General features: G+C 48.9%; 5 protein-coding genes across 15 annotated transcripts in view; 1 reads left to right on the plus strand and 4 right to left on the minus strand.

Moving 5' to 3' along the window:
- The window catches only part of arid4b (AT-rich interaction domain 4B), a 45,459-nt gene extending 32,229 nt beyond the window's left edge, over window positions 1-13,230 (minus strand). For 3 of the 7 annotated variants that reach the window (XR_003979597.1, XM_030378299.1, XM_030378298.1), the window contains exons 1-2: window positions 13,023-13,228; window positions 10,978-11,020 (exon numbers count right to left, since the gene is read on the minus strand). Coding sequence is in view for 5 of the 7 variants with exons in the window: in XM_030378299.1 (XP_030234159.1) it covers window positions 10,978-10,983 (6 nt within the window). In the remaining 2 variants the exon portion in view is untranslated. Of the gene's footprint in view, window positions 1-10,977; window positions 11,021-13,022 lie in introns of all 7 variants that reach the window. The other 4 variants (XR_003979596.1, XM_030378296.1, XM_030378300.1 and 1 more) reach the window with 3 other exon arrangements.
- A 119-nt stretch (window positions 13,231-13,349) lies between these two features.
- ggps1 (geranylgeranyl diphosphate synthase 1) lies at window positions 13,350-23,354 on the plus strand. The gene is made up of 4 exons (XM_030378303.1): window positions 13,350-13,883; window positions 14,666-14,758; window positions 14,897-14,967; window positions 21,508-23,354. The coding sequence occupies exons 2-4, from the start codon at window positions 14,686-14,688 to the stop codon at window positions 22,336-22,338; spliced, it is 975 nt and encodes a 324-aa protein (XP_030234163.1). The 5' UTR covers window positions 13,350-13,883; window positions 14,666-14,685; the 3' UTR covers window positions 22,339-23,354.
- A 4,225-nt stretch (window positions 23,355-27,579) lies between these two features.
- On the minus strand, window positions 27,580-37,683 carry b3galnt2 (beta-1,3-N-acetylgalactosaminyltransferase 2). 2 transcript variants are annotated; one of them, XM_030379602.1, is made up of 12 exons: window positions 37,436-37,683; window positions 36,864-36,990; window positions 36,432-36,532; window positions 34,368-34,570; window positions 33,548-33,643; window positions 33,285-33,422; window positions 33,093-33,171; window positions 32,192-32,375; window positions 31,302-31,427; window positions 30,542-30,701; window positions 29,304-29,360; window positions 27,580-28,797 (listed from the first exon to the last, which is right to left on the minus strand). In XM_030379602.1, exons 1-12 carry the CDS (start codon window positions 37,536-37,538, stop codon window positions 28,657-28,659), a joined length of 1,515 nt encoding a protein of 504 aa, XP_030235462.1. In that variant the 5' UTR covers window positions 37,539-37,683; the 3' UTR covers window positions 27,580-28,656. The 2 variants fall into 2 exon arrangements, with proteins under 2 accessions (XP_030235462.1, XP_030235461.1); XM_030379601.1 differs by having other exon boundaries at window positions 34,368-34,573.
- Window positions 37,684-40,676: 2,993 nt separating this feature from the next.
- On the minus strand, window positions 40,677-46,837 carry gng4 (G protein subunit gamma 4). Of its 2 annotated transcripts, none has more exons than XM_030378906.1 (3): window positions 46,284-46,837; window positions 44,529-44,634; window positions 40,677-40,984 (listed from the first exon to the last, which is right to left on the minus strand). In XM_030378906.1, the coding sequence occupies exons 2-3, from the start codon at window positions 44,625-44,627 to the stop codon at window positions 40,856-40,858; spliced, it is 228 nt and encodes a 75-aa protein (XP_030234766.1). In that variant the 5' UTR covers window positions 44,628-44,634; window positions 46,284-46,837; the 3' UTR covers window positions 40,677-40,855. The 2 variants fall into 2 exon arrangements, with proteins under 2 accessions (XP_030234766.1, XP_030234765.1); XM_030378905.1 differs by having other exon boundaries at window positions 44,529-44,631; window positions 46,284-46,823.
- A 135-nt stretch (window positions 46,838-46,972) lies between these two features.
- On the minus strand, window positions 46,973-115,047 carry lyst (lysosomal trafficking regulator). Of its 3 annotated transcripts, none has more exons than XM_030378902.1 (54): window positions 114,535-115,047; window positions 107,353-107,444; window positions 102,816-103,014; window positions 100,350-100,440; window positions 97,121-99,254; window positions 94,098-95,046; window positions 93,456-93,617; window positions 90,445-90,607; window positions 88,220-88,449; window positions 87,468-87,534; window positions 87,039-87,148; window positions 85,707-86,076; window positions 85,419-85,578; window positions 84,372-84,545; window positions 83,854-84,014; window positions 83,142-83,332; window positions 82,517-82,762; window positions 81,895-82,068; window positions 80,532-80,681; window positions 79,729-79,866; window positions 79,035-79,233; window positions 78,579-78,707; window positions 77,185-77,890; window positions 76,405-76,585; window positions 75,328-75,497; window positions 74,509-74,739; window positions 73,162-73,328; window positions 71,215-71,367; window positions 70,642-70,809; window positions 69,803-70,003; window positions 69,103-69,320; window positions 68,402-68,611; window positions 67,190-67,366; window positions 66,198-66,274; window positions 65,445-65,633; window positions 64,680-64,825; window positions 64,019-64,115; window positions 63,598-63,659; window positions 63,067-63,122; window positions 62,660-62,812; window positions 61,840-62,084; window positions 60,015-60,081; window positions 59,641-59,797; window positions 58,502-58,642; window positions 57,615-57,832; window positions 56,484-56,717; window positions 55,415-55,604; window positions 54,585-54,721; window positions 53,688-53,786; window positions 51,643-51,782; window positions 51,313-51,410; window positions 51,060-51,216; window positions 50,630-50,701; window positions 46,973-49,747 (listed from the first exon to the last, which is right to left on the minus strand). In XM_030378902.1, exons 1-54 carry the CDS (start codon window positions 114,613-114,615, stop codon window positions 49,609-49,611), a joined length of 11,826 nt encoding a protein of 3,941 aa, XP_030234762.1. In that variant the 5' UTR covers window positions 114,616-115,047; the 3' UTR covers window positions 46,973-49,608. The 3 variants fall into 3 exon arrangements, with proteins under 3 accessions (XP_030234762.1, XP_030234764.1, XP_030234763.1); XM_030378904.1 differs by lacking the exon at window positions 114,535-115,047 and adding an exon at window positions 114,145-114,427; XM_030378903.1 differs by lacking the exon at window positions 70,642-70,809.
- Window positions 115,048-115,763: the final 716 nt, after the last annotated feature.

Raw genomic sequence — 115,763 nt, forward strand, 5'->3', positions numbered from 1 at the left:
TTCCTGACACGGCTGCAAATGGCCGTGTTTATGCCATTGCACAACATGTCATGCACGGAGTCTCTGTTGCTGCTGCACGTCGCTTTCCAAATAAAATGTATCAGGCACCTAGATCTATGTAGATCAAAACACTCGTACTCGACAAAAAGTGCAAGAACTAAAATAAACAGTGCGTGTAATGCGTCAGGGGCTTTGAGTTCTTTAACTTATTTTAAAGGGCAACCTCATTATTTCCACATTAGTCTCCCAGCTTCTAGGGGCCGTTGCCAAGAAATTGCCTATTTATTGCCTGCGAGCGTACGCACGGCGGTTCAACAGATTCATGACCACGTTAATGCCCTAAAAGAGAGCCGTGTGCTTTGCATATTTGCCAAACAACCTGTTCCCAAGCGAAATACAACCGTAAAAACGACTGGGCAATATCATTCAACGATGAATTCTCCCAATGGAGAAATACGGCATGGCTAGCTATGGTGACTCAAAAACACTCAATGCTCAACACAAAATATACAAATGCTAAGGAGCTACTCTGGCTGCCAGCAAGGGGCCGTGGAAAAAACGGGGGGGAAGTTCTGTTCAACAGAGACCGCGTGCAATCAACAGATGGCCTGATGCATATTTATGAGTGTTGGCAGGTAACTATAGGCACTAACCCATAGATCAGCATTCAGCCTGCTCTGGTAGCTTTAATCTATGTTTAGCAAGCTTAAACAGAGTGTTTCCATCAAGACTATGATCATCATTCAGCTTTCCTAAGCCATATGGCTTCTCGCTGAGAGTGTTAGCTGGCTGAAGCTAGCATGCAAGACACAACAGTAGTCCAAGCTGGTTGGAGATCGCAATAAGTGCATTGAGAAGAACATCATTTTCCTAATGACAATGACAGAGAAACCCTTAAGAACAGCTCCTCTTAGCTAAACCATGTTGCTTTCGTGTCCACTTCAATATCCAGATTGTATTTACATAGACCGTGTGCAGTGCTGTTCTACGTGAACCATCGCTAAACCTGACAGAGACCGAGCTAAGAACCTGCTGACTGAACAAGGAGCTTCATTGTGCAGAATGGTTCAGGTGCACAGTTGCTTATTAAAGCAACATCACAGCCTCTTTTACATGGCGATATCCAGTGCTGAAGTGTTAATTTGTCAGTTCAACTCATTTTCATTCCACTGTTATTCAACCGACACAGCTAATTTTTTCTTGTTGTGAGTAGTGATGGATAGATCTAAAAGATTATTATTTGTAATTGCTTATCATTGGCTGTAAGCTATAGCGTTAACGACTTGTGATCATTAAGGGGGTGAATGGAGAGGCTTGGAGGTAGGGCAGATAATTAATAATGTTCCGTTATACCCCCATTAAAAATAAAGAAGGCTTTCCAATTGTGTAGTGATATGCTTCTAAAGTGAAGCCAGGGAGGAATTTGAAATACTAGTCAATTGGGGACATTTAATTAGATGAACACTGTGTGCAGTGCACCAGCAAGCGATAAATAAACACCAAATGAGCTTGATTATAGTGTAATAACATAATTTGGTATTTTTCTAGAATGGGACAATTTGTAAAAGGATAGATAACACTGGTTACACTCCCACTTATCACAAAACATCGCTTCAGATCCAACACATTCCACGGAACAACAAGTCGAAGGACTTGTGTGCGGGTGTTTGATGCTTTGAAAAGGCTCCCGTCTAACTAATGAACAAAACTGAGTTAACATGCGCGATTCAAAGCAATATATATGTAGAGGCGGTAAAGTGGTTCTCTACAACAAGCTTACTAAAAGGCGTGAGGAAAGCGAGAGGAGGAACTACAGACCCTGAATGTATTCAGCAGGCTATTAAAAACAAGCTGACGGGAAGCCTGGGACATTTCGGAGAGACGGCAAAACAAAAACACAGAATCACCACTTTCTCATTCAACCAACCACAGCATGACAAGCAGAACGGCAGATAGTATCATACACGGAAGAGCAACAAATCCTGTTTGACCATATGTTTCCTTGTTGATGTCTTCATACTGCTAGGCATGTTCTCTTTTAAACCATCGCACAGCCCTGATTAAGACACGTGAATCAAACGTGAATCTTTTTAAGGTTCCAGATGGAACAGATTCAAGACTGGAATTGTAAGGAACAGAATTGCTCATGTTTTTTTTGTGCCGCGGCGTGGACAAATTGCTTTTCCCGTGACAAGCCCCAGTCAAGGCAGGGCAATGTCCTGCTGTTGTGAGGCTGCTGGGGTTCTGGCAGATGGGGTTCAGAGGCAGAGTCCAGTACACTACCGCGTGCACACAGCCCCTCCGGATAAACCCCCATTAGAATTAAGTGCAGCTTGGCCCCATACCTGTTGATCCAGACAACACCAAGTTGACATGAAGCAGCTCTTCCTCCTCTTTACACCCAACACAAACAAATACGATAGCTACACGCACACACAGTCCATAACTACACGCACACACAGTCCATAACTACACAGTCTACTGCTCACATACACAAATCAGTACTCGCATGAAAACACACTCACACAGTCCTTAACCACTGCTCACACAAACACAGACCAGGCCTCATATGTGTGTGAGGCGCGCGTGCGCACGCACGCACACACACACACACACACACACACACACACACACACACACACACACACACAGACACACACACACACACACACACACACACACACACACACACACACACACACACACACACACACACACACACACACCTTAACAAAGAACGCTCTTTGCATCCTCAAAAAGAACCCATCTAAAATAGGATGGCTGAATGGTCCAGAGTGGGAGGGGGCGATGGGGTTATCTAGACAGCTGTGGCAGCCAGACCTCCCCGACTCAACAAGGGAGGGCTGATAACCAACTATTGGCCAGATTTACATTGGTCATGCTCGCATGCCAACACAAATAGAGGGGTGTTTGTGGTTTCCATTGATAACAACACAGCCTCAACACATACACAACTCTCTGTGTGTGTGTGTGTGTGTGTGTGTGTGTGTGTGTGTGTGTGTGTGTGTGTGTGTGTGTGTGTGTGTGTGTGTGTGTGTGTGTGTGTGTGTGTGTGTGTGTGTGTGTGTGTGTGTGTGATTATGTAAACGGGATATCATTCTGCTTATTGAAATTACTACTTTTACCTATTTCTACCAAAAAAGCAATATTGTGAAATTGTGTCCTTTATTTGTTTTCTAGTCAGAACTCACACACACACACAGTCACACACACACAGTCACACACACACAGTCACACACACACACACACACACACACCCCCCCCCCCCCCCCTAACTAATCAAGTGGACCAAGTTCAAAGAGGCAGAATTCCTGGACCGGCTGGGAGGCGGATACTGGACAATATACACTCTCCCACTGAGACGGTGCAGCACCTAGTCGGCTTTGGCCTGAGGGACATCCACGTTTTATAGGGAGGAGGGGGGGGGGGGGGGGGGTGAGGTTAACTGGAGAGACTGGCTCTTTTACAATTTGGCTCACACCACCCATGTGGAAAAATACTCTCTTGGAATTCACGGTTGATTAGACCTTCATAAGTGTGTGTGGCAGACAGGGAGGACAAGAACACAGCTGGGGCAGGCGTGGAAACATTACACTGCATAGTATCGTTCAACACTGACAGGACTGTGGTGAAACACGCAGCAGGCCATGGTCAAAGCAAAAGTAAAAGCAGGCAGGCTACACAAGAGGCGATGCTCCTTGCACTGAGGTAAAACAGCGATTGGTTAACCAGTGCTCTGGAACTGCAGGTGGCCTGACCCTGAAAAAGGGTATGTCCACAGCAATCATGTTACTGGGGAGTAGGGATGGGCAAAATGATTCTTTTCCGGGAACTAGTTCTTTCAGATCAGTTCACTATAACGATTCGTTTATTTGATTCGTTCGTTTTGATTCGTTCGTTACGTGAGATTACATCTTAAAAAAAATAAAAAATAAAAAAACTTTTTTTTATAATTTTTTTTTTTATTAATTGGTCATGGGTCCGGATAGGACCGTCGAGACCGCAGTCCGCCGTTTGGAGATGCCTGCTATACAGTATGTCAAACGTCCCACCAATATTTATACCACTTGCTTACTCTCTATATTTCATTCATGGTTTTACATTTATAATTTTATTTTACTTTACATTTAATTCTTCATTGTTCAGGCATTACAGAACTTGCATGGTCATAAATAAAAAATACGAACTGCAGTTTAATTTCTTTGATTGTTCTTAAATTTACGTAGAATGGAGCAAAGACTCCTGGGATTGGGAAATGTGTTTATCCAATAAACAGATGGAGGTCAAGTCTATTTTCGAAAAAATGTAGGGGGATATATGAGTCGAATGGTATGACCCAAGATACGTCAGACAGAGAAAGCGCGCATATTCGACGGTACCGCCTTGTCATTGGTTTACCCAGGTGCCATTCCAACACCATTGCTACCTCTCATTGGCTGAATCTTTGAGAAAGTTGTAGACTCAATCAATGGAAGTCGCGGGGAGACGGAGCTCTGTTCGTTTGTATATTTTATTTACGTGACCATATGTTTGGTTTATGTTAAAAAAAAAGAATCAAAGAACCAGTTCTTCTTGTTTTGGAGAACCAGTTCTTGTCGTTCACGTTCGGGATTCGTTCGTTGTAACGAATCAGTCGCGACCGACACATCCCTACTGGGGAGGCATAAGGAAGTACGGGGTGTGTATGATGGTCCCGGAACCACACAAATATACCCGATCCATAAACACATTCACACAAGACCTTCATCCGTCAGCGGGCTTACAGATCTCAGGGACTTAAGTGCTAGTAGGTTATTTTTCTGATCACTGCTGATATGAATCCACTGCTGTAGTCATGAGGACCTTATGCACAATGGGCTCAATCCGCTGACAAGGCAGAAGCAGTTCTGGGGGGGGGGGGGGGGGGGGGGGGGGGAAGCGAGCGAGAGCGCAGAGTCAAGACGATGCCTTCGAAAACACTCCAGCTATGCCGGGGGAAGGAACGCAGCGGAGGAGACGAGAGCAGAGCTGAATTGGCTCGGCTGAATGCAGACTCTCTGCTGGGTAATTTATAACAGGTGACTCTTCACCGCATGAGTTTGAGACCATTCACTGGTGGTCACAACGGCATACAACAGTCTTAAAGAGAAAGTATATTATCAAAAACTGCCATTATTATTTTATGGTTATTATACATGTCGTATATAAGTTGATTCATACCATGATTTCGTACTATTCAGATCGAGGATGTTAATTTGTTTCCCGGTACCGATTCCGAGATGTTGCGATGAGAAGCCATCCGTTAGTGTGAGGTATGGCTCACAGATGTGCTATTAGCTCCAGTGAAACGGGGACGAACCATCCCCAGAAAAAACATGTTTGTAATGCAATGAACCAACTGAAGGCATACCAGGACAACTGACCCTTGCATTTGCTGCACTGCGATTGAGGGAGTGTTCGTTAATGGTGTGAACTATAATTTGAATGTGCATTAGTATTGGCCCTCGAAACTTAGCCATCCCGCAAAAACCACAAAGGGATACACTCGGCGGAGTTAATGAAATAATTGTTTGTGACACGCCAGATTCTCCGGTAGACGGGCGTCTTGTTTGCTGAACTAAAGGAAAATGTAATCGGCATGAAGGGAGGAATTAAGCCTGCACTCTTAGCAGACTGGCTCACACGTACAATAATCCTGTTGTGAATCACTCCTTTGTCCAGGCCGCCTCGATAACAGTGACGAGAGCTTTGGCACCGGTTGCCTTGGCGATGCCGTAGTTGGATTTAGACTACAGGGTAAGAAACCATGCTTGGCTCATTTGATCTGAACATGAAATCCCCCGAAGGACCAGTCCAACATATTAAGTGGAAGAGAAAGGTGGGCCATGACCTGAAATAACAGTGTGCCAATATTTAAGATTATCAAAAGGTTATAAAATCCATACTATTTAGATTCAATTCAACTTTTTGGATTATGCACGGATAGTTGCAGCGTAATAACTGGTGCTTGCGGTTTGGGAACAGATGCTTCACACTGGAGTGATACGGTACAACAGGTATAATATCATTTTAATATCCAAGATCACCACAGGGCTATAACTAACGTTAAGGAGTTCACAGTATGATCCTTGAATCTTGATCCACGATTCAAAGTTTAGATCAAAAGACATGGAGACACCAAGCCTTAAATAGTTGGATCGCTGTGTGGAGAAAATTGTGCGTGTGTAAAAGCGGGAGAAACCGTTGGGAGGATGGGTGTGCTTAATGAGAGATACCACAGTATTGCTTGATCTAGATGGAAGAGCCTGCAAGTTATACAATGATATTTTGGTGGAGGTTGGAGGTGTGTGCATTTGTTAGGTTTTGCTTTCAATAAATGTATTTTGTTTATTTGATAATGACTATGTAATGGAAGTAGCACTATCCAATATTTCTATTTTCTAAGATGAGCACAGATCCGACAGTCCAGAAGGTTACACAATACCAGAAAAAAAGAAGTAAACAGTTTTAAGAGGATTCTAAACCATTCAAGAAGATCCAAAAGGTTATAGTGAAACAGTGTCAACCGCAGGTAGAACTTATTTTCATGCATTATTTTCAAGCGTTTTAACCAAGCAAAAGTCACAGGAAATTTAGCCTGTTTGAGTCGCATAAATATAAAAATATTTTGTGTATAATTTGCCGATCAGTCAACGATGACTCTGGCCTGACGAATCACAATGGACTACGCTAAAACTAAGTTGAGGACAGTCCTAGTTCGGAGTAAATGTAAATTTCCTAAGATGAATATGAATATTAAAGACATTTTTAGTATCTGAATTATGTTTGGCTTGTTGGCTCATTAATCAAAATATAGTCTAGTCTGTGTGCGCATCATTGAGTCCTCCTCCAAGTGCTGCCATTACTAAGCCCAAAGAATCGATGTGCTACCCCCTAACTTCACCCAGCCATAAAAGGTAGGGTAGGCAATTCACTTTAGAAGCAGTTTGTCATATTTGTTGAAATTCTCTTTACATTACAACAGCAACCAGTAAATCAAATGCTCAGACGATTTGTATTTTCTTTGGCTGTCGCAGGCCTGTGATAAACCAATCCAATAATTTAACTCGGCCTGAATGAAGTGATTGGAGGGATGGGCATTCGATAAGTTGTCTTAGTAGATCGTTGGGAGAATTAACGATCAATTAGTCGATTAATCGTTAATATTTTACATTAAGTTCTGACCAAGTATAACAGCACCGGGACTTTTAACTATACATGTATCACTCCGCTGTTTACGTTCTGCTAGCTAGTGTGTGTGTTGCTTTGCAACAGTTCAGTCCCAGTCGCGGATCCATTTGTGTTGGCGGTGCCAAATAAATCATTAAATAAACAAACAAATGTTAACTAATTAATGGTCCTTGTAGAACTGTTGTATAAAAGCAATATCACACCCGAGGTCGTGCTGTTGTAGTGAATATCAGCACGGCTGTGAGATTATCTTCGGCACAATCACAGCCGTGCTGATACAACGCACTCCCTCTCGTGTGATATTGCTTAAGTATTTATAGCCAGGCTATAGTCAAAATGAAATTAAAATACAAAAACAGCGTGTTTTCCTCATTGGGATCTTTATTATTAGATGAACAACTCAGTTAAACCAGATCCGTTCAATAGTTATGCGCTACTCTTCTCTAAGCAACGGAGCCTGCAGCTCGAAACCGGTGCTCATAAACATAACAAAAAGTAAACACAACCTTAGTTTCTTCCCAAAATAATAACAATAATAATATAAAAAACAATCATGTTATAACTTAACCAAAAATATATTATACTTAATTTGGACAGGTTTTGCCAAATGCAACGCAAAATATAAAAAAAAAAGGAGAAAGAAGGCCGAGAACAATGAATTAGGCTTAGTAACAAAGCTTCTGAAAATAGAACCAGCTGTAACTCGCACAACTTCAGCACCAGTCTACGTATTTTTGTTCAGAAAGATGAGCGTGTTGACATGCTGGGGTCAGACGCGACCGCAGCCTGGTGACCTCAGCCGCCGAAAACACCCGCTCTGAGGGGACCGACGTTGCCGTGATGCACAAATACCTCCGTGCTAACTTGGCAACAGCTATCCACCAGCCTGTAGGGGTGCAATCCAGTGGATTTATTTCTGCTTCGATGCCAACCTCGCCTTGAGTGGTAGGCCTATAGTGCTCCCCAAAAAGTAATTTTTTAAATCATAATGGTCCCACACCCGACTTCGCCGTGGCCTCGTCCGCTTCATGATTACTTTTGAAATACATCGCCGTGTTCCAATATCCATACTATCAGTACTTACTAGCCTAAGTTTGAGTACGTAGGGCGTTCCGAATCAGATCGGCCGAAAATAAATGTACTGAAAGGACCCGGATGTTGTACTCAAAACGGTCAAATCGCAAAGTGTGTGGCGATGTACACTTTTCGTACTCAACGGCAGGCAGCCATCTTAGCTACGTAGCGGAAAAGGGCGGAGCCAGGCTGAGCCAAAGTCGGCGCATTTTCCACACAGCCTGCATTAATAGTCATTTTGTAGTTTTTATAGCTTTTTATAGCTGCTAGGCGTAAAGTGTTCACCGTTCAAAGCGGGATGTTAATTGCGGGGGAGGAGCCGCAAATTTAAATATAGCCCCCATGTGGTAAAATGTTTAATTGCCCACTGCATTAGTTCAATCGATGAAAAATGTACATAATCAACGCAATTCTTAACGCTCAATTAGTCAATCGTCGATTAAACATGCCCATCCCATGGCTTACCCGGGCGTCTACCAACCCGGTTACCTGTGCACACCTTGCCCGTGTACTTATTGCGCATGACTGGAGTCTTCCACAACGTAAGGCAGACCTAATGCTAAAGCAATTCAACAAAGCACGCGTTTCATGGCTTTGAAAGCGAGGCCTGAAGGGAGGGTCGGAATCTTTTCGGTTGGATGCTTTCAAAAATCAAGATCACTCTGGCTGCGGTCTCCCAATGTACCCTAACTTTGAAATCTAAATTGACCTGGAAGTGCCTCCTGTCGCACACGTTTTATAACTCTTTACACTCGTGATCAAATGAAAGTAAGGTAGCATACCCCGACCCAACACCCAGCTCTGCGGTCTCTTGACCTTTGTGTTTATAGCCGTGTAAATCCCTCGTCAGAAAAAAAAGATGCTATGCCGAGTAGGGATACAATTCTGTCATTTTATAACAGATAATCAGCACTAATACCCTCAATGGAGAACACAACGCAAATGCACACCAGTGTGTATTTCATCGTTGGCTTGTCGTTTGAGCACACTGCGCCAGGAGAAGCATCTGTAATATTGGACATGAGTAGTTTGAAAATCTGACAATAACATGGAGACAACACTATGTGCATTGCTGATAAAATGTTACTGATCCAATATAAAATATAAAACCATTTTCACAACAACGATGGCGAATACAACCGCACAACCGAGAGCTACAATCTAAATCAGTGCTGGCACTGTGTTTCCAGACCATGAATTATTTGGCATCAACTGTGCCTCAAATTATATAGGCATGTAAGAGAACCACCCAGTGACCTGACTACTGGCTTCGTAACACCTCACTATTGTGAAGTGTTCATTATAACCCCAACTGAGCATAGTTGGTGGACGAGAACAGCCAAAAGTCCATAAATATTTTATAATAAATTCTCTCTTAACACGTCTGAGCGATGTTTGTTAAATCTGTGGGAAACCGAAGTCCACCTATCCATTCAATACATCATTTAAAAATAATTCTGGAACACTGCACCATATAATCTGATCGTAGATCAAAGGTTTTTTCTCTAGGTGAGAGCAGTTTTACAGAGAACAAGAATCAGAGAAATAAAGATTTAAGAAAGCTTTGGAAAGTGCAACACAGAAAATGCAACACAGAATGTGGAACTGTGATACCCAATGCATTGGCCATGCAGGGACATTCATTCATTCATTATCATTTATAATCATTCAATTAATGTATTGTAATGAATAAACAATTGTGATATCAATGTATCACATATATAATACAATAGCATTTGTTGTTGAATGAAAATTATTACACAATGCATTGCTAACCAGTGCCACCATCACACACAACTAGCAATATATCCTTACAAATGCTGGAGTCAGTGCTAAAAAGGAGATGTTACAAAGGGCTAGCTTAATGAAAAGCTAAACGATAGCATGCTTGCAATATGACACACTTCTGTCACCTTGTACTCGGGCAGAATAAGTGGTCGTAGTAACAACATAAAAAAGGCAAACCTATTACTTCACAGAGGAATAGCACAAACCCATCAGCCTCAGTAAAATGATGACACACTGCAATAGAGAACACACCCACAAACATGATTTTTGCTCGACTTGCATCAAAGGGGAAATGTCAACAATCAAACAAAGAGCCAGACTCATTCAAACCACTCTGAATCCCAATCAACGTTCTCTTCACTCAGTTAGTTATTTCACCCCACAAACTGGCGTTTGTACCCAACATGTTATAAATACTACCAGCCGTGCTGGGTCCAATCAATAAAAGGCTAAATAGTTCAGCACTGTCTCTCACCAGTGCTCACAAGAGGTGCAACAGATAAGATAAAAACACAACAGGCTTAGGTTTAACTTGATTCTTCAAGTGGGATTTACTGTAACAAACACGATTAAACAAACCAACTGCTCAAAAGCTTATATACTTGTTATTCCTTAGGTAAGACATGCCACCGACAATTCCTGCACCATGGTGAATATAATCTAACGGTTGAGTCATAAACTCGAGTCTCACATTCAGTGAGGGATGGTATGCCGTATACTCACATCCATAAAACAATAACTAAATAGATTTGAGTGTGTTGTACAACACGTGTATAGAAGTTAAATTAAAAAATAACAAAAAAACAATGCTCTTTGAAAACCAGTAGTTATTATGTAAACAACAGATGTTAACACGTTTCAGGAAGTATATAAAACGGTGCATACCTTCATCTCTCAACGAGTCCTCCTGGCGACCAGTGCAACAACTCTGTGGATTAAAAGTTAGGATAGAGGGTTCAGTACAGAGAAAGTGTAGAATTGTAAGCCTAAACTACATGGTGGATATGAGGATGCCAATCTTGAGTATTCTTCTTTGATATTTTCGACAATCGGGGCAAAGTTTTGTGCATTGTAAAATAATAAATACACATTGCCTCACCATTGCACATACAATCACAACACATCCTAGTGATTCGTTTAGACTTATAAATCGTTGATTTAATGCCCCGTGTCAGAGTCCAGGCGTGCAGGTATGAAGGGTAAGCAAGCAAGAAGTAAAATGGATTATCTACTAGCTTTCATTTCTTTTTAGGTCCACACCAACGCACAGAGCATCAGACGATACTACACTGGCGGGGAGAAATAAACATCGGGACACGTCGGCAGAAAAATAGTTGGGTGCTTCATTCTTAAAGAGCAGCCCACGGTAACGTAGAGCTTGTGCCGTATGACTGCATTGCACATATAACTATACACCCTGCACGGACCAGGGATGACGCAATTTCTGTCCCTGACAGCCGACTACACGAAGAGCACTTTGGCACATCACGGGGACATGCGTTAGTAGTCGAGATGCACCTGCCAACGCCAGGGCCATCTCTCTCTCCGTCTCTTTCTCTCTCTCCAAGACAAAAGTCTGTTTGCGGAGAAACACTGCTCGTCAGTGTGTTCATATTCCGTGAGTGGCTCTCTCGTCAAGGTGGGCTGCTCTGCGGAGAGTACACTACTCGACCAAGAAATAGAGTAATAACAATTGGTACGCCAGACAGCCACTATCTCCCCCCCTCCCACACACACGTTGAAATATACAGAGATTGAAGTTGATAAGTACTACGATGCCTCCATTACAAGTCACTTCTCTTTACACCGGGATCCCTGCATCGAGGGGTCAATAGATGTGCTGACCATTCATCGAGTGAGGGTGATCAGCGTTGCTTCTGACAAAGAAACGAATCGGTTTGCAACAAGGTCATGGTCAGGACTATGTAGGAGTAGTAGCCAAATATCGAAACGTCCTTGTGTATGCATTGGAAAGCTTGTTTCACCGCACATGTACGGAGATCCATCAAAACAAACGACGCCAAAAGCATACCGTGTCACCAGCCCCTAACTATTGCATAGACCAGCCTCGGAGACATGAAGCCCTCGAATAGGATGATCGTTTTGCATTTCCTAACGACACCCGTTCACTCATCCACTACCTTATTAAAACACACACACACACACACACACACACACACACACACACACACACACACACACACACACACACACACACACACACACACACACAGATTATAGTCTACAGTGAATACACGGTTGTTTCGTGGATCGTGAGGAACGACTGACCGAAAATACGCGAAATATCACGCTGAACTATTTGGTCGGATGGCAATAGTTAAACAGATAGATAACACTTTATCTATAACACTAAAATATTAACATGAACCATCGTCGAGCACCTCCCATCGGAGCGGATCAATGACAACACAGCCCAGCGGGTCTCGACCAAACGGGACGAGCACCGTGGAGGCGAGAACGGAGCACTGCCCACGGCACAAAAGAACCCACTGCTCGGGGATCGACTGGATCCATTGATATCCCTCAGATCACCGGGTTACAGCGGGTGTAGCGGATCCAGTCGATCCACTACACCCGCTGTAACCCGTCCTCACAGACCCCGTCCTAACAGACCCCGTCCAGAGACACCACCAGTCAGTGTTCCCAGTGTCCCCAGCTCCGCTCGCTGGTGTCGACATTACACACCAAGTTTGTCAAACCTCGAAACCTTTTCCCCGTTCTTTTTTGCATTTTGACGTCTTAATCTATCGTGTCTCGAGTCGATCATCCCTTCCGAGGGACGGAGCCTCGGTTTCCTAGAACAAAACCCACGCCGTAGTTGGCGATAAGTTAGCTTGGTGGAGACAGCGGCGGCGGTAGCAGCAGCTAGCTAGACGCTCACAATAACGGGGGCTGGAACACGACCTTACCTTTCAAAAATCCCCTGTGTTTCGATGAAAATGTATCAGTAATCCATAGAATCATTGATGTGCGTAATCCGGGGGGGATTATGCGTTATACGTGTCGTCCGTTAGACCTAGTCAATGTAGGATGCGGATAGGGAAAAAGTGCCTCTCGTCGACTAGCCGAGCGTTTCTCTCGTTGATCCTTGTCCCCGCCTCCCGAACGTGACTGATGGGTCAACAAGCCCCGCCTCCACCTCCTGCCCGGTCGCCCATTGGCTCACACGCTGTTGTGGCCACCTCAACTTCACAGCCATTGGTTGACCCAGTAGAAAAACACATGCTGCTGCGCTCTAAACTGCAAGACGTCATGTATTTCATTCGTATTGGCGTAGAAAAAAAAAAAAGACTACAACTACCATAGTTTTTTCTGTTAAACGCGTTAGTTCGATATATAGTAAAGGCTCGCCCGCCTCTGCAAATATGTATATTGGCGTTGTAGCTGAAGGTTAACTACTTTGACAGGGATACGCCGTCTTTTAAAAACACCGTACATGACGCATCCCCGTTGAAGTCCCCTTACTTTTCTGCACATGCTCAGTGGAGCCGCCCAGCTAGCCTGTCCACGTTAGCAACGGAGGGGATGTAGCGTACATCCATAGTAGTGTCATCGCGTGTTGAACATTAGAGCTCTTTCGCTTTGGTTTCCACTGATGTGAACCCGTGTGTGTGTTGGTGACCTAGCGTGGCCTCTTTAGGAAAGTTGAATGGGAATTATTAGTCGTTCGAAGCAGCCCTACCTCTATTTGTGTTGAAGCTAACTAGCAGGGTGGCTAACACTTAAGGGGGAGCCACCAGACTGAAAGGAAGCTGTCAAGTCTCTGTAAGGTGGGTGGAGCTGACTGAAATGTTGAGCTGTAGACCTTTTAACTATCTTACATTTCTTGATCTATGTCAAGATGATTCCAATGTCTTCTTAAAGCTAACAGCAATTTGATTGTGTATCTACATGTACATTGTATCCCAATACTTGCTTAATATAAAGCAAGTAAAGATACTTCATGTTAATGTTAACCTACATTTAACATTATATCTATTTACATCATGTAAGATTGGTCTTGGACACATCAGTGAAGCCTCTTTGTTTAAGTTTTATCTGAATAAGGTATTCGTCCTTAGATGGTGATATTAATGTTAAGAATAGAGTCTGTACTTTTCCTTATCCATTTCAATATATAACTTATTTATAGCTTACATTGATTATATCTCCATTTTATGACATGCTGTTGAATTTTTGTCAACCCTAACCCTTTGTTGAACCACCTCATAATTTATGATTAAAGGCAGTATGAAAACCTAGTACTTTCCATGACATATTATCAATCTTTGCAGAAAATAACATACAAATTGTATTTTCTGATTAAATACCCTCTTTTAATAGGCTTATGATGGACATCAGTATTTGACATGGTTGTTTTTTGGGGAAATGTTATAGTCATAGTAACATCTTATAACCAAACCTGTGTAACTTGCCTCAATGTCAATTCAATAGCTATACAAACATTACATTTTGAAATTGCTAACTAATATACTGTATATATCATAATCTTCCAGTTTTTAAATTACGGCTCTAGTGAATCTTATTGTTACTTTGGCTTTCCCTCCAATAGATTTGTTTAAACATCAAGAAATGGATGGCAAAACCAAATCGTCTCCTGAAAGAATACTTCTGGAGCCATACAAATATTTGCTACAACTGCCAGGTATGTTTGTGGTGTGTTTAATTTATTTTAATCCTGTTAGGCCTTTCAGCATTCATAGTTGTTCAGCACAGACAAGAATTAGGAGAACTGAACAAAATTGCCCTTCTTCGTCACTTAATACCTTCACTCCCTTTGCAGGAAAACAGGTTCGGACAAAACTGTCCCAAGCCTTCAACCACTGGCTCAATGTTCCAGATGACAAACTCCAGGTAATGCAGCAATTATATTCCTGACCAACCCACTATATGTTGACAGGCTGAGGGGGGGTCGTGAAGATGCTATGGGGCTGTGTAAATGTCTTCTACTGCTAACCACACACTTGAATCACTGAAACAGGGCAGTCGTCTAGCAGTGTTCAGAGCCAGTTCTGTGACCTCTTCTGTGGGCCAGCCAGCTGAATCATAACTGTGACAACCATGGGGATCAACCACTGAGCTGGTTCTTGACTTGCTTCTACCCCTGTCTTTGCAGGAATGGGTTTGTGCACATGTGTTGTGTGGTCGCAGTGGCTAAGATCAAAGCAGTATCTATAAATATATACCATTTGCTATCAGCTCTTCACTTCTTGCCAGAAATAGTCCTGGCAAGTGACAAGGAACTCTTTATTGATATGGTTAATATGTCTGTGGTCTGATAAGGATGGAAGCAGTTTAAAAAAAAAAAAAAAATGGAAGATAAAAAAACATGATTATTTTTCAACTGTTAAGGAGAGTAGCAGTGCAGAGAACATATGTTATGTTTATACATGATAGAACCTTTCCTTTCCGCTACATCAGTTCTACATCACCCTCCCTATGCACCAATCTTCCGGGCTCTTGTCTCGTGTCTCGTGTCCACATGCTGGTCATGTGACAGCTTAGATGACGTGGTGCTAGAGGAAATGAGATACTGAGGGAGCTGTGTTAGCCTGCATCAGGCCAGCGCCAAGGCCAGACAGAAAGCTCATCGCCAGCCAGAATTATTGGCTTAAGCGTCACTCAAAACAGAGACGTCTCCAGTAACTGCTCTCTGGTGGTTCCCTCTCAATTAAAGAAGCCACATTGACTGAAATGAACCAATATTCTCCGGGTTAACCTTTTTTCCCTAGTTTTTCTCCTGATTTCAAGCTCCAGCCTTATCAGATGGCTGTCTGTCTCTCCCCTCCTCCCCTCCGATATTGCTTTCTGTCATATAAAAGGGTAAAGGGATCAATATTAATCGCGTTAGGCACTTAACCCATCACTGCCGTTCTTAGAATGCATTTCCAACAAATTGGGTTTTTGCCTAGAAGGATTGGTGTAGTGTTACAGAAGAAACAATGGCCAGAGGCCAGATGGCTTCAGAAATACAAACGTCAACCAAGTCCTTCTGGCTTGTGATGTAAAAATACATGCTCAGTTCATAAAGTGGCACTTTTCGACATGTAATTTGAGAACGTTGGAAATAAACAGACACCATTTCTATACAGAATGCTATACCTTTAAGCATTAGCAACGTTTGGTGAAAGACATTGATAAAAACTAACTTTTGCTTACTTTTTGATTTCCTTCACAAAGGGAGACTGCATATATTTTGTGCCCCCCACACGCACGTCCACGCACACGCACACACACACACTATTCAAGTGGCATCTACAGTGAGCAATCCCTCTGGCTTGCCAGCGCTTCTTGTTGTTATTTGTCAAACGATTCCAGTTCAGTAGACATGGCTGAAGATGGTAGAATTTAACAAATCTGGCATTTTCCGCTGGTTCTCTTCCACATTTATCAGCACAATAAACATGTTGGGCTTATTGAGAAAGCGGCTCTCTGTGGATGCAGCGCGACCCTAGGATTCTGCTAACTGCAGGGACTGTGTGTGTTAAATGGCACGCCTGACACTAATCTATCTCTTAGTGAATTGTCTGGCTTTTCGAGTTCAAGAATGTAAGGAAATGTGACCTACTGTTGGACATCTTTTTAAACATATTTATCTATCTGTGAGTGAGGGTAAATCAGTAGAGATGCACCGATTGCAAAATTCTTGGCCGATACCGATTTCCGGTTTTTAAGGAGGTCTGACCTGCCAAAACCGGTTTTTCCGATACCGATTTTCTAAGAAATAATTATAATCATATAATATGTTGATAGGTTTTCAATGTAGTGAGTCCCCGGGACCCACAGGTGGCGAGTTGGGTGGGTCCCTGAGAAATTCAATGGGTCCCGACTCCCCAGTTTAAAAAATGTGTTTCTTTTTTATTATTATTCTATTTCTTAAATGAAATTAATAGTGTTAAACTCAATACATGAAATTGTCATCTGAAAAGCGCAGCCATTTGTATGTGGTGAGCCACTGCTTCAGAAAAGTTCGCTTTTTTTGGGAGGAACATGTAGAAGGTTGAGGCAATTCTTCTGCAGTGGGCTCATCAGGCTCAGTAGAGGGGGAGGCAGAAGTAGGTACAGGCAATGTTGAGGTACTCTCTCTAGGCTGATCAGAGTCAGGGAGGAGTGCAGAGGTAGTGGGGACAGAAAATGCAGCTGCAATAGTTTGCTGACCTGCAATAGGTTTCATCTTTTTCTTTGGTGGTATTTTTGCGTTCTCTCTTCTCTGCCTGTTTCTCGAGAAAAACGGGATCTCGTTGGAAGCGCGATGTATGCGCAGGCGCCGTTTGGGCATAACAATATGTAGGCTGCCGTTCAATGTAGTTTTCATCACCACCACCGGATTATGTTTCATTTATTTCATTACAGCACGTCCCCTAAACGTTACAACATAATCGACACGAATGAGCACAGCATCGAGCAGTGGAAACGTGGGTTTATTTACTATGAAGTTTGTATTTTTAATTGTTGAAATGAAATCAGCGGTGACGAGCTAGTTGTTTTGGTAGCGGCTAAATTAGCATGTCGCGATACTTTGAACAGGGGATCACGTCTGCGCCGAGTAGATGCGCAGAGGGTTGAAACAGTGCTTGTCTGGTCTGCTCACAAGAAGGTTTCTTTGGCCAGTTACTGTGATTAAACACGAGTTGTTTAATGTTCACAATGTATCGTTTTTCATGGGGAAAATTAGATGCGTCCCCGGGACGCATGGATAGTGAGTTTAGTGCGTCCTTTCAGATTTGAATGCGTCAGGGACGCAGGACGCGTACCTAGCAACATGATCCCCCACGGCTTATTTTTGACTTGCAAGCATTACAAACAGCGTGTTTTGGGTCGTCCTGGCACACAGTGAAATAAGTCCAAATCAGCGACATGTTTTTCTTCCCGCGCTCTGGGCGCCTTGAGCTGCTACGCACCGCGCATGCGGGTGAGTTTGATCGGCCGAAAACCGGAAATTACGACAGTGACCGGCAGGTCACCGATTGTGGCCGATTGGATACAAAACCGGCTTTTTTAATCGGCGGCCGGTTGATCGGTGCATCTCTATAAATCAGTGCCTTGATTTACCTTCCGCAGTGTTCTACATTGGCGTGTTAAATGATCATAACAATAAACTGATTAGATCAGGGGTCTCAAACTCAACTTACCTGGGGGCCGCTGGATGTGGAGTCCGGGTCAGGCTTGGCCACATCAAGTATGCCACAAAAAAAAGGTAGCACAACTGACCCAATCTAAGTTAATGATCGGGCTATAATTAGATCATCTAAACTTTGATGTCAAGTAGGGGGCCACAAAATATCATCCCGCGGGCCTCAATTGGCCCCCGGGCCGCGAGTTTGAGACCCCTGGATTAGATGGTGTATTAGAGGCTCCTCTGACCAGTGTCCACCACATTAGGAAAGATTATGATCAGGTCTCATTTGGGGTCTTCTAGATTCCTTCTAGATTCAGAAGAGGGGCATTGTGGTGGATGTGTCAGTGCTGGGACTGTTTGCTGTAGCGATGACCAACAGATTAATCGTAATGAATGACGGGAGTATCAGTGCGGCCATTCCGTCCGTCCCTCCGAGGTTATTCTCTCATCAAGTTATGTGTAGGATGATGTTGGCTCTGACAAAGTGAGAGATGATGTAAGTCTATCCTTTTATAATGCACCTATATTCTATTTTAATATGTGCCTCCAGGGAAGTAAACGACAACACAGACATCTTTCAGAGAAATCCATGTTATGCATTTTGTCAGATTCATTGAGTTCCAGACTGATTCCTCTGATTATTATGCATTTTCCTACAGCAGTTGTACAAAGCACTAAATATAGCACTATATGCTGCCAGATCGTATTTTGGTGTCTTACTAGATGACGCATTTCTCATTATTTTGAATGACCGCTCTAGCAAATATGGAAAAAGGTTTTGCATTACAAGCTTCCACTTGCAGTAATGAAAGTTCCACACTATGTATTTGTCGTGTCCTGTTAGCTAACAGAGCTTTTGTTGTGACGTCTTGCTCGCTCTTTCCCCAAGGCTGCATTTGCATGAGCCCTTTTGATATTCAACTGTGGCTGCAAAGAAAAGCCTTCGTGGTGGCACTCACTTCCCCTGTCAGGCTGTTGAACGGACAACCGACGCTGCCCTGCAGTCTGACAGCTTATTTTACCCCTCGCTACAGTGATGTAGTGGCAAGCGAATTGGCTTGTCCCTGAAAATGATTCCTCTCGTATCAGAGGGTTCACTCCTAGCCTTGGCTCTGGTCCTCACTCTCCTCCTCGTGTTTGTATGTAGCGGGGTCGTAGTAGTAGTTTTGCTGGGTCAATTCTCGCTGAACTTGACAGGCAGACTGAAGCCCCGCCCCCTGCTCACCGTGGGCCTGCTGTTGCCAGGAAGTTACAGCTCTGCTGTCTCTTCCCCCCCCCCGTCCACCCCCCAGAGTCAGTGTAAGGGCATTCATCCAGCTCTTCACTCTTATCATGAACCTGTGCCCTCCCATCTCTCCCACCCTTCATTGGCTGGGACCTTCCCCTGGGGCTTCCCCCACTTTCAGTCTTCCTTCTACTATAAGTGCTACTACTAAAGACGATGTTGTTTCGAATAAAAGTAATTTAGAAATGTACACGCTCGTGGACCTCATGCAGAGCTTAACTGTTTTGTAGTGCAGAAGGAGGGAACGGGGGGAGTTCCACCTGGGCGTGTGCTCACATTATAGTAGCCAATCACATTTTAGCAGCTGTTTCTTGTGCCATTGGACAATCCTGATAAGGTTGTCCGGCACCAACTGCTCTCCTATGCCTCCTTTTTGTGTCCTTTCATAAAGCTTTCTTTGTTTTATTTCGTCTGAACTTGGGCCATTGAAGCTCTGTGAGAATGTAAATCGTGATGGAGATAGACAAATACGCTTGACTTGAATGAACACACACTCGGGCATTGAGATAATCCTCTGTTTTCAAGACAAACACGGTGGCTACTGCAGTTGAATGAACCAATAATGATGTCAGGCCATTAGTCAAAGGAAGTAAGAAACGGCCATTGTGTCGTTGAATAACTGCCCGACATCGGTGTCCATCTCCCCATGCTTCATCTCATTTCCGAGGTGGACAGAGCAGGTGACATGCCGAGATCACCAGACTGGATTGATGCAAACATGTTCTAGGCCACCGTTGCCTCTTGTCATTTCCTCTGTGTTATTGAGTGCAGCGTAGCTCGCATGATTGTGATGGAGTCTTTCCATTCATAACGGTTCAGTGATTGCCGCGATGCCAAAGTGGGAGATGAAGTCCACCAGTGATAATCAAGGAGTCTTCCGAGAGCGACGATAAGGGCATTAAAAGCGCCGAGTTATGCAGCGACAGTTCTCACTGTTATTGGATTCCTGCTGGAGTGCAGGACGCGACGCAGCACTTTTGAATGATTTCGATTGTTTGTGTTTTCTGCCGTTTCTGTTATTGTAACCGGAAGTCATCCTTTTTGCGGAAATGTGTTTCCGTCATGATTTGCCCGGCGTGCAAGGACATGAAGCTCAGTCCGATTGTAAAGACTGCTGTAAGAGCGTGTAACGACTGCCGTCACGGTGTGCTTTCTGAGGTGATGGTTGTTGTTACGGGGCCCGACCCACTGGGCGTTGTGTTGGCCACGAGGCCTACTAACACTTTGTGCAGAATGTTTGTCTTGGAGAAGCTGTTAGTCATCAACACAGACGCCCTAGTTCATGTCCAGCCAAAGCCAATACAGCTGGTTCTACGACTAACTTAACTACTGGAGCACTCTCTGCTCCCCACCTCTTCTCCTTCTGAGCATCTCGACTTCAGCGATGTCTCCTGATATCCTACCTGTCGGACTGACTGGCCGGCCAATTACTTTGTTAATGTTTTGGCTAAACTCGATGCTCCGTTGGTTTGGTTGCACTTCAACTCCAGCCTCCAGTTCTGTAAGACTGGGTGAAGTATGGACATGGCACCCTCTAGTGGAGGCTTGCGGTACATGGCACAGTAAGCACTACAAAAGCACACTTCTAATGTAGTGTTCATGTAATTGTATTGCTCAGGTATATGCTCCTATAAACTGCGATTGTGTAGTGTGTAGGAGCAATACAAGCATTATTTTATCTGTTTTTTACACAATAACAAACTCGATGTACAATTTGTTACACTATACTATGGTTTATTTGATCAGTCACGGCACAGCTTTCTTTTGAATGTTTTGGAAGACAAAACAAACAATACAGACCTTTTGAATGGCAACCAAATGAAAAAAGCAAAACCTGACATTTTAGCGAAACAGGAACGACCACATTAAGTAAACTTGGTTACAATCTGTGTGACCTAAAAAACGAATACAAATGAAAGTCAGTTTGCATTTTGATGTCTGTGTCTGTGTGCGTGAGCGTCGTCTTACTTCCACGCCCCCCTCTCCCCAGGTGATCATCGAGGTGACGGAGATGCTGCACAACGCCAGCCTGCTGATCGACGACATCGAGGACAGCTCCACGCTGCGCCGGGGCTTCCCCGTGGCCCACAGCATCTACGGCGTGCCCTCCGTCATCAACTCGGCCAACTACGTCTACTTCCTGGGCCTGGAGAAGGTGCTGACCCTGGAGCACCCGGAGGCCGTGCGCGTCTTCACCCGCCAGCTGCTGGAGCTGCACCGCGGCCAGGGCCTGGACATCCATTGGAGGGACACCTACACCTGCCCCAGCGAGCAGGAGTACCGCGCCATGGTGCTGCAGAAGACGGGCGGCCTCTTCGGCCTGGCCGTGGGCCTCATGCAGCTCTTCTCCAGCTGGGGCCGCGACCTCAAGCCCCTGCTGGACACGCTGGGCCTCTTCTTCCAGATCCGCGACGACTACGCCAACCTGCGCTCGCGCGAGTACAGCGACAACAAGAGCTTCTGCGAGGACCTGACCGAGGGCAAGTTCTCGTTCCCCACCATCCACGCCATCTGGTCGTGCCCCGAGAGCACGCAGGTGCAGAACATCCTGCGGCAGCGCACGGACAACGCCGACATCAAGCGCTACTGCGTGGACTACCTGGAGAAGGTGGGCTCGTTCGCCTACACGCGCCAGACGCTGCGCACGCTGGAGGAGGACACCTACCGGCTGATCCGGGAGCTGGGCGGGAACCCCGAGCTGGAGAGCCTGGTCAAGCACCTGGGCAGGATGCACCAGGAGGTAGAGGCGGTGGGCGGCGAGGCGGCGGCGGCAGCGGCCGGTGACGGCGAGGCGGAGGCCGGTGAGGGCGAAACCCAGTGAGGATCCTCCGCCTCCACGGACCGGGGGAACCCGAGCCGCGTGTGCCTGAGCCAGCGCCACGGTGCCCGGATCGGACAGACTGGAGGAGGTCCCTCTCGTCGGATCACGAGGGGAGATCCGTTTACCGTCCCCTGACTCCGTTGGCCAAGAAACCCCAAAAACACTGTTTGTGTTCCCGAATGGTAACAGTTTTAAATGCAGCCAAATAAAGTTGTTACTTTTGTGCCTCCCAGACGTGCGGGTGTGTTTTGCCAACGCTGATTTGCGCAATGTGTTCCGTGTATGCGAGAGAAGTGCAACTGTGCGCTCAGCGAAAAGGTTTGAGCTGTTATTGAAATGTTTTCGTGGCTTTAGGTTTTTCCCAAATCCATCGACAATGAGGTTAGACCCCAGATCTTATTTCTTGACACACACACACACACACACACACACACACACACACACACACACACACACACACACACACACACACACACACACACACACACACACACACACACACACACACACACACACACACACACACACACACACACCGCTTTCTCTATCTGTAGCCCGATGAAAACTCAAGGTTGGTTTACTTAATTCGTTTTTTCGGGTATGAAGTTTCGCTTGAGGTGTGTGTGAAATTCTCCCAAATGGGATTGTTTTGTTATTTGTACCTATATTGCTGCCAGAGTGCCAATTGCGTCGAAAAAAAAATCGTTGTTACTAATCTGTTTTTTTATTTTTTATCCTGCACACATGCTACTGCTTGCTGTTCATTTCATGCTGCATTAAGGTTTGCTGTAAAGGCCCATTCCATCGAGCTCCAGCTTTGATTGGTAGCAAGCCTCACAAAGTGACTTTATACCACGCTCATATCTGGCTTCCCATTCATGACTTTTTAATCACATTCCCACTGAAGTCACTAGTATTCTAGTCATCTTTGTCGTTGCATAATGTGCTTTGCAGAAGATTTTTGCATCTATCAATTAAAAGCATATACATGGGTAAATAAAACCGTTTTATTTCGTTTTTTTGTTCTGAATGTTCAGTTTCCATACATCTTGATTTCTAAAAAGGATATGTTGAAGTAGCCCACCCAGCTACCATTAACAACCAAGCTGGCTGTGAGATGAGTGAGACCCATGGCTTCCTGTCTGATATAAGGTATTACTGCTACTACTCATTGTATATTACATGACATAGATTACAGTCACACTGAATTGTGTGACCCTGTGGAATTGACAACAATGATGTCCAATGTTTACCTGTATCTATCCACCACAGTCCCTGTTTTAGGACCACACCTAAATGGGTTTATTGTATATGCTTGGTTGCAATTCAAATTATATTTGAGCCTGAAAGCATTAAAGTTAATCAGAAAGTATTTTTTTGTAAGTGTAGCTGTCAGACATGGCTGGAAAGCCATTGGGTGAATTTGAAAGGTCTCCCATGCACCAATCAGCATAATGTCCCTCATAGCCTGGGAGACGGCTGTGTCCTTTTGCCAAAGTCAGAAAATCTCTTGCTCCTGATGTCTGCTCTATAATTAATGATGTGCAAGCACAAATGGAGTTAAGGCTGCTACTTCAAAAAAAGTGGATCGATTCATCGAAATGTTTTGATTCTTACAAACTCTGTCTCCTGCCCGGTTGTAATTTTCCACTCCGAGGTTCGGTGAGAGAGAGCAGGTTAATTTAATGCAAATTCATTTCTGCTTTGGATGATAAGCAGAAAAGGGGCGTAAGAAGTTGTTTTTCTGCAGAGCAGAAGACCGCGTCGCTCACAGTAATCACAAAACATCTCTGTCCTCATCTCCCCTCTCCTCCGCGGCTGGCAGGATTGATTTTCTCCGCCCACGGTGACCGGGGAGTTCTTTCAGATCACAAAAACATAATGGTATTGGTGTGAGCAGCTGCATGCCTCTTTCAAGCCTTGCCGTCAATCAGCCTCTCTGCCAAAAATTCGTGTATCTGTTTTCTACTTCGATGGTGTATCTACGAGGCCATTTTGCCAAAAAGTTTAATTTTTCTTTATTTTTGTGCAATTTTGCAAATCGTTCAGCAAAGCAGCAAGACCTCCTGGTGAAATATAGGTGTACATTTGATTGGCTTAAATTGGTGTTAAGGGATGTGATTTACCATGCAGAAGATCGCAGGGGATGTCACATTGCACCAATCAAAGCTTTGAAGTTTAGCTTGGATAAGTCCATTTGATGGCTGGATGTTCGACTCCCATCACTTTGATTTAATGGGATCAATTAGATTTAAGTAAACTGCTGAGGTTATAATACACTGACATCATTATGCAATGATTAAGAGGTGTTTTATGAATCTGACGGAGCTATATTATTAATACATCAGTTTGCATTGCTAGTTGGGCCTCAGTTCGCCCTTATTGTGCATAATTCCATCAGTATAGTATTATTTATTAAAGCATTTGTACTCATTCACATAACAACTCCGAGAAGAACACACTGGGGTTTATTGAGTATGCCACTACAAAACTAATTGCAAAAGGAAAATCCAAACATAGAAGTCCAAAATTGAAATAAATCCACATACATTGAGGCCAGAATGAGATAAATTGCTGCGGGAGCATTGCCATATTCTCCGTTGCATCATATTACATCAGTGTTTTGACTACGAATCTCCTCATTATAGCGATAAACCCCAAACTTCATGATCCTCTTAAAAGAGAAAACGACTCGGTAACGACGGGCCTAATTGCCCGCACTACGCATCATCCCACAGATTCCCTTCCATGTTATTGCATCAAGCGCTACAATGGGGTCAAGAGAGCTTAGGAAACTTATGATTTACTCCTCACTGGCCCCACAGATGTCTAATTATGATTCCAACGCGCAGCTTCGGCTGAATAATTTCACACCCGTATCGCCTCTTCAGCATTCAATTTCCTGTGTGCTGTGGTTCTAAAAGTGAGACACTGTATTGGAGTGAGAGAAAAAAAACAAAACACAGATACGATCCCAGATTGGCACTGCGAGTTTGTCACCCTATCGAGGAAGAGAGTGCGTCTAATAATAATCCCTTCATTCCTCTGAATAACTATCCCCCAGATCCTGGGTTTGAGGATGCATGGCTTCATGAATAACACATTTCCTCCTCATCTCTAACACACACACACACACACACACACACACACACACACACACACACACACACACACACACACACACACACACACACACACACACACACACACACACACACACACGTTGACTGACAGCCACCTGTTCCCTTTCCTTTATGTGTGATGATAAAGTCGCTGGGTGGAATTAGCTGAAAGAGCGCCGGCGCTGATGCACGCCAGCCAGCCAGACCCTCAGACCTTTCTCCTCCATAATATCGGAGACAGCTGTAGCCCATCTCGCACCGTCAGTCATAGACAACGGCGGGGCTAATGGAGTCGATAGGAGAGTCAACGTTCCTTGATGACAGACGAGAACAGGAGCATGCCGTTTCGAATAAATAACCCTGTTGAAAAGGCATGAAAAAGAGTGCCATGTGTTTACTGTACTCTTTGGGCTTTCATGCTCCACAAGCAACAAAATATATCCATCTGTATTTATATCCATCTACCCATCTGTCGCCTGTGCTCACCGGATCTGTTTGGACCAAAAGCCCTTTGACTCTTCTCCTGAGGCTCATGTTTGCTCACCCACGAGCATCATCACGGTTCCTTTGATATAAAAAGGACAGTCAATGTTATCCGCTTCACGGGAGCTGCTGTGTGATTACAGACATCACAAATCCCTATCAGTTGGTTTCCTCATTTGTAATGTATTTAGCTCTGGGCAAGTCTCTTCTAATAATTGGTGCCACCGAGAGAATCGACGGGATCTCACAGAGTGTAGAACGTGTGAAGAGAAGCCAATGTTTCAAAAGAAATGATGTTTCCAACCGGTGATGACAACCCGTTCCAAAAAAGGCGAAGGCGAAGATTCTGCCAAGCTCACCGGAAATCACTGGTCTACTTTTTCACACAACGGACAATTTTCAAATTCTTAACATGCCATTTGCCATTGGATCCATCCGATTTGCATGTCAAATTGAACACAAAGTGCTTTATGACAAGATAATGTCACCCGCGGCAGTGAATGTGAAATGAAGGCATCATTACTGTGACAGAGGTGGCTGTGAAGTTGACCCCTCCTCCTGCCTGTAATGCCGTGTGTGAGCAGAGTCCTCGTTTGAGCAGTCAGAGCAACGCTCGGAATAATGGGAGCAGTTTACAAGAAGAGTGAATAACGAGACGTCAATGACATTATCGATGAAACAATCGAGTTTAGACAAATTCTAGTCAAGTGCCTCTTTTGAAGAGGCGCTGAAGGGAGGTGTGTGCGTGCGTTTGTGTGCGTGTAGGGTAGATGCGGATATTTCCTGAAGACACTCGCTGCAAGTGAGACCCAGGGGGGGATTTGATGGGGTGGGTGAGGTTGAGAGGCAGGGAAGGGCGGGTGAGATGAAGAGGCGGGGGGGGGGGGGTGGGTGTGCCTCAATGTCAGCTTGATAGCATGAATTATACCCGCTGGATCGGTCTTGGGGGGTTGGGGTAGGAAAGAGGCCACTAAATAAAAACAAATGGTCTGTATTATGCTCTATTAGGGATTTTTCTTTCAAGGAAAGAATCATGAATCGTTACCCTAGGGGACATTAATTGATGCGACACACCGATCACTCAAGTGGCTTCACTGTCCTTGGCCAAGAGCAAGCACAAGGCAACAGAGGAAGATGCGCATGAGAAGCCTTGCTGAAACATTGCTGTCGGAACTTGAGTACAAACTGAGCCTACACTTTATTTGTTGCTACTTGGCATGTACGCGAGAGCCTCTTCCCAGTAAGACATGACTACTGACTCGTTATGGTCCAAAGCTAAATCTCCATCCCCTCCCTCAGCATGCGAGGCGGTTCCGACTCGGACTCAAAGTAAAACAATCAGCATCGGACATCAAAGCCCTTCCTCCCTCCGTTTCCCTTTGACTGCAGGGAGAACGGACACGTCTACCAGGGAGAACACGGTGGGTTTTAACTGACAGCGTTCCCTGGACGGTGCACTGCAGACTACCACTGCCAACACCAACAGACACACTACACAACCCCGCTCTTTGATATTGCAGAACACGAGTTATTAAAAAAATAGCAGAAAAATACAGATTTTAGTAGATGCTTTTTAAGTGCGTGTGATGGGTCTAATGAGAAGCAACTCAGATCTCCAAATAAGGTGACAAAGACGTTGCCGAGTGTATATATATTTTTTTATTCCCCATAAAAGGTTTCCAGGAAACCAGAGTCTAAATTTCACAGTCATTGTCGATAGCATGGAGCACGTGTGAAACACACATTTTGTTGAGCTCGCAGTGTGTGCGTTATCCGCATTATTTTATTTTTTTTCACGCATGTCTGATGCCTCTGGCGAATACATTAAGGCCACGTCACAATGTACACGACAATAGTTACGGTACACATTACAAAGTGTGTGTGTGTGTGTGTGTGTGTGTGTGTGTGTGTGTGTGTGTGTGTGTGTGTGTGTGTGTGTGTGTGTGTGTGTGTGTGTGTGTGTGTGTGTGTGTGTGTCTGTCTGTCTGTGTCTGTGTGTGTGTGTGATATCTACAAACCGTGAAGTGTGTGAAAAGCTTAAGAGAATAAGTTACAAAATAGACGCCTCAAATTTAAAATACAATCTCTTTTCTTTTTTTAAAAGGCCATCACGTCCCACGCCAGCCTCCAACTTTGGCATTTCAGGTTAAAGTATCAAGGCTTCATTAAATCTCAATCTACCACCTCCCTACATCTCCATTCCCGAAGGCGGGCTCCTACGGCACTAATATCACCAAGCCGGCGCCACCTGCTGCTATTGCACATCAACGTCTCGCTTCCTCCCCCGTCCCTGTCACACTTTATTCACAGAACATCTATTTTGCTGAATTAAATACTTTTTTTCCCCCCCTCAACTTGGAAACCCATTCCCCGAGCTAATGTAACGAGCGCTGACAGCTTGTAGCGGCAGTTAAAAAATCCTGGCTTTCGAGTCGGTTTCCGACGTCTGGGGTCGAAAAAAGTATCTCGAAAAGTGTTGCACAGGAAGTTTTGGCGACGGTGGTGAGGCGCGCTCCTAAAGTAAACAAACCTCAACAACGACAACTTAAAAAAACAACAACAACGACGACGACAACGTTGTAGCGCACACAAGAAGGACGGACGTCGACGGAGATGGAGACAACGGCAGCAACCTAAAACGCTCGTGTGAGTCCAGTGGATTTCCTTTTCTTCCTGTTCTATTTACCCACCGGCGGAGTGGGTCGGCTGGTATTCAGGGGCCCCCCCAGGGGCAGCCACAGGGGTCCCCGCAGTGCCTCTTCCTGGCCCAGAGCAGACGCAGCTCCTCAGGGCTGTGCTGGGGGGAGGACAGCATGTCCTGGTAGCACTCCTTCTCACACAGCCATCCCGGGTCCTGGATCACACGGAGAGCGGGCTGCTCCAGTTCTACAAGTGGTAGGGCCCTGCATGCACCCCTCGCTCAATCTTTCACTCTCTCTTTCTCCCCCACTCTCTCACTCACTCACTCTTTCACCCCCTCTCACTCATTCACTCTCTTTCACCCCCTCTCACTCATTCACTCTCTCCTTCACTCACTCTCACTCTTTCAACCCCTCTCACTCACTCACTCACTCCACATCTCACTCACTCTTTCACCCCCTCTCAGTCATTCACTCTCTTCTCCCTCTCTCACTCTCTCCCCCCCTCTCACTCACTCACTCACCCCCTCTCACTTTCTCCCCCTCTCACTCCTTCATTCTCTCCCCATCTCACTCACTCTTTCACCCCCTCTCACTCATTGACTCTCTTCTCCCTCTCTCTCTCTTTCACGTCCTCTCAGTCACTGATTCACTCCCTTATTCACTCATTCACTCTGAAGGAGCTGGCGATGCGATTGAGTGAGACACAGTGGTACTTTACCTGGTATTTGTCCGGCCCGACGGCAGCCATCCATATGCCCATGCTCACATCCTCTCCCTGGGGACGAAGAGGAACACGACGACACAGACGCTGGTTCATGTTTACGGCCCCCGTTACACTCGTCTTTTCAACAATACTTCTGTGACCCGAAAGTCGTGTTGAAAATAGCGTAACCGAGGGCCTGCGTCAACTCCACTTTATTTTTAAACCTTTCCTTGCAAGCAATCACCCGCACCACTCATTTAAACTGCCGAGTGTCTGAAGGAGAGGACTCATCAGCCAACAACCCCATCATTTTCTGTCTGCGGAGAAAAGGTCATGTGAAGTGGAATAGTCTAGTGGTTATGGTGCTGGATGCCCCCCTCCCCCCCTCCCCCCTCTCCTCCATCTGCGCCTTAATGATAGGAATCTAAAACACACCGTTGCTTCGGATGAAAGGGTCTGTGTCGCTAACCAGGCAGGCAGCAGGCCTTGTCGAGACCAAGGTTCAATTTCCAGCTGTGGTTCTATGCTGCATCCTTTGCAATTACCTGTTTTTCAGACCACTTTCCGGTCCCTCTTCACTGTCCTATCCATAATGGTGCAAGAATCCATCCATCTATCGCTATACATCTCACATCTATCATTCTATCTAACCATCTACATTTCTTATCTATCTTTCGATATAAATATCTCATATCTACCGGTAACTATCTATCTATATAAATGACTACATGCATAGTAGTAGAGAGGAAAGGAGGATGGCTTCAGTGAACAGGGAACACTCAGACTGCTGCTGCTGTTGTGTTCCAGTTAGTTAGTGCTGCATGATTAATCGCCTTTGTGGTTGCATAATCGCAAAAGTGCAAAATCAATAAATACATTTTTTAAAAAAAATTGTATTTTCTTATTCATTCCATTTTTTTTTATTTAGTTGTACTATTGAGAAAACCTAACAAATTTCTGCACTGCAGTAATTCCTATATTTGAAAAAGATATTTATTTTATTTTGTAAAATATTTATTTTGAAAACCGTACTGTACAACATTTTTTTGTTTAAGTTTGTATGTTTGAGTTGAGAAATAAACATTTTAAAATTATCAGTAATCCGTGTGCATTTTCCTTAATAACCAAGCAAGTAGACTCACGACACCAATTGTTTAGTATATCGCAATCACAAATCGCAATATTGTCCACAATAATCGCAATATGACTTTTTCCCCACATCGTGCATCACTAGCTCCAGTGGGGCTGCGTACCTGGTAGGCCTTGAGCTGGTCTGCGTTGTCGGCCAGCCACTGCACCAGGTCCCGGGAGACCACGTAGCCCGAGCCGCAGGCGAAGGCGGGGTACGCGGGGCTGGGGTACTGCAGCTCCTGCCACTTGCCGATGCGGTCCACCGCCCAGCTCTGCCTGAAACTGGGTCAGTACAGGCGGGATCGATGTGGGAGCGTTTCTAACAGCCTTTGATTGAGTGGAGAGCGGACAGAACAGAAGGCTCCAAGACAGCTGTAACCCCCCCCCCAGCCCCCCAACCCCAACCCCGGGTAGTAGTGCTGCTAAATCCAACATGAAACATGAAAAAAAAAAAAATGTTATCATATTGTGGATGCAGCCATGCATGTACCATCTGACAAATGGTTAGATTGACGACTAGGCACAAATGGTAAGTGGAGTGGAGTGCCTTTAAATGCTTTAAGTGCTTTTCGGACTAGGGGCCAACCGAAGCACATAATTACCACCGCCACAGATTCACATTGGTGTGTCCACCGTGAGAGCCAACCGCCCGTTCGTCTTTGGCAGCTAGGCTGAGTTGCCTCGCTTAGGGACACCTCGACACACGCAGCTAGGGGGAGCTGGGGTACGATCTAGCTAACATCCACCTGTTCTGATTCCAGAACGGGGTCAGGAGACACACCCACACACACACACACACACACACACACACACACACACACACACACACACACACACACACACACACACACACAGAGCGGAGGTGCGGACACGTGTACGTACTTCCCCCACCACGAGTTGTTGCGCCGAAGACCCTTGTGGTCGATCTTCGTCAGCACGGCGTCCACGTCGATGTAGCAGTCGTCGTCCGTCTTCAGCAGCAGGCTGAACTCGGCGTTCTTCACCGACCTGCCGCGGGGAGGGATGGCCACCCTGCGTTACAGTGTGTGCGTGTGCGTGTGTGTGTGTGAACGAAAGCCTCCTCCCTCCAAGACGTCAGAGTCAACACAGGCGGTGGCACCAATTGAAAACCGAGCCAGAAATAAATAAATAAATTCCACATTCTAGGCCAGTAGCACACGGTCATTTATAGGCTTCGCTGATTTCCTCTGAGCCCCCTCCTACCTCCACCTGCCCCTCCCCTCCCCTCCACACACGCTCAATCTGGAGGGAAGAGTGAGTGAGTGAGTGAGTGAGTGAGTGAGTGAGAGAGTGAGTGAGTGAGTGAGTTAGAGAGCGACAGAAAGAGTGAGTGACTGAGCAAGATAGAATGAGAGAAATAGTGAAAGGGGGAGAAAGAGGGAGTGAGTTAGTGAGAGAAAGAGGGAGAGAAAGAATGAGTTAGTGAGTGAGTGAGAGAAAGAGAGGGAGGGGGGAAAGAGTGAGTGAGTGAGTGAGTGAGTGAGCGACAGGGGGAGATATACCGAGAGAAAGAGGGAGAGAAAGAGTGAGTGAGTGAGTGGGGGAGGGAGAAAGAGTGAGTGAGTGAAAAAGAGACGGGGAGAAAGAGTGAGTGAATGAGTGAGTGAGAGGGGGAGAGTGAGTGAGTGAGTGAGAGGGGGATTGAATGAGTGTGTGAGTGAGTGAGTGAGTGAGTGAGTGAGTGAGTGAGTGAGTGAGTGAGTGAGTGAGTGAGTGAGTGAGTGAGCGGGGGAGAGGTGTGCCGGGCCCACCACTTGTAGAACTGGAGCAGCTTGGTGGGCACGCTGCGGTAGGTGTCCACCACGTCCACCAGCACCATGTCGCCGTGCTCCAGGCTCTCCCGCCGCAGGGCGGCGTCCTGCTGCCGCAGCCCCGCCGCATGCAGCCCGGCCCGGGCCGCCCGGCCCCGCAGCAGCCCCGCCAGCGCCTCCCGCTCTGTAGGGAGGGAGGGGGGGGGGGGGGGGGGGGGGGGGGGGAGACGGAGCGAGAGAGTAAACCAGAATAACGATGAGGAGGCTGATCCGAGAAATAGGTGAAAATGAAACTGAAGAATAGACGGCTATCCCCTGGAAATAAAGCGCGTTCTTCTGAATGGAGGTGCCATGGAGATGGTGTGTGTGTGTGTGTGTGTGTGTGTGTGTGTGTGTGTGTGTGTGTGTGTGTGTGTGTGTGTGTGTGTCAACACACTGACATTTACAAAAGATTTTTATGCATTGAGGAAATTATACGAGTGCACACGCTCGCGTTTCTGTAACCACGTAGACCTTTAAGTAACCAAGCCTACTTCCAGAAGAACAGGATAATAAACACACACAGACACACACAAGCGCACGCACACATACTCTCACACACACACACACACACACGCACACAAAGACTACACTTTCACACACACAGACACAAAGACACACAGACACTCACACACTGACAGATAGGGGAGAAGGAGGAGGAGAAAGGAAAAAAAAAAAGAAAGAAGGTAATTTCAATTTTGGCAGGACTACAAAAGCCCTCCAGTCAGGGACAGGCTGACTGCCTGCCACACTGAACAATGTTCTTTTGGAATGTTTTAAAAGATGCCTCTGTCGCCCAAGCCCGCCCGCAGCCTCGTAAATCGACCGTCCTCCCGCAGGAGACGCGGCCGTTCCCGCTGACCGTAGATGGTGAACGTGAAGCCTCCGGCAAGCCCCGGGAAGCCCAGAGCGCTGCGGTGAGGAAGGACGCCCTCCGCGGTCTGCCCTCGGGGAGAGAACACACAACAGACACACACAAAGCCGACGTTATGGACCGCGGCGGCACGTTTGTGGCTTTTCGTGGTCGTGCGGTGGTGCGGTCGCCGTGACTCACAGGGCCCAGCTTGAGCACCCCCCCGCCGGTGTTGAGCTCCACAGACGGGGAGGAGGAGGAGGAGGAGGAGGAGGAGGAGTTGATCTGGGTCAGCCCCGCGGGCTCCGCGCTCTCCCACACCAGCGTCCCCTCGAAGCCCTGCGTCGAAAACGGGGAGAGACACGACCGCTCATCAGCCTCCGACCTCACAGAACCTTTCTGCTAAATGTCACCGGCGCGTCTCACCGCCGCCGCCGCCCCGTTTAAGGAACAAACCGAAGCACCTTAGGCAGGATGAACTGCTCCACCGGCTTGTACCACACGCCGCCCAGCTGGGTGCCCGGGCTGAGGGCGCTGAAGCGAGCCGAGACCACCGCCTCCTGCCCGGGGGTGGGGGTGGGGGTGGGGGGGTGGGGGGGAGAACAGAACAGAACAAATCACACCGGGCTCCCGGACGAGGAAGCGCAGGTGAGTTGATAACCGTGTGCGGGAACCCGAAATGGAAAAGATAAAAATACACGGCGGAGGGATGAGACGAAGACGTATCATTGGACTCCTGGACAGCACAGGGGCCGTTTGTCTTAAAAGCAGAGGGTTCAAGAGGAGGCCTGCAAATTGGATCCCGGTCCCGGAGAGGGAAAGTGGAACCGAGATTGGGGACCGAGACGAGACACTGTCTCGCACGCACGCACACGCACACACACACACACACACACACACACACACACACACACACACACACACACACACACACACACACACACACACACACACACACACACACACGGCTAGCTGGAGTTTCTATCGGTGGTCATTAAAAAAAAGAAAACAACAACAAACACCAAACAAACGGTGCTGGGTCACTCTGGCCATATTGCATCGCATGCCTGCTCCCCAGTTTGTTGTCGTTGCCGTCGTGGGACGATGCAGACAGAAGTCCAATCACATGGCCGAACGTGCGTGATTGGCCGCGTGCATTTGCATAGCGTCTGGCCCGCCCCTTTCTCCACAGCCAAAACAAAGTCAGTGGGCCGCGTTCCAATTGGACCGTACTGTGAGACGGTGGCGGTGGTAAGGGTGGTGGGGGGGTTAGGGCGGGGGTACCTCCTGGTCCAGCTGGTGCAGCTTCACCGTCACGTTGGCGGGCAGGAGGTAGGCGGGACCCCCGGGGAACACCCCCAGGCGGGTGATGACCACGGGGTGGAGCACCTTGAAGTCCAGCGCCACCGAGGAGACGTCCGACGCCATCAGGACGCCGCTGTCCGCCACCCTCACCAGCTCCAGCTCCGCCTCCTCGCCGTGGCCCCCTGCTGGGCCGGGGAGGGAGAGGGGGGGAGGGAGGGGGAGGGGGGGAGGGAGGGAGGACATAGGATATCAGGGGAGATGAGGCAGAATGTAATATCGCCTCAATTCAATTTAATTGCAATATATAATGCAATAGAATTGTATTATATAGCCCTAAATCACAGGTACAGTCTCAAAGGGCTTAACAGGCCATATTTATGACCCCCCCTGACCCTAGCCCCCAAGGGGGCAAGAACAAAACTCCCTTAATTATAAAGGAAGAAATCTTGAGAGGGGAGTGGGGGATCCCTCCTTCCAGGGATGGTCAGGAGTACAATGGTTGCCATAATTGACATGTATACAAAACATCCTTTAGTTTATTAAACTCATGTCTGTGTGGTGACGGCCGGTTAACCGTAAGGAGAGGCCAGGCATTCAGTTGCCTCAACATGCTGATGACCACTTTAGCTCTCTTGAGGACAGAGCCAATGTAGAGATTAGAGACACAGAGGGAGGGACAGAAAGACGCAGAGGGAGAAACAGAGAGACAAAGAGAGAGAGACAAGGAGAGAGACCGTTGGCCGAAACAGTCGTGGCTTCTCTTGGTTCCCCGCTGCATTAAAAGCTCCCAGCAGCACTTCAAGAGGCTGCTGGTGTTTTGTCTGGACTTTCGGGGCTTCAAGGTGGGCTTCTGTTCTGGCCAATGCGGTTTCTTAATTAGAAAAGAGCACTTTATTACCCGGGAGATCAATGAGACACACAAGGTGTTTTGACATTACGCCACCTCCTACCTGCATTCCCCTCTAAAGCTCATTCCTAAACATCAAAGAGCATTAGCACAGCAGCCTTAAAGCGAGGAATTAGAGAGGAGTGCCAGTGTGTTAAAACGTCTCCCCCGTCTCCAACAGCGGGGGGGATTAGTAGCACCCCGATACCAAGTACACTTGGGTTTGTTTTACTGCATGGACCGAAATAAATAAAAGATTGGTTTCCTTTTTTTAGCGCGATTCTCCGAGTGCTCCTCTTGGCCATACTTCAATGCTTTATTCCTTTCAAATATACGTATTTTGTAACTTGCTTTTTTTCTCACTTGTATTGGAATCGCATTGGGAATCAATTTGCCCACTGCATTATCAACAGCACATAGCGCTAGAACACAACCATGTTTGTGAAACCAACCGACAGGGCTCTTTGCCACTCTATCACTATGCTATACCCATGAAACCATACAATCATTCTGTCAAACTGGATCTCTCCTGTCCACTCTTTCCACTATCACTCTTTATGTGGTGTTAGGGATGGTAGATTCTGGAGATATTTTAAAGCAGCAAGGATCACATTCTAAAACAGCGGTGGGTGTAAGACATGCAAAGACAACAGGTGGATTATCCCTCCAAAATGACCATAACTTCGGCAACAGTGAGACACCTCAAGTCAAAACCTATATCACTCAAACGTGGCTAAACCCCCATAACATTGCTCTAATCTCCTCTGGAGCCAGGGAGCCACAGACTTGGCTGGCTAGTTACGGCTGCAGAGTGAGTGTTGACTGCCAGAGAGATTTCTCTTCCTTGTGGCCTCAGGTTGGGATGGGAACAGAAGAGTGTCCTTGAGCTGCGGGTGACGATGAATACCACGCTTTTTCTCCTCCTCTTCTCCCTTTGTGTATACATTCGTTCTCTACACACACTCACTCGCGCTATCCGCTCCTCCTCCTCCCCGTGTAACGCAGTCCAAGGCCGCCAAACAGCTCCCTACTGCTCTGCATCTCAGGGGGGCTTTTCAGTGACGGGGGTTTTGACATGCTTTAAACACATTCTGAATGTGTGCTTCACACAGCAGCAGCAGCAGCAGCAGCAGCAGCAGCAGGAGACTCTGTGTTACCTGTCTCCGTGAGATTCAGCAGGGAGCAGGAGTACGGGTCTTCTCTGTCCTCCTCCGGGATGGGACATCCGTGCCGGCCCACGATGAACTTCACCCCGACTCTGATTAGCACAACAACCCCAAATCCCGTGTCACCTCATAGGCATTCAGTCATTATTTGTCACACAAGAACTGGATGTCATTTTATTTTTTCCTCCCAAATCCACGTCCATATAGATCCACCGTCTCCACCTCGGTCACCATGGTTACAGTTGATAATAGGCCATCGTGTTATCAGGAGGAGCAGAGGATAATGGAACGATACTAAAGACCCCCGAAAGATTAGCGTCTTAGATTTCTAGGTCAATCATGTGCAACGAGCTGATTGTATTTCAACGGTATATAAACCGAGCTAGGATGAGGGGGGTGGAAGGCGGCCGGGGTGAAACAGACCTGTGCTGAAACTCGGGGTGGTCTTCGAGGTAGCCCAGCCATGTGTCCCTGATAACTTGTCTGAGGTCATGATGGTGTCGGGCTGACAGCACTCCCACCAGCAGCTCGGAGGAAGAGAACTCCTCATCTGTGTCGGAAACACTTCAGCATCAACGCAGTGAGGAGGTATCACACACTTTGCATTGCCATTTAAAAATCACAGCATGTTGTATCAAGTTATAGCCGCACGGATGTAGTCGCTCCAAGTAAAACTAAGGATGTTGCGAAATGTATCATCGGCCAGAGTTACTATAGTTACAATGTGACGATGGGATCAAGACAGTTCTGATCCTCGCCCGTTACATACACTCTCTCGATACATTTCGACAACCCAGCCCATCTGAGCAACGCCCAGCAGAAGTGAACTGTTGTCAGAGCAAAGCACACCTAAAAACCATGACGGGAGACGCAACGCACCAAGGTGCAACTACAGCTCAACAAACCCCCACAAGCAGACCCACACAGCAAGAGCAGCTTCAGAAAAGTTCACTCAATTTAAGCCTGATAAAAGTTAACATCAATCGAAAACGTACCCGAATCTTTGGTTTCCAACGACGTGGTGGTCGGAGATGTCAACCACAAGTGCACCACGACTGCGACCGCACATGGGAGGATAATAAGGGCTAGACTGCGCATGGACGGGCCGCTTCATGTATGCTCCAAGCCCCGGCAACTAGACTCCCGACCAGATCACAGGACGGCTCTCCTCCGCGGCAGCAGCAGCAGCATGAGACGGTCCGCCAGTGAGCAGCACATCTCAGGGTCTCTGCCTCCGGAGCAGCGTTGCCAGATTGGCCCAGATTTCCAGCCCAATCTGGCAACTGTGGCTGCAGCGTGTTGCCATATTGGGCTGGAAATCTGACCCAATCTGGCAACACTGGCTCCGAGCGTTGTCTCATGTCTGCCTCTTGTGTTTAACTATTCTGACCAATGGAAGCGAAGAGGCGGAACCGCTAACGTGTCTGGGTAATATAGTACCGGAACGTTGTATGGCTCCATGACGGATTTAATGTAGGATCGCATTTAGAAGTGAATTCGTCGAAAGCAACTTTTGGTTAAATTCGTTTAATTTTGCGGAGCAAATATGTATTTAATTTAGCAGGACCCAACCCGTTACGAGTATATATATGATATGAAAACTTTATTTCAGACTCAAGTCCATTAACCTTTCGAGTTGTCCTTATCTTATTATGTCATTCAAATATTATTTCTTAACAGGGAATATAATAGATAAATACATTTAACAGATTTGATATAGGATGGGCCTGAATCAAGGAGATACATAGCACTAGCAGTAAAAATCGAAATACAATGTTCCCTCAACTGCCCTCTTCCTCCACCAGAGAGCGGTATTGTACACGGAGTAGTTAATTAAGGGACGCACTGGTTTCCCGGTTCGGTTATTAAAGGGGTGATATGCCACCAGGTGTGAGTGTGATTATCCATTTAAAGCCGTTTGAAAATCTGCCTTTTCCTGTATTTTAGTGACAGCGCAAGTGGGCGTGTCTACCTAGTTGTGTGATGGATAGATAAGCAACATTTGCATCAGTCCACTGGTTAGGCTGTTAGACTGATCTGTCAAGCTTACATCTAGGTGGACACGCCTGCTTTTGATGTCACAAAAACACTAGAAATGGCAGATTTTCATACGGCTTGTAATGGCTAATCACACTCACACCTGGTGGCAGATATCAACCCTTTAAAGAGGTTTGAGAAGGCCTCCCCGTCGACAGCAGCGGTAGACAAAACGCCACACAGCACATTCTGGTTTCTTTTTTGTCCTTTTATTCATTCCATCCATGAAGGATTTACAAAGCCTTCCACCTAAATGCTTAACCCAAGAGAGTCAGCTCTACTCATCGATACATACAGCTGCACACGTCTACAGATCCCGTTCCCATTGAAAATCATGTGCGGGAATAGCACCCGGAAGTCTAAGAGGCAATTGTACTCATATCATATCATGTTAGCTTGCTGATTCTTCTGTAATAGATATAAATAAATCCATGCAATATTCATCTCTCGCCATATAATGTCAATTTTTCAGTTTTGGCACCATTGTTTACGAGGTCAGTGAGCGCTGAACCCTGAAGATAACTCTCAGGGTTTTTATTTTTAAGACCGGAAATAAATGACTAATGGTCCTGAAAACAGCTTGCGTTAAATCAAACATCCTGTCTTGGTGGTGGTTATCGCGTAAAAGGAGTTTAAGACCTAATAAGATGGCTATTCAAGTACCAGGAGATTATTTTTCTTCCTTCATAAATTGATATAAATCAAAGAGGTTATGATGCAGGAGACCTGAACCACAGAAGGGATCATAACATGTAAACCGACCCTTATCATAGTTTTTAAAAAAATACTCACATTGTATTAATAATTGCATGATTTATAAATGTGTTTCCCCCACCCTTAATTATCATACAAGCTTATGCAGCACTACACGTCATATATTTTTCAGTCAGTACTGTGAGCAGATATCCCCATACTAGTGATAATAACAATATTAATCATGATCATAACAATTCCTCAATTCCGTAAAAATTGGCAAACTCCATACAACTATACTGTGTGTAAAGGAAACATTTCGACAATGTGCTTTTCTCAACAACAGAAATCAAACTAAAAACAAAGAATACATAAAAGACGGTTTGGTACGGGGCGAAGGGGGTGGGGGGTAGGTGTTTTATATAATTATATCTCCTCTCTCACAGAAAAATTGGCACTGTAACATACTGTACACTCTAAAAGAGCTGTCGGGGCTCCAGACAGCAACATGCAGAGGCCTACGCTAGGGGGCGCTGTGAGCTCCCGCCCCGGTGCCCTGCCCTCTGAGGGTCCCGGCCACGGCCCCACGGACCGCCACGCTCAGGTAACATGCCCACAACACAAACCAGAAGGCGGAGAAGTAGTAAACCAAGAAGGCTCCACACTGGTACTTAACCGTATGTAGCGTGATAAGACTATACTGGATTAACTGAAAATTACATTCGGAAAAAAATATTGTATATTGGTCTACACGAAGTAAAAAACTGAAAATTGAAAAGTTGGACTACATCACTGTTAGTGTTTTGGTGCGTAGCACAGTAATACCTCTTAATTAACCACCACCAATTAACCTAATGATGGATTTGCTGTTGAATGTGACCTATGTGTGTCCTAATAGGCCTACTCAGACATATTTATCACACTAGGGTTGATGTGTTTCACAGCCTTCGGGGAGAATGGGATAATCTATAAAGCTGGGTGAGGCTGAGTGTAAAACTTAATCCTCATCTCATTTCCATTGTACTTAATTAGCCTTGAATGAGGAAATAACACTCACACAATGTTAAATAACTATTTGCAAGATAAAAATGTGTTCATGACCATGAAGCATAATAAAGCTTGTGGGCGATAAACCAAAACACTGGGCGACATGTCTGTTTCCTGAGGCATGTACGATCTAGCACGATATTAATAATAATAATAATAATCATAATAAGAGTCATCATAATAAAAAACATGTCTCATCTCATTAAGCACTGTGAGCAAGGCTGTTCTCTAATAGCAAAGCAATAAACAAACCTATTGAACAAGACATAATACGCTCACTGGGTTGCCAGTTTGGAGCCGAATCCCCCTTTCCCTAACCTTTCAGCAACACGTGGGGGCGGGGCGGGGTTGGGGGTTAGGGGCGGGGCATATCTGACCAACCAACAGTGTGTCCGCCTGGGGAAGGGGGGGGGGGGGGGGGGGGGGGGGGGGGGGGGGGGGGGGGGGGGGGGGGGGGGGGGGGAGGGGGGAAGGGAAGGGAGGGAGAAAATGAGCCAACCCAACGCCAAAGAGGTCATTAGCTTCCGTTATGGTGAAGACGGTGAAGCCAGGCAATGCCATGCCCCAAAAACATGAACACGTTTCTTTAACAGGCAGAAGGCGGAGCCAGGGATGTGGGCGGGGCCGGGGGAGGGGCATCAGAGGATGGTGCAGAAGAACTTCTTCTCCCTGAAGGGGTTCTCAGAGGCGGGGACGGGCACGATGAGCGGGTCATCGCGTATGTGGGCGTCACAGTACGCCATCAGGTCGGCCGCTGCTTTGGACACCTGGTGGAGGGGGAGGGGAGGGGGCGAGAGAGAGAGGGAGGGAGAGAGTGAGAGAGAGAGAGAGAGAGAGAGAGAGAGAGAGAGAGAGAGAGAGAGAGAGAGAGAGAGAGAGAGAGAGAGAGAGAGAGAGAGAGAGAGAGAGAGAGAGAGAGAGAGAGAGAGAGAGAGAGAGAGACAGACAGACAGACAGACAGACAGACAGACAGACAGACAGACAGACAGACAGACAGACAGACAGACAGACAGACAGACAGACAGACAGACAGACAGACAGACAGACAGACAGACAGACAGACAGACAGACAGACAGACAGACAGACAGACAGACAGACAGACAGACAGACAGACAGACAGACAGACAGACAGACAGACAGACAGACAGACAGACAGACAGACAGACAGACAGACAGACAGACAGAGAGAGAGAGAGAGAGAGAGAGAGAGAGAGAGAGAGAGAGAGAGAGAGAGAGAGAGAGAGAGAGAGTGAGAGACAGACAGAGAGAGAGACAGACAGAGAGAGCGAAAGACAACAAGGGGGAGGAGAGGATGGTTAGACAACAAAACAGAGGTGGTATTTGAGGTCAGAGTTTTATGCTGCTGAGCGGTGAGAGTTTTGTAAGACTTCCTAGCGAAGATGTCTTGCTGTGGAAAGGCAAGGATTGGAGAACTGTCAGCAATATATTTTCTTGACTTATTATGTGAATTTCAGAGGCATTTGTGAGGTACAAAAGACGATTGTGCTACTTGATTGAAACCATGCATCTGTACAGCATGGTTGTTTTGTTTTATATAATGATATATAATTAATAGAGCTGTCAAGTGATTAAAATATTTAATCGTGATTAATCGCATTAATGTCATAGTTTTTCTATGCTAAATATCCCTTGATTTTTTTGTCCCATAATTCTTATCATTGTAATTATCTTATCAACATGGTGAAGTGCATCGGCTTGCCTTGTGCAAATGATTTTTTATTGATAACAACATTGGCATATACTGATCAAAACAGGATGATACAAAAAAAGAGCCTATAGTGCAATTAAACGACTGCTTTGAACAAATGTCATTTGAACATAGCAGTCAGGCTACTGCTTCTTTGTTTTGAAAAAAAAAAAATAATAATAATAATTGCGTTAATCGCGCGATAATTTTTTTAACGCCGTTAAATTTGGTTTGCGTTAACGCCGTTAATAACGCGTTTAACTGACAGCTCTAATAATTAACTATATGTATTAAATAAATGCGATTGATTATGAAAGGACGTTATAGGGTCTCTCTCCCTGGGTCATCATCACAGAACCTGGTTCTGTGTCTCTCCAGGCTTCAGACCTCCAGCGCTTCTCCACCTCAGAGAACACACAGGTGACATCCCTTATCTAGGAGAGTCCTGCTCCGAAATACACCTCAGATGCACACACACACCCCTGGTGGTATAATATGGGACCTTTAAGAACCGGTCTGTGATCAAACCATCATAACTGTCTCCCCTTGCTTCACTGAAAAATCCGTATTGCAATATCACTCATCACCCCACTTCGATTCGGCTTCAGAGTGTTTCACATTTGCAAAGACAAATGATAATGGTGACGGATGTTTCAGTGGCAGCAGGATGAACGGTTAAAGCCATTTGATCACCCAGACCGGCGTGGTCCTTAAACCATGTAGTGAACATCCAAGTCCAAGGGAAGGGGATGATGGCGGAGTTAGCCCAGTGAACCCATCATGCTAGTCGGTGAAGCCATTGTTTCCCCGGGGAGAGTGTGTGAATGTGTGAGTGTGTGTAAGTGTGTGAGTGGCAGTGAACCAAGTGCCATTAGCCTGCGAGGAGCTAGCTGTAATTACACAGTCAGGCCCTGATGGAGGGAAAGCCCTGCTAATTAGCACACATCCCAATCCTGTTGGCCTATTGAGCAATTAGGGAGTATAGGGTGACGCCTCAATCAGGGGTACAGGCCTCTTGCGTCGCCTTGATTGAATAGGAAATAATCTGTCCATGAAGACCACTTTACCTCCGCCATTATTCTTTACATACTGCACCTTTAAAAATAACAGACATTTTCCTGATGTGTCCGAATGCTGATACTACGTGATCCTATATTGGCTAAATCTGCTAAAAACTGACCATGAATGCATGCACTGAATGGTTTTCCATGTATGCCAATTGAAGCAGGTTATGTTTAACAGTTTTACTAATGTATAAAAAACTCCTTAGTAATAACACTAGTGATAACTCTTCGATCTGGCCTGACCGTATCATTAGCAACTAAAACCACAAAAAAATGTATCGACAATAATACCAAAAAACGGGTAGCTTTGTGTTTTGCGATGGTCTTCATTAATGCGTCAATCGTTAGGAAGGAGGTCTCATTCCTCGGCTGTGAGCAGGCCAGATACTGCTGAGCAGGGAGAGCTGTGATTTGTGGCGCTGCCGAACCCAGCAGCTCCAGGGCTCTGGGCCCAACCTGCCCTGGGCAGATGTGGAGCTTTCTCGTTGAGGAGAAGACAGACCTTTAAAAACGGTCACAGCTTTTCCCGAAACAATAGAAAAACTAAACCCCTAGGGAGCCTCTCTGTGCTCTAAAAATGCAATTTCAGCTAGAAGTTGAGCCGAGGCGAGGTCTGCAAGTAAAGGACAGGAGCGCGGCAGTCTGCGGTGGATTTATTAATAGAGGTCTTAGATTAGAGGCACATATTGACATTTGCAGAAACGGAAACTCATGATTGTGAAATATTGATTGCTGGCCGGTTGAGGACACAGGACTCACCAGTGCCCAGTCACTGGACCCATTCATTAACGCCCACAATGAAAAGCATATTGTTGTCAGAATGCGGTACACCATTGGACCGGTCATTCCAACCCCCCCCCCCCCACAAACACACACAATCACGCGCACACACACAAACACACAGACACACACACACACACACACAGACACACACACACACACACACACACACACACACACACACACACACACACACACACACACACACACACACACACACACACACACACACACACACACACACACACACACACACACTCATGCTGGCCGCTCTGACAGAGTGCAGGGATTGCCTTTGTGATCTGTGCTTGTCAGACACTCAAGGCACTAATTCAACTTCTTGCAGTAATTGTTTCTGTCTGGGAGTCAGTTTGACTGGCAGTCAAATGTGCCTGAAGGGTTTTCTGAAAATATAACTCAGACAAAACAAAAATTTATTAGGCTTTCATTATAGAACAAAGAAGGAGGCACATTATGCACGATCATTATTACTAATCCAATGCCTATAATCCAATGTGTGCAAATGCATATGTTTACACTTCGGTAGGCATGATTTCACTACAGTGGGGCATAAAATTGGATCCTATAGGCTACTTGTAGTCAATCTTAATCCAATATGCCTCCCCTCTAACCTACTCGTTAATTACATGTATTCGGATTTACTTTAAATCCATTTGATAAGAGCAGCCGCTAAACGATGTTAATGTATGTAAATAAACACATGAGACACAACGAGTGGAACAGGGGGTGTGGGTTACCTTTATCCGGTCCATGCAGGCCTCCATCTTCAGCTGTTCCACCGCTTTCCTGGCTTGGGAGATGCTGGCTGTGCTGTTGTTGACGATGCAGTCCTTCATGGTGCTGCTGGCGTGTTCAACACAAACAACACGGTTACGATAAGAAGCACCCGCCCCTCCCCCCCCCCCCCCCCAATCTTCACTGGGTGGGCCCTAGCGTCTGCAGATCCCCGTATCGGTCCCTCTAGCACAGTGATTCCCAACCTCCGGTTCCCGCACGGGGCCGGTCCGTGGAACCGTTCCTTGAAATATTTCTAGAAAAAGCTGATAATTTTTTTTTTCTATTATTATTTTTGTTTATTTAAGTCTCACTTTACTTTTCTTGTGTTTTTCTTATAAATGGTATTATTATTTATTATTGCATTGTTGAAGGGAGCCTGAGAGGACTGTAATTTCTGTTGCTTTAATTGTTGTGAATTTGACAAATAAACTATGACAAATAAACCATGTCGAAAAATAAAGCCACGTACATCCTTTGTTTAAAAATGATGCATCTTAAAATTAAGGCATTCAAATTGACTACCGGTCCTTTAATTTGTTTTAATGAATATGCCGGTCCTTGGAACCCCAGCACGACACCCCCCCTCTCCCCCTCGCTGCCTTGCTGTGGTTTTAAGGGCAGCAGGGAGAAGCAGCAGTAGCGTTACACACAAATACGCACCGGTTGTATTAATATCTCCCAGAGGGATTGAATCAGCGTCATTCATGATTTCATCCGCTCCACTTGAGAAGTAATGTGGACCTGCTTCTTATGGGACAGGCCTCAACAGAGGAAACACTAAATGGTTGTGGTTGTTCTGTTTTCCTGTCTTCTGTTTTTAGCAATCGATTTGCATTTTAAAAACGTAGGGATTGGAACCTGTGACAATGGTGATCTGGCAGCAGGTATGCTTAGCCCATAGGCTGCACGCTAAAGTCTGGCTGAGGACCAATTTATTTACTCATTGCTCATTCTGGAGATGAATGGAGCTCCAAAGTGTGCTGTTTAATACCATAGGGGGTGCATCGTTTTGAGGTATAGGAAGAACGGAATAATCTGTGGAAACAGGTGCGGTTTGTTCATGCATTGAAACAAGCAGGCTTGTAAGCCCCACTCCGAGCCTCTAGGTATTAAAACCTATTAGATATTTATAAGAAACAAACCTCGCACAACATCACAGATCGAAAAGGGGCCAGAAATGACCATTAATACAAACAGGCCGATTAGTTCATATTCCCACTACCTTAAATCCTTAACGTGTCTAATTAAACGGGGTTAGGCAGGGCAGGGGTAAAACCAGTATTTAGTGGAATCCCCCTCTCAGGTCGCACCCCGAAATGGCCATGATGAAACCAAGAGGGATCCAAGCTTTACCAGAACATCCCCCACTGAAAGCACAAGGCCCTTCTCCTTTATGCTCCATTCCCAATTAACTACACAGGCCATAGGTGCTGTCCTAGTCAACCCCCAGTCGCCTGCTCCATGACATGCGACCACCAGGCCTGTTCCCCAGTACAGTGTTCTCCATTAAACAAGGCGTTCTCCTGCACGGCTCCATCATAAAGCCATCACACACGATGCGGCCCTCATCAGCACCACTCAAAACACATGCATCCCACGCTCCTCTAAAACGCCTTGTTTGGGGAACAGAAAAATGATAAATCGATGATATTTCAGTCATCGCAGAAAGACTGAATCTACGTGCGGGATAATGCAGGCAATGCGCCACCACCTACCTGAAATGTGTGTGTGTGCCAGCGATTCCAATGTGAAGAATTCCGGATTGACTCCACCCAACCGAGCTGTCAAATGTTCAAAACGAGCAGAAGGCTGAGGTAAAAAAGGCAATCCCGCTTACGTTGCTTTCATCCAAAAAAAAACGATCCGCGGCGTGGACTGAGATTCCCCCGACAGCGCTCAGCAGTGCCTCGCCTTATAACGAATCGTGCAATCACGCATATTCCGTTTAGCGAGAGGAATCCGAATGGGCAGACCTGGAAGGCACCACGGACGGACCTGGAGAGTATTACGCACGCAGCAGCAGGGGGAATCTCTCGATGACGAGCCAATATGTGGGGCAGGAACCAAGCATCAACCTGGAGGTCCAACGGCAGCCTGTGTACAGTGTGTGTATGTGTGTGTACGACTCTGTGTGTACATCTGTGTGTGTGCGTGTGGGTTTTCGTGTGTGTCTGTTTTCGTGTGTGTGAGTCCTTGTTCGTGTGTGGTGGTGTGTATGTGTGTAATAGCGAGCTCTATCTCTCGGCTCCATCCCGGCAGAACACGCTATAGATTTGGAGGTCTCCCAATTTTATTGCGGGCCAGCTTCCACAGCATTGTTTTCCCTGATAGCCCAGGGAATTTTACGAATTTTACCGTCATAGATGGCAAAAATATTTGCCTATTGACATAAAAATAGTCTACCTTGACCAGAAGGGCAAAGAACAATTCGCTTTATTATTAAAAGCAAAAACAGACATGTTGTGTAATGTTTCCAATATGTTTATATTTATAATTTTCTTATCATTGAATCACTCAAAAACCTAAAACATGACCTCTCTTATTGCTGAATCTTCAGAACAGATTTTTAATGTTGATGCTAATTTGGAAACAGGCCATTTTAGATCCAACCTGGGTATTGGAGGAGCCAGGCGCTCTTATAAGATCTTCTGCAACCAAACACAAAACGATCCAAAACACAAAACAGACTTATTCAGTTTTCCACTTCTCATTGTATATTTTTTGCCCTCCATTTTCTCAACACAACATTCGTAACAACCTCATACGTGCAATAGTTCACAAGAGCCGCCAGTCGTAGAAAGGGTGTCAGCAGGCGAAATGTAGTTCATGACAGCGTGAAGCCATTGTAAACTTCTGTAGAGCCATCGTACAAAGAAATAAACATCAAAATGGCCTCCTGTGATCCTGAGCTCTGCGAGCAGGTAACAAGAGTTCAGCCTGGTTCTTCAGGGATAAAGGTTAAGACGACACAGACAGGGAGAAAAGGCATGACAACACCATGGAATGCTAAGGAACTTTCCCTTTCTCGTAACTCATTTGATTCATAGTTAGAATTGCAACACAATACAAAATTCTTTCTTCAGTTGAACACAAAAAGGCAAAACACATTTAAATACTCGTCCTGATGAAAACGGTCGAATTATGGATACAGTTCCAGAAATAATCAAGTTAATTATTATCGGTAACTTTTCCGTTGCACGTTATAACAAACTTCATCGCGGTCTTCCATCGGTCCGCTGTATCGCATTTCTGCTCGGACCGTATCGTTGAAATACCATCCCGTTCTTCACGTACCCACCACATCGCCGGTCAGTAGCAGACCGCGGCCCGGTCCGGTTAAAAGTGCTTCAAAATCGTCCATTTCACACACGAAAAACAAGAGAACCACAAAACAAATAGTCAAAGTGCAGAGATGGAATGACACCGGGGAATGTAGAGATGTTTGACTGTGCTTCAACTCCGCAGATAAGACAGCGCTCCAATTACTCTACCGCCTCGACTGGAGAGCAGTTGTAACACGTTGTAATAAAAAAATGAAGAAGACATAGTAAGCAGTATGGGTGGATAATGAACAGCACAACGCGGGAGGGGGGGGGTCAGCCTGGTAAGCTGTGATCTTCCATTGGCTCATTCAATAGAGCCAGTTACTCATCTCTCAGCTCAAACCCAAACCCCCCTCCCCCCTTGAGAAGGCCTTCAGCACACCCCTTTAATGAACCTGGTGTTACGCTGTTCAGGTGCACATACACACACACACACACACACACTGCGACCACACCGCGCCACAACGGCGTCCGACGCTGGTTTTGCGAGTGCATCGTCTTCAGGCAGGCGCTACGTCGGCCCGAAGCAGGACGAGGACCAGAAGGTATGACAACAGGAGTCAGGGTGGAGCAAGGCAGGCCTGACGCGGGAATGCAGAAGGAGAAAGCGCCCCCCGTTTGAAGGTGTGCATGCACACGCAAGCACACACACACACACACACACACACACACACACACACACACACAAGACACATAGTGTGCTCACACATACCCGCAAACCTCAACCACATAAATAGACACGCACACACACACACACACACACACATACCATCATCAACATCATCATCGTCATCAACTTTCCAACATGCGAAACAGTCCGAAAAAACACAAGGAACAACGCAAACAAAACGCATATCTTCCGGCCCCTGGCTGGTGTGTATACCTACACATATACATATCTCCATCTATGTACACAGATACAAAGATATATATATATATAAAGCTATAGTGTTCGGCCTTGAGAAGGCCACCGTCCCACTCCTTCCAGGGCAGCCCCCTCCAGTCAGGGCTTGCCTCGATCCACAGTCTCTCCGCCGCAGCCTCGATTCACCCAAGACGGGTCCCAGTGCCACTACACAGGCCGGTCCCAGCGACCCCACGATGGCAAGGTGGCGGCTGTATGAGTGTGGGGCGGGGAGAGGGCGGGGAGAGCATCCAGACTACGGCACGCTCTGACCCTCCCAGTAGCAGCTTCCTCGAGACGGGCGACAGTCAACGCCATCGATCGGAGGGACCGAAAGTGACAAGAGTTGGCCCGCCTCGGTGCGACTCAAAACGCCACACTGAGACGGACATATCAGGGCGGCGACGCCGGTGGAGGTTCGGGGGATCGGCCGCTGCCCTGGACCGAAGCCTCACTCCACCCCTCGTTCCTGGCGCTCTATAAATTATATCTACATGTGTAATACGACCGCCATCAGGGCCCTCTGTCGGCCGTAGCTCTGGAACAGAGTTAGTGTCGGACCAGCGATGGCTTCAGCTTCGATCGGGAGTCCGCGTCCCGTACCGCATACACCCTCTCCCCGAGACGAGGAAGAGGAGGAGGACTGACGGAACGCGAAAGGGGGGGTGGGGCATGCAAAGGGGGGGGGGGGAGGGGGACAGGGGGCGGGGCCAGAGCGGCGTGCATGGGACAGCTGCTGCAGCAGGAGCAGTAGTCGTAGTAGTGGTGGTGGTGGTGGTGGTGGTGGAGAGTTGCAGCGGTGGCGAGGGGAGCTCAGCCCGCGGCGTAGCTGCTGAGGAAGGAGTAGAACATGGGCAGCTTCATGCGCTGCTGGTCCCGCCGGCACCAGGCCATCACCGTGCCCTCGCTGTTGGCCGTGTACAGGTGGTGGCCGTCGCAGGAGTACGTCAGGCTGGAGGAGAGAGAGGGGCAAGGGGTTGGAGCCAGAGACACTTCTATCCAGAGCGTGTAGTAAACGTGTTCACACACCGACGGCATGTGTCGACCATGCAAGGCGACAGCCCGCTCGTCGGGAGCAGTTAGGGTGAGGTGGCTTGCTCAGGTGTCACCTCGACGCTCAAGGAGTGTGTGTTGATCGGGCCTCAAAAGGGAGAGGGGGTGTCTGTTGTACTGCCTGGTTTCTGATTGGTTTAGATTGGTCAACGGGTGATGTGACTTTGGCAGGGATTTTGAAATTATCACAAAATAAACGTGCGGGGTTGAATTCAGCGACCGCGTCTTTTCTTTGGGCGTCATTTGAGAAATCTGAATCAGAATCGCTTTTAATCGCAAAATGCATCAATGGACGCACAGGAATTTAACCTTCGCATCCGGTGCTTAACACACAACTAGACAAACAGACAGTAAAATGCACATAGCTCTAGTAAAACATGTAAAAAAAGTTCTATAAATAAGGAATAATAAAATAAAATAGTCCAATTCAGACTCCTTTTGGAGGGGGGGGGGGGGGGTGTAGTCATTGATTAAGGAGAGATATAGCCTTAGTGAAAAGCTATTTTGGTGGCGTCAGGACCATGTCCTGATGGCATGGTAGCGCCTACTCAAAGGGAGCAGCTCAAAGATGTTGTTTGCAGGTTGAGACTTATCAGCAGTTATTTTACCTGCCCTCTTCCTGACCCGGGCCTCATGCAGGTCACTGATCTGCATCTTTCCAGTCAGCCTAATGCTTTTGGTTATGACGTCATTTGGGCTATTTCTGTATTTCTGGCCTGTGGTCTCTGCGGTGCTTTCATGTAATAACGCAGATAGGGGGTTAGCGGAGAGCCCGGGGTACCTGATGATGGGTTTGCTGGACTTGGGGAAGGTGATCTCTCGCACCGGCTTCAGATCCCACGTGCTCCACAACCTGGAGGCGCCCGACACACAAAAACACACAGTGACTGGACTGCATGAAACACGCAGTTTAAACACATGCACGCACACACACACACACACAGTAACACACATTGAGACACACAGTGACACACACACAGTGACTCACAAGCACACACAGTGAAACACACGCACACACACACACACACAGTGACAAATGCAGATACACACAGGGACACACTGGCACGTACACAAACAGTGATACCAAGAACACACACACACAGGGACAAACACACACGCACAGCAACACACACAGTGACACACACACACACGCACATACAGTAACACACACGCAGTGACAGACACACGCAGAAACACAAACACAAGGTTACCTGACGACGCCGTTCTCCAGGCCGCCGGCGATGACGTTGACGGACACGCCCTCGGGCTGGTTGGAGAACGCCACGGAGCAGATGATCTCCCGGCAGTGGACGTGGCCAATCAGGTCGCCGTTCACCGTCCACAGGCGCAGGTCGCTGCCACCGCCCACTAGATGGGGGGGGCAGAGGGTCAGAGGGTGTGTGTGAGTGAGTGAGTGAGTGTGAGAGTGTGAGTGTGAGTGTGAGTGTGTGAGTGTGTTCTCACCCGAGTCGCAGACCGTGGCGATGTCCCCGGTGGTTTCGCTGCCGGACACGGCCGTCACCGGACTCTTGTGGCCCGTGAGGCTCTGGACGTAGCATAGCCTGTAGCCGCGCCATGGGGAGACACCAGTTAGTGCTACGTAGCGTTAGCATTCAGGTAGCTCTTTTTCTCTAACACCTTGATAGGTTTTTTGTGTCTTTTGTCCTCATTGACCGACCAGTGAAGAGAGACAGGACAGGGAAGAGAGACAGGACAGGGAAGAGAGACAGGACAGGGAAGAGAGACAGGTGAGGGTAGAGGGTAGAGAGACAGAGACAGGGGGTGTGTGTCTACCTGTTGAGGTCCCAGAGGATGCAGGTGCCGTCCTGGGAGACGCTGATGAGGATGCTGTAGGGTTTGCAGACGAACAGGCCCGTCACCTCGCCCGTGTGGCCGTACAGGTGCACCTGGCTCTCCACCTCCATCTCCGACGGCTGGGCGACGCCACAAAACAAACGGACCGCATTGACACACAGCGCTTTTCTAACCAGCGGCCACTCAAAGCACTGTACACTAGTGCCTAACATTGGTCCATTCATGCACACATGCACACACCGACGGCGGAGTCCGCCACGCAAGGCGACAGCCAGCTCGTCGGGAGCAGTCGGGGTGAGGTGTGTCTTGCTCAGGGACACCTCGACACTCATGCCGCCCCAAACAGGCCAGAGGTTAGCCAGAGGTCAGCCAGAGGTCAGCCAGAGGTCAGAACAACAGACAGGCTTCCATAAATAAAACTCAAAATCCACAGATTTAGCAGCGATAGAGAGAGAGCGTTCAGTCAAACGGTTCCATCTCGGTTTCAAAAGGTTTACTAAAGCGTAGACCGTGTTTGTTAGGTCTGCACGCTCTCCTTTCATCCCTCTTAACACTGAATCAGAGCGACTCACGCATCCAACGCTGAAGAGCGTTGGAGAGTTATAGTGCGCGGTTTGAATTGAACACTCACGACGACGGTGCCTTTATTGGATGTAGTGTTCGGGAGGTGCTAGACTTTCGTCAGATTGAACCTCGGCCCCCTCATTGTAAGCAGAGACCCGCCACCACAGCGGCACCAGCTCACACTCTGCTGGTGGTGGTGGTGGTGGTGGTGGTGGTGGTGGTGGTGGTGGTGGTGGTGGTGGTGGAGGGGGGGGGGGGGGGGGGGGGGGGGGGGGGAAATGAAAGCTGTGCCCCGGCTCCGGGCCTGAGCAAGGACTCGGATTGGTGACGTGTGTTTTCAGGGCCGTTGTACGTGATAAAAGGTGATTCACCGCTGGGATGACCCTGAGCGTTGTACTGGGGTGATGAAGCCAGAACAGGGGGAGGAGAAAGAGGGGGAGGAGGAAGAGGGGGAGGAGGAGTGGTGGTGGATAGATGGTGGGTGGATGCTCAGGTGGAGGTGGAAGGGGCTGGGGTTGAGAGTCAACCTATAGCAGGGCTAAATATTGTAGAAGTGTTGCTGCATCTCGCAGGACATTCTGATTTAAATATCTCAATCTGAATCTTCCTCTCTCTCTACCCCCATCGATCCCTCTCTCTACCCCCCAAACCCACCCCCACACACACTGGACAATGTGCAATTGTATATGTATATGTATATGTATATGTATATATGTATATATGTATATATATATATATATATATATATATATATATATATATATATATATATATATATATATATATATATGTGTGTGTGTATGTATATGTATATATATGGATATGGATATATATATGTTATATTTTATATTTTTTATTTTATTCTTAATATTTATTTATTTATTTATGTATATCTGGAGTTCGTGACAAAAATAATTTCCCTCTGGGATTATTAAAGTATCTATCTATCTATCTATCTATCTATCTATCTATCTATCTATCTATCTATCTATCTATCTATCTATCTATCTATCTATCTATCTATTCTGTGATATTTACCTCTGGCTCTGTTTTTTTAATATGCAATTTAAATTCTGCGCAATATTGCTAACTATTTATTGACTTATCTGATACACTTTCACAGTTTGACCATTTGATTGACCTTTACTGTCTTCCCGTTTAGTAGTTTGTCAATTGTTCCGTCTGTTGACTGACTTTGTGAGCTACTGGACCCCCTGAATTTCCCCAAGGGGATGAATAAAGTATCATCATCCTCATCATCATTACTGAACACGAGGGGAAGGGCATAAAGTGATGACAGCCCAACTACAACGTCCATGCTGCTCTGCCACTTTGGTTACCGCAGGCAGAAAACACCAGAGAGGCGATCCCATTGGCTGGGAGGAGAATCGTGCTCGCGGGCTGCCGGAGAGGTAGCGGGCGGGCGGGCGGGTGGGCGGACCGTTGCCATAGCAACCTACCGTTGTGCTGGTGAAGCGGTTGCTGTAGGCGGTGATGACTCCACACTTGCTACCTGTGAAGAGCTGACAGCCGTCCGGCACCCAGGCACAGCTCGTCACCTGGTAGGGAGAGAGAGAGAGTTAGGCCCAATCCCATTTCTACCCCTTCCCTTACCCCTTGTTTTGAAGGGGGAAGGGGTAAGGAGTAGAAATGGGATTGGGCCTTAGAGACAAAGAAAGAAAGAAAAAAAAAATTGAAAGAAAGAAAGAAAGACACAGAGAGACAGAGAGACAGAGGGACAGAGAGAGAGAGGGACAGAGGGACAGAGGGACAGAGGGACAGAGAAAAATAAATAATGGAGATAATAGAGAAAGAGAGGGAGAGAGAGAGATGGAGAGAGAGAACGAGCAAGAGAGACACACGCACAGAGAAAGAGAATCGAGCGAGAGAGCGACCAAGAGAGGCACACACAAAAAGAGAATAGAGGGAGATCGAGAGAGCAAGCAAGAGACACACACTGCTGCTTTCCGTGGGAATCCTCCAGTTACAAACACTGAAAACTGTGTGTATGTTTTTTGGATTATATGTATGTATGTATGTATGTATGTATGCATGTGTAAATGGAATGTGTGTGAGTGTGGATTATATGCGTTTGTGTGAATTGTACCTGTGTGTGTGGATTTTACGTGTGTGTGGTGATTGTATGTGTCTCTGTGTGTGTGTGTGTTTTGATTGCCTTTGTGTGTGTGTTTTGATTGCCTTTGTGTGTGTGTTTTGATTGCCTGTGTGTGTGTGTGTGTTTTGATTGCCTGTGTGTGTGTGTGTGTGTGTGTGTGTGTGTGTGTGTGTGTGTGTGTGTGTGTGTGCGCGTGTGTGTGTGTGTGTGTTTGTGTGTGTGTGTGTGTGTCCAGTCCTACCTGGTGCAGCTGGGAGCTCTGGATGAAGTTGATGGGCGGCTCGCTCTGCTTGCTCTTCAGTCGCAGCATGTTGTCAGCGTAGCCCCAGCTCAGGATGGCCGACCACTGGATGTCCGTACTGTGCATGCTCCTCACGCCTGTGCACGCACACACACACACACACACACACACACACACACACACACACACACACACACACACACACACACACACACACACACACACACACACACACACACACACTTAATTAATCCAAAGCGACTTACAATAAGTACATTTGTCAGAAGAAAGAGAAACAAAAATATATCGCTGTCGGTGCAGAAAGGTAATGTAATGTAATGTAATGCAGTAAGGTAATGTAATGCAGTAAGGTAATGTAATGCAGTAAGGTAATGTAATGCAGTAAGGTAATGTAATGCGATTACTAGTGCCAAGCACTAGTAATCACTAGGCTAACCCATTCCCTGTATACAACAAAGATAGCTTGGAGAAAATGCTACAAGACGCTAAGTACTATTTTTGATTGCAACATACAATTGGTGTGTACATTAAGTGATAGGACGAACAACATGCAATAAGTGCATACATTAAGTGCGAGGATGAACAACATGCAATAAGTGCGTACATTAAGTGCGAGGACGAACAACACACAATAAGTGTGTACATTAAGTGCGAGGACGTACAACATACAATAAGTGCGTACATTAAGTGCCAGGACGTACGACATGCAATCAGTGCGTAAGAGGGGATTCGGCACAACCTCGTCGCGGCATGCTTGAACCCGGCGCAGCCCAACGATGGCCCCGCCCCCAGGGTGAGGTGAAGCCTACCTTGCTCCTTGCTGTAGATCATCATGAGGCAGAACTTGCGCGACAGGCCGCAGATGGCCCGCGTGGGCAGCGCCAGCAGGGAGCCGAACCTCTCGCCGTGGGGCTGGCTGAAGCACACCACCGGGTCCGGGGCGCTGGGGGACCCCACGTACTCCCCCCACTTCAGCCCCTTGATCCAGGGGAGGGGGCTCTGAGGAGGAGGAGGGGGGGGGGGGCAGGGCCAGTGAGAGGGGTGCATACTGTGTGTGTGTGGACTACTGTCCTCGGGGGAGGACCCAGCCTGGTGATTGTGTCTTCAGATATGTTTCTTTCAAAGTAAAAGCATGTCAAATGTAGAGTAGAACATAAATGTATTAATATAGACTATTGTATCCGTTTTTTTCCGGAAATAAAACGTCAATTGCCTTCTTTGACGTTCAACCAATCAAGGCAGGTGTCTTTCATAATACCAAAAAAGGTATTATGAAAAAAAAGGTGCTCAATGCATAGGCCAGCTTTAAAAACACACACACACACACACAGACAGAGAGGCACACACACACGCACACACACACACACAGACAGAGAGGCACACACACACACACACACACACACACACAGACAGAGAGGTTCACACACACACACACACACACACACACACACACACACACACAGAGAGGTTCACACACACACACACACACACACACACACGCACAGAGAGAGAGGTTCACACACACACACACACGCACAGAGAGAGAGGTTCACACACACACACACACACACAGAGAGGTTCACACACACACACACACACACACACACACACACACACACACACACACACAGAGAGGTTCACAATCACACACACACACACACACACACACACACACACACAGAGAGGTTCACACACACACACAGAGAGGTTCACACACACACACAGAGAGGTTCACACACACACACACACACACACACACACACACACAGAGAGGTTCACACACACACACACACACACACACACACACACACACACACACACACGCACACACACACAGAGTGAGAGGTTCACACACACACAGACACACACCCCCCGTACCGGGTAGACGATCTCCTTGGCCTGCTCGCGGTTCTCCCTGAAGGCGAGCTGCACCAACAGCCCCACGGCGTTGGGCAGCTCGCCGTCCATCAGGAGCCGGGGCCCCCCCGCCCGGCCCACGTGGGTCCCGCTGAACAGCTGCCGGGGGGTCTGGCCGTACGTCTTGATCATGGTCTCCAGGGCTCGCCGCTGCACCGGGTCCTCCACCGCAGACACGTCCATCCCGAAGTAGGTCTGGGGGAGCCGGGGGGGGTCCACAACATCCTCAGGTTATACATCATACTATGATTCTATTATACATGATATTATGATCTTTTTATGCTTCCTATTATAGTTCATTATGTTATACATAATATTAAATGTCATATTATCGTCCTATTATACATCATATCATACCTCATCACATTATATTTCATCTTATCATCCTATCATACCTCTTATTATCTGTCATATGCATACAAGCGAGTGGGTCACCATCCAATACAACTATTCAGTTGTATTGTTGTTGTTGTTGTTGTTTTTACCCTGAATGGATTACTAGGATAATTTAATCGTGATTACGGATTATCAAGCAGGTAGATGCCTGGGTTATTAGGTTTATTCATCTATTTTGTTGAGACTCACAGAACAACACAGACTTAGACTGGCAGGTGACATTCTTATGACTAGTCACCGCTAACTACTAGCTACCGCTAACTAACCATTTAGGGCAGAACATTCTAGAAAGAGTAAAACGCAAGACAAAAACGAAATAGAATTAAACATAAAGTACAAATATACTAAAGAGCGATACGTTTATCACAAGGTAATAATATAGCTATCTAAAGATCAGACTGAATTATTGTTCCTTCTATTCCATTTTGTACTTCACTACACTTTGATCCAAGGCAGCCATTGTTTCAAAATGTCCAGAATACCCCGACGTCCCGTCTACCATCACTATACCACCTACTCTATTTATATATATATATATATTTTTTTTTGGAGCCCTTTTACTTTATTTAATTTTTTGGTTCTGAAGCGCATTGGGTCCTAAAAATGCGCTATACAAGACTGATTTATTATTTATATTATTACCCGCCCAGTGCTACCCCCCCCCGCCCCGTCACCAGGCCACCCTCCCCCACGTACGGCGGGGTGGAAGACGTTGATGGCGTGCACGGCGGCGCGGCCCTTCTGCTTGAGGCCGAACACCAGGTCGATCCACTGGCACAGCGTGTGGGACACCTGGTCCGACTCCAGCGCCTGGCGGTGGATCAGCACGAAGAGCCGCGGGTCGTTGCGCGCCCAGGGCGGCAGGTTCACGTGGTTCACGCGCTCGCTGTTCTGACGCACGCCGAAGTCGAACCCTGGGAGGGGGGGAGGAGGGGGGAGGAGGGGGGAGAGGAGAGGGGGTCAAGGGTCAGGGTGGAGGCGGGGGTTTGTCTCGGAGACAAATGTACTTATTGTGGGTCGCTTTGGATAAAAGCGTCTGCTAAATGCCCTTAATGTAAAAGTGTACTAATTGGTGTACGGGCTTCGCCGTAATTACACATTTGAATACATGACCATATATGGACTCTCCTTTAGAATCATCTAAACTGGCCGAACTGACAAACTCGCCTTGCCCTCTTCACCGGCGCTTATGACCTTACATGGGTAAACGCTACCTTCCCTCTTTCTCAGTCACCCCCTCAGTCAACAAGCCCCCCCACCTGTCTACCTACCTTCTCTGTGACCCCAACCCCCCATGTCTCCTACCTTCTGTGACCCCGCCCCCTACCTTCTCCTTGACCCCGTCCCCCTGTCTCCTACCTTCTCTGTGACCCCAACCCCCCATGTCTCCTACCTTCTGTGACCCCGCCCCCTACCTTCTCCTTGACCCCGCCCCCCTGTCTCCTACCTTCTGTGACCCCGCCCCCTACCTTCTCCTTGACCCCGCCCCCCTAGCTCTCCTACCTTCTCTGTGACCCCCCCCCCTACCTTCTGTAACCCCGCCCCCTACCTTCTCCTTGACCCCGCCTCCCTCGGCCCCCTACCTTCTCGGTTGACCAGGAACTCGGGCAGGTAGAAGAACTCGGGGATGAGCTCCTTGACGTCGGTCATGGACTCGAAGGAGGACAGGCGCCAGGTGGTGTTCATGGAGTGGAAGGTGCGGTCGGGGATATCAAAGCTCTGGTCTGGGGGAGGAGGCGGGGCCAAAGACACACTTCATTACAAACAAGCCCCCTCAACGCTCTTTTAAATGCCTCCCACAAAGCCCTCCTTTTATCGCCCAGGGAGCCGTGAGCGCGCGGGGGTTTCAGGAGCACATAAAGAGACGCAGCCCTTCAGAGGATCAGAGGGGGCAGAGATGAAGGGGCGGTGGAGAATGGACGGGGGTGGAGAGGGAACGGGCGCGAGGATGTGAGCAGCCAGTCAGAGAGGAAGGGGTGTGGTGTGGGGAGGGAGGGGGGGAGTGGGGAGGGGGGAGGGAGGGAGGGAGGGAGGGGGGGAGGGAGGGAGGGAGGGAGGGAGGGAGGGGGGGGAGGGGGGAGGGAGGGGGGGAGGAAGGGAGGGAGGGAGGGAGGGAGGGTAATTGTTTAAAGACTTCAAAAAGGGCGAAGACAAATCCATTGTAGATAGACGTGGCTAATCAAAAAGGTCAGCTACTCCGTGAAACTAAACGTTACTAAATGAGTGAAGAAAACCTTTCGCACATCAAAGGGGTTCCAAGAAGGAGCCGTCGGCATGACGACGGGCATGGACCGTTTTTTCCAGTCTCGTCGAAGAAACTGCTTATTAATGGTGGTGATTGTTTGCTGGTGGGTGGGGTGGGGGGGGGGGGGGGGGGGGGGGGGGGGGGTGGTGGGTGGTGGTGGGGGTGGGTGGTGGGGGTGGTGGTGGTGGCGGTGGTAGGGGGTGGTGGTGGTGGTGGTAGGGGGTGGTGGTGGTGTGGTGGCGGCAGTGCTAGTGGTGCTGGTGGATATTGGGGTTTGGTGGTAGTGGAGGCTTATGGTGGTGGTGGGAGGAGGTGTTGGTGGTGGTGGAGGGTAGTGCTGGGGGTGGTGCTGGTGGTGGTAGGGGCTAAGGGTGGACGTGGTGGTGGGGGTGGAGACAGTGGTGCTGGGGGGGGTGGTGACAGTGGTGCTGGGGGTGGTGGTGACAGTGGTGGTGGTGTTGGTGGTGGTGGACTCACCCTGGTAGGCCAGGAACATCTTGGTGAAGGGGGGCATGCGCACCATGAAGTGGAGCACGGTGCCGCTGTTGGAGTAGTGGGAGCCGTAGTGGTAGGGCTGCACCGGGGGCATGGGGTCGTCCTCACGGATCCCCTTCTTGTACTCCTCCTCCAGGTACTGAGGCAGACACACACACACAAGAGTGTGAACACACACACACAGGCAAGGATGCAGACACACACATATTCAAACACGAGTGTGCACACACACCACGCAGACGCACACACACACACACACACACACACACACACACACACACACACACACACACACACACACACACACACACACACACACACACACACACACACACACACACACAGTGGTGAATCACCTTGTAGTTGTCAACGTATCGGTCCTCTTTCTCCTTGGACTGCACGGCGATGGGTTTGTTGAGGTTTCTGTATGATCAACAGTAAGATAAAGAGTCATGATACTGTGCAAAACTGGACTTCAAACAAAATCGAACCGTTTCCCCTCAGGTGCACAAATCCACATGTGGATCAGTGGCGACCCTCGACTCTGCCTCGGCACGACTAGACGTCTAGATGGACGAAGAGCGTTACAGGCTCTGACAGAACGCTGCTGAAGGCGTGAGTCCGTTGTGTAGTAGGGCTGGGAATCACAGGGTACCTCACTATACGATACGATATGCGATACATAGTACACGATACCGATGATATCGCGATAGAGCGATTCTGCATTAATCAATATATTGTTAGACATACTTATAACAATACATCACGATATATGTCTAACGATGAATACAAAAATACCCTATTTATTCATGGTCCAAACTGAGTTTTTCTGTTACTCGTCTTAAAAAATAAATAAGAAAATAATATGTATATATTTGCCGGCAGTGTATCGATTCTCGTATCAAACGTAGAAGGGCGATGATATATCGCCGTATCAATATTTTGTCCCACCCTTGCTGTGAAGCGTCTGCTACCCAGAGGGAGACGGATGGCTCAGAGAGATGATGATGAGGTCCTACCATTAATCTTCTGGATCGTGTTTAACTTATCAATGAGAACCAAGCCGGCTGTAAACATTCACATTCACGCTCGCTCTTGTCTTGCAGCCAAGGAGCCGCGGTCGACGCAATTCATCATCACAGTCTGGGAAAGTCAAATGAAGTGACACCCACCGAATTAAAAAGCATCCGACTCAGTGCGGAGGTTCTGTTTGCTAAACGGGGAAACAAAGTACCGTGATGGAGCTGTTGATGCGCAGGCATCACTGCTCATAACAACATTATGGCGAAGCATCTGTTTCTTCATGAAGCCGCAGCGCACTTCCTCTGGTGTCACGGAGAGACCATCTGGGAACGCTGCAACCAAGACGCCACTGAAACCATCGCTCCCACTAAAGGACGCTTGATTTACTCGGTGGCAGCCGAACAGCAACTAAATCCACATTTGTTCCATGTTAAAGAGAATAGTTTGGGGAATTTAGAGGAGAACAATATAATTTAAGTAAAGGTAGGCAATTTATTTAGGAAGCGTTTTTTGGTCAATTTTTTATAATTCTCTTTATTTCCTGACAGCAAAATTATGAAATGCTCTGAATGAAATGAGAAGATTTGTCGTCCTGTCGTCTTGCACGCACTAATTGCGCATGACCGTAATCTTCCACAAGGCGTGGCAGACCCATTGCTATAGCTAGCCAGCCAGCCACGTGTTTTGTATTATTTCAGTTAGATGATTTCAAAATCTAGCTTACTCTTGCCTACCCTACCTTTGATAGAATCACCAGTAACGTGCACTCTTTTAGAGATGCATTAAAAAGAGAATTATTCATTTATTAATGACAACTTTCATCCAAAGTCAAAGTGAGACGCATTCAATTGACCAGCGGGTCGGTGAGTCTTCTTGCCCAAGGAATGCCCTGTGGCTGGGAGTGGAACACCTAGCATCCACAACCTGCTGCTAACAGACACTCACCCCCAGCCGTCCTACCTTCTCTGTGACTCCGCTGTTAAAGTAGCATTAACAATCGTTTACTACACCAACGGCACCGACAATCCAAAAACCCAGTCGTGACTAGATGGGGAAAAGTGTGTAGCTCAAAACGTGACCCAGCTTTTAATTCTACGCCACCTACAGAGTTTGTTATGTACGATCATTCAAACCCCCCCCCCCCCCCCCATCACTGACCTGTAGATGCCGGGCTCCTGCAGGTCCAGGGTCTCGCTGATGTAGTCGCGCAGGATGAAGGGGAACACGGGGTACTGCATGAGGTCGTTGAAGGAGCGCCCAGCGTGCTTGTTGAGGTGCGTCAGGTACTCAAAGTTGGAGATCTGCCCCGAGCCCCACAGCTGGGTCAGCGCGCTGATGTTGCCGTGCTCCAGCAGGTTGGGGAGGTCAGAGGTCAGGATGTTGTGGTACACGTCGTCGCGGAACTGGAGGGTTAAATAACGTAATGGAGTGTTTACCCTGATTTAGTATTATTATGTTTCAGACGTCCGCGGTCGACACAAGAGAGTAGCGTTGCTAACGTCGCTCTTTTGCCAGTAGAGCGATGCGTGTGTGTGTGTGTGTGTGTGTGTGTGTGTGTGTGTGTGTGTGTGTGTGTGTGTGTGTGTGTGTGTGTGTGTGTGTGTTGTGTGTGTGTGTGTGTGTGTGTGTGTGTGTGTGTGTAGTGAGTGAGTGAGTGAGTGAGTGAGTGAGTGAGTGCGTGAGTGAGTGAGTGAGTGAGCGAGAGAGAAGAATTGAGATTGATTGTTTAAAGACTTCAAAAAGGCACGGACAAATCCATTGTGCGATCGACGTGGCCAATCAAGTTCAGAAAAGCGTTCGCACATCAAAGGGGTTCCAAGATGGAGCCGCCGCCAATAAAACCGCAGATTAAACGGTGGTGATTGTGAGACGACCAAATCTCATCGTCCCCCTCTGAGCCAGTGTGTGGGCGTTCGATATAGATCATTTTTGTGGATACACTCCCCAGGCACGGTGAGAGACGAGAGAAGCCCCTGACCTTTGTGGTGTCAAAGGCCAGCAGCAGGGTGCGCCCGTTGGTGAGGAAGATCTCCACGGCGTTGTCCCGGAGCTGCCACCAGCGCTTGTGCACCTCCTTGATCTCCTCGTAGGTCCAGGAGAAGGAGGCGGCCTCCAGCTCAGAATGAGGGCTCTGTCCACACACACAAACAAACACGCGCACAGGCACACGCACACATGCGGGCACACACGCATGCACACGCACACACACGCATGCACACGCACACGCAGGCACACACAGAAGGCACACATCAGCACAAGCACGGCACTCAGAGAGGTCAATCGGGGACAGTTCCGCCCGCCAATGCATCATCGACCTCCCTAGGGTGGTGCACCCTCCCTCACCCCCTCACTCCCTCCCTCACTCCCTCTCTCCCCTGGCGTTACCTGGCTGTCGTGTGCATCCGTGGCGTTGTCCTCCACAAAGTACATCCCTGACTTCCCTGGAATACAAAAGGGAAAGGTCAGTGAGACACTCGACTGCAAAGCCTTTCTCGCAGCGGGAGCATCAGTGGTGGCCGTGTGTGGCAGTGATTGTTGTTGTAATACAAAGGGAGGGAGAAAAAACACAGGAAATGAGTGGGAAACACAATGCTGGAGTCTGGGGTGAATGACTAGAAACTGTTGTTATTGTTGTCTAGCGAGTGAAGGTGAAGCTATTACGATTTCAGGAGAACTGTCTCTGTGTGTGTGTGTGTGTGTGTGTGTGTGTGTGTGTGTGTGTGTGTGTGTGTGTGTGTGTGTGTGTGTGTGTGTGTCTTTGTCTGTGGGCGTGTGTGTGTGTGTGTGTTTTTGCGTGTGTGCTTTTTGCATGGTTTTGCTCGTGTGTGTTTGTTTGTGTGTGAGGGTGCGGAAATCGGTTTGCGTGGAGTTGCGTATGTGTGTGTGCGCTTGTGTACGTGTGTGTGTGTGTGTTACCCAGGAGCAGCTCGCCTGCCGTCTCGACGGAGGGAGCGACGCTGATGCACCTCCTGGTGAACCTGAGAGACGAACACACGCAGCCCAAGCACCTCAGTCAGGTCTCCCTCCATTCAACTCTATCCAACTTTATTCGCATCGCGCTTAATCACAGTTACAGCCTCAAAGGGCTTAGCAGGGCGTATATTTAGGACACCGCCCCTAACCCCAGTCCCCCAGTCCCCCAGAAGGCAAGAAAAAATTAATTAGCAAGGAAGAGATCTTGAGAAGGAACGCAGATAGCTTCCACCACCACCAGAGCCGCCAGCCCTGTCCCCCCCACACCAGTGCCTCCCTCCCAGTGCGGTGCTTCTTTTGGGGGGGGCGCACCACACCAGTGCTTCCCTCCCAGTGTGGTGCTGCTCAGGGAGGCCGTGTGTACCTGATGGGTTCGCTGGTGGCCTTGTCCTTCACGGTGGACGAGAAGGACGAGTGGGTGTTGTCCTCAAACAGGAAGGACAGCGGCTGCTTGGCCGCGTCTAGAGAACAACAAAACACAACAGAACTGTAGGCACAGCAGCGCAGGAACCCCTGGGCTCCCTGAGACGCTCACCAGCTCCCGCAAAAGACTAAACTCATTGTTCAGGGTTCACCAAGACTCTGCATAGCCCCCCCCCCCCCCCCCCCCCCCCCCCCCCCCCCCCCCCCCCCCCCCCCCCCCCACCCCCACCCCTCTTAAGCACTTGTTGTACGTTGTACGTCCTTGCACTTAAAAAAAGTGCTTACCAATGTGTAGCGTCTTATCCTAGCGTTCTTTGTTGTTTACGGGGAATGGGTTAGCCTAGCGATTGTTAGCGCTTGGCACTCGTCTCTATGAACATCCTGACCGTACCGACAGCGATATATTGTATCTCTTCTTCTGACAAATGTACTTGCATTGTGTGTCGCTTTAGATAAAAGCGTCTGCTAAATGCCCTTAATGTAAATGTAACTGTCAAAAGGTTAAGAAGACCGGCTTGGGCCGAGGGGAGACGTGAAGGCCCCCCACGGAGACCCCCACACCCCCCCCCCCCCACCGGCGGCGGGCGCGGCGTGCCACTCACCCTCGGCCTTGCGCCGGTCCTTCAGCAGGTACTTGTTGGGGATGGTGAGGTAGCAGCGCTGCAGCCGCCGGCGCTCGCGGTTGGGGCCCTCGGTGGGGTCCAGCTGCCAGGAGGTGGGGTAGGACGCCGGGTCGTACCACACCGCCCTGGGACGGACGGACGGACGGACACACACACAGGGGGAGGGTGTTGACAACGGGAAGGAGAATCCAACGGAAACACTCGGGGAGGTTTCCCAAACGCTTAACAATGATGTAACCTGACGTAGCGCCACATTAGATTAAGATTACGTTTAACACAATCTACACAATGTGCAAAGGCACAATAAAGTAATTCAAGGGGAAAGGCATTTTAATGCTCGTTGGGGTGGGCTGTGCAATTTTGAGAAACAGCCAGAGTAGGCTCGATTTTGAGCATCAAAGTCAGACGTATTAGAGCAGACCTGACACGACCTGCCAGTACCCAGTAGTGTCTACAGATGGAGGAGCGGTAAGAGCAGACCTTACCCGACCCAGCAGTACCCAGTAGTGTCTACAGACCCAGGAGCTGTTAGAGCAGGCCTGAGCCACCAGTACACAGTGTCAACAGACAGTGTGTCTACAGACCCAGGAGCATGTTACAGCAGGCCTGAGCCACCAGTACACAGTGTCAACAGACAGTGTGTCTACAGACCCAGGAGCATGTTACAGCAGGCCTGTGCCACCAGTACACTGTGTCAGTGACACAGTGTCTACAGACAGCGTGTCTACAGACCCAGGAGCTCACCGGTCGTGCGAGTGCTGCTGCACCAGCTCCTGCCATCGGCGGCTGGCGCTGAGGTTGGTCTTGTAGAGGCTGCGGATGTGCAGGATCACCTTCTTCCTCTCCATGCCCTGCCGCAGCGACACGCTCTGGGTGATGTCCGCCGCGATCTTGGAGATGTCGCGGGACTTGCCGTCCAGCCTCTGGATGAGACTGAGCAGGGGAGAAGGGGACGTGGGGTGATGGGACCGGGCCTGATCAGTAGGGGCCACCCTCCCTCTGGAACACTCTCCCCGACCTCATCCACACAGGTTGCTTTCACCACATAACCTCCCTGGCCTGGCAACTACCAGACCGAGCCACTCGTAGATTGCACGTTGGTCTGGGGAAGCTGCTGTCATTTTTCTTCAGCACAAGAGGCGGGATCAACGGGCCTAGTTCAACCAACTCTGTACGCGATTGGCTGCTTGCCGTCGCTTCCCTGTCGTCATTGGGTTAAAACAGCCAATAGCGCGCCAGGGGGAAAAGCCAGCTAGGTGATTGGCTCCCGCCAAAACAGTATCGGCTACCCATCTTTTTACTTATAAACGTTCTTATTAAATGATTTTATTCTGTAAAGCGTCTTTGTATAATCTATATATATAATAAAGTGTTAGTATAATCATTATTATGGTACGTTAAGGATGGAGGAAGGAGTTGCTCTTTGTTGAGTGGGGTGCGGGTCTTAAAATGGGGGAGGAGATAATCAGGAGATGATGTAATAAAGCCCTTCCTCACCTTTTCTGAGTGTTGGTCATTTTCTTCTCCCACGCCAGTCTGCTGGTTTTCTCATCCGCCTCGTATTTCAACTTCTCCTAGACGAGCCAAACGGAGATTTAATGCTTTGTGGTTCACAGAAAAATACACAACAAATGAACGCAAAACAACCCATCTATATGAGGATAAAAATTAGTCATGCAAAAATAAGAATCAATGTTAAAGCTAAGTCAGCTTGGCTTCTCAAGTCACTTTCACAGTACAACTTAGTCTATATATAGAGATCTCTCTCTCTCTCTCTCTCTCTCTCTTATACATCTATCTATGTACCAACCTGGTCTCACAGGAATCCGTGAAATGACTACGGTCGGACGCTTAACTCGAAATCCGTGGACACATCACGGAAACACGCCGATTTCCATGATGTGGCCACGGAATTCGCTCCAATGCAAGTTAATCACGCTGATGTTCCGTGGCTCACACACGGATCCCCGTTTCAACGAGCGAGGCGACCACGGGGGCTTAACTCAAAACCCGGGGTGGTCTCACTGAAACACTTAAATTGTCCTTGTTGTGTCCACGGAAGTTGCTCCAATGCAAGTAAATGACAATGATATTCCGTGGCACACACACAGATTCCCGTTTCAATCTGTGTGTGTGCTCCCGTTTCAATCTGTGTGTGTGCCACATTTGACCACAGCGGGGGCTTAACTCAAAATCCGTGGTGGTCTGACGGAATCACTTCAATTGTCCGTGATGTGGCCACGGAATTTGCTCCAATGCAAGTAAATGACACTGTTATTCCGTGGCTCACACACGGATATCGGCGGGTTTCCGTGATGTGGCCACGGATTTCGAGTTAAGCGTCCGACCGTAGTCATTTCACGGATTCCTGTGAGACCATGTTGCTATGTACCCCATTCTCCCCGGTCAGCGCCCCTGTCCATTCTGGTATTATACATCTATCTATGTACCCCCTTCTACCCTCCAGCGACCCTCGTCCCCCCTGGTACCTCCTTGATGGCCTTGAGGATGTCTGGTTTGTGGGGCGCGCTGGGCGGGATGCAGCGGTGGCCGCACAGCTTCAGGGAGGTCATGAACACTGCGGCCGCGTTCTGCTCCTCGCGGCTCAGGCCTTCCTTGTGGTCGTGGAGCAGCTCGTGGAGCGAGAGAACCAGCTTGGGCCCGTGCTGCAGAGGGGAGGGAGGGAGGCGGGAGGGAGGAGGAGGAGGGGGGAGAAGAAAAGGAGATGGGGAGATATAAGAAGAGAAAGAGTGAGAGGGAAAGAGTGAGTGAGTAAGTTAGTGAGAGTGAGAGAGTGAGCAAGCAAGGGAGATAGAGCGAGTCCAATAGTGAGAGAGTGAAACGAAGAAAAAGAGATGGGTTGATATAAGGAGAGAAAGTGTGAGAGGGAAAGAGTGATTGAGTGAGTAAGTGGGTGAGAGAGTAAGAAAGCGAGAGAGCCAGAAAGACAGATAGAGCAAGACAAAGAGAGAGAGATAGGTAGGGAGAAACAGAAATAAATAGATGGAGAGTAATTAGGGAGTGGGAGGCAAAAAAGGGATTTATGTCAAGTTGCATTGTGGCCGGTCATATTAAGTAGAGAAAAGAGCAGTGTGGCAGACCCAGGAGAGCCAGTGTCCGCACCCGGCCTGTCCATCTGTGCGTCACCATTTCACAGACTCAGCATAAAGACGCCTCATGGGTCATCCCATGTCCCAATGCTGAGAGCGGTCCTGTCATTTCCACCCATTCCCTCTCAGAGAGGGCAAATCATTTCCCATTTTAGACACTGGCCTGGTACGTACGTGGGTCTACTCTGTGTCGTGTCTACTCTGCGTCGTGTCTACTCAGCGTCGTGTCTACTCTGTGTGTGTGTGTGTGTGTGTGTGTGTGTGTGTGTGTGTGTGTGTGTGTGTGTGTGTGTGTGTGTGTGTGTGTGTGTGTGTGTGTGTGTGTCGTGTCAACTCTGTGTGTGTGTGTGTCGTGTCCACTCTGGGTCGTGTCTACTCTGAGTGTGTGTGTGTGTCGCGTCTACTCTCTCTATCGTGTCTACTCTCGCTCCGTGTGTGCGTGCGTGCGTGCGTGTTACATAAAACAACTTCAATCTACAATCTGAACGTTAAATTTTCCATCTAAACCTCCACATTTGGGTTCCCGCCCACAGCCGCCCTCCAGCCCCTGGGCTTTAGAGGGGGTAACCCCAGGGCTCCGGCCCCGCTCACCTCCAGGCCCGGGCTGAGGCTCTCCCTCAGGATGTCCCCGTGCCGCGGGTCGAACACGAAGTCCAGCGCCTCCTTGCGGTCGGCGAGGGGCTGGGCGGGGCTGAGGGTGTGCACCAGCAGGCGGCCGATCTGGATCCGGAACGTGTCCCGGCTGGACCACAGGATCCGGCGCCACTGCTGGTGGGGGGCCCCGCCGCGGCCCGTACTGCCCTGGGGGGGGGGGGGGGGAGAGCGCCGGGTCAGAACATATGCGTTTGGGCACAGGCACGCGGGCACACACATAGATGCAGAGAGACCCACAAACACACACACACACACACACAAAAACACAAGTGTGCACCCAAATGCACTCAATCATCTAGACATGCACACAAAGTAGACGCCCAAACACACACACACACACACACACACACACACACACACACACACACACACACGGAGGTAAGAAAAACATTTGTGTTATGAGGGAGTTATCCCGATCATAACCAACATTATGAACAGATATTCTTTTGTAGAAATAGTTTCAAAATGATTTGAAAGACAGCGTGTGTGTACGATAGAAGACTGTCAGATTACAGGTGTCTTCCATTTACAAAAGGAACAGACAGCGGACCTCTGCATCTGCTCCCAAACAATTCCGGGGGACTGTCGGGATTCCGACCCAGGACCTTGGAGAGCTGAACACAAGTGGGGGGCCCTACCAGGCTGAGTTTGATCCCCTCCATCATCAGCCGCAGGATGTCTCTCTGGAAGCTCTTCTTGCTGGCGGGCGGGAGGGGGAAGGGGACGGGGGAGGCCGGCACAGAGGAAGACGAGGAGCAGCCTTCGTCGTGCCCGGGGTCGGCCGGCTCGGGCGTGGACAGCAGGTGGTCCGGGGTCTCGGGGAAGTTCAGCAGCTGGTAGAAGTCCTGGCTCATGTCTGGACCGGGACGAGGGGAGAGGAGGGGGGGGGGCGGGAAACCGAATTAGACCAACAAAACCGAAACAAAACCCGATCCCGGCGGTTTCTACGACATTGAAGACCCACTTGTTCAGAGTTGACCTACACTCTGCTGCATGGCTTAACCCCCCCACCCGCCTCCACACTCCTCTTACAGTCTTATTGTACGTCGTATGCCCTGGCACTTACTGTAAACACTTATTGTATGTTTGTGCGCCATTGCACTTAAAAATAAAAATTACATATACATATTGCTGTATATGGGGCATGGGTTAACCCAGCAACTGTTACTGCTTGGCAATTGTTTCTATGCACATCCTTACTGTACCGACTGCGATAAATTGTTTTTCTTTCTTCTGAAAAATGTACTTATTGTAAGTCGCTTTGGATAAAAGCGTCTGCTAAATGCCTTCAATGTAAAATGTGAATGTATGTAACTTTGTCGGGGTCGCCGCGGTTACCGTGGTAGATGAGCCGGTTGACGGCCAGCACCACTAGCCTCTGCAGCCGCTGGACGAACTCCGTCTCGCTGGCGCGGATCGGGTTCTCCTGGCTCATGCGCCGATGCATCATCTGGCTGAGCTCGTCGCTCGCCACCGAGCGCATGCGGATCAGCAGCAGGTCCGGCTGCACCATGGAGAAGCGGCGCCGGCCTGGGCCGCCTAGGGGGGGGAGGGAGGGAGGAGGGAGGGAGGGGGGGGGGAGGTGGTGAGTGTTATGGGGTGGACATACATTTGAAACACGCGGGATCTCGGGCGTGTTCTTTTGAATCACGCGTGATCTCGGGCGTTTTTGTTTGAATCACGCGTCATTTCGAGCGTGTGTGGCTGAGTCAGCACGCCACACGGCATGCCACACGGCATGCAACGTGGCGGTTTAGTTTTTCCTCGCTCTCTCACAGGTTCACAGAGCGGTCACGCAACCGAATATCTCATCAATAACTCATCCATTAGTCAGCAGGCTGGGAAGAGGAGAAAGAAAGCCTGGCTCGCCAAAATGGCATCCGTGCAAGAATCTGGTTCCCATTAGTTTGGTGAGCTCTCAGAGTAAATACGCACACGCACACACGACACACACACACACACACAGGGTGCTCCAGTAACGCACTGAATGCAATGTACTGGGCAAGGTTACACCTCGGTCAAGGACCAGGGTGAAGGTGAGTTCCACGGCAAAACAACAACAACAACAAACATGTCCCCCCGGTCGGAGGGGATATGTTCTCATCACCGGTGGATGTGGGGGGGGGGGGGGGGGGTTACGTAGGCGGTACGGAGGCGGTACCGTTGCCCCGGGCTACCTGAGTCAGGAGGATGGAACATGAAGGACGAGGTGGTGGTGGGGGAGGAGGAAAGGGGTGACTCCTGGGCCAGGAAGCTGAAGGGGGGGGACAGGGGGATCTGGCCATAGGAGCAGTAGTGCTGCCGGGGGGGGCGGGGGATTATGGAGTCTCTCATGGCCATCGAACCTTCGGGCCAGGGACGGGGGGAGGGGCATGGAGACACAGACGGGTGAGCAAGGCATCATGGGAAAACAACACAATTACAATGAAGAACAGGTCGCAGGTATAATGTACGGAGCAATGCATCATGGGAATACGAGGCAGTAACACAACAAGGAAGAAGTCACAGGTATACAGAGCAATGCATCATGGGAAAACGAGACAATTACAATGAACAACAGGTCACAGGTATAACGTACTGAGCAATGCATCGAGGGAATGCGAGGCTATAACACAACAAGGAAGAGGTCACAGGTATGCTCAGCAATGCATCGTGGGAATATGAGGTAATATCACAACAAAGAACCGCCCACTGGTATACTGAGCGTAGAGTAAGGCGTGGGGATTTGCGTGTTCCTTGCGCTCACTCACCACTGATGCTCTTGCGCTTGGGGTGGATGGCCTGGTGGGGGGAGCTGGGCAGGTTCATGGAGTTGCTCAGCTTCTGGGGGTCCTGGTTTGCGGTGGTCCGGATGAACTCTATCGCCGACTGCAGCACCCGGAACTGGAGGGCCACGGCCATCTCTGCAGGGAAGCGTGTAAAGGTACATTTATATTTACATTTGTAAATGTACATTTATGTATATTAACATTTAGGGCATTTAGCAGACGCTTTTATGCAAAGCGACTTACAATATACATCCAGGATAGGGTTTAAATGTGGTCGATAGTGTTTGAATGTGGTCGATAGCGTGTAAATATGGTTGATAGTGTTTAAATATGGTCGATAGTGTTTGAATGTGGTCGATAGTGTTTAAATGTGGTCGATAGTGTTTAAATATGGTTGATAGTGTTTAATTGTGGGCGATAGTGTTTAATTGTGGGCGATAGGGTTTAAATGTGGTCGATAGGGTTTAAATGTGGTCGATAGGGTTTAAATGTGGTCGATAGGGTTTAAATGTGGTCGATAGGGTTTAAATGTGGTCGATAGGGTTTAAATGTGGTCGATAGTGTTTAAATATGGTTGATAGTTTAAATGTGGTCGTTAGTTTAAATGTGGTCGATAGTGTTTGAATATGGTCGAGAGCAGTTTACATGTTTAAATGCGGTTGATAGGGTTTACATGTTTAAATGTGGTCGATAGTGTTTAAATGTGGTCGATAGTGTTTAAATGTGGTCGATAGGGTTTACATGTTTAAATGTGGTCGATAGTGTTTAATTGTGGTCGATAGTGTTTAAATGTGGTCGATAGGGTTTAAATGTGGTCGATAGGGTTTAAATGTTTAAATGTGGTCGATAGTGTTTATATATGGTCGATAGGGTTTACATGTGGTCCATAGTGTTTAAATGTGGTCCATAGTGTTTAAATGTGGGCGATAGTGTTTAAATGTGGTCGATAGGGTTTACGTGTGGTCCATAGTGTTTAAATGTGGGTGATAGTGTTTAAATGTGGGCGATAGTGTTTACATGTGGTCCATAGTGTTTAAATGTGGTCGATAGTGTTTACATGTGGTCGATATTGTTTAAATGTGATCGATAGTGTTTAAATATGGTCGATAGTGTTTAAATGTTCTTTTCCCTCACTCTCCACCTCATCCCTAACTCTCCACCTCAAGCTGGTGTGTAGTGAGCGTTCTGGCACCGATTGGCTGCCGTGCATCACCCAAGTGGGTGCTACATATTGTGGTGGTTAGTGAGGTCCCCCCTTCACTTCAGGCGTCTTTGAGTGTTATTAATTATTATTATTCTTCATGTTTAACCTCTGTTTTCCTTTTATTCCTCGTCTGTTTTACATAGTTTTGAATGATGACTATGTGCTCTGTAAGGTGACCTTGGGTGTCTTGAAAGGCGCCTCTAAATTAAATGTATTATTATTATTATTATTATTATTATTATTATTATTATTATTATTATTAATTAATATGATTTGTCAGAAGAAAGAGAAACAACAATATATTGCCGGGCCAGAAAGGAAGTGCACAGTAACAAGTGCCGCACACACACCATTTCCCAAACACAGTTTCTTGCTCTCTCCCACCCTCGTCTTGGGGGCCGATGCGTCGGAACACTTCAAAAGTTTCCCCCCTCATGGCAAGCAAGCAATGACATGACACAATGCTGTTTTCAACACCCGTGATACACGCCGACACGTTCCCCCAGATACGATCAGGTAAGCTTAACGTGACGACCCCTCCAGAGAGACCGGCGCGGACCGCGGACCCCACCCCCCCCCCCCCCCCCCCCCCCCCCCCCCCGTGATACACGCCGACACGTTCCCCCAGATACGATCAGGTAAGCTTAACGTGACGACCCCTCCAGAGAGACCGGCGCGGACCGCGGACCCCGCCCCCCCCCCCCCCCGGACCCCCGGGCTCTTACCCTGCGTGCGGCGCATCTTGCTGGTCTGCATGAAGCCCAGCAGGCTGATGAGGTCCTCGATGATACGGAAGTACTGAGAGCCGGAGGAGCTGCAGGAGTGGATGGTGACGGCCACCAGAAGCTGCTGGATGTCACACACCAGCAGCTTGTAGTCGTTGAGGGGGATCCTGGGGCGGGGTCAAAGGTCAGGGGGAGGTTAAGACGGGGGGGGGGGTTCAGAGGGCGACTGACTTAGGGTTGGATCCCTGCGTGTGAAGGGGAAGCAAGTTGTAGATTTAAGGCTGAGTTATGCCACATTAGACGATTATAGCTATGCTATAGGGGTTGGCTTAGCTCAGGAGGTAAAGCGGGTTGACTTGTAACCGGAAGGTTGCTAGTTAAGAGTGTCGAGGTGTCCCTGAGCAAGACCCCTCAGCCTTACTACTCCCGAAGATCTTTGCGTGGATGACTCCGCCGTCGGTGTGTGAATTTGTGAATGAACTGTTGTAAGTTGACTTGGACAAAATCATCTGCCAAATGCCCTTAATGTAAATGTAATATGTAAATATCTTAGTACACAGGTAAAAGATAGGTTTGGTACTACTACAATTACTACTAGTAGGCTGACGTCAAAGCCTCAAGCATTCAAGGGAAACCAAGTAATCAGTAGGCATATGCAAATGGTAAAACATGTCACAGTGGCTCATCTGAAACACATCGTTGACACAGCTTTAATCAAAGCCTTTTCGAAGGCCCTAACGGACCTTGGCCCTGTTTGAACAAGATAAATATTTACCTTGTACAACCGCTTATGAATTTCAATTGTATCTCGACACAACAACGGTGTGTTGACACAAAAGGCCCACTGCGCTCACCACCACCACACACACAGGTTTCAGGTTTGTACCAGATCCCCGGTTTGCACAATCTCAGAGAACGGACGGAATGGAGCCGAACGCAGTGTACCAGTTCACACTGGTTTGGATAAAGCCGCAAATCCTGTTTAATAATGGTCAAGGTCTAGGAGTTTTAGAATTGTAAGAAAAGAAGGAAAAGCACGTTGTCGTTTACGATACATTTGTATACGACGCCCGCTTGCTTTCTATTGGCTGACGACCGGTGTCTTATGAGTTCCTGCAAGAGATTCTTTCTAGATAACACCCTAATTGTTGTCCATGTAGATCGAACGTAGCGACCACTTCTAGCGGAAGGGTTGTACATGAGTCGCACGTCTCACGTACCACCCGTTACCGCCTGTTTAAACAGAGGGAAACACCTCTTGTTGCGTCGCATTCGTTTTCAATGAGCCGATTTGCAGAGAGACTGAAAACACACACGGGCCCTGGGGCCTCCAGGGGGCAGGCCTACCCGCTCTCCATGCCGTTGAGGGTGGACAGCGTGTTGAAGAGCACGTAGAGGAGGCCGTGGTCCAGCAGGATGTCGGCCAGCTTGGGGCAGGCGTTGAGCAGCTGCAGCAGCATGCACAGCAGGTTGTGCAGCAGGGCGTTCTCGTACAGGGAGTTCTCGATCAGCCCCAGCATGGGGATGATGCAGCGCTTCCTGAAGGGGGAGATGCCCTCCATGTCCTCCAGGTCCAGGCTGGGGACAGACGACACAACACTATTAGTTCACAGAAAGGGTTAGGCCATGTCGCTGCACGTTCATATCTATCTATCTATGTTGATATACTGTATATATCGATATAGATAGATATAGATATCTATCTATCTCTCAATCTATCGATACAGTATATAGTTGTATAGATAGATAGATAGCCTTTTTTTGTAGAATACAAAATTCGATTCTCTAAACTATTAGAATAGCTTAGAGAATGAATTATGACAGAAATGTATGCCTTATGCTTCGACTTTCTGGTTGGTCCATGCTTTTTTGATTTTGTGTTTCCTCCATGTATAAACAAAGTCGATTCAAGTGTAAAGAATACAATAAATGAGGGCAGGATCTTCAAAGTTTAAAATTCGAGCATTCAAATCCCAACCGGAAAGTTTCGGGAATCCAACTCCAACCTCTAAAGTCTGCCTACAGCAGGCGGCCTCGAGCGAAGAGCGGATGAACGACGTCATGCATCTAGATCCAAACCCGTCTGCTCAACAACCTAAGATCAACCCCCCTGATGAACCATCCCATCGGTTGTTAGCGTGTCTGCGGCGTGTGGCTCCGACTCACCCCTCCTCCAGGCTCACGGGCCGGCCGAACAGCATCTCCAGGAAACACTCCAGCAGGCCCTGGCTGCCCTGGTGCAGGTACAGCTGGTTGGCCAGCAGGGAGAAGCCGTGGTTCTTCAGGAACTTCTCCTTCTGCTCCTTGGAGGCTCTGGTGAAGTACGCGTCCAGCAGCTGCAGATAGGGAAAAAGTGGCTCAACGAGGGGGTAGAGAGAGACACACACACACACACACACACACACACACACACACACACACACACACACACACACACACACACACACACACACACACACACACACACACACACACACACACACACACACACACACACATACACACACACACGCGCGCCTGGTGGAATCACTGAATTACTGCATTGATGAATGACTAAGTAGGATAAAAGAGATTGCTTCATATTCTTTTTACCATTTAATATTTAGAGGTTTTTTATCCATGGTGACTTGCATTGGCTTCAGATGCACGCTATTAAGTAGCAGGTAGAGGTTCAAGACTCAAGGATACCTGACAGGACGGGACGGGGAGAAAAACCCAATATCACTCACATGGAGTAAGCGATATTAGGTTGGATCCTCCCCTCCCCATCACCTCCTGCCAAGACACCTCCAAACACCATCCTCTCCACTGCCCTAACTCACCCCCTGCGTGTTAGTATCGCTGAGCACCAGATTCCTTTCACACCCTCTTCCCTTATCATGTTGCTTTCCTAATTTCCTGTCACAGCACTGGTCTAGCAGGCGATCGCTCCAGGGGATATCGTCCTGATCGGAGCCTCCAGCTCCTCATCATCATTCGTTTCGCTCTCTCTGCCTGCTCCCTTTGATAACACGCTTGTCAACAAAAGCCCCGACACGCAAAATACTTCACCTTTCAAGACAGAACGCGAAGGATATCAGAAACACTAGCGCGTCGCTCCTTGTCCGTCTCGATTTAATTAACGCATTCCCCGGCCCGATGTTTTGCCGTTTCGTTCATTCGCTCCAACTCGCCGAAGCCAGGGGGGCACACCGGCCTCGCGTCAGAGCTCAGTGTGGGGCTGGAGGGGGGGGGGGGGCGTACCTTCATGACCCCCTGCTGGATGAGGGGAGAGGGGTGGTTGACCAGCACGATGAGCGCCTCGGGCTGGATCAGCTTGTCCATCACCTCCTCCAGCATGAGGTCGGGCAGCAGCAGGAGCAGCCCCCGCAGCAGGTCGTAGAGCCCGCAGCAGATCAGCACCAGGCAGTCCTCCGTGGTGGACCTGGTCGGCACACATACGGCACAGTTCAGGCAGGCGGGCGCGCACACACACACACGCACACACACACACAGCACAATGCACGCAGGCTCGCATGGACACACACACACACACATGCACACACACACGCACACACACACACACACACACACACACACACACACGTAATACTTCTAAGATGTCGGTGAACACTCAACATGATAGATGAGATAATGGAGGGTAGGGCGATCTAGTAACACCCAACCACCCAAAGCCCCTTACAGGCTGTCACAGGTCAGATCAATCTCAGCTAAACATCATTCCATTGTAGAATACAAATCTGCACACAGAGGTGTAGCCGGCTCTCACTGAGACGCTCGGTCCCAGAAAAGATTTCCTTCCAGCAAATGACCTTTTTTTGCATTACTGGGGAAGCAACCAGACCTAAATGAAGCTAGCCTTTCACAACAGGCTGCCAGTGATTACTACATACCAACTCGTGATAGGGCCGAGCCCTATCACGAGTCATACCGGGACATGACCCGGTTCCCCGACCAAACCCGCGTGAGACACGGAGCGAGACAACACCGCCCGGTGTGGGCGTGGGCGTGGGCGTGGCTCACCTGTCGTCCTCCTCCGACTTGCTATGCCTCCTCTCGTACCCGGGGGAGTAGGTGTAGCTCTCCCAGTCCTCGGGCAGCGAGCCGCGCTCGGCGGCCGCCCCGACGGCGCCGGCGGCGGGCCAGCGGCCCACGGCCAGCGAGCCGTTGACGGCGGCGGCGGCGGGGAAGGCCAGGCCCAGGCTGGCCAGGTTGCTGTGGCTCCGCTGGAAGGACTGGATGCCCTTCAGGCTGTCGGGCCGCCGCGGCGCCTCCTCGCCCCCCGGCGAGTCGAAGCGGTCCTCCGACTCGGCGCCGCCCACGCTGCCCTCCGCCAGGCCTTCCAGCTCCTCGTCGGGGTCCTCCACGCTGATGGAGGGCGGGCGGGGGGAGGGCGCCCGCCCGCCCCCCCCGGACTCCCGCGACTCGCAGATGGTCTTGGCCGAGTCGCAGCTGCTGAGGAGCGCCTCGTCTCCGCCGCCACCGCCGCCGCCGCCTCCGCCTCCGCCGCCGCCGCCGCCGCCGCCGCCGCCCCTCGTCAGGGTCTCCGTGCTGCCCAGAGCCCCCTGCGGGGGCGTGGCCTCGCCGCCAACCTCTCCAGGGGGGGGGGCGGGGCTAGGGGCTCTGCGGGGACTGGCGGCCGGGGAGGGGTGCGGGGACGGCGTCAGACTGGGGGGCCGCAGGAAGTGGTCGTCTGTGGAGGGCTCGGAGGAAGAGGCCGCCGGCTGGCCTGGAGACGACAGACAGACAGACAGACAGACAGACAGACAGAGACCAGACGTCAGTACCATGGAGACTCGGGCTCCTTTAGAGGGAGCCGAGAGGGACAACTGAGGAGACCGATGACTCTGGTTAGGACCTAATCTGAGATCTCAAACAGAGGGAGGCATCATGTGCATGTGTGCTTGTGTGTGGTTGGAGTCATGCCACACACACACACACACACACACACACACACACACACACACACACACACACACACACACACACACACACACACACACACACACACACACACACACACACCACGAGGGTAAACCATGTCCTACAGTCCTCAAATGACCCAGGGTGGTCTTTAAGGACACAGAGTCCTCCAGGAACTCAGTGCCCCCCTGGCAGAGGGGGATCCAGGACAAGTGTCTAACGAAACTGATCTTCACAGAGAACAGCAACGGTTGCTTTACCAAATCAATATTCTATTTATATCATCAGCCTTTAAAAATAGTCTGGTTTGGACTTTTGATCTTTTATTTTTAACTGCCGTTTGATATGCGTGAACGTTCGGACTGCTACTGTAATGACGATAAAGGAATGATTCGATTCTATTCCATCTCTTCTAAACTACAGATATAGTCCTCCTGGGATCCTTCGGGGGTCTTCAGGGCCGTGGCGTCGGGCGGTGCGGTGGAGGCCCCTACCGTCTGGGTGGAGGTCCGGGAACACGGTGGGGGAGAGGGAGAAGACAGAGCTGCTGGCCGACTTCCCCCCGCTGTGGGAGTGTCTCAGGTACATGATGGACTGCACCTTCTCCCGGTACAGCTTCCCGTCTGAGGACACACACACACACACACACATATATGGATAAGCACACCCGCGCACCCGCATACAGAGACTGGCACACACGAGCACGCACAAACACACACGGGCATCCACGTGCGCGCACCCACACACGCAGCGACGTGCGCGCACCCACACAGACATGTGCACGCACACACACATGCACAAACACACAAAAACAAAACACACACACACACACACACACACACACACACACACAGACAATAAAGCTATCAGAAATAAGTCTTTTGATATCTGGGATGGGGGGGAGGTGGAGTGTGATGACCTCACGACCTCACCCTCACCGGTGACCTTACCGATGTGCAGGGAGAAGTAGAAGCTGGTGGGGGTGTGGCACACGTAGGTGTTGGTGGGCGGGTGCACGGCCAGCAGGAAGTTGTAGACCAGCTTGAGCAGGTCCAGGTCGGGGGGGGAGCCCAGCACCTCCTGGATGATCTTGACGAAGGAGAGGCACACCTCCTGGGGGATGGCGGTGAGGTACTGGTCCCGGTTCTCCTGGGAGAGGAGGAGCAGAACACACACACACACACACACACACACACACACAACGTCGTCACGTCGCTGTGGGGGACAGGAAACGGCGTGACAGGGCTCACCGCAGGGCGCCGGCTGAACGGCGAGCGCCTTATCAGAGGATACGGTGTTTGCAACGTGAGCGCCCCTGCAAGCATGGGATTACTATTGATTTAAACCCTTGTCGGTCTACAAGCTTGATAAAGAGAGAATAAACATGACAGTCCTGCCTGGGCGCTTATTATCAGTCATCTTTATTCAATGGAAATTATTATTATTAATGATGCGTTGATTAAGTCATCTTCGCACGTCCTTAAGTAGTTAAGGACCATTATTAAACAGAGCAGCAACAGAAAAAAAATTAAATTGAGACACAGTCGTACAGTCTCCAGATAAAGGCTGATGATTTACTGGACATTGTCCCAACCTCAGTGTAAACAATCTACAATGAACTCCATTACCCAGAGTGCATCTCACCTGTAGGACCTGGCAGGTGAGCAGGAAGCGGTGCACCACCTGCGCCTTCAGGAACTGTCGGATGTTGAAGACCTGCTGCGGGTGGTGCACCCGGATCAGGATCTCCAGGGCGGCTAGCAGGGTCTCCCACACGCCCGCCTGCATCCACACACACACAGCACAGACCCCCGGGTCAGTCACCCACACACACACAGCACAGACCCCCGGGTCGGTCATAGCACAGACCCCCGGGTCGGTCACAGCCCAGACCCCCGGGTCAGTCACAGCCCAGACCCCCGGGTCAGTCACAGCCCAGACCCCCGGGTCAGTCACAGCCCAGACCCCCGGGTCAGTCACCCACCCACACACACAGCACAGACCCCGGGTCAGTCACAGCACAGACCCCTGGCGTCAGTCACCCACACACACACAGCAAAGACCCCCGGGTCAGTCACAGCACAGACCCCCGGGTCAGTCACCCACCCACACACACAGCACAGACCCCCGGGTCAGTCACCCACACACACACAGCACAGACCACCGGTCAGTCACAGCACAGACCCCCGGGTCAGTCACCCACACACACAGCAAAGACCCCCGGGGTCATTCCCCCACACACACAGCACAGACCACCGGTCAGTCACAGCACAGACCCCAGGTCCGTCAACCACTCCATATATCTTGCCACGCAATAATCAATATATTTACGATCAGTGCGTTCCTCCTTTGTTACTTTCGTGCTTTTACGTCAATCGGCATTGTGCCTGCATCTCATCAGGGGAATGATACACCCCGACCACAACAGAGCTCTGGTGGTGGCCTACCTCCGCCTTGGCCCAGATCTTCCAGTCCAGCAGGACCTCCGAGAGCAGCTGAATGTCCTGCACCACGGCGGCGGACTCGAGGTCCAGGCGGAACTGCCCGTCCTCCCCCAGGGTCAGGACGGGCCCACTGCAGCAGCCATCCAGCAGGGTCTGAAACCAACGCACACGTCAACCACCGAGGGGGACGCCCGCATGGAGACCCCCCATTGGACCCCTGACCCTCCCTGGAAGGAGGGATCCCCCACTCCACGTTCCTCCTCGAGATATCCTCCTCGCTAATTAAAGGTTGTATCAGCGATGCTAGGCCGGAACATAAATGATCACATTCATCTGATCTTACCTCACGAGCCGCTAGATCGTGCATAAAAAAACAAATGGTGCTACCAACTTCTCAAAACCAAGGTAAATAGTATTCCAACTAATCACCGACAAGGGGTGGGTGTTTTGGGGTTTTGCGCTGCGTTCATGATCGTTTTTACTGGATCCCCGAAACACGGAAGGGAGGGGCGAGCTGGCTCCGTTTGTTTGGGATCTCGCTTCAAATACCAACAGAAGTGACGTCACCCAACATCGAAACAACCTTTAAGGGAGGTTTTTTCCTGCCCTCTGGGGGGGCTAAGGTCAGGGGGGTGTCATAAATATATGGCCCTATGAGACTGCACCTGTGATTAAGGTGTATACAAAATAAAATTGAATACATTGAATTGAGATTCAGCGGCTGTATCTCACTGTACCACGGACCGCTCGAACACATCACTGAAACAGATTAGAGTCCAGCGATGCTGCATCCGTTCCAGAAATAGACTCACTGACGTGTGTGTTGTAATGTTGCCTTAAATCTGTGACGAGGTCGGTGGGGAGTCGATACGGTCCCTGAGACAGCTCAGCGGAGACGTCATAACTCTGGGCAGAGCGGGGACTGGTTATGCCCCCCCCCCGAGCCAGCAGGTCAGTATTGATCAGGACAGCCTGCTAGTTAAAGTCCCTGGTAGGCTGAGTTACGTCGGTGCTAAATCGTTGTCGTCTCCCCCCTTGTCCTTGGAAGTAATGTTACAGTCCAGTTGGTTGTTTATCCCTCTAGTAAACTGTGTTACACTCTTTATAAAAACAGACACGTTTTAGACATCTGCCGGAACCCTTCATACCTGAACCAGTGATCCAGCTGAAGCAATACTTAAAGTGCATGCCTAACAGAAATGTGATCACTTTATAAAAAGTTAATATATATACAGCAAAAAATAACTGCAGTTGAAGTGCGTTTCTGCGTTACCAGCAATGATTTCTCGAGTCTTGCAGGGAATCTAGCATTTGTAGCCCTCTCTAACCCACAGAGGGCGCAGAGTGCGCAAGCAATGAGACGTACTTTCAACATGTGGTATCCAACGATGCACTTGGCTTTAATGAGGACCTGGTGGATCATGGAGTATCCGTGGCAACAGTCCATCTCGTGGATGCGGTGCTGGTTGTACTTGGCCAGTGAGAGCAGCACCTGCAACGCCAGGGCCTGGGTCTGCTCGCAGTCACTCAGCTCTACGGACTGCATGGACACACACACACACACACACACACGTTATATTTCCATAATTTGTGCTATTTTGTTTTGTGGTTAAAGTCATTTCCTCCGTATTGATAGTCACAATGTGTAACAGTTCCACTCGCTCTTAGCTCAAAATGACATGGACTTATCTGTAGTCAACAAGGATCCACATGCATTTCAATACTGATCAATAACACATCAATAACACCGCGTCCTACAACTGACCTACCTCTCTTTATTTACAAGAATCTTAAAAATGAAGAGAAGAAAAACCCCTCCCACTCACGCCACCCAGCCCGTCTTCAAACAGTGTCACAGCCAGGCAGAGTGGACAGAACACTGTAATGGAGCTTTATGTATTCTAACAGTCTCCCGCCTACTGACTGGGATGAGCTCCATCTCTCACACTGCGACTCCAACACGCCCCCCTGTCCTGCGTGAGCCGTACCTGGGCGAAGAGGAAGACGAAGGTAGCCGTGCCTCCGATCTTGTGCAGTACGTTCTGCAGGCCCTGGGGCTCGATTGGCAGCAGGGCTCGCAGCGCCGGGGCCTCCAGCGTGGAGCTCTGCACCTCCTTGGAGCTGAAGGGCCGCTGGGTGACGACCGTCTTGGCCTGGCCCTTCAGCCTGATCACCGGCTCGTAGATGGTGTACACCCGGGGACTGCTGGGAGTGTAAACCACCGCCAGGCTCTCCTGTACGAGACACAAGACACACACGGCGAGTTGAGACGCGGTTAGGCCATGAAGGAGGGGGGGGGGGTGATGGATGGTACAGCTGGAGGGAGTCATAGCTGAAGAGCGATGAGCTGAGGCGAAGGGCTGACCGGAATGATGGAGTGTGTTTGGGAAAGAACCCGAAAAAGCCTTTCTCTCTAAATCCACCTTTTTTTGGAATACAGTGATATATAAAGAACAAATGGGCAATTAAATATGTAGTTTAAAATTAGAAAAGTACCGGAATGATGGAGCACTGTTTGGAAAAGGTTTCTATATCCACCTCGGTGGATTTTTCAAACCACCGTGAAACATAAAGAACAAATGGGAAAAGGAATATCTGGTTTTAACTACTCACGACGAGTGCCGAGGTGTCCACGTCCTTGCTCTTCATCAGCAGCTCTCGGACGTGGTCGCACTTCAGGCCCTCCTGTGTCACGTACTTGGAGAACGTCCCGCTGGGCTTGCCGTACTTGCAGGGCATGATGGAGGTGAGGTCGGGCCCGCTGGCGTACAGGTAGAAGGCCTCTTCAGAGCCGATCCTCGAACCTGGAGAACGGTATGACAAAGTACGTGTTATTGCTTTAACTGATATGCTGAAAACTATTATCACCCTCAAAGCCTGAGTTGTTAGTACTTATTCTGAGGTAATATCTCAGATAAGTTCTTCTGTATTCTATTAAGATACCAATACAAAAATCGAACTGATAAACAGATGTATTTGAAACAATATTATTTATGTAATAGCGCAAGTGAAACTTACGCACATTTAAAAAAGTGCACCTACGGTGCAACAGGAGCCCTGTTTGCCACCAGGGTGTACAAAGGAGTGAGCATGAAATACATTTCTTAAGAGGATCAGAGCAGATGGGGCTTCGGAGGTATTTACACACACCGCCCTGAGAGGGGGATTACAAGGGAGGGTGGATTAGACCCCCACCCACCAGCAACCCCCCCACCCCACCCCAACCCCAGGGCCCAGCGCAGAGACTAGAGACTCCCACCCCGGCTGAGACAACCCCTCCCCAGGGGACCTGTTTATCCTCCACCACCCCCCCCCCCCAACGCACCGTTGAAGAGCAGCACGGTGCCCAGGTTCCAGCGGACCCCCTGCCGGAGCGGCTCCTCCGAGGAGAGCAGGCTGTGGCCCAGCATGCAGAAGGTCTTGTTGCTGTCTGAGGACAGGCTGGACTTCCTGGGGAGCGTGTAGTCCAGGGACACGTCCGACTTCCTGCAGGCAGCAGGGGGAGTTCACAAGGGCGCGTTCAGGTCGCTTGCGTGCCTTTGATTCGTTTTGTGTGCGTCAAACGAGCGTTTTTGTTACATTGCTGCTTGCGACGTGGGTTCAGTGTGTGCACACGCTTGAAACATCGTCTTACTTAATTTGGTTAGAAAAGTTCAGGAATGGATATAATCAGGATCAGGGTGCAATACAATCCAATAAAAATACAAAGTAGTGCTAAGGAAAACAAAAATAGATGCTAAAGTAGAAGACCATCAGAAAGAACGGGACAAACAGCATTAACACGGTTAATAATAATGGATGGTTGGCAGTGTGCTGTAGTATGTGCAGAGAGCGTCTCCTCACCGGATCCCACACACCCAGACCACCATGCGGCCCTGGATGTTCTTCTTGCCCTCCGGCTGCTGGCTGTACGTCAGACCCAGGTGCTGCCAGCAGCCCGGGACCAACAGGCCCGGCCCCGACTCCGCCTGGGCCAACAGCCCGGCCTTGATCTCGTCGTTGGGGTCGATGCAGATCCTGGGGGGACCGGGGTTATGGGTTGGGTTTTAGGATCAAGAATGCATTGAGAGCCAACACAGTTGAAGCCATTGGAAGAGGCTTAGGCCCAATCCCATTTCTACCCCTTACCCCTCCCCCTTGTTTTGAAGGGGTAAGGGGAAGGGGTAAGGGGTAGAAATGGGATTGGGCCTCTAAGGCCCAATGTTTTGAAGGGTAAAAAACGTTCTACCCCTTACACCTTCCCCATAACCCTTCAAAACAAGGGGGAGGGATAAGGGGAAGGGGTAGAAATGGGATTGGGCCTTAATTTCTGTGTTACGAGTCACATTGTGAAATACACTATGGAAGTGAAAAGATCAAACTCAGCCACCCAAGTATTAAACACATTCTGGTGAGGTCTGAACAGACACTGTGGCTACCTCTAATGCAAGCCATTTATCATCATCATCATCATCTTGGTGATAAGTTCAGTTCAGCCTCGGTTTCGACTTCCATTTAAAAGGGGTGATATTATGCCACCAGGTGTGAGTGTGATCAACCGTTACAATGCCTTTGCAAATCTGCCTTTTCCTGTGTGACGTCACAAGTGGGAGTGTCCAACTAGATGTGTGACGGAGAGCTAAGCAACATTTGCTACAGTCCAATGGGAAGGCTGGTGGACTGATCCATCAAGCATACATCTAGGTGGACACGGCCACTAGTGATGTCACTAAAACACAGGAAACGGCAGATTATTAACGGCTTATAATGGCCAATCCTACTCACACCAGCCGGCACAATATCACCCCTTTAAAACACACACTTCTGGCCATGTTCCTGTATTCATTGCAGTCTTCAGTCAACATATGTTACAGACAAGAGCCCGATCCCCAGAAGATTCCGGGCGCTCACCTGAACGTCAGCGACCCCGTGCAGAAGTCCGCCCACACCTGAAGCATCAGGGCCTTGGAGCCCATGGACAGAACGTGGACCAGGCCCTCGTCCAGCGCTCTCTGGCCCGCCGGAGAGCTGCCGCGTTGGGCCTCGGGCGCCGGGGCCTTCCCCGCCTCAGCTAGGTGGTGGTTAAGAGGAAGAAGCCGTCAAAACCGATGCAAAACAAAAAGACAAAAAGGCAAAGACTCATCCCTTGCGGGAATTCAGTGAAATGCGATCTCACAGCGGTTCCACCGTTTGTCTCACCTTTGCCCTTCTCCTCCGCCTCCGCCTCCGTCAGCCTGAGCCACATGGAGGCGCTGAAGCCACTGGCCATGTGGGGCCAGCAGTTCTGCCCCACCAGGGGCAGGTGGAGGGGGGCGGCGTGCCAGGGGGAGGACCGCACGTGGCCGGTCCTGGGCTCGGCGTCCCCGTCTCTGCGGGGAGACAGCTTGCCCTTCCAAAGCAGCCCCACGCCCTTGCCCCCCCCCCCGCCGGCGCTGCCGTTCTGCCGGGGGCCCGGGGAGGCCCCCGCGGTGGTAGGGGCCCCCAGGACGATGGGGAAGGAGAGGAAGTGAAGGGGCTCCAGGTCCATGTTGGCCTCCACGATCTGCAGGATTCCCTTCAGTAAGATGTCCTGGGGGAGGGAAGTGGTAGTGCAGGGAGATTGAGTAAAATTCCCAAAAGTATATAGACATATTTTAGAAAAAAAATATATATATAAAAAATATATATATAAAAAAATGAATAATGAATATCATCAATAAGGCATTTACCAGTTGATTGACGATTAGAATATAATGTTTTGGTCTCATGCACACGCGGCATGAGTGTGTGAGTGAGTGTGTACGTGGCTGTGCGCGCGTGCGAGCGGGTGCAGCAAGCATGCCCAGTGACTTCTGGGGCCTCATTAGCAGACCAGTGTCACAATGCAGAAGGACCCTCTAATAGAAGCTCGGATGTCATGTCATAACTCACGCCACAGCGGGCATAAACCTCACAGCACTTTTCTTGATAAAAACCCTCACACTGTTTCCTACAGTCCATCGTCTCGGACAACAACTACTAACAAGGAAGAGCGTTGGGGATAAACACAGGAGTTCAAAATGTGGACCTTTTGGTCATAAAGGCCCCAGTTTCACTTTCCCATTAACAGGTGGCAGTCACCCGCTACATCACACTGGCTGTTGGTACATGGGTGATAATTGGGAATGGATTTGGTGGAGTCCCAGAGGGCGAGGGTGTTGATGACTGGGCTGCAACAAGCCAGGGAGATTGCCGCACGCATCGTACATATACATCCACGCCTGGAACCACAGATCACGGACTAAACCCAAGGAACGGGTTAACCTAGCAATCGTTAGTGCTTGGCACTTTGTTCTGCGAACATCCTTACTGCAATGACAGCAACATGTTGTGGTTTCCCTTTGTTCCTACGACTGTACATATCTAAGTCGCTTTGGATAAAAGCGTCTGCTAAAGGCCCTGAATGTAAATGTAAATGTATTTTAAAAAATAGTTAAAAAAAATAATAATGGTGTGAAAAAAGTAAAATGGTGTCTTTTGTAAATGATCAACGTGACGAGGCTTGAGACTTACAACGGGAGCGGTCTTCTCCAGGAAGAGGCGTATGAGCAGGGCCAGCTCGTCGGCTGTAATGCGCTGGCTCACCATGGCAACCAACAGCTCCACCAGCACAACCTGGCAATCTGGATAAAGACATAAAGAGAAGATTACAGACATCGCGTCGCTTAAACGCTACAGCGAGACGGCCAACAAAACCACAGGGGCGCAGCCACGCCGGCAACATGGAGACCCCCGGGTTGAGGTGAAGTGCCGTGTTCCAGGGAGTCAAAAATAACACGCATCTTTTGAAGAGGAACGGAAATGTGTGATAAAAAGTATATAAAATAATTGCGGTTGAAATAGTAAATTGTGAATAACGTATGAATATTGGTGAGGGAATTCAAAAATGTTTAACTACAATTAAAGCTACGATAAACACCAGTGCCAACCACAGCGACAAACCTTTGTAGGAGGGATCCGTTTGGGTGAGGACCTTGTGGAAGCCAGACAGAATGGTCTTGACTCCCTTCTGTAAGGGAGCGGAAACACAAGAGAGAGTCAGAGAACAGGATGGCCTAGAGATGGAGAACAGCAGCAAAACAGAGAGGGGGAGAGGGAGGAGGAGGAGGAGAGGGAGGAGGAGGAGGAGGAGAGTGTGGAGAGGAAGGAGGAGGAGGAGGAGGAGGAGGAGGAGGAAGGAGGAGGAGGAGGAGAGGGAGGAGGAGGAGGAGAGTGAGGAGAGGAAGGAGGAGGAGAGGGAGGAGGAGAGTGAGGAGAGGAAGGAGGAGGGGAGGGAGGAGGAGGAGAGTGAGGAGAGGAAGGAGGAGGCGAGGGAGGAGAGGAAGGAGGAGGGGAGGGAGGACGAAGAGGAGGAGGAGGAGGAGGATTAAGGAGGACGAGGAAGGAGAAAGAAAAGGAGATGGAACAGAGAGAGAGGAAGAGACATAGAAGCAGGGACAGAGAGAGAGAGGGAGAGAGAAAGACAGAGACAGAGACACAGAGACACAGACAGAGACAGAGACAGAGACAGAGAGAGAGAGAGAGATACAGAGAGAGAGAGAGAGAGAGAGAGAGATACACAGAGAGAGAGAGAGAGAGAGAGATACAGAGAGAGACATACAGAGTAAGTGACAGAGTGAGAGCGACAGACAGAGACAGAGTGAGACAGACAGACAGACAGACAGACAGGCAGAGGGGGCGTCCCGTGTCCCGACCTGGTCGTAGAGCAGGGTGGCGTTGTGGCGGTTGGCGTGCACGGTGTCCAGCAGGCTGTGGAACACGTGTCCCAGGACCTCCAGGTCCGGGGCCCCCGCTGCCAGCAGCTGCAGCTCCATGCTGCAGATCTCAGGGAACAGCAGCGCGCCCCGGCCCAGCCCGGGCCCCGGGGCCTCCGCCAGCCCGCGGAGAGCCCCCTCGCGCACCGCCGCCGACTCCGCCTCTGCTCCTGGGTGGTGATGGGGATAAAATACAGTAAACTACTGCAATGTGCTCAGTGGTACCTGGATCAAACAAGCCTCAAAGCACGCACACTTTCACGCACGTTGAGTACGCACACACTTACAGACACACACACACACACACACACACACACTCATAGTGCACGGGAGGCACAGAGTTACTTAAAGAGCTGCATCTATTCAGGGACAAGCCCGCGCTTAATGCAGTCCTACTCCAGACCTTCATCTTGTTGGAGGCAGCTCATAAAAGTGAATGATTGGGAGCCTTTAGAGCGACAGCATGGGAGTCACCCCTTCCCCGTACACACACACGACCTGTCTCCCTGCCCCCCCCCCCCCCGTCCCCCCGTCCCCCCCCACCCGTCCTCCCTATGCTGTGATTTACAGCAGAGCAGGGCAACCTCTCTGAGACTCCCACCATCCCTCCCCTTATAATTAATCTCTCTCTCTCTCTCGGCTTTCAGTAAATAAGTAAATACGTACAACTAAGAAATGTTCTTCAAATTGCCAACATTCATCTGCACTTGTTATTCTGGGGGACGGACCATATTCGAGAAAGCTTTATGAGTTGTACGCAGTAGTATCAGTTGATTCGATTCGCTCCGAGACAAACTGATTGATCATCAGACTGATCGAGTTCTGAAACTACATTTATTTTAGGAAGAAATAAGTAATACGTAAGCAAACCCAGAAAGACGAGAAATGAAATCTATCTTCCACTCATCACAATAAAAAGGGAGAGAAATGAGAAAGCTATGTATTATTCAGCTGTTTCTGAGGCAGAGCGCACCAACAGAATGCACACGCAACCAAAAAGCAGCCCGCTATTTAATCAATCCCCGCTGAACTCCAATAGGAGCCAAGGAAATAATACTTTCAAATGAGAACCACCCGAATGGCAGGTGGTGTGTGTGTGTGTGTGTCTGTGTGTGTCTGTGTGTGTGTCTGTGTGTGTATCTGTGTGTGCGGGCGTGCGTGTGTGTTTGCGTGCGTGCGTGTGTGTGAGTGAGTGAGACCCTGCCAGGCAGTAGAGCTGAGTGACCGTGAGTGTGTGTGTGTGCCTGTGTGTGTGTGTGTGTGTGTCGCACGCGCAGAGTACTACACTAAGTCACAAGACTCGGGCTCATGAGGGGAACTTGGCTTACATCACGGAGAGGCGAATACAATGACTACATTCTGGAGGGATGAAAATGCAAAAATGACGGATTACGGGAAACTATTTTGTTTCGCTCGACATGAGATGTACATAGTCATTCCCAGGTTAGACATCGAGTCGAGTTGTCCGTCTTAACCCCAAATTCCCATTCCTATTTAGTTTGAGGCAGAGAGCCAGGGTTAGCGGTACAGTTGGGTTATTTCGACGGTTGGCAGGGATGCACGCTCGTCTTTCCCCCGGGTCAATCCCTCGCTGTCGGAGGTTTAGATAAACACGGGACCTCTCAATCCGTCACCGCCAGACAGCCCAAGAGTAGCCTCCGAGTAAACCGTGGGTGGATATGAGTGAGTACAACCATGCAGTGACACTATATTTCCAGTCTAGGCTAAAAACTGTCCCGGGGAAGTCAGAGAAACCGAGGCAGAAAATGAGACGTTACAGTCAGACTGGCAGCTCAACAGCAACAGCATCAACCCACAGTTCCCAGACCGTACGAGTTCCCAGGGATCTGAACGTCGCTTGATCCGTTCAAGCTGACGCTAAGTCTGCCTGTAACAGAAGAGCCTCCCTCCATTCATTAGCATTATTCAGTGTAACTGAACAAGACACCGCGTGTGTGCATGTGCTTGTATATGGGTATGTATATGTGTGTGTCTCTCTATTTCCAGTGTGTGTGTGTGTGTCTCTCTATTTCAGTGTGTGTGTGTGTGTCTCTCTATTTCAGTGTGTGTGTGTGTGTGTGTGTGTGTGTGTGTGTGTGTGTGTGTGTGTGTGTGTGTGTGTGTGTGTGTGTGTGTGTGCGCGCAGCAGTCATAAGAGGGACTACCTTCTTCCTGTTTGGCCATGTCGTCAGGGTTACTCTCGCTGTCGGCGTCGTAGCCCTCCTCTTCCTCCCCCGCCGCCTTGCCGCCGTGGCAGCCCTGCGCCTCCTCTACCTCCTCACACAGGTCCCCCGCTGGGGCCACACTCTCCACCGGCACCTGCAGCTTCTGGAGGCGGACAGCAGACAGAGAGACAGAGAGAGAGACAGAGAGGGAGAGAGGGATAGAGAGATAGAGAGACAGAGAGAGAGAGAGACACGGAGAGACAGAGAGAGAGGGACAGTGAGAGAGAGAGACAGAGAGAGAGAGAGAGAGAGAGAGAGAGAGAGAGAGGGAAGGAGCAAGTGTGAGAGAAGGGTGGGGGTGAAATGCAAGGAGCATGAGAGAGAGACAGAGAGAGAAATAGCGCGAGAGAAAAAAGGGAGGGGGAGAGAGAGAAACAACGGGATGGTGACGACCAAGGAAGAAACCCAAGTACATACTCCATGACAAATCTAGAATACACAATCTTTCCCTGTTGGATCAACAGTTTATTCAACAGTCATCTTACCCCATCGTTCTCCGAATAAATCACACATTTGCTAGCTTAGAGTAGACTATCTTTGATGAATAAACGGTGGAAACTTGATCCCGAACGAGCTCTGAGCCTAACAAGGAGCGCCAATTCAACTCCAAGCGCAGAGTCGGAATGACCGGCCGAAAGAAAGTGCAAGATTTCTGGTCATCAGACCGATATCAGCTGACTTGCAAGGAGCTCGAACAAGCCAGTTCCTTGCTGTGTCATCGAGGTCCACACACACACACACACACACACACACACACACACACACACACACACACACACACACACACACACACACACACACACACACACACACACACACACACACACACACACACTAACCATGGTGATTATTTTACATTTTAAAAGAGTAAGAGAGTAAATATCCCATTGCAAGAAATTACCTTTCACAAAGTTTTCAGTCTACAACATGGCTTCAGGAGCAGTTTAAAGTATTATGCAGAGCTAAGGCACGCTTTATACAAAAGCTTAGCATCCATGAAGCTTGTGAATCTATTACGCAAGACGCTTAATATGCCAATGTCGAACAAGGTTCAGCCAGACCGGCATTTTTGAGAATTGAAATAAAACGGCACAAACAAAGAAGTGGGACAAACCATAACTACTGCACCATTACTTACCATTACTAATAATTTCAATAATATCTCCAAACTCAAGGAACCTGGGTTCCACTCCCTTAAACCATGAAACCCTGCCTGAAAACGAGTGGCACATATGAACCTGAACGTAGAACGTCTAAAGGAGGTTCTAAACGGTTCTAAAACAGGAGAACTCGTCGCCAGACTCTAACGCTGAAGGAACCAGTTAGGAACCAGTTATCAGGAGGCAGCGCTGTTCAAACACCTCGAGGCCATCAGCCCACACGCCGATTGTTTTTTCTCCGTCTCCTGTCCTTGGCCCCGCCTTCTTCACTAAGCCTCGTGTTCACGTCCACAGACGGCCCACGTGCAAGCTAGCATGATAAGGTAACATTCTGGGGGTTTCATGCTAACAAACAATCAAACAATTTCCTGATAACGAACAATCTGCCCAGGTGAGCTGTGGCTCAGGAGGTTGGGCAGGGTTGGCTGGTAACCCAAAGGTTGCTAGTTCGAATCCCCGGCTCTGCCTAGCTAGAGTGTTGAGGTGTCCCTGAGCAAGACGCCTCACCCTGACTGCTCCCGACGAGCTGGGTGTCGCGCTGCACGGTGGACACCTCCGTCGGTGAGTGAATGTGTGCATGAATGGGTGAATATTGTAAAGCCCTTTGAGTGGCCACTGTGCTATATAGATGCAGTCCATTTACCAATATGGGGTACTGTAAACACAGGCAGACCATGGCGCTCCTGTGTAAGCTAATCCCCATCACGGTTGTGTGAGCATCTTATCACGCAACATGTGGTATTTCAAAGACGGTGTTATTTGATTACAACCGTCCGGTTATAACTGTGTGTGTGTGTGCGCCGTTTGGACGCAAAGGACCATCCACAGACCCAATTAATGTGTACGTGGAGTGGAACATCTTCCGCCCTGAGAACAGCAAAATCTACTTAAGCAGACCTAATTAGGGCGTCCGCTGAATGGAAAATTAAAGTTGAATCTTATTAACGTGGGCGGTGATGGTGCAAAGTACACGTCGTTCACGTGCACCGTCCCGAGGGTTGTTTTGATACCGGAAATTTCTCCGATACTGCCTAAAATGCAGTATCGGGTTTCGGCGAGTACGCAAGTCTTTGTGCCGAACCGATACTATCTCATGACACTTCACAAAGAACGTCTCAAACATGCACGGTGTGATGCTGCGTTCGTTAAAGGTTGGAGGTGGAAGGTCGGAATGGGAAACGCGTCATCGCCGACCTACGGGCGTTGTCAGAAAAACATCAATGCTCACACTTAACAAGAATACAAATGTATTATTATAATTATGATCTAGTTCTGAAAAATTATTATAATATTTTAATACTCAAAGATATTGTGTGAGTGAACTGACTCTACATTGCTGTCATCGTAAGAGAACCCTTCTATAAGAACAAGTGCAATTAGTAGTTACAATGCTAGATGCTGTATCGGTATACACTCGGTATCGGCGGTAGACAATTTCAGGAATCGGTTTTGGGAAGGAAAAAATGGCATCCGAAAATCCTGAGGCCAACCATCGCAGTTGCGGACTCAGGGGGGGGGCAGTGCCCCTCCGTGCCTCCATGGTTGAAAAAGTGTCCTCAAGAGGGCCGAATACGAGAGAAAGTGCCTTATTGGCTGCCCTTTACATGTGAAAAAAATTAATGGGTGCCCTCTGGTGCCCCTTCATACAATAAATTATGACGATGTGCCCTCTAGAGCGAGAATGTGCCCTTTTTATTTTTTCGCCCCTGCCCTTCAAACACTGAGTCTGCCACTGATCCATGGGGTCAGCCCCGGGTGGTAGGGGCGGCTGGGTCCCCAGGGAAGGCTCACCCTGTCTGGTTTCTCCTCGGGGCCGTCGGGGCAGGAGGACACCCTGGCCAGCGCCACCCGCAGCAGGGAGTCGAACAGGGGCACGGCCAGGTCGGAGTTCACCACGCCGGAGCGCGAGAGCTGGTCCCTCACCTCGCACAGCGTCTCTTCCACCGACTGGAGCTGTGAAGGGGGGGAGGATGGAAAAAACGGTTCTATTCAAAGTTTGAAACTGAAAGTCGTTAACAACTGTATTATGATTTGGGCTATGGTATCAGAGTCAATGCAATCATAGTATCATCGTTCACAACATTAGGTATAGGGCTTGTGCATCAGAATGCGTCACAGGGGGCTTTGTTGGCGATACTCCAGCATTTAGTGGGAGGAGTTGAATTAATGTTAAATTTAAGGCTGTGAGTTCTGGTCGATCGGATGGTCGATATGCACTTAGTCGGACAAACGCTGTTCTTCCTTTCATTACAGGAAAAAAAAAGCGCTTCTTAATCAAATTCTCCCCATAATGACAAAGCAATTCACGATGAATAACTAAACTAACGACCAAAACACATTACCACCGATTACATTCCCATGCTCCCATACAAAATGGAGTCGATGTAACAGCACCATGTACAGGCCCAGCTAACACCCCAGGCCCGGGCCTACCTGGAAGGACATCTCGGGCTCCGTCCTCTGCAGCGCCGGGCTGGAGCTGTGCAGACAGATGGCCAGCAGGGCCTCCAGCAGACGGATGCTCTGTAGGGGCCACTCCTCCTCCAGCTGCCTGGCCGGGTCCCTGGTCCCGTCCGGAGCCGCCGTCTCCTCCGGGTCCGGCGGGGCGGCGGGGCCCGTCACCGACAGCGCCGGGGACCCCTGGTGCGGCGGGCTGGCCTTGCCCTTGCCCTCCCTCTTCTTCTTGCCCCGGCCGTCCTTGCTCTTGCAGGTGAGCTTCTGGATGACCAGGGCCATGAGGCGGGAGCAGACCTCCAGGCCCCCAAGCCGGAAGAACTGCCGCTGGAAGGCGGGGCTGGCCAGGTAGATCCAGCGGCACACTGACCACACGTCGGCCGCCTGCCGCACCTGCTCCTTGGAGGGCAGGGCCACGCTGTCGGGGGACAGGCAGGGCAGCCGGCCCCCCAGCGGCTCGCTGGCCGTGCTGTCGTAGCCCGACGTGTCCTCTGAGTCGTTGGCCGAGTCGCGGTCCGAGTCCGCCTCCTTGCTGACGCAGAGGAACGCCACGCACAGGAACAGGTTAATGGTGTTGAGGTGGGTCTCCGCCCGGCCGTGCCCAGGCCCGGGTCCCCCGCCCCCGCGGTTCCGCCGCCGGGGGCACGCCTCCTTCAGGCCCTCGTAGAACTTGCTTAGGCTCTGGGGGCCCTCGCCGGTGCCCCCGCCCTGGGACCCCGGGTCCTCCGTGGGGCCCAGGACGGAGTCCCTCTCCTGGGCGCCGACATCGCTCTCCAGCTCCTGCAGCGCCCCGTCGGCGGGCTGGCCCCCGGCCCTCAGGATCAGCGTCTCGAACACCTTCAGCGCCCAGGAGCGCGTCTGGTCCAGGTAGATGAGCTCTGTGATCTGGCTGAGGCCGTTGCAGCTGATGAAGAGGTCCCGGATCACCCTACGGTAGGACACAGTGACACGTGACTCAGACAGGTGATGAAGCGGTCCCGGATCACCCTACGGTAGGACACAGTGACACGTGACTCAGACAGGTGATGAAGAGGTCCCGGATCACCCTACGGTAGGACACAGTGACACGTGACTCAGACAGGTGATGAGAGGTCCCGGATCACCCTACGGTGGGACACAGTGACATAGGACTCAGACAGGTGATGAAGAGGTCTCTGATCACCCTACGGTAGGACAGAGTGACGCGGGACTCAGACAGGGGATGAAGAGGTCCCGGATCACCCTACGGTAGGATACAGTGACATGTGACTCAGAAAGGTGATGAAGAGGTCTCTGATCACCCTGCGGTAGGACAGAGTGACACGTGACTCAGACAGGAGTAATGGATGCCCGATCCCAAACAGACGAGGATAATGCAGAGGCAGAGGGGGGTCTGGAGGAGGGATAGCTCGCAGGAGGACTTACTTATTAATTTAGTGCACAACCAGCCGAAAAGCAGATCCAGAAAAAGAACGGACATAATCAGTTGATAAACAACAACTGACATGATTCGATTTGATCCGGCCATTGTTGGGGCATGACCATCAGACCATGAGATAGATCAAAATCGACCTCTTTCCTACGCATTCCCATTAGCTGGATATCTAGGATGTAGAGGTCTGTTACACATTTTTCCATTCACTTAATTTTTCACAAATACTAATCTTCCTCGTTGTCGTTTCAATCTCAACTCATTCCTCCATTTCAGAAGCCTCCCTTAGTAATTACGTTTCAAAGTGGGCGAGGAAAGCGGTTGGGACTTCATTCGATTAAATGTAACACAACCTCTAATACTCATATAATAAAAACGAGGGTAAGCATTGAGCAATATGGAGAAACCAGCCGGAGTAAGCTCCAACAGAACAAATCTGACCCCTCCCCTCCCTGAAACCCCTCCCCTACCCAAACATGTGACTATCTCACTCGCTTTAGCAAAAGGTATGCTTAGCCTTGTGGAAGACTCCAGTCATGTGAAACGAGTGCAGGCACAGAAATAGGGCCTGACAGATATAGTCATATAATTACATCATATTTCTCTTTTCTTGTTGGATTACAAAACAGAGAGGGGAGAGTGCATTTTTTAATACTCATTTTAAAAAGATTTTGTTAAACAAACCAGCCACTCTAATCATAACACAAATTTAACAAGCAAGAGATTAGCATTCCAGATCTGGGCAGTCTGAGGGCTGAACATTTAGATGTAATCATCATCTCAAGTCGACCAATAATCACCAGCGCCTCGTCAAGAGGAACTCTCGACCAGACCTCAATCAACTTAACATTATTAAAATGATTAAATGAATAATTAGTATTCTTTGAAGGTAGACCACTCGGCTCTAAGCAATAAACACTGGTGGGCCTTTCGCGGCCGTCCACACCGTGGTCCACTGTGGGTAATATCCCGGTCCCAAACAGTCCCTGACCTTACGTCTCACCCACAGAGGGCTGTGATAAATAATTGAAAGGCACGAGCAGTTAGCCGCCGGTGACGCAGGCCGGCAGGCAGATCTGATGACTGGCCGTGACAGAGCGGATTAACTCTCTTGACTCCGGGTTGGCTCATCATATTTGCTTCATTGTCAGAGCGCAGCACTGAGGCGCACCCAATACCACATTCAACAGGCCAGAGCCGGCTCTGCTGACGATCAGACTGTGGTTCATCCGGCAGCAACTTGGATTTATGCTAAACAGATTAGCAGGATGAGAAAGAGACGGTTGAACTGAACTCCTGCGGTTTAACATGGCATCTAGGGCATTTTGAGGGCATTTAGCAGCTGTTTCAACCAAAGCGACTTACAATAATTACATTTTTCAGAAGAAAGAGAAACGATCTATATATTGCTGTCGGTACAGTAAGGATGTTCATAGAAGAGCAACGCAAAAGGCCTTCTTAGCCCCGCTGACAATGAACACCGAAACCGCCGATAAATTGATTCAACATCTAACATCCCAAACAACAACCTAGCATCACAAGCCGCCGACTAAAACACACAACAGACACACCCCCCCCCCCGAACACCCACCTTGATTTGAGCAGCGCCGGCAGCGTCTGCAGGTAGACGAGCAGCACCTCCACGGGCAGGCACTGGGAGTGGTAGCTGCACATCTGAGCGCACACGGTGGACACGCCCAGCTGCTGGGCGTGGTGCACCAGCTCCACCCCCCGCTGCATCACGGGGTTGAAGATGTGCGTGTACAGCTGCCACTGCACCAACACGTTACCCCGCAGCGTGAGCTGGCACACGTGGCCCGCGATCTGCTGGCTCAGCTGCCGGTCCTCGCCGAACACCAGCGCCTGGTAGGCCTCCAGGGCGCCCCACTTCCACAGCATGTCCTCGGCGTCCCCGCCGCTGGGCAGGATGCCCTGCGAGCGGTGGCCCGGGCCGAGCGAGGCGGCGAAGGGCTCGCCCTGCTGCAGCGTCTCCTCCAGGCCGGGCAGCTGGCTGCTGTCCAGGGTGCAGATGTTGCAGGAGGCCAGCTTGGCCTTCTCCGAGGGCTGCCCGCCGCCCAGCTGGTCCAGGATCAGCCGGCCAAGGACGTTCAGCACGTGGGACTGGTAGGTGCGCAGGCCCGGCGCCTGGAAGGCGTGCAGCAGGGGCCCGACCACCGAGCGGGGGTCCATGCAGCAGCAGATCCCCACGGCCTGCACCCCGGCGAGGAGCTGCAGCACCGCGGGCCCGTTGGGGGACAGCCGCTGCAGCAGGCGCAGGCACTGGTGGGCGCAGGCGGCGAGGCAGCAGCAGCGCTCGGGGTAGCGCACCGCCGCGCCCTCCGGCCCCTCCCTGCAGCCGTCCTCCTCCTCTTCGAAGGGGTTGCGCCGGGCGGCCTGCTTGAAGGCCGACACCGGCAGGCCCGAGAGGTCCCGGTGGTGGTGCAGGAAGTGGGAGTACTCGCAGCGGCGGTGGCGGCGCCGCGCGCACACCGACTGGTGGAGCTGCTCCGACTTGGCCTTCTTCACGGCGCTAATGATCTTCAGGACGCCGCCGACGAGGCCTCGCACCCTCTCGGCGGCCTCGCCGCCCACCTCCGAGTCCCGGGCGCGCGCCAGCCCCTCCAGCCGCAGCACGGTGACCTCAAACAGCTCCAGGCCGCGGTGCTGGATGAACTCGTGGATGAGCTCCAGGGCCTGGCTGAAGAAGAAGGGGTTGGAGGCGGACGCCTGCAGGCAGCCCAGCAGCACCTGCAGCACGCCCTCCAGCAGCTCCGGGAGCAGCAGCGCCCGGTGGCGGCAGCGGGAGAAGGAGAAGTCGTCTTGGACCTCCTGCAGGGTCTTCTTGGGTCGGGGGGCGAAGGGGTCCGCCTGGCGGTCCAGGCAGCTGCGGATCTTGAGGGTGGCCCGCAGCAGGTCGGTCAGGCTGCGCCTCAGGCTGTCCGGCAGGGCCTCGCTCTGACCCACGTCCACCGACATCAGGTGCAGGACGGTGCGTAGGAGCATCCTCTGGACCAGGGCGACGGGCTCCTCCGTCCAGCCCCCAGCCAGCTCCTCTGGCCCCGCTCCTCCACCACCACCACCACCACCTCCTCCTCCACCACCTCCACCCCCGGGGCCACAACAGTCCCCAAACTCGGTCAGGAACTCGGTCAGCGTGGGCACCACGCTGACCGCCAGGCCGGGGTTGTGGTTGATGCTCATGTCGAACTTGCACACCTTCTCCAGCAGGGAGAGCAGCACGTGACAGAGGTCAAAGGGCGAGTTCTCCATGCGGTTGAATATCAACATGGCGGCCGGGTCGGTCAGGGTCTCTGCGTCCAGGGAATGGGAGCCCGGGCCCCAGGGGTGGGGGTACGATGCGGTCATGGTCTCTGTAGTCGTGGCGACGGACACGGGGATGGGAGGGGCTTGGGAGTGGTGAGCGGACGTGCGCTGGGCGGAGCCGTGCGTCCGCCTGCCCCTTGTCCCGCCCTGGCCCGGCCCCGGCGCCTTGGTGTCGGCGTTGGCGTCCGAATCGGACGTGGAGAGCTGGGACTGGCGCGCCTCCTTCACCGAGTACCTCTGGGCGATGCGGCGGGACCGACGCGACTTCCACGACGCGCTGCCCGTGTGCGAGCGCCTGCCGCTGCTCTGGGCATCGGGGCGGGCCTTCTGTCCGGCTCGGAGAGGGGGCGACCTCGACTCCCGGCTGAGGAACACCTCCAGCAGGGACGGCAGGATGAAATCTGTCCAGGGCGGAAATGGAGAAATAAAAATCACTTGCTTAGAACTTTCTCAAGTCAGAAGAGCCCGCGGAGAACCTGCCTGCTGGGACAACGGGCCGATTGCTTGTGCCCTCGCAGAAGCAGAACCGTACATCCAAACCACTTCACACTCAATATTACACTTCCCTGGGTCCTAAGCAACACACCCACCAGGTGTGGTGTAGATCGGATGAACAGGAAATTTTGACAAACCGAGACTCTAATTCAACGGAAATAGGATAACTAGAAGAAGTCAGATGAGTAAGGAGAAGTCTGTTTACAGGAATAGCATCTTAACCCTTGAAGACTCATTTAGCGTACATGCAGGAATTAATAAAGAAAAAATGTCTCAAGTCCATGATACAAAGGATTAGCACTTCTACGCTAAATAGCTAGGCCATCCTGAGGATGCCATCGCTGATCCTGTGAGGACGTTGCGGGGCTGCCTCTGTAAATGATCTGAAAATAGGAGTTGAATCTTCTTACAATCAGCAAATTTGACCTCTGTCTGAATTAGTAAAAACCTTGGAGTGTAGATGCTGGTCAGTCAGTATGCTCATTCACATTATATATATAACATTTTTATATTTGAGTTCTTCACCACAATAAAGTGTGGACTTAAATGGCAGTATTTTAAAAAGGATTATATTAAACGGAAACTGGATATTGAAAGATAAAGCAGCAAGGGAAATTATGAGGTTGAATATTTTTATGACATTGGCCTGTGCCCTTACACCATCGTGTTTCTCCTACAGCAAAGAACCAGATCAAACAAGAAACAGATATATGTACAGGTTATGAGAACCGGGATGCATTGAACAGGTAACCGATTGTTTCCCTTGTGTTGACCGATTCCGTATTAACAGCATGGTCCTTTCACACCTTCCTCTAATCATCCCAGCTCTGATAAAAGCCACACAGATACAATCCTACCCTACGCCTGCCTGGTATCAGACTGTCATCGGACGACAACACGGACATACCAGGCCAGGCGTGGGTCCATCCCTAACGATTGGTGGTCATTAGGGTGAGGGGTCCGGGGTCCTGGGGGGGGGGGGGGGGGGGGGGGTACTGTACCTGGGGCTTTGTCCTCCTGCACGGGGATCTTCCACACCAGGGGTAGCAGTGAGAGCAGCAGAGTGAGGAGCTCCTCCCGACAAGTCAGCTCCTGAGCGAAGGAATGACACAGAACCAGGGAGACCCTCAGTGTCTGCTGCCTCAAGTCCCCCCCCTGCCTCCAGCCCCCCCGAGCCGTGTTCACACCTCCACGTCGCAATGCAAACGCCCCCGCCCCCCCCGTCCCCGTCCCCATTTCCCGAGCGGCATGCGGCTCAGGAGGTAGAGCGGGTTGGCTGGTAACCGGAAGGTTGCTAGTTTGACTACCCGGCTCCTCCTAGCTGAGTGCCGGGGTGTCCCTGAGCAAGACACCTCACCCTAAACATCTCCCGACAAGCTGGCTGTCGCCTTATATGCCAGACGCCGCTGTCGGTGTGTGAATGTACATGTTAGGCAATATTGTACAGCACTTTGAGTGGCCACTGGTTAGAAAAGCGCTATATAAATGCAGTCCATTTACCATTTTCCATTCCCAAGGTTAAAACGTTGGCAAGATCCATATACCACCGCGCAGTGTGTCTCTTGGCCTTTTCCGTGCATGGTATAAAAATGAATTTAAATCCCTGTTTCTTGTACATGATAATGTTCACATGATAAAGTATGCATTGCAGAACAATAATTAGTATGACGTGCCATATGCAAATGCTAATTACCGGGTAGTTGAAGAAGATCAGAGCCGTACTGACGGTTCAATTCTAGTGCTGCATGGAATAACAACCACTACTGCCACACGCACTCAAAACGAAGGACCGAAAATAACTTCCAAGCTCATTAATGCGTGTACGCCTCTGTGCTTGAGTTTACTCCTGCGCTATAAACGTAGCAGGACAAGACGCTTCTTTATATCAAGACAGATCTGTGTGATGTATCAAAGGTAGAATCATTTCATCATCGTTTTATGCTTACATATGATTTATTGCCATGATACAAACTAAATAACTACAATTTTCCCCATCCATATCAAAGCTCCAGGCTATAAATATTTTCACAGATATGAACAAAAAAATTTCTTGTTTCTGTTTTGACAACTCCTAGAGAGCTCATGCCCCAGATCAGAATCTACAGGCGTTTCATAAACTGGTTAGAGGACCATAACATGCATTCATACATAATGTTTCACTGGTAACAGCTCAGACTGAAACAGAAGAGAGGGAAGGCCACACATACCACAGTCACAGCTGTGCCTTTTAGCAAAGATTTCATGCAATGTCCGTGACATTGCGATTATTCATTCAATAACATATCTTCTAGTCTAAATCCAACAGTGTATTCATCTCAGCTTGCTTTGAAGGGCACTTTTGGGCCAGCACAAGTAGAAATGTCTAGAATGTTGCAAGGCAGAAGAGAAAAGATTTTTAAGGAAGAAACAAAATAACTTGTTACTACCTTCAGAGAAAATACAAGGCTACTGCCCTTGCTTTGACTTCTGTAAAAGTGGGCTCAGCCTACATTTCAGATTCTTCTAATGAAAAAAATGTCTAACTCTACGTACTCTTCCAATCTTGGTGTAAAGTGAACAGCAAAGTTAATCTTTTGGTTTTGCATTCGATTAGGGCGTCGTTTGTTTTCGTTTAAATAGACCTCTAATTTAATCCAATTTGTAATGCATTATATTGAATGTGTTCATTATTGTGTGATTCAAATCCATTTGTTTTCTTATTGTTGCATCGTTGTGTCCCTTGTTATGCATGAAGAGGGCTAACCTATCCCTTTGGCACCAGGTATTGAGGTTACTCAATACCACATAATACTATACTAGGTTACTCTAGTATAGTATTATCAAAAGGATCGATGGCAAGTACACCGTGAGACAAGCTTCTCTTAGTTAACCGCAAAGCCCTCTAGACTCAGCGTGGAGGCAGAGGCAACTTGAGGGTCACCAGCAGAGAGGGCTGTGGAAGAATAAAGGAACAATGTCCGTCTCTGTGGGTGAACCAATTTCCCATCGGCTAACATGGCCACTTAAACAGCATGCGTACAAGTCCCTGTTATAAATGGACTAGGGCAAAACTACCAAATAAAATGGTTGCCATGCGTTATGTTGATAGAAAAATACAGAATAGTTTTTTTGCCTTATCATTAACATGAGCACTTGCCCACTTGTTTCCACTGAACTGTGCTGCAGCTAGGAAGAGAAGGAGGGACTATAATTCCTCCCTACATGTAGCCTAACTAAGGACTACCTGTACCCTCTATCCTGGATTACTTTGGTGGCTTCCACTGTACGATAGCACCCGATCAGTTGGGTCAATTCACTGTGTGTGGAACTTTATTAATACCAGACGTGTCTCAGCAGAAAATATATGAATATATAAAAGACATAACAAGTAAATTGCCAAACACATAAAAACGCCAAAAATATAAATATACCTTTATGGAAAAAAAAAGCTTTATCATAAAAACGTAGCCATGTTTGGGCGTGCTCACCTGGTCAATGATGGAGTCCAGCGTGCTGAGGAGCAGGAAGCCCCGCCCCCTGACCAGGTACTCCCCCAGCGCCACCATGTGACTCTCCTCCTCGTCTTCCTCGCGGGACTCCGCCCTCTGGGCCACGGCGCTGCACAGCTGGTGCACATCTGTAAGGAACTCCCGGGCCAGCGTGTTGCTGGCGCCACTCATGTCTGAGCTGTGAGAGGGAGTGGAGGACGGAGAGAGGAGAGAGACAGGGAGGGGGACGCAGACGGGACGGAGACCGGAGAGAGACAGGAGAGAGACAGGGAGGGGGACGCAGAGGGGACGGAGACCGGAGAGAGACAGGAGAGAGACAGGGAGGGGGACGCAGACGGGACGGAGACCGGAGAGAGACAGGAGACAGAGAGATAGGAGAGAGACAGGGAGGGGGACGCAGACGGGACGGAGACCGGAGAGAGGAGAGAGACAGGGAGGGGGACGCAGACGGGACGGAGACCGGAGAGAGGAGAGAGACAGGGAGGGGGACGCAGACGGGACGGAGACCGGAGAGAGACAGGAGAGAGACAGGGAGGGGGACGCAGACGGGACGGAGACCGGAGAGAGACAGGAGAGAGAGAGATAGGAGAGAGACAGGGAGGGGGACGCAGACGGGACGGAGACCGGAGAGAGACAGGAGAGAGACAGGGAGGGGGACGCAGACGGGACGGAGACCGGAGAGAGACAGGAGAGAGACAGGGAGGGGGACGCAGACGGGACGGAGACCGGAGAGAGACAGGAGACAGAGAGAGATAGGAGAGAGACAGGGAGGGGGACGCAGACGGGACGGAGACCGGAGAGAGACAGGAGACAGAGAGAGATAGGAGAGAGACAGGGAGGGGGACGCAGACGGGACGGAGACCGGAGAGAGACAGGAGACAGAGAGAGATAGGAGAGAGACAGGGAGGGGGACGGAGACGGGACGGAGACCGGAGAGAGACAGGAGACAGAGAGATAGGAGAGAGACAGGGAGGGGGACGCAGACGGGACGGAGACCGGAGAGAGACAGGAGACAGAGAGATAGGAGAGAGACAGGGAGGGGGACGCAGACGGGACGGAGACCGGAGAGAGACAGGAGACAGAGATAGGAGAGAGACAGGGAGGGGGACGCAGACGGGACGGAGACCGGAGAGAGACAGGAGACAGAGAGATAGGAGAGAGACAGGGAGGGGGACGGAGACGGGACGGAGACCGGAGAGAGACAGGAGACAGAGAGAGATAGGAGAGAGACAGGAGACAGAGAGATAGGAGAGAGACAGGGAGGGGGACGCAGACGGGACGGAGACCGGAGAGAGACAGGAGACAGAGAGAGAGACAGGAGAGATAAGAAACAGAGACAGAGACAGAGATGGGGCAGAGATGGGGCAGAGACGGAGAGAGACAGGAGACAGAGAGAGAGACAGGAGACAGAGAAAGATAGGAGAGATAAGTGACAGACAGAGAGAGGAGACAGAGATGGGGCAGAGACAGGAGAGAGTAGAGACGGAGACAGGAGAGAGGAGAGAGGGGGTACACAGACAGGAAGGAGAGAGACAGGAAGACAGAGAGACAGAGAGAGGAGACAGAGAGAGACAGTGAGAGAGAGAGACAGGAGAGAGGAGAGACGGAGACAGGAGAGAGGATAACCAGACAGGAAGTAGCAAGACCGAAAGACAGAGAGACAATGAGAGGAGACAGAGACAGAGAGAGAGAGACAGACAGAGGAGACAGAGAGAGGAGACAGACAGAGAGAGGAGACAGAGAGAGAGAGACAGAGAGAGGAGACAGACAGAGAGAGGAGACAGACAGAGAGAGGAGACAGAGAGAGGAGACAGAGAGAGGAGACAGACAGAGAGAGGAGACAGACAGAGAGAGGAGACAGACAGAGAGAGGAGACAGAGAGAGGAGACAGAGAGAGAGGAGACAGAGAGAGGAGACAGAGAGAGAGGAGACAGACAGAGAGAGGAGACAGAGAGAGAGAGACAGAGAGAGGAGACAGAGATGGAGACCGAGATGGGATCAAGACAGAAGATGGAGGAGATAGCAGAGACAGAAGAGAGAGAGACAGAGACAAGAGACAGAGAAAGAGAGACAGAGAGACAGAGAGAGAGAGACAGAGAGAGAGACAGAGACAGAGACAGAGACAGAGACAGAGACAGAGAGAGAAGGGTAGAATATATATTTTAGTTAGCTTGGATGAAGAATTCTGTTAGTTTTAAAAGACTTAACAGGGTAGACATGAGATTACCAGTGTAGGTGATTCAGGCTTTTATCTCGTGATGTTGGACAACCGTAATTACATTGAGAAGAGTAGACCTTATCCAAACTTCTAGTGTGCACACTACAAAACCGACAGCAGAGAACTCCTGTAAACGAAGACGTTTTAATCTTTGATACTGTGATTAGGTTTGATCCTAGGTTAGTGTACAGCTCGTCTTGGACGATGTTAAAAGGAGAAAGAACTGAATGTAGCTGCATAATCAGGCTTATGTAATGTACTGCAACCCCCTGAAGTGACAGCAGCCGTCCTGTCAACCTGAATGGCTTTCTATAAATATGGATAGTTTTCGAGCAGGCACGTAAGAAACTTTTCAGAAATATCTATTTATGGCAATGGCAAAAAAAGAAAGAAAATGGTACTACAGAGACACACGTCTGATACCAACGCAGATATCAGTACCATCCCAGATCTTGCTGGTAGTGGCAAATATTAAAGCGAGAACTTGAATGAATGAAGGTCATTAATATCTATTCCTGGCAGTGGCAGAAAACAAACGGTACTACGGCGACGTGTTCTATTCCAACCAGATAACAAAATCATACCAAACCCTACGATTAAAAAACACACTCGCTCACATTATGTGTTCAGAAACTGCTCCGAACAAGAGCCTCACGCCATACAAGTAACAGCAGCAAGACTTACTAGCAGAGGCCAGATCATGATAAACAGTCAACGGTAAGCCCTTCGAAACCGCTTTAACGGCCCAACGCACTCGCTCCTAACGCCCTTCGAGACAATAGGCCACGCTGCTGTCTCACCCAGCACCGGAGGCCTCAGCGTCCGTCTCTCGGCCATCTTCTCGCCTCCGCGAATCCAAGGTAAACCCCTGCTCGCCTGCCTGTGTCGGCATAGCTCCTCGCGGGGCGACCGACTGACTTTTCTTCTTCCTTCTGCGGCTGAAATTCCATCAAATTGCCATGGCGAATGAAAGCTTTCCAGATTTGCAGCGGATCCATGCATCCCATGGAAGCATGTGATGTCACATGGGACTCGGCTGGGCCGGCCCTGGGGAATGTGGACGAGCTGCCCCTGGCCTAGAGCACGCCACTGCCGTTTCCTCGCGGTCACAATAGAGCCTCTTATTGAGGCAGGACCTTAGAATATGGGTTGGTTTTCCGGCCCGTGCCATGACTTCACTGTCCAGAAGAAGAAGTGAAGAGACCTTACGAGACCCTTAAACTATACTTTAATCAGAGATCATTGACCTTACTTTAACTAGAGACCTTTAACTTAACTAGAGACATTTTACTATACTTTAACTCTACTTTAACCAGATACCTTTAACTTTACTTGAACTAGAGACCTTTAGCTATACTTTAACCAGAGACCTTTAACTCTACTTGAACTAGAGACCTTTAACTATACTTTAACTAGAGACCTTTAACTATACTTTAACTAGAGACCTGTTAACTCTACTTAACTAGAGACCTTTAACTAGAGACATTTAACTTTACTTTACCGGCTGACCTTTAACTATACTTTAACTAGAGACCTTTAACTATACTTTAACTAGAGACCTTTAACTACACTCAGAGAGGTTATTTGAGGCATGCTGAAGACTATACGGTTCCATTTATTATCCTAATTATCATAACCTAATTATCATCCACTCATTAAACCAGTAAAGTCAATGAAGTAATTCATAAGTTGGCTAAACTTCACTGATCAGCTAAAAGGCTTTGACATGCTACAGAAAGACAGTAAAAAATATTTATTTTCCCAAAGCTACTGGTAAATGAAACTAACAAGGCAAACCCGTGTTCTGCTTTTATTAAATATAAAATCAAATCCTGATCTGGGCTTCTTCATTTCTGTATTCATCTTCAGATTGAATCAGCGGTCATTATCATAAGACAGTGATTAGGGACTTTGTAAACAGAGATGAGGGTCAGCATGCTACCTCTCTTCAGGACACAAGACCGCTTTGTAGGATCAGACATGGGCAGTTCCTTCCCGGACCATTTAAAACCCACCAGCGCACAAACACATCCCAGCACCTCAGATCTCATCCCTACTTTATTTAAACTGGTTGGTTCTTGTCCAATTTGTACCATATATATATAATTACTAGTAATAGTATCTGAAGATTTTCTTTACTCATAGTTCCACAAATTTGCCTTGTGTGTGAACACTCATTGTTCGCAGGGGGCAAATCGTACAAGCAGTACGTCTTCTCAAATATCAATTTAAAATCATACTTTCGGTACCCATTTAAGCATATTCTTGGAGGCTGAAGAGATTGAAGGTGGAACCTACCAGAAGGTCAGCAGGTCCTGGGTAACATGGAGGTGGACTTTACGCACACAGTGGAAGAGGCAGAGGAAGTTCTCAAGGCACTGGAGGCTGACCTGTGGATAGATGTCATGGAAACCAGTGAACACAGGCACCACCTTGCTCATAGCACACCACCGATACATCGCATTAGTGTACTTAGTGTAGAGAAGATGTGATTTAAAACACAGTATTCGTACACAGGAGGACTGGATAATAGTTCCCTGCAGTCATATGGGTTATGCCAACAGAAATGATCTTGTAATTCAAATGTTAATTAACAATATCAGGGGAAGAAAATGGATCCTAACATTCTGTTAATTGCCGGTAATGTGATTTCCAGGTTGTTGATGTAAAAAAAGTGAATTAACTACAAAACTAGCTGACCAACCCCCCCCCCCCCCCCACACACACACACACACACACACACACACACACACACACACACACACACACACACACACACACACACACACACACACACACACACACACACACACACACACACACACACACACACACACAATTTTTCCAATGTTTCGCAACACAGAGTACAAGCCAATGCGTGCGCGCCTCCGACTACACCGCAGAGTCATTTCCCGCCTGTAATCTGCAACAGCAGCGTAAAAACAAAGCGGTGAATGTTTCGTTTGTGGAGTGGAGGAGCGGGGTGTGTGACTCACTCCCCCGTGCGCCGAGAGGCTCAGCACCCAAGAGCACTCTGCCACCCGGGGGCAGAACCAGCTCCCCTGATGACACACACACACACACACACACACACACACACACACACACACACACACACACACACACACACACACACACACACACACACACACACACACACACACACACACACACACACCCACACCCACCCCCCTGGGGGGGGGGGGGGGGGGGGTGACTGAGGGCGGGACTGAGGGCGGACCCCCTGACTGAGGGCGGGCGGCTGTCCTTACACCTCACCTCCTGACCTCATCCCAGCCCACTCCCTCAGCCCCCAGCTGGACCGGCCTTGCCAATAAGGGAGCTTGCTCCAATATGCAGCGTCAGGCATAGAGGTGGAGCAGATGGGGTTTATCCAGACCCCGGCTGCTGCCCACTAATAACTCTTCTGCATGCAGAAGGCACTGCAGGCAGAACAAGGTCAGATCTGCAACCGATACGTACACAAACAAATGTACCAACAACTGGTAAAAATATACAGCGATACAGTCAGAAGTGGTGGATGAATATGAATTCAAATAAAAACAACAATGTTTTAAAGAACATAGACAGGGCTATAGAGTATGTCGGTAAAGCAGAGATTAGCATCAACATCGCCCCAGAGCCCTTAGATTTGAATAAAAAGGACAGTCTGTATTTGTCTGGGATAGAGCTTAGGCCTAAAAAAAAAAAATTGTTTGGTTCCGGTTTCCGACCGACCCTGTCAATTTATGTGCGACCCAAATTATTTTATGATTTTTTTTGATGCAAACCATAATTACGTTTTTGTACAGCACCTCTTCATTCTGTACAAGGATGAGCGCATTCTCTCGTTTTAAATGAAAACAACCTACCTACCTACCTACCTATCATTCGCTGCCGCTGGAAAAAATTTAATAAAAAACTTGAATAAATTCCCTACCTACCCATGACCTCAAATGACAACCAACAGGAACCAAACTTTTTTTTTTTTTAGGCTTTATCTGATGCGAACACACAGCATCAAATGTTGCTTTGTGATAAATATTCAAACCCATTTCAAGCTCATTTGACCATGGTACAGTACATGGCAGTGCACTAAACATTGACACTTGAAAAAGCAGAAGCCAAATATCATTTTGAGGGGAAAATGTAAAAGAAAAAATAAAGTGACTGTCGACTGTCGCATCGCAATTTATTATTAGGTTTTCCCCCCCATGGCATCTTTAACCTTGTGATTTTCGATAAACATCCATAATTAAATCGTGTTCTACTTTCTGGAACCTTTGGTTTGCAATCAAAGCTGTGTTATTGCCATGAGGGGACTTAGGTGAAAACTTACTTTTGGTCCGAGTCATCTTCCCGTCAGTGGTCACTTGAAAACGAAATGTGTTTTCTTCAAAACGGCTTTCTTGAACTGTGGGGTGATTGTGTGCTCGATGCAGACCCCAGATTGCTTTTCTAAAAGACATCATTTGCCTCATTTATTCTCTGACGGGAAGATGTACTCCAGACAGTTTTTTTGTTGTTTCTTATGAAGGTATTGGTCTGCTTTGCTGCAAGCAACACAAAAAGATTGCAACATGGATCAACAATACCACGGACAAGAAACAAAAAGCATAATTGCCTTCAGCTGTAGTGAAATCTTCAATCTTAGCTATCGGAGCACCACATTGGTTGTACTTCTACATCAAATGCACAGACATTTGAAGAGGGGAAATGGCCTGGCTTGAACCCACATGTTCTGCACCAGTGTTGAGAAAAACACCTTTCCACAAGCGCCGTAGAGTGAGTTCAGAGACGGGTCACAAAGTGGCAGTTTGGTAAGAGACGGAGAGAGAGGCATCCCTTGAAAGGTTGTCGGCCGATGTTGCTAACCACAGCCATTTCGACGGCGCACCACAGGAGATGGAGGCGGAGGAGAGGGGAGGGTAAATAGGGGTGGGGATCCATACATAAGGCCAAGCCCTCCAGGCAGTGAGCTGGGGGCTGGGGGGAATGATTGAGAGGTTGCATAAAACCTTCAAGCCGTTGACACCTGCAAAGCTCCAGACCCAAGGCGGTTAAAAGCTGTGTGCCCTTATTCAACATCCGCCCTGAGGGAAACAAATGAACAGGGCTGCCATCGGAGGATGATGTACACGTACTGTGGGTCTACAAACCCCCTTGTAGGTCAAGCCACAGACATGTCTGTCTACATCATATATGTACAGACAACGGCACCACCAAAGTAAAAGGAAGAAATGACGAACACACACACACACACACACACACACACACACACACACACACACACACACACACACACACACACACACACACACACACACACACACACACACACACACACACACACACACACACACACCAGTATTGAACAGGGCAGAGATCTCCATGACTGATTAATGCCATCCTTATGAATCATCAATGTCATCAATCATTGACTTCCAAGACCAGATTCTGCAATGAAATTATAATGAACTTCAAACCCCAGAAGTTTCCCATTTGCTTGTTGCACCCCTTACCAATGATAGCGTGTACTTCATAAAGCCACATATAAATAACACTAGGCCTCCAGGTTGCCAAACAACGATAACCCCTGTTTGCACAAGGGCAATAACTCGTCTAGGTTACCACGTGCAACTTTAATGTCACTTTTGTGATCAGATGCACCAGACTGGAACAAAGACCTCTCCAGACTGTCCAGACACAGGGTTTGATTTCATTTCCTGTTAATAATAAATACATGTTAAAATGGAGCTCGGGGCAAGAGGAGCCTTTCTGTTCTCCTACACGTCCAAAGTGTTGTTTCAGTAGAAGGGCTTATTCAGGCGTACGGCTGTGCGATGCTGAGGGGAGAGGGCAGTGATAGCCGTGTGCGTGACTTCAGTCGGGGATCAGTGGGGGTAGGCGAGAGGGATTATGGTTTTGATGAAGCAGCTGGTCATCTGTTTACATTGTGGTCAGATTGCAGGTCCACACACACACACACCCTCCCAATCCTGGCCTGAAGACCACGGCGGGACGTGGGCTGTGGCTCATCGAACCATCTCCTCGTGTGGGAGGAGCAGCCACCTGCTCTCCGCCGGTACAGGTTCCAGCCAGGCTTTCAGTTTGCGAAATAAAAACAATGTTTGCATATTTTTTTAGAGACTGCATGGCAACGGTCGAGAGGGAAGTAAAACTCCACTTTATTGCGGGGGGGGGATGGGTGGATGGTGGTTAGGGAGGATATCATGCTGGATTGAGATGTTGCGTTTCTGTTCCATGTAGAAACTTTTTAGAAGATCCTCTGCTGTTATGGCACGCACGCAAGCGCACACTAGGGCTGCTCGATTATGGGAAAAATCATAATCACGATTATTTTGGTAAATATTGAAATTACGATTATTCAAACGATTATTTTTGAGTTCGACAACATGTATTTATTCAGCATGTCACTCCCAAAAAAAAACTTAACTTAACTGAGAACTGTATATAATATACAGATAATGTATATCCAGATGTTCTGCCCTTTCTATAAAACATTAAACCTAAATATATAAATATCGAAAAACTTGATTACGTTAATTCTGCGATCATTTTTGACTAAAATCGAAATCGCGATCAAAATTCGATTAATCTCCCAGCCCTAGCGCGCGCACACACACCCACACACACACACTAAAAACCAAGGCCTGGGTCCCGTCCTCACACAGGTGCATCTCCAATCTCCATGGTCCCTCTCCCGGCGAGGGGCCCTGACCTTCCTCTGCGACCGGACAGAGCGCGGTGAGCCTCAAGGGGGGTCCCTTCTCGTGACCGGGGGAGTGCACGGGATTCAAAGCTGATTGAATTTGACTGTTTTCCTTCTGAATGCTTTCCCTGGTGACGAGCATCATGAGTGGCCCCTTATGTTCCACATTTCCTCTGGATCAGTCAGGCAGAGTTCCGACTCATTTCTCGCAACAACAACATCCCAAATTGCTTTATTACCATGTGAAGACACGGTAGCCTGGTCCTACCAGGCTCTCGTACTTCATTTCATTCGCCATGATCAATCGCTAACGTTTGGACGTTGTGACGTTTGCCATGCGCCGGGACAGGCTGGGAATTACGTTGCGTGTAGGCTGAAAACAAACCAAACACCATGCGTGAAGATGTCCGTTAACGAGAGCTGACTTTAACATCATTGTTCTCAGCCCCTCCCTCTGTTCGCTGATTGGACGCACACAATTTGGACGGAGAAAACCCGCGAATATTCCGCAAACCCAGACGTAGTACTGAAGGGAAATTAAAATTGAACGGAAGCACTTAGGCGGGCGGAGGCAGGCTGGATACGCTGTTGTCAGCCCGTCCCTAGAGTGTATCTGGAGACTTGGGCCTCCTTGAAACGTGTCAGGGTCAGGGATGAGGCTAACCACCAAAGCTTCAATTAAGAACTGAGAGCAAGGGACTTTTTCTTCATTTTACTCTGACGCCTTAGCAAATCAACCCAGCAGGCCGTGAATAGGAAGGCGTGGTTGGTGAAAAATACGAACGCGAAAGCAAGTGTGAAGGACGTGGTGTCATCTTCCTCAGTAGGCAGAGATTGTAATATTGTCACAAAGTAGAGAGTAATAAGAGCACAGATGGGAAAATAAGTAGCAGGATGTCATCAACACACACCTGCAGCCCAGCTGTAGCATAAAAACTCAAACATAAACAGAACAGTATATGCAGTCATAAGGTCATTCAGATGTACTGAAGACTTCCTCAAACCCAGACAAACTGGGTCCTTGTTAACAAATATTTGACTTGCTAAAAAATGTAAACACTGGCTAATAATTCAAGTGACCAACAGACCACAGTCTCCCAGCTTCAAACTGTGGCCTCGATTTCCCCTCAAAACACACTGACTGGCACAGTATCACACCTACAGGCGTAACAATTCATAGACTGTAAAAACATGTAAACTGACTTCCATTGGCGTAGGCCTGCAGCTGTTTGCATGAGAGAATAATGACACAGACCTGCGTGAAACAAAGAGAGAGACTTGAACAAAAGCAAACAAATGACTCGTCGTTAGACGCTGCCCTGCATCGTTTCATTACTTAACAGGTTGTGTGGAAACACAGATTCCACGGTGGGAGATAACAAACTCTGCGAAGGTGATACATCATCGCTTTCACACCAGCAGCCCCAATCTGAGACAGTAAAACTCCCACTTCTACTAGTAAGGCTAATGCCTTTACGGAGCCATTCGAGAATGCGGTGTGCATTTCACATTCATGCCACATATTATTTACTCTGCTTTATTTTTCTGACACTGTGCTTCCATGATGAATTGGTTTGTCAAATGTAAGCTTGCATTTCATTACAATGAATGCAGGCCAGGGGAAATAGACTAGGAGTATATAAGGCTCCAGTATCTATTATATTGTCCCTAATACCACACTCAGTAACCTGTAGTTATTGAGGGATTGAAGGTTCTATTTCTACATATAATGGTAGCTGCAAGTAGTTACCATTAGTAGTTGCAAACTTCGGTTTCTACAGAGATCAAGGAAATAGTCTATGCCTGACAACATGGCGACAATCCATACATAGTATGACTGCTAATACCGATAAGGTTTACTTACAATAACAGCCTAGTTGTCCGAGTCTTGCAAAATCCATTTGTGTGCCAAAACGACTCGCTTTAACTTGTCCTCAGTTCAATTTAAACAAATTTGCTGAATAAAACAAACCATATCAGATAAGCAGAACAAGCACCCTTTTACCCTGGTGTTTTGAAACATCCTGAGGGGAGTCTACACGCTATGTCATCTACAGATCAGGGCTTGGTTCTGTAATTTGGAAAGGTAAAAAATCATGATCTACTCAAGAAATACTAACACTGAAATGTCTGAGGTGCAGATGAAAGGTTTCCCTTATTGGAAAATGTGTTATAATATTATGAGATACATAAAGCAGTACTTTTGCCAACAACATCATTGAGAAATATAGATGTTGCAATTAGTTATTCAGTATCACACATATGAATGAATCGCTATGTATTTGCACACAGACTCACAAACAGTTTTCTAGACAACCAAAAAGAAAAGTGCTCTAGATGGGAATAGCAGGACATACCTTTAGAGCAAGAATGAGTGTGTGTCAGATCTCCAGTGGTCCTAATCCTAGTCCCATGATCCGAAATGAGTTCACTGACTCTCACACAGTGTGTGTGTGTGTGTGTGTGTGTGTGTGTGTGTGTGTGTGTGTGTGTGTGTGTGTGTGTGTGTGTGTGTGTGTGTCATTGGCCTCTAATCGTGTTGTTCACATTGACACTGCAGCTCTTATTTCCTTTTCAGATTGCCCAAAAAGTTTCAACACAAACTTCTTCAACGCAGAAGCAACACAAACGCTTAATTTCCCTTTCAGTTTCATAAATTCAGCCCATGTGACACACATACACACACGCGCGCGCGCGCACACGCACACACACACACAGTACACACACACTTGCACAGAGGAACCTACCTGTAGATCTGCTCCTTGTAGTCGACAGTCCATATACTTCTCCCATGCAAACGACAGATCATTGTGATGTGGACTGGCCATGTCTCGCACAACTTCGAGAAGAGGATGCAAAGTCAGTTATCACTAATTGGTCTGTCGGACGCCTCCTCAATCCTCCGAAGGTCTTCCGAAAGTTTCCCCAAAGCGGTCCTCGAAGTCATGCATGACACATCTATGAAATTTGCTATACTGGTCTGGCTCTTTGACAGCGGGCTCTGCAGGAAAATCCCAATAAAGCAGCTACCAATAGCTAGCATCAGAGGATATTATTACTTCCTCCATGCACTCAGGTATGGATGGTGAGCGCTGTGTCGTGTCGTCCCCACACACACAGCTGAGGGGTGCTGTGTGAGCACACGGACCATTTCTACTATACCTGCCCTGTTGCAAACAAAACAGGTCAAAACCAGACAGGAGCGAAGCCCATAGCTAGCCTATCTGTCAACAGTCAATGAGATGGTAGGGCAAGGTAAAAGCCGGCTGCCAGAATACCACTTCTGGTGAAGAACGGCGCTTTCAAAATAAAAGCCGGTCCTGTGTTTTCTACGGCAGCCACGCCTGCAGGTGGTCTTTCGAGGGTAGGGCTATTTCTAGTGAGATATATGAATTATTTTTCTATTTTATTAGGTTAGTGTTGTTATGTGACTTGTAATTCTTTAATCAATTCCCAAATAACTTATCAAATCATGTTTTTCATATAAATAATATATGAATAAATAATCGTTTTGTCCAGGTTAGAATGTGTAGGCTACATTTAATTATTAAAGGATTCATGCTGTTATCCTAATATATATGAAAAAAAAAAGTCTCATATAGCTTCAGTCGCGTAAATAAATGCTTTTACTCTGAAAAGTAAATCCAGGGCATTTGGACCATTCCATGACTGTCTTGACAAGGATGTTGGAGCTGCGAAGCAGATGCGGGATCGCACTACCGAAATGACACTAGATGGTCTACTCTCAGCGATGCATGCATTGAAAAGACAAGAACTACATGAAATCATATCATGAGCCTGCTGGTTCAAAACAGTATTTAATGACTATATGTGAACACTAGCACGAGAGCGAGAGCAATGTCAAACATTGTCGCAACATAACTAACTCATTCAATAAATATTACGATAAAGACTGCATTACATGTTTGGTTGTACCTCATTTCACTATGCGGTCCTAGCCACTATGTAATTCAGT

This window comes from Gadus morhua, chromosome 15 (genome assembly GCF_902167405.1).
Source record: "Gadus morhua chromosome 15, gadMor3.0, whole genome shotgun sequence".
Lineage (NCBI taxonomy): Eukaryota > Metazoa > Chordata > Actinopteri > Gadiformes > Gadidae > Gadus > Gadus morhua.

What these genes read in the sequence shown, in the direction of transcription:
- lyst (XM_030378902.1), bottom strand. Translation starts at nt 114,615, where the DNA reads ATGGCCAGTCCACATCACAATGATCTGTCGTTTGCATGGGAGAAGTAT. An exon ending in CACCGTGCTGCTCTTCAACG is followed by an intron (nt 83,333 to 83,853) that starts GTGCGTTGGGGG and finishes ACCGTTCTCCAG; the next exon opens with GTTCGAGGATCGGCTCTGAA. An exon ending in AAGTCGGAGGAGGACGACAG is followed by an intron (nt 76,586 to 77,184) that starts GTGAGCCACGCC and finishes TGTGCCGACCAG; the next exon opens with GTCCACCACGGAGGACTGCC.
- b3galnt2 (XM_030379601.1), bottom strand. Translation starts at nt 37,538, where the DNA reads ATGCGCAGTCTAGCCCTTATTATCCTCCCATGTGCGGTCGCAGTCGTG. An exon ending in CTTCACGTTCACCATCTACG is followed by an intron (nt 32,376 to 33,092) that starts GTCAGCGGGAAC and finishes CCCTCCCTACAG; the next exon opens with AGCGGGAGGCGCTGGCGGGG. An exon ending in TCGGGCCGGACAAATACCAG is followed by an intron (nt 28,798 to 29,303) that starts GTAAAGTACCAC and finishes CGTGTGATCCAG; the next exon opens with GACCCGGGATGGCTGTGTGA.
- ggps1 (XM_030378303.1), top strand. Translation starts at nt 14,686, where the DNA reads ATGGATGGCAAAACCAAATCGTCTCCTGAAAGAATACTTCTGGAGCCA. An exon ending in ATATTTGCTACAACTGCCAG is followed by an intron (nt 14,759 to 14,896) that starts GTATGTTTGTGG and finishes CTCCCTTTGCAG; the next exon opens with GAAAACAGGTTCGGACAAAA. An exon ending in TTCCAGATGACAAACTCCAG is followed by an intron (nt 14,968 to 21,507) that starts GTAATGCAGCAA and finishes CCCTCTCCCCAG; the next exon opens with GTGATCATCGAGGTGACGGA.
- gng4 (XM_030378906.1), bottom strand. Translation starts at nt 44,627, where the DNA reads ATGAAGGACTGCATCGTCAACAACAGCACAGCCAGCATCTCCCAAGCC. An exon ending in CCTGCATGGACCGGATAAAG is followed by an intron (nt 40,985 to 44,528) that starts GTAACCCACACC and finishes CCCCTCCACCAG; the next exon opens with GTGTCCAAAGCAGCGGCCGA.